The sequence below is a fragment of the Hibiscus syriacus genome, unplaced genomic scaffold, assembly GCF_006381635.1.
Source record: "Hibiscus syriacus cultivar Baekdansim isolate YM2019G1 unplaced genomic scaffold, ASM638163v2 tig00117040_pilon, whole genome shotgun sequence".
NCBI lineage: Eukaryota > Viridiplantae > Streptophyta > Magnoliopsida > Malvales > Malvaceae > Hibiscus > Hibiscus syriacus.
The window spans coordinates 217,647-361,825 of record NW_024063535.1 but is presented as its reverse complement, the minus strand read 5'-3'; the positions used below and the strand labels follow the sequence as shown (position 1 = coordinate 361,825).

At 35.3% G+C, this 144,179-nt stretch overlaps 11 protein-coding genes, 6 non-coding genes and 4 pseudogenes across 22 annotated transcripts; 13 read left to right on the top strand and 8 right to left on the bottom strand.

The window, feature by feature from the left end:
* The first annotated feature begins 10,492 nt into the window (after positions 1-10,492).
* TRNAF-GAA lies at positions 10,493-10,566 on the top strand. Its single transcript has one exon. It is a non-coding gene; the product is annotated as a tRNA-Phe (tRNA).
* Positions 10,567-11,796: 1,230 nt separating this feature from the next.
* TRNAF-GAA lies at positions 11,797-11,869 on the top strand. Its single transcript has one exon. It is a non-coding gene; the product is annotated as a tRNA-Phe (tRNA).
* A 136-nt stretch (positions 11,870-12,005) lies between these two features.
* Positions 12,006-12,078, top strand: TRNAF-GAA. The gene has a single exon. It is a non-coding gene; the product is annotated as a tRNA-Phe (tRNA).
* Positions 12,079-12,959: 881 nt separating this feature from the next.
* LOC120197039 lies at positions 12,960-14,670 on the top strand. The gene is made up of 4 exons (XM_039198680.1): positions 12,960-13,136; positions 13,315-13,385; positions 13,715-13,801; positions 14,343-14,670. The coding sequence occupies exons 1-4, from the start codon at positions 13,025-13,027 to the stop codon at positions 14,367-14,369; spliced, it is 297 nt and encodes a 98-aa protein (XP_039054611.1). The 5' UTR covers positions 12,960-13,024; the 3' UTR covers positions 14,370-14,670.
* Positions 14,671-15,244: 574 nt separating this feature from the next.
* Positions 15,245-15,939, top strand: LOC120197028. The gene is made up of 2 exons (XM_039198672.1): positions 15,245-15,427; positions 15,472-15,939. The coding sequence occupies exons 1-2, from the start codon at positions 15,245-15,247 to the stop codon at positions 15,937-15,939; spliced, it is 651 nt and encodes a 216-aa protein (XP_039054603.1).
* A 489-nt stretch (positions 15,940-16,428) lies between these two features.
* Positions 16,429-17,950, bottom strand: LOC120197040 (putative pentatricopeptide repeat-containing protein At1g03510). The gene has a single exon (XM_039198681.1). The coding sequence runs from the start codon at positions 17,948-17,950 to the stop codon at positions 16,784-16,786; it is 1,167 nt and encodes a 388-aa protein (XP_039054612.1). The 3' UTR covers positions 16,429-16,783.
* Positions 17,951-45,839: 27,889 nt separating this feature from the next.
* On the top strand, positions 45,840-45,912 carry TRNAF-GAA. Its single transcript has one exon. It is a non-coding gene; the product is annotated as a tRNA-Phe (tRNA).
* Positions 45,913-46,048: 136 nt separating this feature from the next.
* On the top strand, positions 46,049-46,121 carry TRNAF-GAA. Its single transcript has one exon. It is a non-coding gene; the product is annotated as a tRNA-Phe (tRNA).
* A 1,050-nt stretch (positions 46,122-47,171) lies between these two features.
* On the top strand, positions 47,172-47,244 carry TRNAF-GAA. The gene has a single exon. It is a non-coding gene; the product is annotated as a tRNA-Phe (tRNA).
* A 3,148-nt stretch (positions 47,245-50,392) lies between these two features.
* On the top strand, positions 50,393-51,442 carry LOC120197027 (the record flags this gene model as incomplete). The annotated part of the gene is made up of 1 exon (XM_039198671.1): positions 50,393-51,442. A coding segment is annotated over one exon (921 nt), but the record flags the coding sequence as incomplete, so codon positions are not given.
* A 678-nt stretch (positions 51,443-52,120) lies between these two features.
* Positions 52,121-53,467, bottom strand: LOC120197042 (annotated as a pseudogene).
* Positions 53,468-53,812: 345 nt separating this feature from the next.
* Positions 53,813-54,450, bottom strand: LOC120197026. Its single transcript, XM_039198670.1, has 3 exons — positions 54,214-54,450; positions 54,038-54,124; positions 53,813-53,941 (listed from the first exon to the last, which is right to left on the bottom strand). The coding sequence occupies exons 1-3, from the start codon at positions 54,448-54,450 to the stop codon at positions 53,813-53,815; spliced, it is 453 nt and encodes a 150-aa protein (XP_039054601.1).
* A 2,994-nt stretch (positions 54,451-57,444) lies between these two features.
* LOC120197018 lies at positions 57,445-59,159 on the top strand (annotated as a pseudogene).
* Positions 59,160-60,740: 1,581 nt separating this feature from the next.
* LOC120197061 (formimidoyltransferase-cyclodeaminase-like) lies at positions 60,741-69,267 on the top strand. 2 transcript variants are annotated; one of them, XM_039198696.1, is made up of 4 exons: positions 60,741-61,115; positions 61,354-61,359; positions 61,454-61,879; positions 68,698-69,267. In XM_039198696.1, exons 1-4 carry the CDS (start codon positions 60,755-60,757, stop codon positions 69,204-69,206), a joined length of 1,302 nt encoding a protein of 433 aa, XP_039054627.1. In that variant the 5' UTR covers positions 60,741-60,754; the 3' UTR covers positions 69,207-69,267. The 2 variants fall into 2 exon arrangements, with proteins under 2 accessions (XP_039054627.1, XP_039054626.1); XM_039198695.1 differs by lacking the exon at positions 61,354-61,359 and having other exon boundaries at positions 61,047-61,189.
* A 1,075-nt stretch (positions 69,268-70,342) lies between these two features.
* LOC120197019 (glutamate formimidoyltransferase-like) lies at positions 70,343-71,785 on the top strand. Its single transcript, XM_039198667.1, is given in 4 exon segments — positions 70,343-70,592; positions 70,670-70,715; positions 70,718-71,077; positions 71,144-71,785. Coding segments are annotated over 4 exon segments (975 nt in total). The 5' UTR covers positions 70,343-70,541; the 3' UTR covers positions 71,662-71,785.
* Positions 71,786-75,200: 3,415 nt separating this feature from the next.
* On the top strand, positions 75,201-78,272 carry LOC120197041 (protein ULTRAPETALA 1-like). The gene is made up of 3 exons (XM_039198682.1): positions 75,201-75,645; positions 77,067-77,391; positions 78,083-78,272. Exons 1-3 carry the CDS (start codon positions 75,435-75,437, stop codon positions 78,255-78,257), a joined length of 711 nt encoding a protein of 236 aa, XP_039054613.1. The 5' UTR covers positions 75,201-75,434; the 3' UTR covers positions 78,258-78,272.
* A 2,960-nt stretch (positions 78,273-81,232) lies between these two features.
* LOC120197044 lies at positions 81,233-81,473 on the bottom strand. The gene has a single exon (XM_039198684.1). The coding sequence runs from the start codon at positions 81,440-81,442 to the stop codon at positions 81,236-81,238; it is 207 nt and encodes a 68-aa protein (XP_039054615.1). The 5' UTR covers positions 81,443-81,473; the 3' UTR covers positions 81,233-81,235.
* Positions 81,474-82,847: 1,374 nt separating this feature from the next.
* Positions 82,848-90,860, bottom strand: LOC120197078 (protein STRUBBELIG-RECEPTOR FAMILY 3-like). Of its 5 annotated transcripts, XM_039198707.1 has the most exons (18): positions 90,849-90,860; positions 89,483-89,515; positions 88,763-88,958; positions 88,239-88,368; positions 88,074-88,145; positions 87,823-87,888; positions 87,676-87,747; positions 87,525-87,596; positions 87,370-87,441; positions 87,233-87,298; positions 87,012-87,077; positions 86,114-86,511; positions 85,548-86,005; positions 84,890-85,161; positions 84,129-84,267; positions 83,629-83,765; positions 83,386-83,542; positions 82,848-83,295 (listed from the first exon to the last, which is right to left on the bottom strand). In XM_039198707.1, exons 3-18 carry the CDS (start codon positions 88,869-88,871, stop codon positions 83,197-83,199), a joined length of 2,385 nt encoding a protein of 794 aa, XP_039054638.1. In that variant the 5' UTR covers positions 88,872-88,958; positions 89,483-89,515; positions 90,849-90,860; the 3' UTR covers positions 82,848-83,196. The 5 variants fall into 5 exon arrangements, with proteins under 5 accessions (XP_039054638.1, XP_039054639.1, XP_039054637.1 ...); XM_039198708.1 differs by lacking the exons at positions 89,483-89,515; positions 90,849-90,860 and adding an exon at positions 89,202-89,299; XM_039198706.1 differs by lacking the exons at positions 89,483-89,515; positions 90,849-90,860 and adding an exon at positions 89,217-89,280 and having other exon boundaries at positions 88,763-88,959.
* A 27,146-nt stretch (positions 90,861-118,006) lies between these two features.
* Positions 118,007-120,512, bottom strand: LOC120197060 (G-type lectin S-receptor-like serine/threonine-protein kinase At2g19130). The gene has a single exon (XM_039198694.1). The coding sequence runs from the start codon at positions 120,501-120,503 to the stop codon at positions 118,080-118,082; it is 2,424 nt and encodes an 807-aa protein (XP_039054625.1). The 5' UTR covers positions 120,504-120,512; the 3' UTR covers positions 118,007-118,079.
* A 925-nt stretch (positions 120,513-121,437) lies between these two features.
* LOC120197082 lies at positions 121,438-123,970 on the bottom strand (annotated as a pseudogene).
* A 1,193-nt stretch (positions 123,971-125,163) lies between these two features.
* LOC120197083 lies at positions 125,164-143,309 on the bottom strand (annotated as a pseudogene).
* Between the last annotated feature and the right edge of the window lie 870 nt (positions 143,310-144,179).

The following is a 144,179-nucleotide window of genomic DNA, read 5'->3' as shown; positions in this document are numbered from 1 at the left end:
AACTCGTGGTCATTACCAAAAGACGAAATTTTGACATTACCTCCTTTTGAAATTCTTGAACATTGCCTTTATCTTTTTGATACACTCATACCTTTCTTTGAGTCAATGAGATTGATCAAGCACAAACATTCCCGAATCACTGAATCACTTTACTCGAAGATCATAGAGCATTAAGAAAGAGACATTTTGAGCAAGACATGACTGAAATCATCAGAATGAATTGATCCTTGGTTCAACACCCTGAAACACTTGTTTGGGCCTATTTATCCTTTTCTTTCATAACCATAAACCCTGACCTACATTACGTGCCTTAAAAGTCCCTTATAATCATACATGGATTTCTAAACAGAAGAGACTATATTCAAATTTCATCCCGCCCATCAGGATTAATCTTTGTTTGTAAAAAATAATATAATTAATGCATGGTAGAGAAAAATAACAAATGGGGGTTCAAGATGTAAATCTTGAATAACATCTTGAAACCAAAGGAGGATTCGAGTTGAAAACCTGAAAAGGCAGCTCGAATTTAAAAATTATGCAACTGAGGCGATCACAAATTCCTTGATAAGGCATCGCACAATCCAAATGTGACCATGAAAGCTGGGAGTTAGAGAACACTTCCAGTAGAGGAGCATGCAAGCTACCCTATCAAACCGTTGAGCATCAAATGCCAAACCTATGAGCATCAAATGCCAAGCCTTTGAGCATCAAATGCCAAACCTTTGACCAAACATAATAACCTGAGATTTTTTTTATCCTTTCCTTACTTAACCACTTCCCAAAAATAGCTTTGATCTTGGCACTTGTCAAATAGCTATAATTCATTAAAGGATTAACAATATAATTAATTCTTTGATATCCGATGAACTCTAGTTTATGATTCGTCTCAATTGTAAAACCGTGAAAGTGACAATATTTTCAAAACTTTGGATCAAACATTTTTCAAAACTCTTTTAATTGATATTTTCATAACTTTGAAAATAAAAGAGAAAGAAAAATATTTTTTTCAAACAAGACAGTCTCTCTAGAGTGGATCTTGGTAAATGACATGTGACTTTTAGACACAAAACTCATGCTCAGAATCAATGTTGAAGCCAGAAATGAGGAACATTTGGGGCATCTTTGAAGATTCAACATCAAATATTGGGACATTTTTGGATATTGGAGCATTATTTGGGGATTCAACATCCTAATGTAAATTATCAGACCTTTTTCAGGAGATAAAATATAACCAATTCATGTTACATGCATCTTATGCATACATTTTAGAGCATCATATTTATCATTTTCCATATACATAATTTTTTACAGCTTTTAGAGTCAAGTTTCGACTTCAAGATGACGGATACTCGATTCAAAAGAACCTTTAAAGATTCAGGTTGGTTGCTTAACTCAGCAGCAAGAAGCTACACTTCGACCAACTCGACAGATTGAAAGTTTCTCTCGAACTCACAATTTGCTCGAGAGTAAATTTCAACTTCACAGCGAAGGATATTGGACTCCAGACAACGCAAGTTCAACTTCACAACGAAGGGACCGCTGGTTGTCAACAAACAACTTCTCAATTTCAGAGCCAATTTTAACTTCACAATGAAGGATATTGGACTCCAGACAACGCAAGTTCAACTTCACGACAAAGGGACCGCTGGTTATCAACAAACAACTTCTCAATTTCAAAGTATATTTCAACTTCACAACGAAGGATATTGGACTCCAGACAACGCAAGTTCAACTTCACGACGAAGGGACCGCTGGTTGTCAACAAACAATTTCCCAATTTCAGAGCCAATTTCAACTTCACAGCGAAGAATATTGGACTCAAGACAACGCAAGTTCAACTTCAGAACGAGGGACCACTGGTTGTCCATAATAACTTCCCAATTTCAGAGCCAATTTCAACTTCACAGCGAAGGATATTGGACTCCAGACAACGCAAGTTCAACTTCACGACGAAGGGACCGCTGGTTGTCAACAAACAACTTCTCAATTTTAGAGCCAATTTCAACTTCACAACGAAGGATATTGGACTCCAGACAATGCAAGTTCAACTTCACGACGAAGGGACCGCTGGTTATCAATAAACAATTTCCCAATTTCAGAGCCAATTTCAACTTCACAGCGTAGGATATTGGACTCAAGACAACGCAAGTTCAACTTCACGACGAAGGGACCGCTGGTTGTCAATAAACAACTTCCCAATTTCAGAGCCAATTTCAACTTCTCAGCGAAGGATCTTGGACCAAAGACAACACAAGCTCAACTTCACGACGAAAGGGCGGCTGATTGTCAACAAAATTTCATTTAGAGTCAATTTTAACTTCACAGCGAAGGATATTGGACTCAGGAACACACAATTTCAACTTCACAACGAAGGGACGGCAGGTTGTCAACAAATAATTTCACGGTTCCAGAGCCAATTTCAACTTCACGACGGAGGATATTGGACTCGGAACAATGCTACTTACTTGGATTTCAACTTCACGATGAAGGATATCCAATTTCAGGCTCAACTTTACGACGAAGGGGCCACCCGCGGTTTCAACTTCACGACGAAGGGAATCGTGCACACAAGCATCATCCATATTTAGATTGGATTTTAACTTCACGACGAAGGATATCCAACTCAAAGAAGGAGTATATGTCAACAAAGACCTTCGAGTTCGACTACGTTCAGCTCCAAGACACATCATTTACAGCATAACTCAAGGCTAGAAGAGTTATCTTCCATCAAAATTGTCGAGTTCGATTCCATTCAGCTCGATGACACATCAATCGCACTACTTTCTGGTTGCAGTCGAGGTTTTCAAGTCGAGAAGAGGACCTGAGTTAACCGTGCTTTAGTGACAAGCAACCATTTTCAAGCAAAAACTATCTGTCAATGAAGATTTCTGAGTTCGATTCCGATCCAAGGTCTTTAAACCGAGAAGAAGACCGAAGGGCAACGAGAAGCCATGTGCTGATTCAAATTCCGAACTATGGCTTCAATTTCATATCATTTCAAGATGAACTCGGCTTCACGACGGAGGAGTCATCCGTAACTCAATTCGACAGGGAGTTATTGAAACATCATAGTCAATTTTCAACTCCACCGAACGAAAAGTGTGTCTTTTAATCTTTGCCCTATCCCCGTTACACGACTATGGGCAAAGAGGGGCAGCTGTCAACACACCTTTTCGTCCTACTAGGATTCAAATTCCTAAAAATAGGATAGAATTTTGCTAGGATTCAAACTCCTAAAAATATGATAGAGTTCTACTATGATTTAAACTCCTAAAGATAGGATCCACAAGCACTATAAATAGCCATTGTAACTCACTATTGTAACACACGATTTACAGACAAAATACAGAGGAAAACACGGAAAATACAAAGGCAAAGCTATTGTAAACGATTCGAAGTAATAAAGGTGAAAACTTTTTTTATCTTTCGTTTGTTTCTCTTTACTCTTCACTTGCATGTGTTGTTAATCGTGTTTTCTTTGGAGAACCCCAAAGATAAATGTTTTAGCCGATGACCCAGAGGGAGTTTTTTCGAAACTTTGATTTCAGATCTACGCTCCCTAGAGGCTATTTCGCAAAAACAAATTACATTTTTAGAATGAGAGTACGAAAATCTATCAAAAAATGATTTTTTTTTAATTTTTGTCGGTTTTAATCTTCAATGTTCTTTGACATTTACCCACTTAATTTACATTCCTTTCATTTTAATCCCGTAATTTGTTTTTTTTATATATATATACATACTTGCTAATTTATTTTTAATTTATCACTTTTTAATTTTTCTCTATTTATATGTTACCCAATATATATTTATTTTCTTTGCATTTTTATTATTACTATTATATTTATTATTATTTTTACTATATATTTTCCTTTTATTCTACTTATTTATATTATATATGTTATTTTTTATTTATTATTATTATATTTTTTATTTTCTCTTCTTTATTATTCTTGTATTATTACTTGTATTATTTTTATATTATTATTTTGTTATATATATATGCGTATGTTCTTTTTAAATATTTTAGTTTTTATACCTATTATTAATATATTTGGTTTTTTTATTTTAGTTCTATATTTATAATATTATACATATTTTTCTATTAATTTTCTATATTTTTTATTATCATTATATTATATTATTTTCTTTTTTTATTGATACTATTGTTGTTATATATACATTTTACTATTTTTATATATATATTACACAAGTTAATTATATCTACCTACTTTGTCCCTACCCCTCATCATTTTTTTCTTCCTATCAATTATACTTCACCAAACCTTACTTTCTTTTCTTCCCTTTTCGGTGTGATTGTCTTTTTTTAACTACTTATTATCATTATTAGTATTGTTACTATATATATATATATATAATATATATATATATATATATATATATATATATATATATATATATATGTAATTATCTTATTTTTTTACCATTATATGTGTATATGTTCTTTTCGTCATTTAATTTATTAATTTATATATATTTACTTTTTTATTTATTTTATATATATATATATTATTCATACTTTGTTATTATTATTTTGTTTATTTGTTTTATTTATTTTCTTTTTCTTTTTCTTTTTAATATATTTTATTATTTGTTTTTTTTACTTACTATTTTTTTTGCTTTCTTCATTTTATCATTTTACTTAATTTGTTTTCTTTTCATTTTAATTTAATTAATTAATTTCTTACCATTTTATCTAACATGGCTTTTTTACTTTCTTAAGGGTACATTTTCAATCAATCAAATGTAAGTTTTGGATCGTTATTTTACCTTTCAATTTAAACTCTCAACTTTCTTAATTAGAGACAACTGGAAATTACATAGTACCGAAAGGGCGGTTAAAGGTGCTAATCCTTCCTTGACCGTAACCGACTTCCGGATCCGACATATCACTGGTAAGACGAGATCAGGTAAGAAATAAGGTATCCGATCAACCCACTTTCGTAAAGTAAATCGGTGGCGACTCCCAATTCACATTTTCAAGTCGAAGCCCAATTCCAAGACACAACCGAAAGACGGTTACGACAGCTTGGCGACTCCGCTGGGGACACAGGTAAGTGAGTCAGGCTAAGGTAATTTCTAGTTGTCTTTTTAACGAAAAGGGTAAGTTTAAATTTTAAGGTAATATTTCGATCATTTTTAATTACTTTTGATTATATTTTCGAGTAAATAGTTGGACTAATCATTTTCTCATGATTTCAGCCTTCAAAGTTTTTTTTTTTCATCTAAGGCTCTATACCCGAGCTCCAAACCCTGTTTAAGTGGGGGTGAAAGCGATACCTTTGTGTGAATTTATTCACCGGGGGCCTAGCAAGTAGCCTTCGGGATTCATATACCTTATGTCTTCGTGTGAATTTATTCACCGTGCGGGCATAAGAGAATGTGTCCTCTCGAGCTTAACTTAGTCCATTATGATGTGTTTACGACTAAGGGTCTGGCAAGCCAATGGGGCACCGACAAGGAGAACTTGAGTACCTTTTTTTAGAACCTAAACCCGGAGACTACAAGGAGTTAGGGCTCACCCCAAAACCTCGTTCTAAACCCTAGGATGCCGAAATTATTTTCTATTTTACTTTCTGTTCAAAACATGTCAACTAGAAATTTATGCGGTTAGGACTTGTTCAAAATCAACTTGCGGGATAGAGATCATGTCCGGGTAGGAATAATAAGCATGTGGGTAAATATCATGTGGGGTATGACTTTTATTTCATGATTGCTTTGATTATTATCTTTACCTTACTACTCTTTTCATTTTTTCCTCTCTTTTATTTTATTTACATCATCTGCATCATTCAAAAGTGTTGATCCACCAAAAAATGTGTTGTTAACCATAAATATCTGCATTAATGGACAAAGGTGTTGTAATACAGGAGATTAAAAACCCCGAGGTACGACTATGGTTCGAGAAGACTCAGAAAGAAAAGGGAGACAGTCTTCAAGGAAGTTATGTGTCAGAGCTTGTTAGCTATACCTCTATCAGCCTATAATAGAACAATGTGCAAGAACTTCGAAACATCTGGGACAGTTGGAAGAATGATCGAAAACAGAAGTTCAGTCAGCGGTATGGTGACATTGCACTTTGCTTCATGTTAAGACCGGTGAGCCCTTAATCAGAGCCTTGGTTCAATTCTGGAACCCGTGACACATTTGCTTCACTTTAACCAAGGGACATGGTACCTACCATCGAGGAGTATACTACACTATTGCACTGTGAAAGCATTAAACTGGAGCAAGCTACATCAAACACAAAAAGAGTCAGCCTTTCAAGAATAGACTGGCCAAGATTACAAGGGTTGATGAAAAGTGGGTGACTGACCGACTCCGAAACAAAGGTAACGGGTAAGGAATTGAGTGGATCCACATAAGGAAACAAAGCTATTATAAACGATTCGAAGTAATAAAGGTGAAAACTTTTTTTATCTTTCGTTTGTTTCTCTTTACTCTTCACTTGCATGCGTTGTTAATCGTGTTTTTCTTTGGAGAACCCAAAGACAAATGTTTTTAGCCGATGACCCAGAGGGAGTTTTTTCGAAACTTTGATTTCAGATCTACGTTCCCTAGAGGCTATTTCGCAAAAACAAATTACATTTTTAGAATGAGAGTACGAAAATCTATCAAAAAATGATTTTTTTTTATTTTTGCCGGTTTTAATCTTCAATGTTCTTTGACATTTACCCACTTAATTTACATTCCTTCATTTTAATCCCGTAATTAGTTTTTTTTTATATATATACATACTTGCTATTTTATTTTTAATTTATCACTTTTTAAATTTTCTCTATTATATACGTTATTACCCATATATATATATATATATAGATATATATATATATATATAATATATATATAATATATTATATTATTTTTTTATTATTAGTATTATATTTATTATTATTTTTACTATTATATTTTCCTTTTATTCTACTTATTTATATATATATGTATATTTTTATATTTTATTATATTATATTTTTTTATTTTCTCTTTCTTTTTATTATTCTTGTATTACTTGTATTATTTTATATTATTTATTTTATTATATATATATATGCGTATGTTCTTTTTAAATATTTTAGTTTTTATACCTATTATTAATATATATTTGGTTTTTTTTTATTTTTAGTGCTATATTTATAATATTATACATATATTTTTCTATTAATTTTCTATATTTTTTATATCATTATATTATATTTATTTTCTTTTTTATTGATATTATTGTTGTTATATATACATTTTTACTATTATATATATATATATTTACACAAGTTAATTATATCTACCTACTTTGTCCCCACCCCTCATCATTTTTTTCTTCCTGTCAATTATACTTCACCAAATCTTACTTTCTTTTCTTCCCTTTTCAGTGTGATTGTCTTTTTTTAACTACTTATTATCATTATTAGTATTGTTAATATATATATATATATATATTGTAATTATCTTTATTTTTTTACCATTATATGTGTTTATGTTCTTTTCGTCATTAATTTATTAATTTATATATATTATTTTATATATATATATATATTATATATATATATATATATATTATTCGTACTTGTTATTATTATTTTGTTTATTTGTTTATTTATTTTCTTTTTCTTTTTTATATATATTATTATTTGTTTTTTACTTACTATTTTATCTTTGCTTTCTTTCTTCATTATCATTTTACTTAATTTGTTTTCTTTTCATTTTAATTTAATTAATTTCTTACCATTATCTAACATGGCTTTTTACTTTCTTAAGGTACATTTTCAATCAATCAAATGTAAGTTTTGGATCGTTATTTTACCTTTCAATTTAAACTTTCAACTTTCTTAATTAAAGACAACTGGAAATTACATAGTACCGAAAGGGGCGGTTCAAGGGTGCTAATCCTTCCTTGACCGTAACCGACTCCTGGATCCGACATATCACTAGTAAGCAGATCAGGTAAGAAATAAGGTATCCGATCAACCACTTTTCGTAAAGTAAATGATCGGTGGCGACTCCCAATTCACATTTTTCAAGTCGAAGCCCAATTACGGGGCACAACCGAAGACGGTTGCGACAAGTATCGTCAAATTCCTTTCAGATCTCTAATGCTGAACATGCTCTGAAGCATCACAATGTGCTGCCGACCTTACATGGAGCCACTGAATCACAAACATAACAGTAACACTGCAATATGAATCAACCCAAATTAAGTAATTACAATCCTTAAAACTAATGCAATGTTCAAAGTAGAAGACTGTGTTTTACATTTATGCATACCAGGTCACAGTGTTTCTCATGAGCAGTTTTATCAAAGGGAATCGAACACGAGATGCCTTGAATGGGGATATCTCTACATCTACCTATCCAACATCAGACACAAAAATCCTTATTAGTGTAAATTTAAAGAACGTGTCCGTATAACATATGGAAGAAAGGAAAACCTTGGCCCTTCTTGGCCACGAGAGAGAGATCATCATCGTCGACGTCGCCGATAGTAATGGAGAGCTTGGAAATGTCAATGGAATCAAAGGGGTTAGAATCAAGAATAAAGCAATCCTCCATGTCCATGTTGTTTTCAGACAAATGTGAGGTTTGAGTTCCTCCTGTTTACTTGTAATCTTGCTTAACTTCTTCGCTGAGGATGTGGTGATATGTATACTACTTCGTTATCCTCCATTGTTTCCTTTCTGCTACTTTTTTGGTCTGGTATAATCTTCCCTACTATACCATTAATCTTCAAGTTCAACGTACAACATAAAAGGATCGTTCGCTTTCTGTGCAATACTTAAATATACCTTGGGGACTCGAGTCCCACCGGTATGACGTTCTCAATTCTCATCTCCCTTCCCTCTGTTTTCAACTTTAAAAAATAATAACTTGTATATTTTGAGTTATACCATAATCAAATAAATCATTCCATACATTCTATTTTAATTTAATCTCATTGTTTGCAAAATTAAAAACCTAAGTCTCAAAAAGTTGATCTCAACATCATCTGATCTTTATGGTACATGAAATTCATGTAGTATGATTGTAGCTGGTCATGCATGCAAACAGAGTGGTGGTGTTGATCATGTAGTTGTGAAAGCATATACGTTCACCCCATATATCAAACTAGCTGTCGAGTATGGCTGGTGTTCGGTTGTGGTTGAAGGAGATGTTGCATGTATTCATCTTCAGGAAGAGGTGACTCTTTTGACAACACAAATATAGTTGTAGCTTAATTTGTGCGTTAAAAAGCGAATAACACGGTTCATGGGTGACTCAATGGACATTAAATTATACCTCCCCAATTTGATTATCTGAATATATTTATGTAAATATATCAGATGATGCCATTTTCAGTTAATTTATAAAATTAACATGTTTATGAGCTACATAAAAAATTGTAGGGTACGAAGAATTCATCAAAAATAAATAAAGATGGTTTAATGGATAATTTTAGTGATGCATATGGGTGCACACGAGGATGGATACGTGTCCATCTTGAAATTTGAATTTTGTTTGATTAGTAATTTATTTTATTGAGATGTCTATTTTGAAATTTTATTTGTGTCCACCTCATTTAAATATTGGATAAATTACCAAATTTGACCGTTTTAGTACCTAAACTTTTAAATCTCTTTCAAAATTATACATAACGTTTAGTTTTTGTTTTATTTTAGTACGCCGTCGTTAAAATATTAATGGGCAGGCTTGTCAGTCACTGCATCTACAACCGTCGGCCATCGAATTCGTTGGTCGATGAAGCCCAAACTTTCTAGCTTGCACATTTTCGACTCCCTAAACGTGATTTTAACATTTGTTTCACCAAAAAACTCAATCTGCCCAATTGGACAATAGACTCTTTAACTTTTTCATCTTTCAATCTTCTTCGTCAATTGTCTGATGGGTCTGAAACTGGACTATGTTGATCGACTCGTCATTCTCTCGTGGTCCACCATTCGGATTGGTCTTCCGTCCATTGGATTTATGCCCCGTCAGCCCATCAGTTAAGTTTTTAACGAAAAGGTACTAAAATGAAACAAAAACTAAATGTTATGCATGGTTTTGATTTTTTTTAATTTAGGTACAAAAATGGATCAAAATTGATAATTTAGGTATGGAGTTTAGACTGAAGGTCTTAATTGAAATGTTCATTAAGAAAACAAGCGGGGATAGTTTAGTTGGGAGAGCTTTAGAGGGAATATCTAAAGGTCATGTGTTCGATCCACATTCATCGCATTTAATTAAAGTTGAATTTTAAAATTGTATTGGAGTATTATTATAATTTGATAAGCTTAGTTTAAAGATCACAAGATATATGGAGTTCAATTTGAATATCTAAATTGAAATGTTCATTAAGAAACAAGCGGGGATAGCTCAGTTGGAGAGCATCAAACTTAATATTTGAAGGTCACATGTTGATCCACATAAACTTAGTCTGAAGAGCACAAGATCTATGGAGTTCAGAGTGAAGGTCTAAATTGAAATGTTCATTAAGAAAACTAGCGGGATAGCTCAGTTGGGAGAGCGTCAGATTGAAGATCTGAAGGTCACGTGTTCGATCCATGTTCACCGCATCTAATTTTATTAAAATTTAAGTCATTAGTTATTTAAATATAATTACTATATTGTCGATAAGCTTACTGTGAAAAGCACAAGATCTATGGAGTTTAGACTAAAGGTAAATTGAAATGTTCATTAAGAAAACTAGTGGGGATAGCTCAATTGGGAGAGCATCAGATGAAGATCTGAAGGTTACGTGTTCAAACCACGTTCACAACATCTAGTTTTAATTAAATTGGAGTATTATATGGTTTGAATCATTAGTTATTTTAAATATTATTATTATTATCGATAAGCTTAGTTCAAATAGCACAAGAGCTATGCAGTTCAGACTGAAGGTCTAAATTAAAATGTTCATTAAGAAAACAAACGGGAATAACTCAATTGGGAAAGCGTCAAATTGAAGATTTGAAGGTCAAGTGTTCAATTCACGCCGTCGTTAAAAAATTAATGGGCGGGCTTGTCAGTCGCTGCATCTACAGCCGTCGAATTTTTCGGTCGATGAAGCCCAAACTTCTAGCTTGCACATTTTCGACTCCCTAAACGTGATTTCAACCTTCGTTTCACCAAAAAACTCAATCCGCCCAATTAGACAATAGACTCTTTAACTTTTTATCTTTCAATCTTCTTCGTCAATCGTCTGATGGGCCTGAAACTGGACTATGTTGATCGACTCGTCATTCTCTCATGGTCCACCGTTCGAATTGGTCGTCTGTCCATTGGATTTATGCCCCGTCAACCCATCTGTTAAGTATTTAACGACAAGGTACTAAAATGAAACAAAAACTAAATGTTATGTATGGTTTTGATTTTTTTAATTTAGGTACAAAAATGGATCAAAATTGATAATTTAGGTATGGAGTTTAGACTGAAGGTCTTAATTGAAATGTTCATTAAGAAAACAAGCGGGGATAGTTTAGTTGGGAGAGCACTAGAGTGAATATCTAAAGGTCATGTGTTCGATCCACATTCACTGCATTTAATTAAAATTGAATTTTAAAATTGAATTGGAGTATATTATAATCGATAAGCTTAGTTTAAAGATCACAAAATATATGGAGTTCAGTCTGAATATCTAAATGGAAATGTTCATTAAGAAAACAAGCGGGGATAGCTCAGTTGGGAGAGCATCAGACTTAAGATTTGAAGGTCCCATGTTTGATCCACATAAGCTTAGTCTGAAGAGCACAAGATCTATGGAGTTCAGAGTGAAGGTCTAAATTGAAATGTTCATTAAGAAAACTAGCGGGGATAGCTCAGTTGGGAGAGCGTCAGACTGAAGATCTGAAGGTCACGTGTTCAATCCATGTTCACTGTATCTAATTTTATTATGATTTAAGTCATTAGTTATTTTAAATATAATTACTATATTGTCGATAAGCTTACTGTGAAAAGCACAAGATCTATGGAGTTTAGACTAAAGGTCTAAATTGAAATGTTCATTAAGAAAACTAGTGGGGATAGCTCAATTGGGAGAGCATCAGACTGAAGATCTGAAGGTTACGTGTTCGAACCACGTTCACAACATCTAGTTTTAATTGAATTGGAGTATTATTATGGTTTGAATCATTAGTTATTTTAAATATTATTACTATATTATCGATAAGCTTAGTTCAAGAGCACAAGATCTATAGAGTTCAGACTGAAGGTCTAAATTAAAATGTTCATTAAGAAAACAAGCGAGAATAACTCAATTGGGAGAGCGTCAGATTGAAGAATTGAAGGTCACGTGTTCAATTCACGTTCGTCGCATCTAATTTTAATTGAATTGCATTATTATTATAATTTGATTCATTAGTTATTTTAAATGTAAAAACAATTACTATATTATGATAAGCTTAGTTTGAAGAGCATAAGATCTATGGAGTTCAGACTGAAGATCTAAATTGAAATGTTCATTAAGAAAACAAGCGGGAATAACTCAATTGGGAGAGTGTCAGATTGAAGATTTGAAGGTCACGTTCATAGCATCTAATTTACAATTAAAAGTTTTGTGTTATTAACGTGTATGTTCACCCTCAAAAATATTTTTAAATCCGCCTGACCAAAAGTAACAATGAAATATTAAACCTCTATTAAGATGAAAAAAAATTATTTAAAATAAAATTTGATATAATTTAAATATTTATGTTACAATAAAATGAAAAAAATAAAATTAAAAATCACCGTATGTACTCTTTTACCCTTCTAGAAAATTGCACATAGCTTACTTAATAACTACTTATTTATTTCATTATATACTAATAAATTATTACTAGAAAATAATCATTAGTATTGCTTTTTTTATTTTAATTAATCTAAAATAATAAAGTATTTTAATAAATTTAATATTTTTTAAAAAAATATTATTTTTTTTCAAGTTTTTTTTATTTATTATGTGTCCCCCTTATTATAGTAGTTTAGGTTATCATGTACCATCCCGATTCTCTTGTGATTAACCCCTGGACACCGAATCAAAGAAGAAACCACCTTGATGGCTACGTTGGCGGCGGTTGCAGCTCGTAGAATAGCTACTGTATCTAGTACACCGGCTCCCTCTCAAGCCGCTTCTCTCATTCCTCGCCGTGGTCTCGCCGGCGGTGCAGGTATTTGCTGTATACCCATTACGCTTTAAATTTATATTATATTCGATTGTAAAAGTTATCTCCCGATTAACTTCAATTTAATCTCATTTGAATTTGATAGTCGGAGGCAAAGGATCTTAGAAGTTAAGAACATTTTTTACAGAATATTTCTTGATTTTACTTTATTTATTCTTTGCAGATCACCATGGACCCCCAAAAGTTAACTGTTGGCAAGAACCAATGAACCCAGCTAAATGGAAGGAAGAACATGTCAGTTTATTTCTTTTCATGTTTTATATTTCAATTTTCCTCATAATTTCTTGCCTTATTTCCAGATTTTAGATAGTTTGGACTAGTAAATTGGGATTTTTTTTTGTTTTCATTTATATTTATAATTACGCCCTCTCCCTATCTTTAATTTATTTCAAGTTAAAATCTCGTTGACATTGGGCTGCTTACAGCACACACTGATGTTTTTTTACTTCCTATTTTATCATGTATAATTTCATAGGCACCGGTTTTCAATCTATTTGATGATATTGTCGATAAATTAGAGGAGGAATAAATGTGGGAACTTATTCACTTTTTTTATTGCACAGTTTGTTATCGTCTCTGTAACTGGTTGGGGTCTGCTTTTCTATGGTGGATACAAGTTCTTAACCAGAGGCAAAGGCAAGAAGGAAGAGGTACTTTCATATACTCTTGAACTTTTACTTATCATTAGAATTGAGTAAGCAATTTTTTGCATTGTCAGTGTTATGTTACTCGGACTCAGGTGTGTGAGTCCAAGACAATTATGCCCAATTTTTCTGAGCTTTGCCATTTTCATATCTGGAAGTTCCTTTTCAAGAGAATGGCATTGACTGACGTTTGTTGTGGATTTTCTATTATTCAGTTAGGCCTATGTCCCATTTTGCTGGAGATGTTTCCATTGGTCAAGGTTAAAATTTATTGTTAAACATGGAATGAATATTATTTACCTTCAGTACATACCAGATTATGGTTGAAAACCATAAGTGGTTTATATACCATTCGAGCTCATGTTTACATTTTGAAGCTAAATGTCCCCCATCACACATCTACTGTTGATTATCAAGGCTGTGTGATCATTTCATTTAGAATCTAACTAGTGATAGCTAATAGGAGTGCTTAACAGTTCCTTAGTTCACATTATTGTAGTGTATCTATTATGGCTTATCCTCTCATTTTATCTTTTTCTTGTTGTAGAATGCAGTGGAAACGGCACAGAAATGAGGTTGGAGCTTTTAGTTTTTACAAGATTCCCTGTAATAATGTGTGCCTGGAACTTTGATGTCCTTAGGGTATTGTTTTCAATGTAGTTGACAAGGTATTATGTTTTCCCGTTAATAATTTCTCTTTCCCCAAGGGAGTGATGAATGAGCAAATTGGAGGATGATATCAGCTAACCCACTGCCTTGTTTGTTGTTTAGTTCTGTTGATAATGGGAAGCAACAGTTTGAGGATTCAGAATCTGTTGATTGATTTGGAAAGTAGTGAACTATGCTTTTTGAATTGAACTTTCTATTGAATTTCACCTTTTATGTGATAGAAAATGAGATTTTTTTTTGAATAATCTGAGATTTGAATTATGTTATGGCAGTCATTGACCATGTACTGATACTTCCATGAATTCCAAACATAATTTTACTGCCAAAGGTTATTATAATTACAATGCAAGTGCAATCCAGCTGTTTTCAAACATAAAGTCGCTGAAAACCTTACACTTTTCGCTTCAAGCTGGCCTTTGAAGCTGTTGATCTTTTATTGTTCGTCATCTGCATCATCGATTTATATCGATTGTATTATTCGCATGATTCTTTCCCCCTCCATTCCATAATTACCCGCATCTTCAGAATCCTGATTTTTGGCACTTGCTCCCATATTTTCACGTTTCTGCAGCTGTCCGCTCTGTTCCATCTTCAAACACTTCTCTTTTGTCTTCCTCTTGAGAAGAGAATTTAGTCTCAGTCCCTTTTGCTTCAAAATTGCTGTTAGACGGTAAAAACGATTCGTGATCTTCCATTTTCAAGTGCTAAACCAAATTGAATAGAAGGGGGGTTAGTTTAGGTCCAACGGATATTTTCTCAGCAACAAAATCCAGGCAATTCATGAAGCATGAATTCATAACCCCTATACAGTCAATACAGAGTCGCCGCAAATCATGTTTCTTTAAGCTTCAAGATATTGATGAAGGCAGGGTTACAAGAGAGAGAGGCAAGAGCTTGAGTCTCAGTCCTAATTCACGTAAAACTGTTTCCAAGGTCATTGCTCCTAAGCCTGCAGCAACAACGGTGGGGGGATAAAAGGGCGTTATTTCTACAATTCAGCCTAAAAGGCTCTTCAAGATGGAGAAAAACCAGTATCGGCAAGGAAACCATTGAAACATGGGAGAGTCGTCGGTAGCAGGTACAATCAGTTTCCCAATCAGAGCAATGTGAGTTTCACGGTAAGCGACGCTCAAAAGCAGGAGAGCAACAAGCACGATAAGAGGTGTGTTTCAAATGAACGGATAGTTGATTCGTGCAAGAATGAAAAGAGTGAGAACAGAATGAAGAAGTGGGAAATTCCGAGTGAAGTGATCATTCTAAAGGAAGAATCACCGCAGTCAATAGGTAAGATCAATGATCTTCTTCCAAAGATTAGGACTGTGAGGGTTTGGCATGAAAGTCCTCGGGCTTCAGGGCCAGCCAAAAGAGTGGCAGAATTGATGGGAAGGAAACCATACTTTAGTATGGAGGAAGAAACAGAGAACTCTGTTCGTCAGGCTCTGAGTCTTGCAGAAGGAGATGGTGAGAAAGAGTGATTCATTTCTTCTTCTTCTTCTTCTTCTTCTTCTTCTTCTTTCCTTTTGTATTTTCCAGCTGTAGAGATTGGGGTTTCAGGATGCAAAGCATAACTATTGTCAGGGGCTATAGTATTAATTCATATGTATATGTTACCGGTTGGTTAAACTTTTCTCTCTGCAAATGCAAAAATAAGACGAGCTTTTCTCTTGCTTTTGGGTGAAAGCTACTGCAAGTACATAATGGACAGAACCGGAAGCAAAATGATGCACTTTGCTAGGTAAGTAGCTGACCGCAAAGCGGATTTATTATAAACACGAGACATTATTTAGGCTATATTTTTTATGGATATACTGAAACCATATACCTTCACAGTTGAATAATCATGGTTCCCATCTGTGGCAAATATATCTGTGTAGTGAAGGTTTATTGGCACAAGAACGAAGTCCCACTATTAGTCATTTGAAAATAGACAAAAGAGTACTATCCTTAGTTCCTTACAAACAATGTGTGAAATAGATAACCTGCCTTCATACTATCATCCATGTCAAATTCCGGAACCAGTCAATTTAGCAAAAAGATGGATTCCAATGGCCAAAATTGTTCCTAATGATGGCACTTGGAGCTAACTCTGTGGCTAGCTACGCCTTACATTTCCTCCTCCACCTCTAAAAGCTTCTTTGACTGGTGAAAGATAGGTAGATATAGACGATAAGTAATCACTAGGATCCAAAGCAAGCGCTTCCCAGTGAGGCAATGGTAGCCGTTACAGATGCAGCAGGAAGCGCTCAATGTAACATCATCATACTTTCTAGTTCTCAAAGGGTACAAGAAAATCCATGAAACTTCGTTGGTCTTGATCATTTAAATCCAACTGCTACCAGGAGCTACCTTCACTCCCCTTTCCTTCATTTCCAATCTCATTCTCTCAGCTTCCTCATATCTTCCAACACTAGCATATATCCTAGCCAATAACACATAATTGGCTGCATTAGACGGGTCTATCTCAAACAAAGCTCTCCCAGCAATCTCAGCCAATTCAACTTCTCCATAAGTTCTACAAGCACCAAGTAACGCTCCCCAAGTCTTTGCAGTTGGCTTCACAGTCATTTCTTTAATAACTTTGTAAGCATCACACAACCTCCCTGCTCTGCTCAATGCATCAACTAAACACGAATAATGATCAGCACTTGCTTCAACTTTGTAATCCGTATGCATTCTATCAAAATAATCCAATGCTTCATCAGCTAATCCAGAATGGCTACAAGCTTTTAAAACGCCAAGAAAAGTAATGTCATCAGGCCGCACGTTTGCCAACTCCATTTGCTGAAAAACTTCCAAGGCAGCCTTTGCCTCGCCATGTAAAGCGTAAGCTGAGATTAAACTACTCCAAGCCACTACATCTCTTTCTCTTATACATCGGAATACATTCCGTGCATTAACAAGACTTCCACATCGCCCGTAAGCTTCCACTAAACCACTTCTGAACTGCGGGTGAGGTTCTATGTTGTTTCGAAAAGCATAGCCATGAATTCCTTTAATCAAACTCAATGCAGCTACGCCAACGCAAGCAGGTAATAAAGCAAGAAGGGTAATCAAATTCGGCCTCAACCCCATTTTCTGCATCCTTCTATAAAATCCAATAGCCTTAAAAGACCCATCTTCCAATTCATTCAAACCTGCTATGATGGCATTAAACGTCGACTCGTTCGGCTCAACATCCATAGACCGAAACAATTCCAATGCCACCTCCATGTCTCCGGAGCGCGCGTAGAGAGAAATCATGGAACTCCAAGAAACGGGGTTTCGTTGAGGGGTTTCGTCGAACAACTTGCGTGCCAAAGAGATGGAGAAGCATTTGCCATAAAAGTAGATAAGAGCGCAAGCGACGAATTGGTTGGAGAGGAGAGATGACTTGGTGGCGTGAGCGTGAACGGTGGAGCCGAGTCGAGGGCGGTGGATAGCGGAGCATGATTTGAGAACGAGGGGAAAGACGAAAGGGTCGAGAGTGAGCGACGGCGAGGTTTGCATAGTGTGTCGTAACCGGTTTTGTTCGGTACGAATTTTTAACTTGGTGTGAAAAATAAAACGAATAAATAAATGATTTTGATTTAAAAAATATTTTGGGAGTCGCCATCGGCCTTTTGGGTCAGGTATGTCGAATACCTAAAAATTATATTTTAAAAGAGTTTTTAAGAAAACATCAGTTAAAAGATAAACTGGTCTGCGTTTTAACCAAAAATTCATTCTTTTTAATAATAAAAAGGGTTCGTGGTCGATTACGTTTGGAGAATGATTAACACCCCATAACGCCCAAATCGGACTTATTAATTATAAATTCTCTATTATTAGAAATTTAAAAATGTAAAAATATATTTAATTTATAATCCTGCTATTTCAAATTTAATTTGACATTTCTAAGAAAAAAATATTATATATATAGAGTTTTGTAAATAGGACATTTACTTATTCAAGAATATCAGAAAAGGACATCTAGTTGTTTTAAGACTGTATTTTCTTTAATATTAATAAATAAATATTAATAAGAATATAATAATTTTCCTGAAAATAAAATAATAAAACTAAGTAAATATATATACATTTATAAGCAGGATATTTATTTATTTTTAAAATACCAGAATAGGACATCCAGTTATATTAAGACTGCCCTTTTCTTTGATATTGAAAATAAATAAACATTATTAAATATTTAAAAATAAATAAAATATATATATTTATATGACTAATATAAAAATAATAATAAAGAGCAATAATTAAAGTACTAAATTTAAAGTATTGAAAAATAAATGAAAATAATAAAAATAAAATAAAATAGTAACCAAATTATAATTTAGACATTGACAAAAATATAATCAAACAAGAACAACATATTAAAAATTAAAATAAGATAAAACGTAAATGAAAAAGTGTGAATAAACCAAACAACATATTAAAATAAAATATAATAAAATATAACAAATGACCAAAACATAAATATATAAAAATAATATATCAATGTTAAAATAAAATAAAATGTAAATATGACCAGAATAGAAACAAAATAAAATTAGTATGCTCAATTCAAAAATATAAAAATAAAGGATATCAGTGACCAAACTAAAAAAATGCCTAAACTAGGAGGATTTATAGATTAACCCATGAAATAGTGATTTAAATTTAAAAAACTCTCAAAGTCTAGTGACATAGTATGCTCAAATTAAAAATATAAAAATAAAGGATATCAGTGACCAAACTAAAAAAATGCCTAAACTAGGAGGATTTATAGATGATTAACCCATGAAATAGTGATTTAAATTTAAAAAACTCTAAAAGTCTAGTGACCTGAGTGTGATTTACCCCTAAAACTAAATTAAACCATTCAGTAACCAAAACGCAACACGCAACAAATATACAGGGACTTAAACGCGATTTAACCATAAAAAAGACCAAAGTAAAAACACGGTAGTTTTGTGGTGACTTGGATATGATTTTACCAAAAACCTAGCCTATATAAACATATTTTTTTCTGGTTTGGCTAACCTAGCCACTTTTCTTTCTTCTTCTTTCTCTCAACCGAGAGAATTCTTTAAGCTCTCCCTCCTTGGCTCGGTCGAGAGTCCAAGAAAAATAACTCTTCGCCGGCCACCGTAAATCGGTGGCCAAACACTCTTTCGACCAACCCAATAAAACGAACCTAAAATTTTTTCTTTTAAAAAAAAATTAAATCCAGATTTGGGATTAAAATACCAAAACCGAAACAACAAAAACTCTAGCCTTTTCCCAACGATTCAACCGACGTTTCGCCAGCGATCTAGACTCCGACGAAGAACAAAGAATGAGGTAAAACCACTCCTCTTTACTGTTTTTTATTAACATGTTTTTATTTCGAAAAAAAGATAATAATAAAATGTAAAGCTAAAAAATAAAAACAAAATGTAAAGAACCTTTGCTGTGATTTAATTTCTGACTCTTTTTGTATTCTGATCATCCCTCGTTTTACAATATGTTGGTGGGGTTTTTATATAACCCATATTACATGTGTAAAAATAAAAATCTAATATTTTTTGTTGTTGTGTATATGGCTGCTCATGGAGTGAGAGACGTGGAATAAGGGAGGCCACGGTTGGAGCTGGTAGCTGCTGTGTGGAGTGGTTGTAGTGTGATGTCGTGGACCAAAGGGAAACCACGGGTTGTTGTCGGTATGGAGGGACAGCTGTTGTTCCTCTGGAAGTTGCTGGAATCGTCGGCTGGAACTGAAACGTGGAGGAGGCAGCTGGTGTTTCTTTGTAGAGACTGCTGGAGTGCTGCTATTTGTGGTTAGAAGTTACTGGAATGTGAAGCTGCTGGCAAGTGCTAATTGGAGCATAGAACCAGCTGGATCAAGGTAAAAATGGTGATTACAGCTGCCCCTCTTTTCTCATTGCTGTGGAACAGAAATGGAGCAAAGACATAAAGCACCATTTTTAGTTTGAATTGTTCAAACTTCTCAGCTATAAATTCTTCTCATTATGAACTTTTTGCTAACTTCGGACGAGTTCTTCTCATTATGAAGTCTTCTACTAGGAATGATTTTCAATCTCATTCTGTGATAAAATCTAGCAAAAGGTTGAGCAAGTTATTCTCATTATGGACTCCTTCTTCCTCTTCATATGAGTTCTTCTCATTATGAACACCTTCTAGAAATGTTGATCCGCAAAAGAGGTGTCGTTGATTCAACTTCATATGATGAATTAAGGCAAGGTTGAACAAGTTCTTCTCATTATGAACTTCTTCTCCTTCTTCATGAGTTCTTCTCATTATGAACACTTCTGGAAATATTGATGCTGATCTATCTTCTTCTGTGATAGAATCAAGCAAAAAGTTGAATAAGTTCTTCTCATTATGAACTTCTTCTTCCTTCTTCAGATGAGTTCTTCTCATTATGAACTCTACCTGGCAATGCTGTCCATCGATCAAACTAAAGTCGAACAAGTTCTTCTCATTATGAACTTCCTCTGGAAATGTTGATCCATCAATGATGGATTTGAGCAAAAGGTTGAACAAACTCTTCTCATTATGAACTTCTTCTTTCTTCTTCAGATGAGTTCTTCTCGTTATGAACTTTCTCTGGAAATGTTGATTCATTGTGATGGATTTGAATCTTTGCTAAAATCTTTGAAATTCTGTCAAAATTCAACATGGATAAAATGAATGAAAATGCACCTATTTTTGCAAATGCCTAAATATGATGCATGAATGTTAAGGTCATTTTTATTTGATTTCAAAGTGGTAAACTCGTTCTTCCTTCACTTTGGTCAAAATGTCATTTTAGGCTGGTATTTTTGATTTGGAAGAGCAATCTTTATGTCTTCTTTGTTTCATGAAAGTCTCAGAAAAAATATTTCATTTATGGAACTCTTGCCGTAGTCAGAACTATGACCTTGATGCCCCATTTTGTCTAGATAAAACCGACTTTCTTTGTCTGGACTTGTGTAGAAATCCAATAAAGCTTTCATCTTTAAAAAGAGAATCTATCATCTTTGGAGAGAAAATCTATCATCTTTGGAGAGAAAATATATCATCTTTGGAGAGTGTAGATGTAGACATGTCATACTCAGCAGGGATTAATTAGGAGAACAATGTCTGTTCTGATTTGACTCTTGCAACACATTATAAGAAGGATGTATCCTAATTCCTTTCATGTTTCCACATCTAATCAGATCTCAAACAAGGAAACTTGAACCATATCATGTCAAGTTGTTTAACAACAACCTGTCATTCAACTTTAGTTGGCTTTAATAGTTTCTTGTTGTTAAAAATTTCAGCTTCCCTTCTGTGGAAAGAAATCTTCATCATATCTCACTTCTAACCTTAAGGTTGAAGAAGACAAATAATCTTGGACCAATAAATGGAAACCATCTGATCACAACATTGGTTCAGCATCAAAATGACTGGTTCGTAAAACATTTGACAACATATTCATCATTTCCTGTGGCTTCTGTACAGATGCTATTTGACAACACATTCATCATTTCATGTGACTCATGCACAGATTTCTGGTTAGGAAGGCTCTTTTGTAGCGCTCATAACTTTCGTATAACGTCACAAGATCACTTGAGAACAAAACTCAATATGAATACAAATGAGATGTTGGTGTGACCAAAAAGTTGATCAAATTCGCGAGATATGCTAGTGATGAATTGAATAAGAGATACCAATTGATCTTGATATTGTCTCATGCAAGGGTAAGTGTGATATTGATTGTGTTTTCTTCCATAACAAGTGTTGTAGGAATTAGAAACACATCAGCTATAGGAGCCATGTACAGAACGATATCCATGGAATTCTTGTCGTTAGGGATGAAACGCACAGGATAAAACCAAAATAGATGAAAACTTAATTCACCCTGGCTGGCAATGATAACCCTAGTAACAACGAGAATAAGAATAACATAAGCTAAGCCTATTTCTTCAATGTCATCAAGTAAGTGAAAACTGATATGAAAAATGACTTCGTAGCCTCAACAGTATGATTGAAACTAATTGTCAGGAATCTCAAAGAAATATTTCCAATCATCACTGACACACAGAATACAAAATTCAAAACCGAGATTTTGAGGAACTGAACCCTAGATTGAATGGTCTACCTGGGGACCATCTTTATTCATGCAACCATGATGTAGCTTAACAAAGAACACGTTGTCATGTGACACATAGTTAAGAAGATTGGGTATTTGAAACCATATTTGCTGAGTAAATATTTGTTCAACAAAAGGACTCTGATGCAACTGCCTGATGAACGAAACAATAATGTATAGTCACCTCCACTGTCACTGTTTCACCATTTTCATTCTTCATTCCTTTTTATCTTATTGGAAATATTTGCTCACGTCAATGATCTTTAACATATGACGATGTGGGACTTCAGCATGCCCCAACATTGGCTAATACAGACGTTCAAAATGCGCCAACATTCTTGATTCTGATTGAAATGAGCTTTCAGCATGCCCCAGTATTTGCTGATTGTTGATGTGAGCTTTCAAAATGCCCCACCTGAATCTGTCTGAAGTAACCTTTAAAGTGCCCTAACATTTGCTGATACAGATGTTAAAAGTGTGCTTAACAGTACTTCTTGCTGAGATAAGCCTCCAAGAGTGCCCAAATATTCATACTGACGTGGGCTTTCAAAATGCCCGACATGGATCTGTCTAAATTGAGCCTTCAAAATTCCCCCAACCTTCTAAAATGTAAGGCTTACTTTCAATGTTTGTTTGATTTAAATCTCATGATCCTTAGGAGGTCCAATTTTTCTAATGCCCCATTGAGGGTACTCGTGGCTCTATCCGTGCCCCAAATCTGTTTATCTTGAATGCTCTCATTCTGGTGTTACAAAACAACATTGTTGTCAAGTAATTTGAGGAATTCTCTTCATATTGTCACAAACTTATTAAGTGCTCAATCATTCTGACAGAAATGTCTGGTATATGTGCCTCTTTGAATGAGGTGCTCACTTTTTGGATCTGGAGGGATCTAATCATACAGAGTGGTATAAATCGCTTGGTAATTCATTCCAGACTAATGCAATGGACCTTGTTTTCAGTGAAGGCTATTTCTGGAATAAACTTTTCCATGCAACATGTTGATTCTGATAACTACTCATCTGATTATGAAGCGATCTTTCAGAATGATTTCACAGATATTGATAATTCTTCTGATACCGAGAAAATCCTGAATTCTGATTCCGAGAAAATCCTGAATTCTGATTCTGACAAGGAGAATAAACTGTTATACTTGACCAAAATGGGGTACTCAGAGGCTGAGGCCTAAATAGTCATGGAGAGATGTGGTCCGATTTATCAATTGCAGAGTTGATAAATTTTATATGTGCTGCTCAAATGGTTAAGGCTGCTGACACACTTCTTCCGGTAGAAGATAGGAAGCCATTATACAATGATCCCAATTACAAGAAAATGTGAAACTCGGGCTATGATTTTTGTAAAATGAAGAAACAAAGAAAGCTTTGAAAATAAGCTTCTTAATGAAGACGATCATGCAATTCATCTTTCAAATCCAATGATTGGTTTTGGGGTTTCTACCAAACCAATCAGATAAATCAAAGAACACTTCCAGAAGATGCTATTGGGCCTTCTTATTTCTACTATGAGAACGTCACACTTGCTCCTGTTGGTGTTTGGACCGAAATGTCACGGTACTTATACGATGTAGAGCCATAATTTATAGATTCGACGTATTTTTATGCTGCTGTACGGAAAATGAGCTATATTCATAATCTGCCAATTGAGAACAGATTTCCTCTTATTCTGCTTTCTCCATGCACCATACATAATGTTTTTCCATTGACAAAATGGTGGCCTTCTTGGGATCCACGAACAAGGTTGAACTATTTACAAACATGTACAGGAAGTGCCAAATTAACAGAAAGGATCCACAAGGTTCTTGAAGCTTGTGATGATGAGCCATCTTCGAGTGTCCATAAGTATATTCTTGATGAATGCCGAAAATGGAATCTAGTATGGGTTGGAAGGAATAAAGTTGCTCCACTTGAACCTGATGAGGTGGAAATGCTTCTAGGTTTCCCTAAAAACCATACACGAGGAGGAGGATCTGCTAGAGACATGTTCCCCGGTGGTATCAATGTCTTGTCTCTTTTCTCTGGAATCAGTGATGCAGAGGTTGCCTTTTACTATCTTGGCATACCTTTGAAAATAAATGTGCAAGAACTGAATGATGATCGGTTGGAGCAATTGATGAGTAGATTTGGCGTATTCGACCTTGTTGTCGGTAGCATCCCGTGTAACAACCTTAATGAAAGCACTAAACATCATCAAGATGGACTCGAGGATTTTTGTTGGTGCATTTTCTTGCAATGACTGCTACAGTGACTGTCTCTTCTGCTGCTCCAAAATACGCACTGCCATATCCCACTCTTCCCTAACCATGGAAAGGTTTAGCTGATGGTAAAACTGGTTATCTCAACTTTTGGAATCATGTACGGTATACAAATGTAGAATCTGTTCTAATGTCTTATTTTGTGCCATAAGTTCTCAATTTCAAATTCAACAATCTTCTGAAGGACATAATGGATATAATCATGACAAGGAAAATAATCGGCATGGAAGAGGCAGCAATGATGCATCAAGACTTGAACCAGTATCACAGTATAACCAGAGTGCAGATGGTGGACTTGTTCATTCCCATAATATACCTTAATGGGACTTATAACTCTGTGATGTAATCTTCTGGAGAACAAGGATTGATGGCTGGGGAAAATAATTTGTCTGGTGATGCTTATTGCCCTCATCATGAGATAAGTGATAATCTTTCTTGATGGATTGCTAATAATGTCACAGGAGATCGTTACAAGTTCAATTCTCCAGACTTTCTGGTTTCTTGGACCACTTGCTTTAAAGAAAATGAAATGCTTCATCATTCTGGCATTGTTTTTTTACAATAGAGGTAGAATAAACAACTTGCTTCAAGGACCTTCCTCATTTGAGACTGTCTTGTTTGAAAATGTTTTTTTTCTCCTTTCTTTATTGAAGAATAAAAGAATTTTGTAGAATATTGCCTGTCACAGGTTCACAATAAAATCAAATCATAAGCATGAATTTAAAGAATATTAAATAAATCAACTACTCTTTCAAATCATTCAAAAATCATAGTCCTATGGCAAGTGTCAAAATTATTGATTGATTTGAGGTGTAGGTTGATTCTGATAAAGTAAGGTTTCTCAGGTTGGTCAAGCATATATGTCTTCTTTGAGCTTCTACTATCTTGAAGGAAGGGTTGTTATCTCATTTGATGGAGATATTTCATGGTTCTCGAATCTCAGGAACGTCTTTGGGATGTGCGGTGCTTTATCAAGAGCTTAAGATCGTCTCTTATGTCATTGTTGCACCATTCAATATTCGAGCCACCTTTTTAAAGTTTTCAACTCGAATCCTCATTTGGTTCTAAGATGTTATTTAAAAATTTACATCTTGAACCCCACTTTTATCATTTTTCATATCATGCATTAAAGATTAAAAAAAATAATTTTGTAAATAAAAATCAATCTTGAGGGGCGGAATGAAATATGAAGATAGTCCCTTTCACATATAAATCCATGTATGATTAGAATGGACTTTTCAGGTATATAAAGTAGGCCAGGGTTTATGGTTATGAAAGAAAGGGATAAAAAGGCTCAAACAAGTGTTTTAAAGGTAATTGAACCAAGGATCAATTCATTCTGATGCCTTCAATCTTGCCTTGCTTGACTTGGATCTGCTTTGTTGGGGATTTTTCCATAAGATTCCTTCATCTCCAGTATTTCTTGTGCTTCTTGTTGAATATAAATTTTTGAACTTATTGCACTTGATCAACCTTGTAGCTTGAGGCTCAATGAGTAACCCATCTTGATTCAATTTTTCTTTTTTTCTTTTTTCCTTTTTCTTTTTTCCTTTTTTTATGAGTATAGGACTTCAATTGCTTTGAGCACCTCATTTTCCTCTTGCATTTCAAAAAGTCTTTCGTTATTCTTGACTGGATTGATCTTCAAGCACTTTGTATTTGACCTACCTTGTAGTTCAAAACTCTTTTCATTTCATGAAGATTTGCCTTTGTAATTGAAATCTTTATTCCTGTGAGCAGATATCCTTCTTCTAACAAGGGATATATATATACATATATTTGAAAGGATAAATGAAACAATGTCGTTCGTCATCTCATACACAGAAGCCTTTGTAAAAAGAATTATCCCCAGGGGGATGAATATTCAAGATTAATCTTTATTTACATGAAAATGTAATTAATGCATGACATATTTATTTGAATCAATCCATCTTTTTCTTTTCTTTGAGTATACCCCAATCACTCGAAATTATATTCGATAAGTTGATCCATAATGCCTCATCTCGTCTCTTTTTTTACAGGAAGATTCACGGATAATTTGAAAGTTTGGTTCTTTTGAGGTCTTTTGGTTTATGATGGTTTTGTATTTGGAAGGAAAAATGTGCAACTTTTGAAGTCATGTATATGGTGGAATTGTAGTATCATACACCAGTAAACATATGGAGTTGGTGTCTCAAAAACGGGTAGAGACATTTCTTCAGAATCTCAGCTAAATGTAGTGTCGGGATTTGGTTTTTTTGTAAGGATCAAGTAATTGGCGTTGGATAGGATATGGAAGATATAATTTTACCACTTGCCAGAGATCTATAATTCTTAAAAAAGAATATTTAATCTACTTGATACTAAAAAAAATTCAAGATTAAAATTTAATTCCTTGTTTATAACCATAAAAGCAACACATGTTTATTTATTGCACAAAAAGCGAAGAAATGAACAAAAAAAACAAGTTCAAACAAGATGTTGAAAATAGAAAAGTACTACAGTGGTAGATAACACTTCCACTTGTTTATGCATCATTACTCCTCTAATGTTGCGTGTGTAATAGGATCAGGGCCATTATCCTCATTTTCCCCCCATTTCTTGATCATTTCTTGTGTCAAGACTCCTTTGTCAACAAACGTCTCTATTTCTTTTAACAGTGGCCAACAATTCTCTGTTGAATGCCCCTTCAACCCCAAGTGAAAATTGCATAAACTATTTTGATCATAGCAATGGGCAAAAGGGTTTGGTGCCACATTCACCAATCTTGGTGTAATGTATTGGCCTTTAACCAAATGAGGGTACAGATCTGAGATAGATTCTTGAAACACCTTTAGAGTTTTTCTTGCTCGAGATATTATCACTTTCTTTGATCGTTTTGAACGACAAAATGTTCTCCTGTGATCGAGGGGGTTTGGATGCTCATTTCATCTACAACTGGGGTAGTATTAACTAGACTCCTTAAGTTTCCCCTTGCTTTATTAGTTTTCGGAAAGTCTGATATAGGCAACTGAGGTGTCTTTTGGGTTATATCTGCTTCATTCTTTCTTAGACCTATGGGCCAATCTCGAATTACATCCATGAAAGCCTTTTGATTTCTTTTCCCATTTTCTTACACCCAATATTCTTCGCAGGATTCGATCATATTAGTCTCTGTTGAAGCAACGATTTCTGAACATTGAACCTTAACCCCTTCTTTTATCTTGCATTTTTGAATTGCTTGCTCTAAAGGATATTCGAAATTTCCTTCAAGGTTACCAGGAACCTTAGCTGAACAATTTGGAATTACAGTCTGATTTTTCCAAGGAACACCCTTATAGGTCCAATTCTCATTTGGAGGCCATTGTGACTAAACAAGTCGTGGAGTAGTTAATCTGGCTGAGAGCATTTTTGAATATGATTTTTCACCTGAAAAGTGGAAATGAGGAAATTGAAAACTCTGCACATTCTTTTTATTCTTGATCAACCTTTGACCCTTTTCTATATCCCTTTTCTTTGGGTAAAACTTATCTCTCACAAGTGAACTTTTTCCATTCATTGATTATTCATTCACCATTAATTCATCCATGCCCCTCGGGACCAAATCTTGAAGTTGTCCTGAATTACCATACTCACTAATAGGTTCGTAATCATCAGATACTATCACGTCGAACTCATCATTATCATTCAGATCCTCATTCATAACCTTCACTGCGGAATCCTCTAAGGGTTTCTCTCCATGGATCATATCATTCATCATATCCATTAACGTGGTCATTTGTTCTTTTGAATCAGCTTGGATCTTTTTTGCGTGATCAGTCATTTCTTGTTGAGTCTTGATAAGTTGCTCTTGCAGTTTCTCGATTCTACCAACCTTTACTAAGATCTCATTCATGGCTCTTATTTTTCTTTAGGAAGACCAAGTTAGCTCCACTTTGATTTCAAAAATCTGTCATGTAATCCTCCACGAATTATTCCAAGTTGTCATGATTAAATGCATGTAAAATAGTTTGAAATAAAATGTAATTATATAAAGATGAAATGCAAAAATGAAAATGTAAATACAAATGTAAAAATGCAAGGATGCAAATGTGAATATGTGAATGTAACAATAAGAATGCAACTTGTGTAATACAAAAGCAAACATAAAAGTATAAATATAAAACGAAAATGCAAAGATGTGAAATGCAAATGCATGTATGAAAAGGTGTTACTCAAGAGTGATCATCTTAGAACAGATTTCATTGAACACAAAAGTTTCCGTGCATCAAACAAAACCTTTACATATAGGGGATGGCTTTTACTCCTAATTTCTCTATTTCTCTTAAAAGTCAAATTAACTTCCACTCATGTTCAGGTGTGGAGTTATCTATCTGCTTTAATTCTCTAGCGAAGCCAGCTAAGTTCACCAGCTTATGAGCCACATTGCTTGCTTGAGCAGCAACTTCCTTCGTGACATTGTCTTTTTCCTTCATATTCTGTGTCAATTCTCAGCGTTTCTTGTTTTCCTTTGTAAGAGACCATTTGTGTCCAAGAAGTTCTTGTACAAGATCTCTATACTCATCTGAATATTTCTCCAACGTCTTGTTTCTGGTCTTAGTGACTTCTAATTCAGTATTGATCTCAAGCTGATGGATCTGATATGATGTTTCCATGTTGGTCATAGCCATATTTAACCTTTGATTTTCAACTTGACATCTTTTTAATTCACTGACAGATGTATTGTGTCTTTTTTCTGCAACTCGTAAATCATGAGAAAACTTCTTGGCTCTTCCTTTATGTATGTTACAGTTCTTTTTCAGTTTGGTGACCCCTGTTATCCACTCTTCTGGGGTGTTTCCTAGGCCATTATTTTGAAAGGATTGACTGACCTTCTGGAAATCTTCATGCATGGTTTCCATTTTGGTGCTCAATTTATCGTTTGCAATCTTTAGATGACGTATTTGAGCCTCAGACCTTAGCAAATTTTCTTCTTTCTGGGTGCCCTTACTGATACTCTTATCTTTGTCCACTTTTGGTAATAATCTAGCAAAACCTTCAATTACCAAACTAGGTTGATCCTTTGTCATAGATTGTAAGGTTCTATGATCCAAAAGACTTTGGACTCGACGTTTGAAAGCAAGACAATTCTCGATGGTATGTCCTTGAGTTCCGGCATGATATTCACAATAAACGTTGATGTCATACCAATCGGATACGGAGGTTGGAACGGTTTTATGTAGTACGGGGCCACTTCTCGTTCTTCAAGTAGTTTTTCATACAACTCTTTATGTGATATAGGGATAGCATCAAAATGAGAAACGCCTTTTGTCTTGGATTGAACCTGAGTTTTAGACGTCGGGAGCAGACTAAACTTTGTCGATTTCAGATTATATGATTTCTTCTCCTCTTGAAGAGCTTTTACAGTTGTCACCATTTCCTGAATATCTCCAGACAACTTATGAATACGAATGACGACTATCTCTATTTGTGCCAGAATCTCTTTTCCTTTGGCCAAAACAGATATTATTTCCATCATCTTGGACATCTGCTCTCTTATTTCTCGTATCTCCTTTTGATCTTTAAGGGGCATACGATCTGCATAGCTCTCCTCTATCCTCGGAGTTCCCTCATATGCCATTCCACGGTTGCGTCATATTTTGTTCGATCATAAAACTTTTTTGTCCATTTATGATTTCTTTCCAATTTGATGAACAATCTTTCCAGTTAACACCTTTTGGTTATGTCATGATCATGCAAACAAAAGAAAACAATATAAACAAATTAGAGCAAAAATAACATGCATGGGAAAATAAGAAAAAATAAAATGGTTAATACAAACTAATTGAAAGAAATTTTTTTTATTTATCATGGTATATAATAAATCCTAACCTCATGCTTTTTAGTTTCATGCTTTGTTTAGAAAAATTAACCTAACCGCATGATTTTTAGTTCGCATGCATTTATTCAGAAAAAGGAAAAAATTAAATAAATCAAAATACAAAAAGTTAGAACTTATTTCTCCTTTGTGTACACCTATGAATAGAGGTTAAGTACTGTCTTAGATCAGGTGAATTTCTAGGGTTTATTATATGCAGAGTTTCAGTTCTAGGAGTAAAGGTACTCGAATTGTCCTTGTTGATGTCCCCTTGGGATGCCAACCCTCAATCCTAGTCCACTACAGACTTAAGCAGACTGAGTTCAATTCGAGGGGACACATTTCTTTATGCCTGACACGAAGAATAAATTCTCACGAAGACGTCGCTTTCACTCCCACTTAAAAGGGACAAATCTCAGTTATAGAGATTATGTTTACACAATGCATGTGTTGTGTGTGAGGATAAATGTTCAAACCTCTGACAGATAAATAATGAAATAAAATACTTGAAAAATAAAATGAAACATTAATAAAATAATATACATATAAATATTATGAAAATAATAAGTATATATAAAAATTTTGAAAAGAAAGAATTAAAAATTAAATATATGAATTTTTAATTTTTAATTAATAGAGACAATTTATAATTCATTTAAAAGCTTGACCGGTTCCCCAGCAGAGTCGCCAAGCTGTCTTAACCGGTTTTCGTCCGGGTACGAATTTTTAACTTGGTGAGTAAATAAAATGAATAAATAAATGATTTTGATTTAAAAAATATTTTGGGAGTCGCCATCGGCCTTTTGGGTCAGGTAGGTCGAATACCTAAAAATTATCTTTTAAAAGAGTTTTTAAGAAAACATCAGTTAAAAGATAAACTGGTCTGCGTTTTAACCAAAAATTCATTCTTTTTAATAATAAAAAGGGTTTGTTGTCGATTACGTTTGGAGAAGGATTAACACCCCTACAACGCCCAAATCCGTACTTATTAATTATAAATTCTCTATTATTAGAAATTTAAAAATTTAAAAATATATTTAATTTATAATCCTACTATTTCAAATTTAATTTGACATTTCTAAGAAAAAAATATTATATATATATATAATATAGAGAGAGAGAGAGATTTTTGTAAATAGGACATTTACTTATTCAAGAATATCAGAAAATGATATCTAGTTGTTTTAAGACTGTCTTTTCTTTAATATTAATAAATAAATATTAATAAGAATATAATAATTTTCCTGAAAATAAAATAATAAAACTAAGTAAATATATATACATTTATAAGCAGGATATTTATTTATTTTTAAAATACCAGAATAGGACATCCAGTTATATTAAGACTGCCCTTTTCTTTGATATTGAAAATAAATAAACATTATTAAATATTTAAAAATAAATAAAATATATATATTTATATGACTAATATAAAAATAATAATAAAGAGCAATAATTAAAGTACTAAATTTAAAGTATTGAAAAATAAATAACAATAATAAAAATAAAATAAAAATAGTAACCAAATTATAATTTAGACATTGACAAAAATATAATCAAACAAGAACAACATATTAAAATTAAAATAAGATAAAGCGCAAATGAAAAATTATGAACAAACCAAACAACATATTAAAATAAAATATAACAAATGACCAAAACATAAATAAATAAAAATAATATATCAATGTTAAAATAAAATAAAATGTAAATATGACCAGAATAGAAACAAAATAAAATTAGTATGCTCAAATTCAAAAATATAAAAATAAAGGATATCAGTGACCAAACTAAAAAAATGCCTAAACTAGGAGGATTTATAGATGATTAACCCATGAAATAGTGATTTAAATTTAAAAAACTCTAAAAGTCTAGTGAGCTGAGTGTGACCAAAATAGAACATTTGCAAATATGATGGCTAAACTCAAACACCCACAAAATATCATAACACAAGAAATTAGGACTAAAACGAAACTATTACAAACATTGTGGCCAGAGTTCAACATTAACAAATAATAATATAACACATAGTAACAGGACTAAAATAGAAATACAGAAACATAAGTGCTCAAACTATAATAAAGCAAACTTTCAGTATATGATTGAAATAAATAAATTACAACTGCGAGGGACCTAAGGTGCTATTTACCCTTTACACTTGAAAACACGGAAGCCCTGACCCCTCTAAACGGCGTCGTTCGGCGTGTGGGTTATATACCCACTTAAGGGTTGAGAAACCCTATTCCTTCATTTGTTTCCTGAGCCCCAAAAAAAAGAAAAGAAGAAAGGAGAGAGTTCTGAACTCTCTCCCCGAACCCACCGAACAGCCGCCGCTCCACGGCGTTTCCAGCGGCGGTCGGCTCTCAAAACAAACACCCATAAACCCTAATTTCCTCTCTTCCTTCTTTCTCTTTTGAAAACCTAAAGCTTTTCCCCTTCCCACAACCAACTTGAACCCGAACCCCCCCCAAAGGTGGGAATTTACCTTCGAAGATGGCCCAGTTCCTCCGATGAAGCAACAGTGACCCGTTCTTGGTAAGTTTTGGCTCTCCCTCTTTTCTATTTCTTTTTTCTTTTTTTCCTCGAATGTCCCCCCTCCTTCCTCTGATATATTTGCTTGATTTATGGTTGATTTTGCTTCGTTTGGTGAGATGATGATGATGCTAGCGTAGGGGTAAGGGTCTCTGATCTTGGTAGGGACAAATTTCCCGATTTATCGGGATTTAGGTATTTTTTAATTTAGGGTTTTGATTTGTTTACTATTTCCTTTGATTGGTTTGATTTGGAACTGATGGGGTTACTGTTGGTGCAGGTGGGAGCAGTCGGAGTGGAGCGAGACGGGCCGGAACAGTGACGGTGGCGCGGCTGTTCATCTGCTGCTGGCGGCGGCGGCTGGATGATGATATGTTTAGGGTTTAAAACCCTAATTACTTGGGTACTTGTGGGCCTGAACCGGGTCTGGGCTCCAGCTTGTTGGGCTTGATGTACTGATGGGCTTAATAGCCTGCAACAAAAATGTAAAATTTGTAAATTAATAATAATAATAGTAATAATAATAATATAACGATAATAATAATAATATATATTAAAAAAAAGACCCGGACAAAAACGGGTGTCTACAGCTGCCCCTCTTTGCACATTCTTGTGTTAACAAGAATAGGGCAAAGACGACAAGAAAACACGTTTTTGTCTGGTTCTCCTCTTTTTGGTTTAAAAAAATGGATAGTTTTGTTGGTGGGGACGACACTGCTCATACGCAATGAAGAGGTCTGGTCGTCTAAGGGTGACACGGCTCCTACGTGATGAGGAAATATGGTCGAGGGATGACACTTCTCATACGTGATGAAGAGTTCTTGGCCATCTTTAGGAAAGGTGATAACTCGGTTCCTACGCAATGAGGACGGCTGGTTATCTAGGGGTGACACGGCTCTTACGCGATGAGGAGATCTGGTCTGGGGAATGACACGGCTCATACGTGATGAAGAGTTCTGGCCATCTAAAGGTGATAACACGGTTCCTACGTGATGAGGACGGCTGGTTATCTATGGTTGACACGGCTCATACGTGATGAAGAGATCTGGTCTGGGGATGACACGGTTCCTACATGATAAGGACGGCTGGCCATCTTTAGGAGTTATGGTTTCAAGAGAAACCAAATTAAAGATTTGTTTCAAAAGAAACAAACCCAAAGATTTGTTTCAAGAAAAATAAACTCAAAGATGATATTTTTAAAAGCAACTGTCTCAAAAGAGACAAAATTCGTTTTAAGGGAAACGACTCAAAGACGACGTTTAAAGGGAAACTGTCTCAAATGAGACAAAATTCGTTTAAAGGGAATTGATCTCAAAGATCAGTGTTTCGAGAGAAACAAACTCAAAGATGTTTTTGTTTCAAGAAAAACATACTCAAAGACTTTGTTTGTTTTGTTTCAAGGGAAACAGATTCAAATGATGGTAAAATTTGTTTCCAAAGAAACAAACTCAAAGATTTTTCTCAAAGAAACTGTCTCGAGAGAAACAAAATTTTGTTTCCAAAGAAAGAGATTCAATGATTTTTTTAAGACATTGTCATAAGAGACAAAACTTTGTTTTTCAGAAAATTGTATCTTAGTGAGACAAAATTTTGTTTCCAAAGAAACAGACTCAGATTTTCTTCAAAAGAAACTGTTTTAAGGGATAAAACATTGTTTCCAGAGAAACAAACTCAAAGATGATCTTGTTTTAAGAGAAAATGTTTCAAGAGACAAAATTCGTTTCAAGGGAAATGACTCAAAGATGACATTGAAAGGAAATTGTCTCATGCGAGACAAAATTTGTTTTAATAGAAACGATCTCAAAGGTGGTATTTTCAAAAGAAGTTGTCTCGAGAAATTTTTTTTTCAAAGGAAACAAACTCAAAGATTTTTTCTCAAAAGAAATTGTCTTTAAGAGATAAAATTTTGTTTCAAAAGAAACAGATTCAAAGATGGATTACATCTTAAGTAAGACCAAATTTGTTTCAAATGAAACAATCTCAAAAGTTAGTTTTTAATTAGAAGCTGTCTCAAGAGAGACAACATTTGTTTTTAAAGAAATAGACTCAAAGATGATTTTGTTAAGAGAAACAAACTCAAAGATTTTCAAAATGAACATATTCAAAGATTTACTTCAAGAGAAACTGTCTCAAGAGATACAAAATTCATTTTAAGAGAAACAGATTCAAAGATTTTTTTCCAAAAGAAATTATCTTAAGAGAGACAAAATTTTGTTTCCAAAGAAACAAACTCAAAGATTTTTGTTTCAAAAGAAATTATCTTAAGAGAGACAAAATTTTGTTTCCAAAGAAACCAACTCAAAGATTTTTGTTACAAAAGAAACAATCTCAAAGATTTTTTTTTTTTACAAAATTGTCTCAAGAGAGACAAAACTTTGTTTCAGACTCAAAGATTTTTCACGAAATTGTCTCAAGAGAGACAAAACTTTGTTTCAAAATAAATAGACTCAAAGATTTTTGTTTCAAACGAAACAACTCAAAAAATTTTATTCAAAAGGAACAAACTCCAAGATTTTTATTCAAAAGGAACAAACTCAAAGATTTTTTTCAAGAGGAACAAACTCAAAGATTTTTTCAAGAGGAACAAACTCAAAGATTTTTTTCCTCAAAAGAAATTGTCTTTAAGAGATAAAAAATCGTTTTAAAAGATTCAAATATTGTCGATTTTGTTTATATGGAAATAATCTCAAAGGTGTTTTCAAAAGTGTTTATTTTGTTTCAAATGAAACAATTTCAGGATTTGTTAAAAGGGGAAATGTCTCGTGCGAGACAAATCAGCTTTGAAAATCTCAAGTGATATTAATTTTGCTTTAAGTACAACAACCTTGAAATTTGTATTATGAGAGAAAATGATGTCTCAAGCGAGAAGAAATTTACTTTAAGATATAGTCTCAAATGAGACAAAATTTGTTTTTAGAGAAATTGTCTCAAGCGAGACAAAGTTTGTTTTTGAGAAAACGATCTCAAGTGAGATCAACTTTGTTTAATGTGAAACAAATTCTAAATTTGGATCTCAAAGGGAAAAGGTCTCAAGCGAGACAAAATTTGTTTTGAAAGAAACAACAATCTAAGGTGAGATTAATTTTGTTTTTAGTGAATCAAATTCAAAATTTGTATCTCAAAGGAAAAATGTCTCAAGCGAGACGCAATTTGTTTTAAAATCCTCAAAATTTGTGGAAAAATATCTCAGGCGAGACACAATTTGTTTTAAAGAGAAAGTTGTCTCAGCGAGACAAAATAAATTTGTTTTTAAGAAAACTATCTCTAGTGAGACGACACTTTATTTATTATATTTTTTTTAAAGAAAATAATCTCAATAGCTCAAAGTTTGTCTATTGATTCCTGCATGTTGAGGAAACGTCTTCAGAAGATCTGATTGTTGACTTCAGGAAGCCAAATATGTGGATTGCATTGTTCTTTCAAGTTGAAAACATCTGGTTATTTCCGAGCTCTTATTTCCTGAAAAGATCAGAATGATGCATTTTTGACTAACTATCTTGGATGTTATGATAGATGTCAATATGAAATTTATTTGATTTTTTTTTTGAATTTGTCCTCAAGTGAGGAGAAAATGTCTTTAATACACATGATGATAAATGTTTGATACAAATTTTATGTATCATGTATGTATGTGTATGTATATATGTATGTATGTGTATACTTTTCTCGATCTAGAAGGAGAATGATCGCGAGAGCAGTCTTCACTCTATCATTGATTCAACTTGTCCGTATTTCCACCAATGTGTACTCTTACAAACCTTGACCTGAGACCATTTGTTTATTCCATCAAATTTTGCCCTAAAATTTAGCTTCTCTTGCCCCAACTTCAATCTTGAGCTTCAGATAGATATTTTTTTGAATTCCAAGATACGCTTCCAGAGAGATTATCTTGTTTGAAAATGTTTCTTCTTCTTTTATTTTCAAAAGTCTGAAAATATCAATAGTTTTGAAAAATGTTTAATCAAAAGATTTGAAAATATTGCCGCTTTTAAGGTTTCACAATTGACAAATCATAGAACAAGAGTTCATTGGATATTAAAGAATTAATTACAATTTTAATCCTTCAATAAATTATAGCTATTTGACAAGTGTCAAGATCAATGCTATCTTTGAGAAATGGTTAAGTAAGGAAGGATCAAAAGTCTCAAGTGGTTATTTTTGGTCAAAAGTATAGTGTTCTCATTTATTTGATGTTCTCTGATCTGATGGAGTAGCTTCTGTACTCAGTTATTGGAAGTGTTCTCTGACTCCCAACTCTCATGTTCTCATTCATGTTGTGTGATGCCTCATCAAGGGATTTGAGCAATCGTCTCCTATGTAATAATCTTCATATTCGAGCCGCCCTTTCAGGTTTTCAACTCGAATCCTCCTTTGGTTTCAAGACGTTACTCAGAATTTTACGTCTTTAACCCCCCTTTGTTATTTTTCTCTATCATGCATTAAAGATTTTAGAAAATCTTTAAAAGTAAAATATTAATCCTGATAGGCGGGATGAAATATGAGGATAGTCTCTTCCGCTTAGAAATCCATGTATGATTAGAAGGGACTTGTAAGGCATGTAATGTAGGTCATGGTTCAGGGTTATGAAAGAAATGGATAAAAGGCCCAAACATGTGTTTTAAGGGTATTTGAACCAAGGATCAATTAACTCTGATGCCTTCGATCTTGTTTTGCTCAATTTGAATCTACTCGCATGTCTTTCTCTTGATGTTTTATGATCTTCGAGTCAAGTGATTCTAGAGTGATTGTGTTTGATTAATCTCACGGTTTGAAGCTCAATGCGTCATTTGAGTCAGGAGACTCTTTGTCTGTGTTCTTTGTCCTCTTTTTGTTCTTTGCTTTTTCTTTGATTTTTGCTTTGATTTTTCTCTTTGCTCTTTGTTTTTTTTTCTTTGGTTTGATCTTTGCACTCTGCGTCTGGTTCACCTTTTGGTATCTCATTTGGATCAATTTTCTTCACTTAGATTTCCTTCACATTGCCCCCCAGTGTGGAGGGTGATCCTTGGTTAGGGTTGAATCAAAAGAAAATATCATTCAGGCTCAAATGGGGACACAAGGGATACATTTTCTCCTTTTGTGAAGGGATAAAGAAAGAAAGCCGTTCATCATCTCATACACAGAAGTCCTTGCAGAACAGGTATCCCCAGGGGATAAATTTTCAAGATTAATTTTTATTTAAATGAAAACAATGTAATTAATGCATGATAGAATTATTTTGAATGAATTCCATTTTTCTCTTCGCTTTTTGCTCTCAACGTGTCTCAATTGCTCATGCTCGTCTTCAGAAAATTAATGCGAGATGCCCCATACTGTGTCTTCTTTGTAGGAAGGTTTATGTTCAAGTGAACATCTTGTACTCAATGTCTGTAGGTTTTATTGGTAGAAAATGTTGGTTTTACGTCTAAGAAGACGATGGTGACTTTATTGGCTCAAAGAAAGGTATGGGTATGACTTTTGTGTCTAAAAATAAATACAGTGTTTCAAGGTGGAAAGAATGTTTCAAGGTCTCAAAGAGAGGGAATGTTTCAAGGTGGAAAAGAATATTTCAAGGTCTCAAAGAGATAGAATGTCAAAAATTGGCTCTTTGGTAGTGACCGGGAATTATTTCGGGTAAAAATCGAGAAATTTTATTTTAGGGTTTTAGACAGGATAAAATGGGTCTAATATTGCCATATGTCAAAAATATATAATTCTTGAAGAATTAAAAGAATATGTAATTCATTCGATATTCAAAGAACTAAAGATTAAAATTTGTTCAATTATTTAACCTTAGAATGTAGCATCATTTCAGTCATCAAAGATTAAAAATATTTAAGCAAATATTGAAGAAAGAACAAAAACGAGTTCAAACAAAATAATCTCTATGGATGCAAGTGGTTGATGCAATGACTTCTCTGGCTTAGTATTAGAATACCCCTGAATAAATCATATTATGGATTTTGTGCTTTAGTGTCTTGCAGTTCTCAGTGGAATGTCTGGAGCTTCTTAGGTGGAAATTGTGCACTGGATCAACATCGTAGACCTCAGGGAACGATGACTCTTTTCTCGAACAATCCTGGAAGACTCAATCAAACAAGCTTCTATCGTGTTGATTTCAGCTTCTTGTTTATATTCTCAATATGGTCACGTGATCAGGATTACTTCCACTGACTTCTCCACAAATTGATCCAATGTTTTTATGAATGATGCATATGAAAATGCTCAAAAATGAAATGCCTATACATAATGCAAAGATGCAAATGCAGATGCAGATGCAAAAATGTTGATCCCAACGATGAATATCTTAGAATAATTTTCACCAGAGATGAAAGCCTTCACATCACAAGACAATCCACTTTACAGACATGTCTTCGCTTAGATGGTGAGCCTGGAATGGATCACTGCTTCATATCGGATCTTCGTCCTCAATAATGATGCCCCTCCAGCGCTCTGTAATCTGACTCCGTTAATGCCTCGGTGGTAATGAGGTCGGTGTGTCGCTCTTTGATAACTAGCGATGAAATGATTGTAGATAAGACTCCACTGCTAGATTACTCCTTGAATCAGTGGATCATCATCTCAGTACCGAATGATGCACGATCTTCGAGCTCACTGCTTCGTCTCGGATCTTTGTACTTGGAACCGATGCCCCTCAATGCTCTGTAAACTAACTCCATTAATACCTCAGCTATGCTGAAGTTTGTGCTTCACTCCCTGATGGTTAACGATGGAATAATTGTGGATGAGAATCTACTGCTGGATTACTCCTTAGATCAGTGGATTATCATATCAGTCTCGAATGATGCACGATCTTCGAGAAAATCTCATTCTTGTACTCTGGACTTCTTTTTAGCCCTCGATGCATGTCTGTGTATGCGACTGCTTGATTGAAAATTTTTATCTCTTCTTGTGAAGATTTTCTCATGGATATCCCCTTGCGGATCAACATTTTCATATTATAGCATGACAATGCAATGCAATGCAAAGAAGGATGAAAAATGACAAACAAAATAAATAAGTTAAGGTGTAAAAACAAAAGAGAAAAACGAGTTAGTACATGTAAGATAATTTATACGGATAAAATGTTATTCAGAGATGAATATAACACCTACCCCGTCATGATATCTACCCAAACATGCTTTCAATTAAATAACAATCCTACCCGGACATGCTATCTACCCAAAATGATATATTTTCAAGAAATTGGTCCTAACCGCATGGTATCTAATTCGCATGCTTTTATTCGAAAAGAAAAATAAATTCTGCGAACCTAGCAGAATATAAGGGTTTAGAAACGCTCCTCCTTGGTGTACACTTAGTTTGGGTACCTACTGACGGACATAGGTTCGATATAGCTATACCTAGGGTGACCGTTCTACGGTTCACTATATGCATGGTTTCGGCTCTAACTGGAAAAAGGGACTCGAATTGTCCTTGATGTCGGTGCCCCCTTGGGCTGCCAGACCCTCTATCCTCACCCATTACAGGTTTCGAACGAACGAGTTCAATTCGAGGGGATTCATTGCCTTATACCCGTACGAGGAATAAATCCCTACGAAGGTATAAGGTATGTATCCCATGGGTTATTTGCTAAAACTCATACGAAGAATAAATTCTTACGAGAGTAAAGCATTCACCCCGACTAATTTGGATCGAAGCTCGTGTCTAGAGCTTATGTTATGCTAATGCGAGTGATGTGTGTGAGGAGGAACATACCTACCTTCGACCCAAAAGGAAAACAAAACAAGGAAAAAATGATAAAATCTTGACAAAGCTGAAAGCCAAAAATAAATGTTAGTATGACAAAAAACGAAGCAATTAAAAATTTCAATAAACGGATCATAAGTTAACTATGTACTCAAACTTATAATTTCCACTAAGACGACAATGTGTAAGTGACCTACAGCTTGACTCTCTAAAAAAAATTCCCCAGCAGAGTCGCCAAGCTGTCATAACCATTTTTAGGTGAAACAATTAAATATTATTTTAAAAACGATTATGACTTTAATAAAAAAAATTGGTGATCTTGGATTGATTCGAATTAAATTGAAAATGGAGTCGCCATCGACCTTTGGGTTAGGTAGGTCAAATACCTAAAAACGTCTTTTAACAATTTTAAGAAAAATCATTTTTTAAGACAAAATTTAGTCTGCATCACCAAAGATTCGATTAAATGGATTCGGGAGTCGGTTACGTGTGGGGAAGGAATAACACCCCACAACGCCCAAAAACTGGTACTGTGTCGCTTACACCTTGTTGTAAATGGTGGAATTTATGAGTCGAATATAAAGTTAAAATGTGATCCGTTTATTTGAACATGGATTAATTCACTTTGAACTAATTAATTATAGAAAATTCTTTAACCCGAAAAGAAATCTCGAAATTAGTAATCCTCCATCGAGAAAGCTAACTCGACTATTTCTTATCAGTAAAAGAATATTCCATCAACATTTATTAAGAAAAATTGAATCGAATATAAATTAACTATCGACCTCTACATAAATTAAATTGCCATATAAAAACACATTGAATCATAAGAGATTTAATCAGTAAAATAAATTAAATTTATTTCAAGTCTTATTTCGTTTGAACGTTGTATCGGATTGTACCACTTCGGTCAAGTGATACTCTCCACACCCATTCTACAAATACATTCTTGAAATATTCGGATAACATTAATACTTAAGGAAATGGAAATAAATATGATTAAAAAATGCACAATAAAATATTTACAACAAATAGAGTTAGGCATATTTATTTACATTTGATACAAATGACTACATAACACGAAATATGTACATACATATTGAAATAAATACAAATGAATATTACAACCCAAAATAAAATAGTCATAAAGTAAGTATTTAATAATTACAATGATTAACATGGTAATAACAACTTAAAGGGCAAAAACAGTAAAATAGAAAATTAAAATACTAAAATGACAAAAACATAAATGTAGGAACTAAAATAGTAATTAAACCGAATGCAAACTAGTGACTAAAATAAAAAAAGATTTACAAATCTTAGGGGTCAAAATCGAACATCAGCCAATATATAACATACAAAATCAGTGACTAAAATGAAACTAATACAAACATTGTGGCCAAAGTAAAATATGACTATAATAACATTACATTTAATAATAGGACTAAAATAAAATATATATAACTGCAGAATACAATGTACAAATTTATAAAAATATTAGCAACAGAAGATCTAGTGACCAAAATACAAACTATATGAACATGGTATACAAAATACAAAATACATAAACTGTAAGAGTGACCAAAATGTAACATGCATAAATATTAAGGCCAAATTAAAATATCAACAGAAACATAGAGGGTCGAACAGTAATTAAATCAAATAATAAACAGTGAGTAAAATGGAATAATCATAAATTCATAGGCCAAATTTGAATATCAGCCAAAATCACACAACACATGTAATAAGTGACTAAAATAAAATTATTATAAATATCATAGCCTAAATTAAAAACTAATGAAATTGAAATAAATAACCAAATATGGACTGAAATGAAACAAATCTAAACTCTAAGGCGTAAAATCAAATAATTACACAAACCATGCAAATGAGGACTAAAACAATTTCACAGAAATACGGAGGATCAAAAAGTAATTAAACAAAATGTCAGACAGTGACCAAAATAGAACATTTGCAAATATGATGGCTAAACTCAAACACCCACAAAATATCATAACACAAGAAATTAGGACTAAAACGAAACTATTACAAACATTGTGGCCAGAGTTCAACATTAACAAATAATAATATAACACATAGTAACAGGACTAAAATAGAAATACAGAAACATAAGTGCTCAAACTATAATAAAGCAAACTTTCAGTATATGATTGAAATAAATAAATTACAACTGCGAGGGACCTAAGGTGCTATTTACCCTTTACACTTGAAAACACGGAAGCCCTGACCCCTCTAAACGGCGTCGTTCGGCGTGTGGGTTATATACCCACTTAAGGGTTGAGAAACCCTATTCCTTCATTTGTTTCTTGAGCCCCAAAAAAAGAAAAGAAGAAAGGAGAGAGTTCTGAACTCTCTCCCCGAACCCACCGAACAGCCGCCGCTCCACGGCGTTTCCAGCGGCGGTCGGCTCTCAAAACAAACACCCATAAACCCTAATTTCCTCTCTTCCTTCTTTCTCTTTTGAAAACCTAAAGCTCTTCCCCTTCCCACAACCAACTTGAACCCGAACCCCCCCCCCCCCAAAGGTGGGAATTTACCTTCGAAGATGGCCCAGTTCCTCCGATGAAGCAACAGTGACCCGTTCTTGGTAAGTTTTGGCTCTCCCTCTTTTCTATTTCTTTTTTCTTTTTTTTCCCCCGAATGTCCCCCATCCTTCCTCTGATATCTTTGCTTGATTTATGGTTGATTTTGCTTCGTTTGGTGAGATGATGATGATGCTAGCGTAGGGGTAAGGGTCTCTGATCTTGGTAGGGACAAATTTCCCGATTTATCTAGATTTAGGTATTTTTTAATTTAGGGTTTTGATTTGTTTACTATTTCCTTTGATTGGTTTGATTTGGAACTGATGGGGTTACTGTTGGTGCAGGTGGGAGCAGTCGGAGTGGAGCGAGACGGGCCGGAACAGTGATGGTGGCGCGGCTGTTCATCTGCTGCTGGCGGCGGCGGCTGGATGATGATATGTTTAGGGTTTAAAACCCTAATTACTTGGGTACTTGTGGGCCTGAACCGGGTCTGGGCTCCAGCTTGTTGGGCTTGATGTACTGATGGGCTTAATAGCCTGCAACAAAAATGTAAAATTTGTAAATTAATAATAATAATAGTAATAATAATAATAATATAACGATAATAATAATAATATATATTAAAAAAAAGACCCGGACAAAAACGGGTGTCTACACTTCCCTACTAGACCATTAAATCTTCAACGTACAACATAAAAGGACCGTTCGCTTCCTGTGCAATACTTAAATATACCTCGGGGAACTCAAGTCCCACCGGTATGACGTTCTCAATTCTCATCTCCCTTCCCTCTGTTTTCAACTTTAAAATAATATAACTTGTTATATTTTGAGTTATACCATAATCGAATAAATCATTCCATACATTCTATTTTAATTTAATCTCATTTGTTTGCAAAATTAAAAACCTAAGCCTCAAAAAAGTTGATATCAAACATCATCTGATCTATTTATGGTACATGAAATTCATACAGGTATGATTGTAGCTGGTCATGCATGCAAACAGAGTGGTGGTGTTGATCATGCAGTTGTGAAAGCATATGCGTTCACCCCATATATCAAACTAGCTGTCGAGTATGGCTGGTGTTCGGTTGTGGTTGAAGGAGATGTTGCATGTATTCATCTTCAGGAAGAGGTGACTCTTTTGACAACACAAATATAGTTGTAGCTTAAATTTGTGCGTTAAAAAGCGAATAACACGGTTCATGAGTTGACTCAATGGACATTAAATTATACCTCCCCAATTTGATTATCTGAAATATATTTCTGTAAATATATTAGATGGTGCCATTTTTAGTTAATTTATAAAATTAACATGTTTATGAGCTACATAAAAAATTGTAGGGTACGAAGAATTCATCAAAAATAAATAAGATGGTTTAATGGATAATTTTAGTGATGTATATGGGTGCACATGAGGATGGATACGTGTCCATCTTGAAATTTGAATTTTGTTTGATTAGTAATTTATTTTATTAAGATGTCTATTTTGAAATTTTATTTGTGTCCACCTCATTTAAATATTGGGTAAATTACACGTTTAGTACCTAAATTACCAAATTTGACCCGTTTTAGTACCTAAACTTTTAAATCTCTTTCAAAATTATACACAACGTTTAGTTTTTGTTTTATTTTAGTACGTCGTCGTTAAAAAATTAATGGGCAGGCTTGTCAGTCGCTGCATCTACAACCGTCGAATTCGTCGATCGATGAAGCCCAAACTTTCTAGCTTGCACATTTTCGACTCCCTAAACGTGATTTCAACATTCGTTTCACCAAAAAACTCAATCTGCCCAATTGGACAATAGACTCTTTAACTTTTTCATCTTTCAATCTTCTTCGTCAATCGTCTGATGGGCCTAAAACTGGACTATGTTGATCGACTCTTCATTCTCTCGTGGTCCACCGTTCGGATTGGTCTTCCGTCCATTGGATTTATGCCCCGTCAGCCCATCAGTTAAGTTTTTAACGACAAGGTACTAAAATAAAACAAAAACTAAATGTTATGCATGGTTTTGATTTTTTTTTAATTTAGGTACAAAAATGGATCAAAATTGATAATTTAGGTATGGAGTTTAGACTGAAGGTCTTAATTGAAATGTTCATTAAGAAAACAAGTGGGGTTAGTTTAGTTGGGAGAGCTTTAGAGGGAATATCTAAAGGTCATGTGTTCGATCCACATTCATCGCATTTAATTAAAGTTGAATTTTAAAATTGTATTGGAGTATTATTATAATTTGATAAGCTTAGTTTAAAGATCACAAGATATATGGAGTTCAGTTTGAATATCTAAATTGAAATGTTCATTAAGAAAACAAGCGGGGATAGCTCAGTTGGGAGAGCATCAGACTTAAGATTTGAAGGTCACATGTTTGATCCACATAAGCTTAGTCTGAAGAGCACAAGATCTATGGAGTTCAGACTGAAGGTCTAAATTGAAATGTTCATTAAGAAAACTAGCGGGAATAGCTTAGTTGGGAGAGCGTCAGATTGAAGATCTGAAGGTCACGTGTTCGATCCATGTTCACCGCATCTAATTTTATTAAGATTTAAGTCATTAGTTATTTTAAATATAATTACTATATTGTCGATAAGCTTACTGTGAAAAGCACAAGATCTATGGAGTTTAGACTAAAGGTCTAAATTGAAATGTTCATTAAGAAAACTAGTGGGGATAGCTCAATTGGGAGAGCATCAGATTGAAGATTTGAAGGTTACGTGTTCGAACCACGTTCACAACATCTAGTTTTAATTGAATTGGAGTATTATTATGGTTTGAATCATTAGTTATTTTAAATATTATTACTATATTGTCGATAAGCTTAGTTCAAATAGCACAAGAGCTATGCAGTTCAGACTGAAGGTCTAAATTAAAATGTTCATTAAGAAAACAAGCGGGAATAACTCAATTGGGAGAGCGTCAGATTGAAGATTTGAATGTCACGTGATCAATTCACGCCGTCGTTAAAAAATTAATGGGCGGCTTGTCAGTCGCTGCATCTACAGCCGTCGGCCGTCGAATTCGTCGGTCGATGAAGCCCAAACTTTCTAGCTTGCACATTTTTGACTCCCTAAACGTGATTTCAACCTTCGTTTCACCAAAAAAACTCAATCCGCCCAATTGGACAATAGACTCTTTAACTTTTCATCTTTCAATCTTCTTCGTCAATCGTCTGATGGGCCTGAAACTGGACTATGTTGATCGACTCGTCATTCTCTCGTGGTCCACCGTTCGAATTGGTCGTCTGTCCATTGGATTTATGCCCCGTCAGCCCATCTGTTAAGTTTTTAACGACAAGGTACTAAAATGAAACAAAAACTAAATGTTACGTATGGTTTTGATTTTTTTAATTTAGGTACAAAAATGGATCAAAATTGATAATTTAGGTATGGAGTTTAGACTGAAGGTCTTAATTGAAATGTTCATTAAGAAAACAAGCGGGGATAGTTTAGTTGGGAGAGCGCTAGAGTGAATATCTAAAGGTCATGTGTTCGATCCACATTCACTGCATTTAATTAAAATTGAATTTTAAAATTGAATTTTAAAATTGAATTGGAGTATTATTATAATTTGATAAGCTTAGTTTAAAGATCACAAAATATATGGAGTTCAGTCTGAATATAAATGGAAATGTTCATTAAGAAAACAAGTGGGGATAGCTTAGTTGGGAGAGCATCAGACTGAAGATTTGAAGGTCACATGTTTGATCCACATAAGCTTAGTCTGAAGAGCACAAGATATATGGAGTTCAGACTGAAGGTCAAAATTGAAATGTTCATTAAGAAAACTAGCGGGGATAGCTCAGTTGTGAGAACGTCAGACTGAAGATCTGAAGGTCACGTGTTCGATCCATGTTCACCGCATCTAATTTTATTATGATTTAAGTCATTAGTTATTTTAAATATAATTACTATATTGTCGATAAGCTTACTGTGAAAAGCACAAGATCTATGGAGTTTAGACTAAAGGTTTAAATTGAAATGTTCATTAAGAAAACTAGTGGGGATAACTCAATTTGGAGAGCATCAGACTGAAGATCTGAAGGTTACGTGTTCGAACCACGTTCACAACATCTAGTTTTAATTGAATTGGAGTATTATTATGGTTTGAATCATTAGTTATTTTAAATATTATTACTATATTGTCGATAAGCTTAGTTCAAAGAGCACAAGATCTATGGAGTTCAGACTGAAGGTCAAAATTAAAATGTTCATTAAGAAAACAAGCGGGAATAACTCAATTGGGAGAGCGTCAGATTGAAGAATTGAAGGTCACGTGTTCAATTCACGTTCGTCGCATCTAATTTTAATTGAATTGCATTATTATTATAATTTGATTCATTAGTTATTTTAAATGTAATAAAAAAATTACTATATTATTGATAAGCTTAGTTTGAAGAGCATAAGATCTATGGAGTTCAGACTGAAGATCTAAATTGAAATGTTCATTAAGAAAACAAGCGGGAATAACTTAATTGGGAGAGTGTCAGATTGAAGATTTGAAGGTCACGTTCATAGCACATCTAATTTACAATTAAAAGTTTTTTGTTATAAACGTGTATGTTCACCCTCAAAAATATTTTTAAATCCGTCTGACCAAAAGTAACAATGAAATATTAAACCTCTATTAAGATGAAAAAAAATTATTTAAAATAAAATTTGATATAATTTAAATATTTATGTTACAATAAAATGAAAAAAAATTAAAAATCACCGTATGTACTCTTTTACCCTTCTAGAAAATTGCACATAACTTACTTAATAACTACTTATTTATTTCATTATATATACTAATAAATTATTACTAGAAAATAATCATTAGTATTGCTTTTTTTATTTTAATTAATCTAAAATATAATAAAGTGTTTTAATAAATTTAATATTTTTTAAAAAAATATTATTTTTTATTCAAGTATTTTTTTTTTAAATTTATGTGTCCCCCTTATTATAGTAGTTTAGGTTATCATGTACCATCCCGATCCTCTTGTGATTAACCCCTGGACACCGAATCAAAGAAGAAACCACCTTGATGGCTACGTTGGCGGCGATTGCAGCTCGTAGAATAGCTACTGTATCTAGTACACCGGCTCCCTCTCAAGCCGCTTCTCTCATTCCTCGCCGTGGTCTCGCCGGCGGTGCAGGTATTTGCTGTATACCCATTACGCTTTAAATTTATATTATATTCGATTGTAAAAATTATCTCCCGATTAACTTCAATTTAATCTCATTTGAATTTGATAGTCGGAGGCAAAGGATCTTAGAAGTTAAGAACATGTTCTACGGAATATTTCTTAATTTTACTTTATTTTATTCTTTGCAGATCACCATGTACCCCCAAAAGTTAACTGTTGGCAAGAACCAATGAACCCAGCTAAATGGAAGGAAGAACATGTCAGTTTATTTCTTTTCATGTTTTATATTTCAATTTTCCTCATAATTTCTTGCCTTATTTCCAGATTTTAGATAGTTTGGACTAGTAAATTGGGAATTTTTTTTTTCATTTATATTTATAAGTACGCCCTCTCCCTATCTTTAATTTATTTCAAGTTAAAATCTCGTTGACATTGGGCTGCTGTTAGATTACAGCACACACTGATGTTTTTTTACTTCCTATTTTATCATGTATAATTTCATAGGCACCGGTTTTCAATCTATTTGATGATATTGTCGATAAATTAGAGGAGGAATAAATGTGGAAACTTATTCACTTTTTTTATTGCACAGTTTGTTATCGTCTCTGTAACTGGTTGGGGTCTGCTTTTCTATGGTGGATACAAGTTCTTAACCAGAGGCAAAGGCAAGAAGGAAGAGGTACTTTCATATACTCTTGAACTTTTACTTATCATTAGAATTGAGTAAGCAATTTTTTGCATTGTCAGTGTTATGTTACTCGGACTCAGGTGTGTGAGTCCAAGACAATTATGCCCAATTTTTCTGAGCTTTGCCATTTTCATATCTGGAAGTTCCTTTTCAAGAGAATGGCATTGACTGACGTTTGTTGTGGATTTTCTATTATTCAGTTAGGCCTATGTCCCATTTTGCTGGAGATGTTTCCATTGGTCAAGGTTAAAATTTACTGTTAAACATGGAATGAATATTATTTACCTTCAGTACATACCAGATTATGGTTGAAAATCATAAGTGGTTTATATACCATTCGAGCTCATGTTTACATTTTGAAGCTAAATGTCCCCCATCACACATCTACTGTTGATTATCACTGCTGTGTGATCATTTCATTTAGAATCTAACTAGTGATAGCTAATAGGAGTGCTTAACAGTTCCTTAGGGTTCACATTATTGTAGTGTATCTATTATGGCTTCTCCTCTCATTTTATCTTTTTCTTGTTGTAGAATGCAGTGGAAACGGCACAGAAATGAGGTTGGAGCTTTTAGTTTTTACAAGATTCCCAGTAATAATGTGTGCCTGGAACTTTGATGTCCTTAGGGTATTGTTTTCAATGTAGTTGACAAGGTATTATGTTTTCCCGTTCATAATTTCTCTTTCCCCAAGGGAGTGATGAATGAGCAAAATTGGAGGATGATATCAGCTAACCCACTGCCTTGTTTGTTGTTTAGTTCTGTTGATAATGGGAAGCAACAGTTTTGAGGATTCAGAATCTGTTGATTGATTTGGAAAGTAGTGAACTATGCTTTTTGAATTGAACTTTCTATTGAATTTCACCTTTTATATGATAGAAAATGAGATTTTTTTTTTGAATAATCTGAGATTTGAATTATGTTATGGCAGTCATTGACCATGTACTGATACTTCCATGAATTCCAAACATAATTTTACTGCCAAAGGTTATTATAATTACAATGTAAGTGCAATCCAGCTGTTTTCAAACATAAAGTCGCTGAAAACCTTACACTTTTCGCTTCAAGCTGGCCTTTGAAGCTATTGATCTTTTATTGTTCGTCATCTGCATCATCGATTTATATCGATTGTATTATTCGCATGATTTTTCCCCCCTCCATTCCATAATTACCCGCATCTTCAGAATCCTGATTTTTGGCACTTGCTCCCATATTTTCACGTTTCTGCAGCTGTCCGCTCTGTTCCATCTTCAAACACTTCTCTTTTGTCTTCCTCTTGAGAAGAGAATTTAGTATCAGTCCCTTTTGCTTCAAAATTGCTAAACCAAAATTGAATAGAAGGGGGGTTAGTTTAGGTCCAACGGAGATTTTCTCAGCAACAAAATCCAGGCAATTCATGAAGCATGAATTCATAACCCCTATACAGTCAATACAGAGTCGCCGCAAATCATGTTTCTTTAAGCTTCAAGATATTGATGAAGGCAGGGTTACAAGAGAGAGAGGCAAGAGCTTGAGTCTCAGTCCTAATTCACGTAAAACTGTTTCCAAGGTCATTGCTCCTAAGCCTGCAGCAACAACGGTGGGGGATAAAAGGGCGGTGAAGAAAGAAGAGGGCGTTATTTCTACAATTCAGCCTAAAAGGCTCTTCAAAGATGGAGAAAAACCAGTATCGGCAAGGAAACCATTGAAACATGGGAGAGTCGTCGGTAGCAGGTACAATCAGATTCCCAATCAGAGCAATGTGAGTTTCACGGTAAGCGATGCTCAAAAGCAGGAGAGCAACAAGCACGATAAGAGGTGTGTTTCAAATGAACGGATAGTTGATTCGTGCAAGAATGAAAAGAGTGAGAACATAATGAAAAAGAAGTGGGAAATTCCGAGTGAAGTGATCATTCTAAAGGAAGAATCACCGCAGTCAATAGGTAAGATCAATGATCTTCTTCCAAAGATTAGGACTGTGAGGGTTTGGCATGAAAGTCCTCGGGCTTCAGAGCCAGCCAAAAGAGTGGCAGAATTGATGGGAAGGAAACCATACTATAGTATGGAGGAAGAAACAGAGAACTCTGTTCGTCAGGCTCTGAGTCTTGCAGAAGGGGATGGTGAGAAAGAGTGATTCATTTCTTCTTCTTCTTCTTCTTCTTCTTCTTCTTCTTCTTCTTCTTCTTCTTCTTCTTTCCTTTTGTTTTTTCCAGCTGTAGAGATTGGGGTTTCTGGATGCAAAGCATAACTATTGTCATGGGCTATTAATTCATATGTATATGTTACCGGTTGATTAAACTTTTCTCTCTGCAAATGCAAAAATAAGACGAGCTTTTCTCTTGCTTTTGGGTGAAAGCTACTGCAAGTACATAATGGACAGAACCGGAAGCAAAATGATGCACTTTGCTAGGTAAGTAGCTGACCGCAAAGCGGATTTATTATAAACACAAGACATTATTTAGGCTATATTTTTTATGGATATACTGAAACCATATACCTTCACAGTTGAATAATCATGGTTCCCATCTGTGGCAAATATATCTGTGTAGTGAAGGTTTATTGGCACAAGAACGAAGTCCCACTATTAGTCATTTGAAAATAGACAAAAAGAGTACTATCCTTAGTTCCTTACAAACAATGTGTGAAATAGATAACCTGCTTTCATACTATCATCCATGTCAAATTCCGGAACCAGTCAATTTAGAAAAAAGATGGATTCCAATGGCCAAAATTGTTCCTAATGATGGCACTGGGAGCTAACTCTGTGGCTAGCTACGCCTTACATTTCCTCCTCCACCTCTAAAAGCTTCTTTGACTGGTGAAAGATAGGTAGATATAGACGATAAGTAATCACTAGGATCCAATGCAAGCGCTTCCCAATGAGGCAATGGTAGCCGTTACAGATGCAGCAGGAAGCGCTCAATGTAACATCATCATACTTTCTAGTTCTCAAAGGGTACAAAAAAAACCATGAAACTTCGTTGGTCTTGATCATTTAAATCCAACTGCTACCAGGAGCTACCTTCACTCCCCTTTCCTTCATTTCCAATCTCATTCTCTCAGCTTCCTCATATCTTCCAACACTAGCATATATCCTAGCAAATAACACATAATTGGCTGCATTAGACGGCTCTATCTCAAACAAAGCTCTCCCAGCAATCTCAGCCAATTCAACTTCTCCATAAGTTCTACAAGCACCAAGTAACGCTCCCCAAGTCTTTGCAGTTGGCTTCACAGTCATTTCTTTAATAACTTTGTAAGCATCATACAACCTCCCTGCTCTGCTCAATGCATCAACTAAACACGAATAATGATCAGCACTTGCTTCAACTTTGTAATCCGTATGCATTCTATCAAAATAATCCAATGCTTCATCAGCTAATCCAAAATGGCTACAAGCTTTTAAAACGCCAAGAAAAGTAATGTCATCAGGCCGCACGTTTGCCAACTCCATTTGCTGAAAAACTTCCAATGCAGCCTTTGCCTCGCCATGTAAAGCGTAAGCTGAGATTAAATTACTCCAAGCCACTACATCTCTTTCTCGTATACATCGGAATACATTCCGTGCATTAACAAGACTTCCACATCGCCCGTAAGCTTCCACTAAACCACTTCTGAACTGCGGGTGAGGTTATATGTTGTTTCGAAAAGCATAGCCATGAATTCCTTTAATCAAACTCAAAGCAGCTACGCCAACGCAAGCAGGTAATAAAGCAAGAAGGGTAATCATATTCGGCCTCAACCCCATTTTCTGCATCCTTCTATAAAATTCAATAGCCTTAAAAGACCCATCTTCCAATTCATTCAAACCTGCTATGATGGCATTAAACGTCGACTCGTTCGGCTCAACATCCATAGACCGAAACAATTCCAATGCCACCTCCATGTCTCCGGAGCGCGCGTAGAGAGAAATCATGGAACTCCAAGAAACGGGGTTTCGTTGAGGGGTTTCGTTGAGGGGTTTCGTCGAACAACTTGCGTGCCAAAGAGATGGAGAAGCATTTGCCATAAAAGTAGATAAGAGCGCAAGCGACGAATTGGTTGGAGAGGAGAGATGACTTGGTGGCGTGAGCGTGAACGGTGGAGCCGAGTCGAGGGCGGTGGATAGCGGAGCATGATTTGAGAACGAGGGGAAAGACGAAAGGGTCGAGAGTGAGCGACGGCGAGGTTTGCATAGTGTGGAAGAGAGAGAGGGCGTCCAAGTGACGACCTTGGTTCACGTAAGAGGTTAACTGTTTCGTTAAAGACAGTAATCGCATGTAGTTTGTAGTGTTGGAACTCATGTTTCGATAATTCAATGTTCAGTTTATGTAACGAGTTAGCTCAAATACTTAATATATTAAGTGACCCTGTTTTAGTAAGTTTCGATTTATTACAAGTTATTGTAATATATTTAAAATTTTATTTTAATTTATTAAATATAAAAATATTTTTATATAATATAGAGAATTGGAATATACATGAACAGTTGAATCAATGTATTTAATAATAATAAATTTAACAAAATGTGACACTGTCATCCTATTCTTATCATGCGTTGATCGTAATTTCAGGCAGTCTTTTAACGACAGATTCGACCAAAAAAATAAACAAAGGCGTAGAATGAAGGAGGTTGCTCAAATGCATAGTTTATTTAGGCAGTCAGTCTTTTCAGTATGGTCAAATTCCTTTCAGATCTACAGTGCTGAACATGCTCTGAAGCGTCACAATGTGCTGCCCAGACCTTACATGGAGCCACTGAATCACAAACATAACAGTAACACTGCAATATGAATCAACCCAAATTAAGTTATTACAATCCTTAAAACTAAATGCCAATGTTCAAAGTAGAAGACTGTGTTTTACAGTTTATGCATACCAGGTCACAGTGTTTATCATGAGCAGTTTTATCAAAGGGAAATCGAACACAGAGATGCCTTGAATGGGGATAATCTCTACATGCTACCTATCCTACATCAAGAACAAAAAACAAAGCCTTATTAGTGTAAATTTAAAGAACGACGTGTCCGTATAACATAGGGAAGAAAGGAAAACCTTGCCCTTCTCGGCCACGAGAGAGAGATCGTCATCGTCGGCGTCGTCGATGGTAATGGAGAGCTTGGAGATGTCAATGGAATCAAAGGGGTTACAATCAAGAATAAAACAATCCTCCATGTCCATGTTGTTTTTCAGACAAATGTGAGGTTTGAGTTCCTCCTGTTTGCATGTAATCTTGCTTAACCTCTTCGTCGAGGATGGTGGTGATATGACTACTACTGCGTTATCCTCCATTGTTTCCTTTCTGCTACTTGTTTTGGTCGCTTTGCGTATAATCTTCCCTACTAGACCATTAAATCTTCAAGTTCAACGTACAACATAAAAGGACCGTTCGCTTCATGTGCAATACTTAAATATACCTCGGGGAACTCGAGTCCCACCGGTATGACGTTCTCAATTCTCATCTCCCTTCCCTCTGTTTTCAACTTTAAAATAATATAACTTGTTATATTTTGAGTTATACCATAATCAAGCAAATCATTCCATACATTCTATTTTAATTTAATCTCATTTGTTTGCAAAATTAAAAACCTAAGCCTCAAAAAGGTTGATCTCAAACATCATCTGATCTATTTATGGTACATGAAATTCATGCAGGTATGATTGTAGCTGGTCATGCATGCAAACAGAGTGGTGGTGTTGATCATGCAGTTGTGAAAGCATATGCGTTCACCCCATATATCAAACTAGCTGTCGAGTATGGCTGGTGTTCGGTTGTGGTTGAAGGAGATGTTGCATGTATTCATCTTCAAGAAGAGGTGACTCTTTTGACAACACAAATATAGTTATAGCTTAAATTTGTGCGTTAAAAAGCGAATAACACGGTTCATGAGTTGACTCAATGGACATTAAATTATACCTCCCCAATTTGATTATCTGAAATATATTTCTGTAAATATATCAGATGATGCCATTTTCAGTTAATTTATAAAATTAACATGTTTATGAGCTACATAAAAAATTGTAGCGTACGAAGAATTCATCAAAAATAAATAAAGATGGTTTAATGGATCATTTTAGTGATGCATCTGGGTGCACACGAGGATGGATACGAGTCCATCTTGAAATTTGAATTTTGTTTGATTAGTAATTTATTTTATTGAGATGTTCATTTTGAAATTTTATTTGTGTCAACCTCATTTAAATATTGGGTAAATTACACGTTTAGTACCTAAATTACCAACTTTGATCCGTTTTAGTACCTAAACTTTTAAATCTTTTTCAAAATCATACATAACGTTTAGTTTTTGTTTCATTTTAGTACGTCATTGTTAAAAAATTAATGGACGAGCTTGTCAGTCGCTGCATCTATAGCCGTCGAATTCGTCGGTCGATGAAGCCCAAACTTTCTAGCTTGCACATTTTCGACTCCCTAAACGTGATTTCAACCTTCGTTTCACCGAAAAACTCAATCTGCTCAATTTGACAATAGACTCTTTTAACTTTTTCATCTTTCAATCTCCGTCGTCAATCGTCTGATGGGCCTGAAACTGGACTATGTTGATCGACTCGTCATTCTCTCATCGTCCACCATTCAGATTGGTCGTCCGTCCATTGGATTTATGCCCCGTCAGCCCATCCGTTAAGTTTTTAACGGCAAGGTACTAAAATGAAACAAAAACTAAATGTTATGCATGGTTTTGTTTTTTTTTAATTTAGGTACAAAAATGGATCAAAATTGATAATTTAGGTATGGAGTTTAGACTGAAGGTCTTAATTGAAATGTTCATTAAGAAAACAAGCGGGGATAGTTTAGTTGGGAGAGCGATAGACTGAATATCTAAAGGTCATGTGTTTGATCAACATTCACCGCATTTAATTAAAATTGAATTGGAGTATTATTATAATTTGATAAGCTTAGTTTAAAGATCAAAAGATATATGGAGTTCAATATGAATATCTAAATTGAAATGTCCATTAAGAAAACAAGCGGGGATAGCTATGTTGGGAGAGCATCAGACTTAAGATTTGAAGGTCACAAGTTTGATCCACATAAGCTTAGTCTGAAGAGCACAAGATCTATGGAGTTCAGACTGAAGGTCTAAATTGAAATGTTCATTAAGAAAACTAGCGGGGATAGTTCAGTTGGGAGAGCGTCAGACTGAAGATCTGAAGGTCACATGTTCGATCCATGCTCACCTCATCTAATTTTATTATGATTTAAGTCATTAGTTATTTTAAATATAATTAGTATATTGTCGATAAGCTTAGTGTGAAAAGCACAAGATCTATGGAGTTCAGACTAAAGGTCTAAATTGAAATGTTCATTAAGAAAACTAGCGGGGATAGCTCAATTGGGAGAGCATCAGACTAAAGATCTGAAGGTTACTTGTTCGAACCACATTCACAACATCTAGTTTTAATTGAATTGGAGTATTATTATGGTTTGAATCATTAGTTATTTTAAATATAATTACTATACTGTCGATAAGCTTAGTTCGAAGAGCACAGATCTATGGAGTTCAGACTGATGGTCTAAATTAAAATGTTCATTAAGAAAACAAGCGGGAATAACTCAACTGGTAGAGCGTCAGATTGAAGATTTGAAGGTCACGTGTTCAATTCACATTCGTCGCATCTAATTTTAATTGAATTGCATTATTATTATTTGGTTCATTAGTTATTTTAAATGTAATAAAAAAATTACTATTTGAAGAGCATAAGATCTATGGAGTTCAGACTGAATATCTAAATTGAAATGTTCATTAAGAAAACAAGCGGGAATAACTCAATTGGGAGAGTGTCAGATTGAAGATTTGAAGGTCACGTTCATCGCATCTAATTTACAATTAAAAGTTTTGTGTCATTAACATGTATGTTCACCCTCAAAAATATTTTTAAATCCGCCTGACCTAAAAGTAACAATGAAATATTAAACCTCTATTAAGATGAAAAACAATAAATTATTTAAAATAAAATTTGATATAATTTAAATATTTATGTTACAATAAAATGAAAAAAATTAAATTAAAAATCACCGTATATACTCTTTTACCCTTCTAGAAAATTGCACATAGCTTACTTAATAAGTACTTATTTATTTCATTATATATACTAATAAATTATTACTAGAAAATAATCATTGGTATTGCTTTTTTTTATTTTAATTAATTTAAAATATAATAAAGTGTTTTAATAATTTTAATAATTTTTTTAAAAATATTATTTTTTATTCAAGTATTTATTTTTTTATTTATGTGTCCCCCTTATTATAGTAGTTTAGGTTATCATGTACCATCCCGATTCTCTTGTGATTAACCCCTAGACACCGAATCAAAGAAGAAACCACCTTGATGGCTACGTTGGCGGCGGTTGCAGCTCGTAGAATTGCTACTGTATCTAGTACACCGGCTCCCTCTCAAGCCGCTTCTCTCATTCCTCGCCGTGGTCTCGCCGGCGGTGCAGGTATTTGCTGTATACCCATTACGCTTTAAATTTATATTATATTCGATTGTAAAAGTTATCTCCCGATTAACTTCAATTTAATCTCATTTGAATTTGATAGTCGGAGGCAAAGGATCTTAGAAGTTAAGAACATTTTTTACAGAATATTTCTTGATTTTACTTTATTTTATTCTTTGCAGATCACCATGGACCCCAAAAGTTAACTGTTGGCAAGAACCAATGAACCCAGCTAAATGGAAGGAAGAACATGTCAGTTTATTTCTTTTCATGTTTTATATTTCAATTTCCTCATAATTTCTTGCCTTATTTCCAGATTTTAGATAGTTTGGACTAGTAAATTGGGAATTTTTTTTTGGTTTTCATTTATATTTATAATTACGTCCTCTCCCTATCTTTAATTTATTTCAAGTTAAAATCTCGTTGACATTGGGCTGCTTACAGCACACACTGATTTTTTTTACTTCCTATTTTATCATGTATAATTTCATAGGCACCGGTTTTCAATCTATTTGATGATATTGTCGATAAATTAGAGGAGGAATAAATGTGGAAACTTATTCACTTTTTTTATTGCACAGTTTGTTATCGTCTCTGTAACTGGTTGGGGTCTGCTTTTCTATGGTGGATACAAGTTCTTAACCAGAGGCAAAGGCAAGAAGGAAGAGGTACTTTTATATACTCTTGAACTTTTACTTATCATTAGAATTGAGTAAGCAATTTTTTGCATTGTCAGTGTTATGTTACTCGGACTCAGGTGTGTGAGTCCAAGACAATTATGCCCAATTTTTCTGAGCTTTGCCATTTTCATATCTGGAAGTTCCTTTTCAAGAGAATGGCATTGACTGACGTTTGTTGTGGATTTTCTATTATTCAGTTAGGCCTATGTCCCATTTTGCTGGAGATGTTTCCGTTGGTCAAGGTTAAAATTTACTGTTAAACATGGAATGAATATTATTTACCTTCAGTACATACCAGATTATGGTTGAAAACCATAAGTGGTTTATATACCATTCGAGCTCATGTTTACATTTTGAAGCTAAATGTCCCCCATCACACATCTACTGTTGATTATCACTGCTGTGTGATCATTTCATTTAGAATCTAACTAGTGATAGCTAATAGGAGTGCTTAACAGTTCCTTAGGGTTCACATTATTGTAGTGTATCTATTATGGCTTCTCCTCTCATTTTATCTTTTTCTTGTTGTAGAATGCAGTGGAAACGGCACAGAAATGAGGTTGGAGCTTTTAGTTTTTACAAGATTCCCAGTAATAATGTGTGCCTGGAACTTTGATGTCCTTAGGGTATTGTTTTCAATGTAGTTGACAAGGTATTATGTTTTCCCGTTCATAATTTCTCTTTCCCCAAGGGAGTGATGAATGAGCAAAATTGGAGGATGATATCAGCTAACCCACTGCCTTGTTTGTTGTTTAGTTCTGTTGATAATGGGAAGCAACAGTTTTGAGGATTCAGAATCTGTTGATTGATTTGGAAAGTAGTGAACTATGCTTTTTGAATTGAACTTTCTATTGAATTTCACCTTTTATATGATAGAAAATGAGATTTTTTTGTTTTGAATAATCTGAGATTTGAATTATGTTATGGCAGTCATTGACCATGTACTGATACTTCCATGAATTCCAAACATAATTTTACTGCCAAAGGTTATTATAATTACAATGTAAGCGCAATCCAGCTGTTTTCAAACATAAAGTCGCTGAAAACCTTACCCTTTTCGCTTCAAGCTGTTGATCTTTTATTGTTCGTCATCTGCATCATCGATTTATATCGATTATATTATTCGCATGATTCTTTACCCCTCCATTCCATAATTACCCGCATCTTCAGAATCCTGATTTTTGGCACTTGCTCCCATATTTTCACGTTTCTGCAGCTGTCCGCTCTGTTCCATCTTCAAGCACTTCTCTTTTGTCTTCCTCTTGAGAAGAGAATTTAGTCTCAGTCCCTTTTGCTTCAAAATTGCTGTTAGACCAATGACCTGAGGGTTTCCATTTGCTGTATTCATGTCTCTATCTCGTTCCTTTTCTCCTCCAGTGCAGACTCCGTGGCCTTCTGCTTATCTTTGAGGGAATCAAGTCTAGAAATCGTTTCCGCGATCAAGCTCCATTTTTTGGTTTCTAAGGTAATATATCTTTGCTTTTGTCTCTTCAGCTTTCCTTCTCATTTCTTTGTTGTATCATCTTTCCCAACGTCGAAATTGTGAACCTTGGCAGTGTTTAAAACCTATGTTACCCGAATCTGACAGTATGTGTCCATGGTGGATCCATAAATTTAAAAATGGGATCTAAAATTTTAATACACATTATTTTAAAAATATTACGCATGCAGATTATCATATCTCTTCTTCTCTTAATCCATTAAACTATTTTCTTTTTCTTTTTTTACTTTTTCTAAATAAAATGGCTCTTCCTTTAGAGACTTAGTGCATCCGCCACATGTACATGTCTTTGTATCGGATACAATCATCCGGAGGGATGAACCGAATGAGATTAGCGAGATGATCATCTCTATAAAATTTTTACATTTTAATATAGTTTAAATATGTTCTTTTTATTTTTTATTAATGATTTATTTTCGTTTTTCAACTTTGAAAATGTTCATTTATGACATAAAACCTTACATTTTTCTATGTTTGAAAATATGAGTTCATATGATAGATATAATCATATGATGCTTGACACGACCGGAAAGCAAGTGGTTTTGTGATTTCACAATGCATGCACTACAAATGGTTTGATTTCACAAATAGGTCATCTTTGAACTCATTGAATAGTTTATTAACTTCGATGGTAAAATGTATTAGGAGAATATTATTTTCTTTAAAAGATTCAGATTCGAAAGGTTATATTTATAGGATATTATATTGTTAGTAAATATACAATGAAATATTAAAATATTTAAAATTTAATAAATAATTACCATAATAAATAATCATTCAATTTAAACTCACTTTTAAATTACAATTTATAGGAGTATATATTATTTTTACAATTTTTTTATATAACTCTAGTTTTTATTGGGCCAGAGTAAGGCTTCCAGCCCGTTGTACTTCCTTTGAATAATTCCATATAAAATGCAGCCGCCCCAAATATACGGTTATAGGTTCTATTTTCATGGACTCTGCCGAAGATATCTTCGATTCATCGCTAAATCTTGAAGAAACCCATTACCAGGGAGGTTACAAAGAAGGTTTCAACCACGGCATAACCACCGGCAAGGAAGAGGGAAAGGAAGTAGGTCTTAAAACGGGGTTCGAAACAGGCGAAGAGCTCGGTTTCTACAAGGGCTGTGTCGATGTGTGGAATTCCGCCATCCAAGTCGATCCGACCCAGTTCTCTGCTCGGATTAAAAAAAACATCAAGCAGATGCAGGAATTAATCCAAAAGTACCCTGTTATGGATCCAGAAAACGAAAGCGTACAAGAAATAATGGAAGCTTTGAGGCTCAAGTTTAGGGCTATCTGTGCTGGGTTGGGTGTTAAATTGGAATATAATGGATACCCAAAACCTAATGACATCGAATTTTGATTTCAACTAATTTGATTTTAGGTATTTTTATTGCATACGCTGGGTATCAGATGCCCTTTGTTTGTTATCTTTGTTGGTCTTGTTTTTGTCGAATTTGGAAATCAATTCTCCATTAATCAATATTAAGTAGTGCTATTAAAGTTTCAGTCTTGATCTGTTTCTCATCTGGATTTACCCTTTTTTAGGCTGGAGTGTTGGTCCCCACTTCTCACTTAAACTGTGGCTAAATATTTGCCTTTTATCTCATTTTGTTATCTCTATCTACTCCCGTATCTTTTTTGGCAGATCTTAAGCAAGTAGAAAGAGGAGGAGAAGCAAAGATGTTGAACAAGATGCTGGCTTGTGGCAAGGTATACATTTCTGAAAGCCGAAATAGGGCAGCTTTGGAGTCGATTGAAAGAGCTGCCAAGCTATTCCCCGAGGCTGCTATTGTGAGTAAGTTCATAGATGTGGCATACAATAGAGTTGGGTATACGATTGTTTCGAGATTGACTCCAAAACCATCTCAAGATTCATGTCCTTTGAAAGATACAGTGTTTGCCATTGTTAAGTCTGCTTTGGAAACCATAGACTTTGAGTTGCATTCCGGAACTCATCCTCGACTTGGAGTTGTTGATCATATATGTTTTCACCCCTTGGCACATACTTCCTTGGACCAGGCAGCTCTGATTGCAAAGTCATTGGCAGCCGATATAGGCTCTAAACTTGAAGGTTTCTTCCTTTTGAATTAAATGCTATGTAGATATTGCCAGTATTAGTTAGATTAATGAGTGGAACTTTGGAATATGATTTAGCAAAAAAAAATGTTGGCCTGCATGTCTATGCGAATAGTGGTATATTTTAACATCTTGGATCCTGGAAGATGTACTTCTTCCTTTTTAATCAATAGAGTTGGGTATACGGTTGTTTCGAGATTGACTCCAAAACCATCTCAAGATTCATGTCCTTTGAAAGATACAGTGTTTGCCATTGTTAAGTCTGCTTTGGAAACCATAGACTTTGAGTTGCATTCCGGAACTCATCCTCGACTTGGAGTTGTTGGTCATATATGTTTTCACCCCTTGGCACATACTTCCTTGGACCAGGCAACTCTGATTGCAAAGTCATTGGCAGCCGATATAGGCTCTAAACTTGAAGGTTTCTTCCTTTTGAATTAAATGCTATGTAGATATTGCCAGTATTAGTTAGATTAATGAGTGGAACTTTGGAATATTTTTTTTTTTGATAGGAATAGGAGGTCTCATTAAAAACCTCCCTCTTAGAGGATCTTACCCATAAGGTAAGACCCAACTAGCGGAAGGAGGAAAAGAGTACCTCAATTTATTAATGAAAGCCAAGTTACATAAGACTTAAAAACACTTTTACAAACAACATAAGACTTCACACACTCCTCTAGCTTCTAAGCTCAGAAACAGACACCAACTGAAACAGACAAAAAAAAAATCACCCGATCCCCTCTTTTGCTAGCTTGTCAGCCTCGCAATTACAAGACCTTGGAATCCACCTGACAATAAAATTTCTAAAAGAAACAATAGATACAATTTCCTTAACAAAATTCGAAAGGGAAATAGGAACCAAAGCTTGATCTTTGATCCAATCCACGACCAGCTTGCAATCACATTCAATAATGAGTCTGCCCTTCAACAACCATTCTGAAGAAACAAAGATATCAATGCCTCTTCTTACAGCTTTCAATTCTGCTAAATAGGGATAAGAAGGACCAACATTTTCTGAAAAAGAGATGAGTGTAACCCGATTCCAATCCCTGAGAAGACCCCCTATTCCAGCCACTCTCCCAACTCTACTACAAGCCCCATCCACATTGAATTTAAAAAAATCAACTGGAGGAGGAATCCACCCGCACCCTGATCTGTGAAGTTCCTTAGGGGCAGAGATACTATCTGCCAAGGAAGGATCACCAATTAAAGAATCCACCTTAATATAGGAAAGAGGATATTTTGCTAGAAACCATCTTGCTAGCCTTAAGCGAACAGTGAAAAACAATGAAAGCTTGTCCAGTTTACCATTATCAAAGATAATATCATTTCTGATTCTCCAAATTGACCATAGCACTACACCCGGAATAAACTTCCAAATAACCGAAGAAGGCCTCAAATCAGACCAAGAACTAAGTAAGGAAGGAGGGTCAAGTGGAAAAGCTAAACTAATACCCCAATAACAAATTAATTTATTCCACAGCTCCCACGAAACCTGACAGAACAAAAAAGATGCTGGACAGATTCTTCACATAGATTGCAAAAGGGCAGAGAGTATCCTCCCCTAAAGTAACCCCCCTTTTCATCAATTCCATTCTAACAGCAACTTTTTGATGAGATAGCTGCCAAAGGAAAGTCTCCACTCTAGGAGGGACTAATCCCAGCCAAACACAGTTTCTCCACTGAAATGTATCCTCATAAACAGACTCTAGAGATTTCCTGCACTCTTTGACAGAAAACAGCCCGTCCCCCAAGCCATCCCACAGCAGGCAATCCTCCAAAGATTCAATCAGTTTAATGTCTTTAAGGCTGTTCAATAATTCAACCAACTGCAACACTTCCCAATCACAAAGATTCCTCCTTGTTTTAATATTCCACTCCCATCCATTCAAATCAAAACTACCAAAAGCAGCCACATTGCCACCTTTGTTAGTAGAAAGTGCAAAAATCCTAGGAAAAGTATTTTTAATGGACAATCCCCAAGCCAAGTATCCTTCCAAAAAGAGACAGATTCTCCATTCCCTATTTGAATTTTTGCATGAGATCTAAGGCACCCTCCAATGAAGTCATTCTTTGAGAAGTTATTGACAATTCCCCTCCAAATCCACGAGTCTTTATGAGATAGGGCCTTAGTGATATCCAAGGAATGACAACTCACATTATGTTTACAACAAAAGAATTTCTTCCATATCGAGTCTTTCTCATTTGCAAACTTCCATACCCACTTCCCCAACAACGCTCGATTGGTAAGATTCAAATCAACAACACCTAAACCTCCACCACTCAACGGCTTACAAATCTTTTCCAACTAACCCAATGCATTCTCTTTTTCTCACCCCCTCCACCCCAAAGAAAATTCGACATCAAAGAATTTAACTGTTGAGAAATAGTAGATGGCATCTTGAAAATAGATAGGTAAAAAATGGGTAAAGATGAAAGTACCGACTTTATAAGCACCAATCTGCCAGCCATGGATAAAGATGAAGCTTTCCACCCCACCAATTTTCTACTAAAGTTCTCTATGACCGGCTCCCAAACTTCTCTGAATTCTTTTTTGCCCCCAAAGGGAGGCCTAAATAAACTGTCGGAAAGAGCCAATAGAACAGCCAATATCCCTCGCCCATTCTTCAAGTAAGTCATTCTCCATATTAATACCATAAAGTTTACTTTTGGCTAAATGAGATGGAGCCCCGTCATTAGGCCAAAAATCCTCAAAACTCTTCTAACATTCTTGATCTGGGTAATAGAGGCTCGACAGAATATAATTAAATCGTCCGCAAACTGAAGGTGTGATAAATTAAAGGAGTTTTGATCATTGCCGAACGAAAACCCTTGAAACAGACCCAAAACCACTGCTTTTGAAAGCATCTTGTGAAGCAATTCCCCAACAACATTGAACAGAATAGGAGAGAGGCTACATCCTTGCCTTAATCCTTTATCAATAAGAAATTCTTCTGTAGGGGACCCATTGACTAGGACCGATATAGAAGCTGTGGAAATACATTGTGTGATCCAAGAACACCACCTATCACCAAAACCCATCTCTTTCAATAATCTTATAACAATCTGCCATTCCACTGTGTCATACGCTCTGCTGAAGTCTACTTTAAAGACAACCCCTTTAAGCCCTTGTTTCCTCCAACTGTCAATTCCTTCATTGGCCACACAAACACATTCCAACAATTGTCTCCCCGGAATAAATGCAAACTGATTAGGACTGATAATATCTTTGACACAAGAAATAAGTCTCTTTGAAAGCACTTTTGATAGAATTTATATAGGCTGCCCACAAGACTAATGGGTCTATAGTCTTCTATACTCTCCGGATTACCTTTCTTTGGGATCAAGGTAATAAAAGCGTGGTTAACCCCGTGTACCCACTCCTTTCCTTCAAAGAAATCTGAAACAAACTCCATAATCTGCTCCTTCAAATGATTCCAGTATTTCTTATAAAAACCCATGGTAAACCATCCGGACCGGGAGCTTTAGCACTATCAGAAGAAGAAATTGCATTCCACACTTCTTGCTCTGTAAATTCCTCCTCCAGATAAATCCTTTGAACTGCTGATATTTTCATAAAATCAAAATCTAGACCCTCAACCTCAAAAGCCGCTTTTGTGTTGTATGCAGTCCTGAAAAACTCATAAACACTGTTTTTATCTTAACTGGATCCGAAATTACCACCCCTTCAATTTTCAGAGAATGATAGTGTTAACACTATTTCTTTTCATAGCAGTAAGGTGAAAAAACCTCGTATTTTTGTCTCCATTTTTGATCCATCTATTTCTTGAATTCTGCCACCAAATGCTTTCTTCGATCCTTAACAATCTCCACAGCTCATTTTTGAATTCAATCAACTGATCCCATTCCCCCTTAGATAACATTCCACCTTGTGACTTTAAATCCAATTCATTTATTTTAACTTCAAGCAGCGAAATGGAGTCTGATAGCCCTAAATGACTGCTGCCAGGCCAATTTCTGATCTTCTTCTTCGCGTTTTGTAACAACCTGAAAATCCCCCCTCTATTCCTCTTCTTCTTCTCATCAACCACACAACCTTCAACCAAATCATCAAACCCTTTCTCCTCTAACAGAAAATTAAATAGCCTAAAGGGTTTGGGGCCCCAATTGTGACTAACATCCTCCAGCAAGACCGGATTATGATCTGAAATTGATTTTGGTAAAAGGCATTGTGAAATCCTAGGAAAGCTGTTCAAAAATCTGCCACAAATTAGAAATCGATCTAGTCTAACCCATGTTGACAACTCTCTATTACTGCACCAGGTGAAAGTTCCTCCTGACATAGGCAGATCCATAAGGTTAGCTTGTTGTATAAATGATCTAAGAGTTTCAATAGCATGCCAATTTTGTGATCTCCCTTGCTTTTCTTCCGGAACAAGATACACATTGAAATCACCCCCAATACAAACTGGCAAATTCGTCAAACTAACATAACTCAGCAGCTCCCCAAAGAATTCCTCCTTATCAGCTTCAATAACAGGTCCATAGACATTAATGAAGACAAACTCCTTTTGGCCATTCAAAAAATTCCCCACTAATGCTATAAACCTACTATGAACATGCTGGATAGTGACATTGAAAACGTTTTCATTCCACATACTAATCAAACCACCCTTAGACCCCTGTGCAGGAGAAACCACCACTCCCTTCAGCAAATTTCCTCCAATCCTCCTTAAGATCGACGCATGACACTGGTCAAGTTTAGATTCTTGAATAAAAATCATAACAGGTTTTAACTTCTTAACTTGCCTTGCCACTGCTAAAGATTTTTCCTTCCTCCCTAAACCTCTAATGTTCCAAGTAAGGATACTAAATTTCTGCATATACTGACTTCAAAACCAAACACCGAAAATATACCCTGCAAACCAGCATATCACCCTTCCCTTCCTACCTCCAACCCTTTTCAAGACTCACAATTTTATCAATAAAAGCCTTCCTCCCTTCCTTAAAAGAAATACCTAACATCTGACACACTTCCCATGTGGCCATTGCTTCCTCTACCAGCTTCGAGAAAAGAGATGAAGAAGCAGTAGAAATATTCACCATTTCCAAAGCTTCACTGATTAGAGCTCTTCTCTTCCTTCTTTTATTAAATCGAGACCCTGAAGCAGTGTAAGGAGCTGCTGCCAGACTCTCTGAATGATTACTGCCAATTAATGGGACATTCGGAGTCTTCGGAACATCTAATGAACAATTGATATCCTCTTCCTGACCAATTCCCCTATATTCTGAAAAATTCTGCTGAAAATATCTGCTTTCATTTGCCTTCTGTCCTTGATTCAGATTAACCTCTGAACAAAATAATTCTGTTTCGTTATTTGCATCTAACCAAATTCGTCTATTTCTTGACCTTCTATAGACTCTAGCATATCGACCTCTTTCTCTCCTACCACCGGGTGCACTTCTAATTGTCAGACAAGCATAATTTGAATGTCCCATTTTCCAACTTTTAGAGCTCTTCATAAATCCTCCATTATTATCCTCCTGCATGAAACTTCCTTCTGCTATCTTACCACGAGCAGAAATTTCATCACCCTGGCCTTCCCCATTATCCTCCATTAAATCATAAAGAGACTGGAACTTATTTTGTTTATCCAGCCCATCCCACTTAATTTTAACAGCAGGCCCAGCAGGAATTATTTTAGAGACTGGAGAAGATGATTCCCCATTAGAATCAGATTGGGCTGGATGTAACTGATCCACTTCCTTTCGCAGCCCTAGCCCCGCAAAATCTCTATAGGAATTAGACTCAAATTCAAATTCAAATTTTCTGACAACCCATTAATGATAGGTTTCGTGTGGGACTTATGTTTCAGAGATTGTTCCCCGCCACCTTTTAACCTCCCACTTTCTTGACCCTGCTGTAACCACGTGTCCACCTTTGACCCTACTTCCTCTGCTGACTTCTCCCACTTGTCTTCTTCCTTCTCTGAGTTGACTCCTTCATCCTCCTTCGAAAAATCATCACTACTCCCATCATCAAAATACTTCTGCAGCTCCTCTCCGATTCCAGCTTGGAAATTGTTGCACTTCTGTCCCGTATTTATTATGACTTTAAAAGATCTTCCATATGACCCTACATAAGTATATTCGGGTATATCAAAAGGACTTGCTACCCTTAACAGTAATCTCGCTGAAGAAAGATCATCTCTATTCCTTGTCTCCTCCATGATACTCACAAGCTCTCCCCACATTCCTGCAAGTTTCTCCAGAAAAGGTGCAGACCAACTAAGAAATGGTAGCCCCACCAACTCTACCAAGCAGTACGCCAGTGGAACTCCTTCTTCGTTTAACAATGGAGATAACCACTTAAACCAGAGGAACAACTTCTCTCTACTGTACGACCAAGCCTTTAAGAAATCTTCATTAGAACTGAATATAACGATACAAGCATTCTTAACATCTTGGATCCTGGAAGATTTACTTCTTCCTTTTTAATCAATAATCTGTAAGACACCAGTCGGGCATTGTAGAGTTCTGATAAAATTGGCGTTTCTCTGTTCTTTTGTTGTAGTTATTTGGCCATTCTGAGTAACTGCAATGAACACTTACTCATTCTCTCCTCTCTGGAATAGGCCAAAGGCATGGTCTGCATGCCTGCTTATCATAGACATTTAGCTCTTTTGACGTTGGAGCTATAAATATGCAATTTTACTCGTTAATATAATTTCTTTTACTTTGTTTCTCTTTCTAATTTTGTATCGATGTATCATCTTTGTTGCCCACCTTGATTAGAAGTTGAAGGGCAGTATGTAAGAATCGTTGCTAATAACCCTTGAATGTTAACTGCAGTACCTACATTTCTTTATGGGGCTGCTAATGAGATGGGAAGGTTGCTTGATTCTATCAGAAGAGAACTTGGTTATTTCAAGCCTAACTCGGGCAGTATTCTGTGGTCCGGAGGGCCTAAATCAGGGTCCTTGCCACTGAAGCCTGATGCAGGTCCAGCTCAAGCATCTCCAGCAAAAGGTGTTATTCTAATTGGAGCCACCCATTGGGTTGCTAACTACAATGTCCCTGTGTTGTCAACTGATATTGCGGCTGTTCGTAGAATTGCGTCGAAAGTGAGTGAGAGAGGCGGTGGACTTCCTTCAGTGCAAGCGATGGGGCTTGCACATAGTGATGGTGTTACTGAGGTGGCTTGTAATTTGCTGGAACCAAGTGAAGTGGGAGGAGATAGAGTTCAGGTTGAAGTTGAGAGGCTTGCAAAGGAAGAGGGTTTGCTTGTAGGGGAGGGGTATTTCACCGATCTTACACCGGACCAGATTATCGAAAGGTACATGAAGTTGAGTTCTCATTAATGGATGAAATGTGATCTTGGATGCATTATTTGTTCTATTCATGTATCTCAGTTTTTACTGCTAGTCTTTTAGAATACATTTTGATCTTATGAAGAATCACATACACAGTTTACTTCTGTTGTTTGAACTCCATTCTGCATAAATATTAAGTTAATCGTTGGTTTGACAGTCTTTGCTACTGAATTGTCATAAAATAAAGCCTAAATATTCCCCTGATTTCTGGCTTATTGTATTTGCTTAAACATTTTGGTAAACCTGGGGTAACAATTCTTGCTGATTACCACCTTTGACTTATTCAAGTTAATGAACTGTTTTGAAAAGTATTAGCATGTATCAATAATATCTCTGATCATTGAGCATTCTAGATTTGCTCCCCATGTTATAGATTAATCATTCTTTTTTCATATAAAGTTGAGTTAATTGTATCACATATTCTCAATCTATGGCTCTCATTATAATTTGATCCCAAATTTTTTAAATGTTTTAGTTCCATCGTCAAACTATGATTCTCATCCTAAATTAGTCTCAAACTTTTGAATATTTTAATTTCATTCCTGATTAATGTATTTTAAATTAATACTATATAGATAATATAAGAAAACTTGCTTTAAAAAAAATGGCATCCAAATTTTTAGAAAACTTTCATTCTTTAAGTATAGTTTTATGAGGATAATATGTTTTAAACTAATACGAGTATGATTTGAACATTTAATTTTGAGGAAGGAGAGGAACAATAATCAGCACTCTTGATGGACAATGGGCCACCAATAATACGACCAATGTGAACACCTACCTACCCAAATAATTTGGGAATCACTAATCAGTTCCTATAAGGCTACTGCTCTTAGCAACTCGGAAATTATATCGGTTTACATTCCAAGAAAACACGTACCTACACGTCCGTTTTCAAATTATGAAGATCAAACAAACAAAATATATATGATTTGTGAGGTGGAATGAGCAGAGCATGCAAGTACACCAATCACAGAGTCACATGGGGTTCGATTTAAAAGCTCACCTAACTCTATCCACATCCATGCGCCCACCTTGTGATTCTGTGGCCAATTTTCCATTAGTGGAACGACGTTTCTAACACCTTAAGATAACATTTGACTAAAGGCCGACGCTGAAAGGTCAGGCTTTTTGGGTGTTCCTGGTTTGTTCCCCAAATATATCATTAGTGGCTTAGTCTTTTATCTCTACCAGCGTGTTTGCTTTCTAAGCAGCACCTGTTTGTACCCATATGGATCACATGGGGATTTGTTTTTTACTCAACATCAATGATAAAAGGCAACACAAGAAGCTTGCACCCTACCGATTGAAGCGAGAAATAAGATGAGGAATCACGAGCAAAAGGAAGCAGTAGATATCAGCTCAAGTAGCAAGGTAAGGTCCAGCTCTAGTTATGGAGTTTTCTATCCCGTTGCTGGTTAAACTATTTCCACTTCTTTTTGTATAACCAGAAGAAAAACGGTGCAAATCAGTCGGTGTTGATATGCTGCAAGATCTTTTCTCTGAATCTCGTAGCCGTGAACCCCTTGACGCAATAGAGAGAGCAGCAAGGCTAGATCCGGATACTGTGATCGTCAACAAATTTGAGGACCGAGCATATAACAGGACACGCTTCACTCTTGTTTCGTACGTTGCTCATGACAGCACGGGTAGTGCCATTTATAGCCCCTTGCAACAAACTGTCCTGTCCATGGTTGAGGCTGCTTATGGAACCATAAACCTCGAGCTGCATTCTGGTACACACCCTCGGCTCGGTGCGGTCGACGACATCGTTTTGCATCCCTTGGCTCGGGCATCCTTGGACGAAGCAGCTTGGCTTGCGAAGGCTATCGCAGCAGACATTGGCAACCGATTCCAAGGTGGGTTCTTCTTCTAATTAGTATTGAAAACTTATTTGTAACGTTGTTTGTACTTTAATGTTGCAGTGCCAGTGTTTTTGTTCGGTGCGGCACACCCAACAGGGAAGGCCCTGGATAACATCAGGCGGGAGCTCGGCTACTACAGGCCCAATGCCATGGGCAATCAATGGGCAGGCCAGGCTTTGCCTGAAACGCTCTCTGTAAAGCCCGACGAAGGGCCAACCAGTGTATCTCGGGCTAAAGGCATCACCATGATCGGGGCAAGCCCATGGGTTGGACTGTACAACGTGCCCGTTATGTCGACTGATGTCTCGGTGGCTCGTCGTATTGCGAGAATGGTGAGTGCGAGAGGAGGTGGTCTTCCAACGGTCCAATCACTGGGCCTGGTACATGGTGAGAACTCGATCGAGATAGCTTGCATTCTTCTGGAGCCGAATCGGGTCGGAGCAGATAAAGTGCAGTCCCGAGTTGAGATGCTTGCTGCCCAAGAAGGGTTGGATGTGGAACAGGGCTATTTCACCGATTCTCCACCTGAAATGATACTTGAAAAATATCTGAACTTAATTTCTGGTAACAGAGATTGATAATAAAATGGGTCATTGTGCAGTTTACATTTGACCCTTCCAATAAATCTTGTAATATAAGCATCTGTGACCCTTCCAATAATTCCAGAGTTTCATGTACATTATCCCACAAGTAGTCTGTGAAACAAGAGATGATCGTGTTCATTAAAAACAAATGATTAAATAAATAAATAAAGGGAGGCCGGTATTTATTTAGCCTTAGGCAGTGGGGATGGGTTGGCAAATTGAAATGTTTAGTCCCCCATCGGCCTTGGCAGCTACTGCACCAGGGGCCTTGTCCCACAACAAATTAAAATGAAATTACCAAAAAGCTGAGTATACACTGTACCTTACACGTTCAGATTCGCATAAAAACTCTTCATCGCAGTTTTTGCAATCCAAAAGTGCCCACCGTTTTGCCTACACAACACTACTATTTGCTATCCAACTTGAAGCCCACGTCCCATTCATTTTCATCTCCATCAATATACAATTTTATCATCTTGGACTCTTCTTAAACCATGATGTAATTCTCCCAAACCTGTTCTTTTTCATTTACGAAACTTATCTCAAAAATTCTATTTTAAAAATATATTAAGTTCTGTAGCTGAGTCCACCTCCCGGCATCTCCCCATGTGCCAAAAGTCATTCCAATGCATATTTGAAGGGGGGAGCCAAGCCATGAATTAAGGTGACAGCAAACAGTTGAAATGCCTATGAAGCGTGAAAATACCAGAATTTTCTTTCCTGCCATCATCATCTATGTTTGGAAAAGAAAAAGCTCCAAAAATCTAAACCCTGAAATGATGTCCCTTTCCTTGGATTCAGGGGGAAAACAAGCAGATATAATCCGATGTATTGTTGTCGGGCTGAGGCCACCGCTGCATCTGTAGCCTAATGGAAAAGTTAATAATTACTGCATAACCAACATGTATAGAAAACCTTGAGCACCACTACGTGAAAGATGGTAATATGAGAACAGATTTCATGCTTTATGTTCGAAAGACTCAATTATTTAATAATAATTAATTAAACACCTTTATAAACAACATAATTAAATGTAAGAATTCTAAAAATAACAATCAACCTTTTTAACTCTAATTTTTAACAGTGGAAAATGCAGTAAAGAAGGGGGACATGCCTACTTGGAAACTTTGGGAGAATACAATAATCAAAAGTAAGTTGGTTCATATTTATTCCTGCTCTAACCGCAGACTGCATAGCTACTAGTCTGTATGTTATTCAAGGCCATGCCCTATGCAGCTATGCTAGGCACTGTATTATGTTATAATTAATAAATCAATTGGAGCTCTAATTACTAGCGATTAAATTTACCTGAATTGTTATCAAATTATACGTTTTAATCTCGAGTTCAACATCCCAAACTTTTAGAAATGCGCTATAGAAAATGTCATCATTTTTTTAATATTTTTGGTAAAAATTATCTAAAATATTATTTTTTTTACTGAAAATATTATTATTGGGCTTTTACCAGAAATGTTTAACATATCTAATAAAGTGCTACCCAAAACGAACCTGTAAGTGATAAAAGAAGGTATTTTTCTTTTTAAAAATTTTAAGTTTGAGTAGCTACGTTTGCAATGCGTTATCAATAATTAAAAACAAATATTATCTTATAATTAACTCTAATTATTCAAAAAGAAATATTAATAGAACGGAAAAAAGTACTTACGTCTAGAATTTACTATAATATATGTAAATTTATATTTTAAAATGTCACAAATAATACTTGTGTAATATTTTACGTGATATTTTTTTAAATATATTATTTTTCTCGAATATAATTATTTAGGCGATATCTACTTAAAAAAATATAAAATTTGTATTACTTCCACTCATTGATTATCATTTGAGTACTTTATCTTATATCATGTATGGTGATATGTATTATTTTATTAATAATTTCATTAACCAAGTTCCACACATTTCAATTTTTACCATCGAGTTTAAGCCACCTTCAAACCTAAGCATCATAATTGAAAGAGATAATCCTGAATTTGATGATTTTTACCTTAGTCTTTAAATTTTATTTTAGCTCATACCAGTTTATGAATTTGACAACCTTCTTTTATTTTAGTCAATTTATAGAATTAAAAACAGGTTAAAAAATCATGTTCAATGATCAAATGATCAATGTGGATAGAATAAGAGTTTGTGGATTAAACTAAAAAAGATAATCAAATTTTAAGGGTTAAAAAGTATTTTTCCCTCATGAAAATTCATTTTTTTGAGGACGTTTCACCGTCATGAAATGACACTCACCGGTTGCCATGCCAGCTACCAACCATATTCTTCCAACAAGCACACAAAGGATGTTTTCTTAGTAAAAGGCTACATACAAAAGGGAAATAAAGAAACGTCATAGGTAAAGATCCTTTTGTTTCCTCGCATAGGAGACAATGAATAATATCTCTGACTCAATATGATCATTTGATTATATTGTCTGTTGCCAGACCAAACTACTGTCACTAATTGCCCTACTTCAACATAAAAGCAATTGCTTTTTGTTAATTCTAACACATTCACATGCTTGGTAATGGAATAACACGAAATTCTCAGGGAAGGATCAAAAGCTTGTGTTACATGGTGTTGTCAGAGCTAATCTATCTTGTTTATACGGTACGAGAATATGATTTTATGTTATGTAATTGAACTCATAAAAATAAATTATTAATAAAAATATTTAAAATATAAAAGAATTTGAATTTTCAAATTCCTTGTGTTATATCAACAAGATCTTCAATATTTGTTGTAAAGCTCAAGTTCATACTATATATTAAATGTTGAGTTCAACAACCTTCAAGTGCCCTTACACGTTGTCTGTAAGAACTGAAATAGGCGGTGTATAATAACTGGCTTCATTACCATTCCATCGCAATATCATATATCAACATCGTACTATGCACACCTGAATCGCCGCTGCTCTTATGATTCTACATTTTTATGTTAATGTTGCTTCTTTATTAGATCTTTGCTTCTTTATTAGATCTATGCATCTGCATGGGTTTACAAAAGTCAATCTCCACTAGTGCCGTTTCTCAACAAAAAAATCCTCTTTTTCTTTCTTATTTTGGAATACAGGTTGCCTTCTCTCCGTCCGTCGCGGCACGGTCGGATGCCGGTCGGCCCTCCTCAGCCCCCATATTTCTTAATGGAAGAATTTTGTTGATAAAGGAAGAATGAGTTTACAAGAGATGTACCTAGTAATACTAGTGGAGTGGCTTATAAGTTTCATTTATACAGACAGTATGACGCAATGCAGAAGATGAGTGGCAGAGTGAAATTATAAAAAGGAATTGCATTGGGAAGAGAACAAAGAAATGAAATAAAAGGGGCAAAAATGCATTAGTATATAAATATGAAGCCCCCCAACACTAATTTCAATAAACATGTCTCCTTTCCATGAGAAAGGGATTTTCCCATAAACCTGACCCCGAAATCCGAGCCGAAGCCAAACCTCTTTCTCTTTATATCTCTCATGTCATGCAAGTAGCACCCAGGCTTTAACCCCTCTCAGCTCAACGCTCCCTTCGCCCCACGACATTTGTTTAATTGTTTCTATTTGGCCAGCTCATTCACCTCCCCTTTCCCCCCACCCCTCAAATACAACACAACTCCAGCACCAAACCCTCTCTCTCTCTCTCTCAACGTATTCTCCACCAGATCTCCTTCTTTCGGAAAACTTAATAAGGAGAACCGTGTTTGGTGCGTGCGTGCGTGTGTCTTTGTTTGATAACGTCTGGGTGAGGGGGACCTTGTTAGAGAGAGAGAAAATGGAGAATGAAGTAGAAAGAGAGAGTGGGTCGATTATATTTAGCGAGGAGGAGTTGATAGAGGTAAGTGGATTGAAGAAAGGAAGAGATTTTATAGAAGTGACATGTGGGTGTACCAGTCATAGATATGGTGATGCCGTTGGCAGGCTTAGGGTTTTCTCTAATGGTGACCTCGAAATCACCTGTGAATGCACCCCTGGTTGCAATGAAGGTCTCTCTGTCTCTATATCTCCGTTTAGCCCTTCTTTTCTTTTTTCCATCTCTCCCCTTTTTTTTTGTTTTCCTTTGCTGTTGTTGGGAGCATGAGTTCTGATTTCTGTTGGTGTTTAATGCGTGCTTTGTTCGAGTTATGGTGCATTTGACGTTGAAGTGTGTCGCTATCTTATTTAATCGACGTTTTGATAGAGAGAGAAGTGGATGGTGGGAGGCTTGAGTCCTTTCGTTTTCTGGTTTCTTATTGACACAGTTTATGTGTATGTTGTTTTGTCTCAAAGACTTGGCTTTCCTCGGTTGCAAGACAACAAGATCGTGTTTATTCATATTTTGACACAGTCCGTCAGTTTATTTGTTGGTTATAGATATCCGAGTAGCGTCTTCAGAATAACACCCGCATTGTATGGTTTATTGTTGTGATTCTAAGGTCTTCGATATAATCTTTTCAGCATCTGGTTTTTCAATCTTAAAGTTCTGTTTCTTATCGTTACATAGTCAAATTCATGGAGAAAACATGTGTCCATATGGATTCTGCGAACGATTTTGTTCTTCTTTGTGATGGCATGCCACTTGTGAAGTGTAACTGGAAGGGATTTTTTTTAATCATTTTCATGTCTTGTTTTACAAGGAGTGCTATGTTTCTAGGAGGGTGAACGTCCTCTTTCATGGGTTCTTTTTGTGTGCATGTGCTATTCTTTACATGATGCTACCATGTGTAAGTAGTACGAATTTGGCTCGAAGGTTCAAACAGTACTTCTACTAGCTAGATTCTATTACTTTAAGACTTTAGCATATAACTCCATGATATTGCATCCAATTTATTTATCATTGAAACGGTATCGTTAAGGAAATCAAGTTTAGCAAAATAAATTAAAGCTTAAAACATTTGCCAACTTTTGCCGTTTGATCGGTGGTTAGTGTTGCAAATGTTTCTTGTTCGAAGGAGTAGATTGCATGCCAAGTATGTGCATGTCAAGGAACCTTAGGTCTGTTAGGAGACTGTGTTGTTGTTCATAAAAGAAGAAATATTAGCCATGTCAAAGAAAACTTAGTTGTGCATACCAAACCTTGAAACCTTCATCTCGTGTAATTCCCCCAACTTTGAGCCTAAAGTCAGGTAAATATTTCTTTTGTACGATTGGTCATGTTGGGGCTTGTAAAAAGAACAAGGTGAGTTTGGTGGCCGAACTATATAGTCTATGTCCTTACAACTATATAACTAAAACTGGCTTAAGCTGTCTGTACTGTTGTCTCTGCCTTTATTGTTTATTAGAACCTTCCATTGTCTGGTGCATATGATATCATCTTTTCCCTCTTACATAGTCCTAGTTCCTTTTTGTTTTCCTAACAAATATAGAAGCTTTGTTTTTTGTTCCATTTTTCTTCTCTAATTGTGTGAATGTTAATTTCGATGGCTAGACAAGTTGACTCCTGCTGCGTTTGAGAAGCATTCTGGAAGGGAGACTGCTAGAAAGTGGAAAAATAATGTTTGGGTGATAGTTAATGGGGAGAAGGTGTCATTATCTAAGACTGCATTGCTGAAATACTACAATCAAGCATCTAAAAATGCCAATGGTACTAACAGATCCCATAATGGAAGAGTTTGTCATCGTGATGAGTTCGTTCGCTGTAGCAGGTGTAACAAGGAGAGAAGATTTCGAATGCGGACGAAGGAGGAATGTCGGATTCACCATGATGCTTTAGCGGATGTGAACTGGAAATGTTCGGATCTTCCATATGACAGGTTTGTCTCCCAATTATTGATCGAGTCTTATTTTTTGTCATGTCCGAGCCTGCTGCCTACAACATATAGTGGTATCAGTCATTCTAGAACATGATCCTGGACTTGGTTCTTTTCTACCTCTAAAACATCCAGTTTTTAAGGAATTAAAATGTAAATTGTAGATAATGCATGTGGTAGTATAGCCCTTTTGATTATATGCTAGTTTTGTTTAATTAATAGCATTCTACTAGAAACGTGGGTCAATAAGAACGGTTATATTTTCGTGCTTTATTGTAGTTGTTTCGCTCAACTTATGCATCAACATACAACCATTAACTTTTTGTTTAAAAAATGCTTTTAGTTGGCAAGTACATTAAAATTATAATCTACGAGGATATGCATCATTTTCTGTTCATTAGCTGATGAAGACAATCTTTGGCTCTGTTCTTGAATACCTGCATATTTTCTTTCTTGAAATGAATGTGGAGAGGGAAGAGAGTTCCGAAAATGGTCAGAGTTGTAGAATTGATATTGTTAATATCTTCTTTATGTTATGATTAGATATGAACATGTTAAAGGTTTTGACAGAATTTGGTTGCATGGAAATGTAGAATACTCAAATCATCTGCAATATGTTATGGCATGCTGGCAACATACGCTCTTTAGCTCATAATTAACTTGCTTTCAACGTTTGATTTGGTTTTGTTTTCAGAATAACATGCGGCGATGAAGAAGAACGAGCAAGCCGCAGGGTATACAGGGGCTGCACCCGGTCTCCGACATGCAAGGGTTGCACGTCCTGCGTGTGCTTCGGGTGCGAAATCTGTAGGTTCAGTGATTGCAGTTGCCAAATTTGTATTGACTTCACCAGGAATGCCAAAGCTTGAATCAACTTTTAGAGGATGGGTTCCTTTTGTTTGCTGCTTTTGTTATTAGACCCTCGGTGTCTTGGTTCAGCTTTCATGCTGCCTGCTTATCCACTGGTTTAAAAACTTTAATTTAATCAAAATTCGATCCCTACGTTGATGCTTGTTTGGTCCGTATTCCCTTCTTCTCTGCTATTTAACTCTGTTTATTCATTGATAAAATTGACAGATTCCATATTTTCCTCATTCTTTCTTCCTCTATTATATGTCTCATATATGGTTGGATATATGGTCTAATTCTGATTATAGGTCCTTAAAGCTTTAAATCGTTTTATATTAGTCTTCAAACTATTTTAATACGATGAATTTACTTTTATAATGTTTTGTTAATAGGTCCTTATTTTTAAATTAGTCTTTTATACTATTCATGCCTTTCAACTAGATCATTATATTAACTCGGTATGCAATCAGTGATGACACGTATCACTATAATTTGGTCGCAGCAACACTTGTCTGCTCTTCATACTTTTCTATTAATTATTTTTCATAAATTAACAAAAACAAATAATAATAACAACTTAATAAAATGTAACATTATTCAATCATATTAATTTTATAAACATTTTTAGAGAAAATAAAAATATATACATAACAATGATAAATGAATATATTCAAATAACTTGTTTATTAAAAACTAATTTAAAATGGTATATAAATTATTTTTATTCATTTTCTATATTTAAAAACTTTTTTATTAAATTATTGATAAAAGAAGATTATTGGAATTTTACCGATAAATCGATAATTGATTATTAACTTAAAATATTTTGAGTTGTAATGGTTAAATAAAAAACTAACCTATATAATTCGAGGGTGGTCGATAAAATTAACCCTTAGTTATCACTTCAAAATTGAAAGGTCGGTACCACCGAACCTTAGTATCGCGGCAGGCGGCACTTATGTTTAGCTATTAGTATTTGATGAGTTAAAATTTTTTTATTTATTGAAATTGACGAATTTTTTTATAACTTGAACTTGAGTTAATTTTTAAGTTTTTATTTAAGTTTTGTTGTAAATATTTCTAATATTATAATTATATTTGGTTCTAATTTAAATAATTTTTATAACTATATACAATACATATATATTTATTCATATGTGATATATATATATATTATACGGAGTCGAGAGACTCAACATAAACGTGAAAATTAATGTACTAATTATTAAAAAAATTGAGTTATTAGAGTTATATTTTACAACTCGGTTTAAATTTAATTTTTTTCTGAATTAAATCAAGTTTATGAAATTACAACTCGAAATTAATTTAAATTTAATTTTTTAAGCTAAATCGAATTATAAAAACAAATTTTTCGAATCGAGTTTTACTCATCCGAATTCTGCTGTTTCGTGCTCAGCCACTGCGGCATCGGTCTTTCAACCTAAGTTCTAGCAAACTTTTTCACCACAACAGCCGACCATTAGAATAGTAGTAGATCTAGTTAACATCTTTATGGAAAGTGATGCATCTACAAATATTTATAAGAGTAAACATATAAATATTTATAACATAAATTTTTTATACGAATGTATATAATTAATAATAAAAGAATTGGTAAAAAAATTGAATTTCAAGAAGAGTATCAATACGTGGATTCACCACTGTTTATGGGGCAACTTGCTTCTTTGGATCTTGATGTTCCTTTGGGCAATGACTCCCAAGTCCCAACCAGAGAGCGTGTAGTAATTAAAAAACCGCGGCGGCATGCATGGCATTGGAAAATGCGAGACACACGCGGAGCAACCACAATTTCCGTTTTGAAAAGTCAAAGGATATGTGTAAGAATAAAACACTTAAAAGTCAACCCTCTCATTCATCGATGATAATCATATGCTTCAACTAAAACTCGAGGGTCATTCATGAGCGATGTAAGCATGGCGCCTCCATTGCCTTGCCCTTGGCATGTCGGAACTTGGACCACTCTCATCCTCCGTTGCTTTTTTTTTATTGTATTGACTTCTTCTTTATTTTCGGTTCCCAACATACAGAAGCTGACTTTTCTCTTAGGTCAAATCGGGGACAGGACCAGTAAGCTTCAGCATAACATAACATCGGATAATAATAAAAAAAAGATGTTCATTTCCTTGTCTTTTATACTTGAAGATGATCATGGTAAATGAAAGTTGATGGACCTCATTGTCAAATATATTAATTACGGGGACCATTAAATGAACCTGAAACATAATAAAATGTTGAAAGCTGTAATATTTATTACTAAGTAGTTGGTGCTGTCTTTGTATTATTACCAAACCCAACACAAACGAGCTTTCCAATGCAACAAAAAACCAAAGCAAACACGCCCTTTCTACTCTTCTGTCCTCTTTCTTCACATGCACCTCATTTAAATTTGTACAACGCCTTTGCGTTTTTGAATATATTTTCCAATAATATTGCTTATTTAAACTTAAATTCTCTTACCCTTAAAAGAGAGAGAAACGTGTGAACTAGCTTGGTAGCTAGTATGGTGTGATTTAACTTCCTAACCGACAGCTATACATTCATGCTGCTTGGGTTTTCACTAACATGCATGTATTTAATGGTTCTTGGCTACGTGAAAAAAAATATAATTTGTCAAGCAGATAAACCTTCGCTAATGCTAATAACATCACCTAATCTTACGATAATTTAAACTTTTTAAATAATGATGATCATTGGATCTCAACCATTATGGGGGTGATCAGTTGAGTTCCCAGAAAGGCAGAGCATTGATCATGGTCGGCTCCATCCAATGAATCAACTCGCCTTTTGTTTGTCAATTAGTAATAATTAAATTGAAACCATACCCTAACACAAGCATAAGAAAGAACATTTAAATCTTTTTTTCTTGTGTGAAACTTGATTATTAAAGAATGAAGATGATACATCTTATCGTCCATCTCCCACAAACAAAATAGGAAGGGTTGCAAAAGAAGCTAGTATTAGGACTCCTCCCTTGAATTCAACGGTAAGATCGAAGAATCGCTCCACAAAAAGTGCAGACAATTGCCTTCCAAGATTTCCAGTAAAACGGCACGTAGCAAAACCTGGTACGAGTCTTCATATCAGCCACACTGGCCCCTCCACCGCACCTCGAGCAAAACCCTGCGGCCGGCTTACTTTTGCTCACCTCCTTCGTCTGATCAACCAGAAAACAGAAACACACCATGCTTTTGTCGTCTTCTTCTTATTTTTTTAGCTTCACCGACCAGGATATATATATAATTCTTTTGAACAACCGTTGACTCCAATAGTTAACACTTAGCTGTTAAGAAAAAGCGAAAGGGAAGTTATTTGTATAGGTGAGTTAGTGGGGGCAGATATATATATAGGTGAGTTAGTGGGGGCAGATATATATATAGGTGAGTGGATGAGGGTTAAAGGGCGAGCAACTTTGGGTGCCTGATTTTGACCATTTCGTTCAGAAGTATGGGCAAAGAGTTGCTCGATGTTTAAGTGTTAACAAAAGCCTGTATGTTAACGACACGTGTAATTTAGTTGAATCTCACCCGTACACGTATAGGGGAGGAAAAGATAGGTAGTCTTGCAGGCGTAGAGGCGACGGATATTTTGTCGTTTGGTCGATTTAAGGTCAGACAATAATCGGTGTCCTATCGACTTTTTTATTTTGTTAAATAAATTATTTAATTATTTTAATAATAAAAATTAAATGCAGTTAATTTTTAAATGTAATTGAAAGAATAAATGAATTGCTTTTAAATCAATACAATTGTATTCACATTTATTTATTCATTTTCAAAGTTATGTTTAATTAAATTTCTATAAATATATTTATATACATTATCTATTTTTAAAAATATTCATATTCCTTCGTTTTATTTAATGTGGTCGACAACCGACACTCTCTCTTTATTTTTTATTTATAAGCTAAAACAAAATAATAAAATAACATCACTAATCCTTATATTCTTTAAGTTTTACAATTTGACCTTTAGAACATCATAATAGGGGCGAAGCTCTATTAGGTCCAAAGAATCCCAGACACTGTTAAAAATATAATATATTCATTATAATTTTAATTTAATAATATTTTGATTCATATAAAAATAAAATATTTAAATTAAAATATATATAAATTTAGTAAATATTTAATCGAGTAAAGGTCAAATTAAAAAATGATAACTTCATGTTCTCAAACTTTTGATTTAGTAACAATTTAAGTCATTCTAAGTTCAAATATTAAACAAATTAAATGTTCTCTTGTATATTTTGAGTTTTTTTATATATAAATCTAGTGTGAATATAATGACTCTTAACCATTTGATAATGTACATTAATATCTTTACATACACAATGCTCAAACACGGGACCTTGGGGATAACAATATCCCTTAATCACTAAAGATTCTCGATACATAATTTTTAATATGAATACCTAATAAGTCATTTTATTTTTCATAAATAATATAATATTTTGACCAGTCTATATTTAATACTAGCTTCATCCCTACATGCAATATCTCTGTTTCAAATAACAACGCACAATCTATTCATGAATATGTTCATATGTTGTTACACGTGAAAGATCTACACGGAAAAAAACCCCCAAAAAAATGAAATGGAAACAAAATCATAATGAATAATTAGTAACAAAATAACAGCGTATCACGAAACAAACGGATAGAGCATATTTATGCCATAGACAATACCTGGTTAAATGATTTTAATGAACAATGAATACTAAAGTAACAGACCAGAAAATTTCAGACTGTTCCTACTCACAGCAACAGGATTCCTACATCATGATCTCCTCTTCGGATCAAGCTTGGTTGCCTTAGTAGGAGTATTCACCTGCTGTCCCTTTACAATGGATGTATTTTCTCGGATCAACATTTGACGGATCAAATCTCTGCAACTTCAGTTCACAAACTAATTAATCGGCTTTATTATTGCCTTATACAAGTCAGTCTCCAATTGATTCGTTACTCGGTCGCTCCCTGCGTATGATGTCCAATAGATCTTGAACGACTTCAGACATAAGTGGCCTGAATTCTGGTTCAGACTGCAAAATGAAATTGCAGTTAGGAAGCATAGAAATTTTACTATCCTGTGGAAGAAGAGAGCCACTCTCCTAGTTACATAATATTCTCACCTGGACACATCGAGAAATGATATCGGCAAAGCGTGATAACGCTTTAGCGGGATACTCTCCGTTGAGAGAAGGGTCTACCATTCTGGATAATGCTTCAATGTCATGAAGCTGCGGGATTGCCCATCTCACTAGAAATTGTTCCCCTCTACTCCTATTCCTGAATAACATTTTCAACAAAATTTTAACTAAACAGTTATTTTCAGTGGACACCGATGATAACTGCAGTAAGGTTTCACCATTTACCTGTCATAAGATTTCCTGCCAGTTAAGAGCTCCAACATAAATACACCAAAACTGTAAACATCACTCTGGGAAGTATAAATTCCAGACTCGAATTCTGGTGCTCCATAACCGTAAATCGATTGTAGTTGTCCTGACAACTGAAAGTGGAACATTTTTAGGCAAAGAAATGTTAGTAGAAACGTCAGCCACTCTTTTTCTACGCTTATACTAGTAGGCGTTTTAACGGGTGGTGTCATTTGTCTAAACCAAGGATAGATGATTAACAATACTTCAAAGTCGCATAAACCAATTTTCCTCAAAATTATGTTTTCTAGAAAAATGTTGTCATCTTGTCTAACTTTTTATTTCCATTCAACTGATTATTTGTAAGACAGCATCTTGTCGAAATGCAAACAGTCTTAACAAGAATATGAAAATTTAGAGAAGCCGGTTAAAGTTATCAGCTTTACAAATGTACCACGTTCAGAAAGGTAATATTAAGATGATAAGCTTAAACCTACCTGGCTTACGGAACCTGATGCTATTAATGGAGCCAAACCACAATCAGAGACACGCACATCGAGATCATCATCGAGAAGAACATTGGCAGACTTGAAATTTCTGTGTACAACAGGTGGCTGGCAGGCCTCATGCATATACCTTACAATTTAGAACAAGAAAATCAGGACCGAAGTGGTGTGCAGTTCAACACAAAATCTTAAGGAAAGGGCTAAGCATAATTAACCACCCTCCCAAACCCCAAAAAAAAGTAGTGTTTATGTGTCTCGGTGTCTTGAGCAGAAAGAACCGTGAATGATCTGTTTAGTTGTATCAATCTGCATATTAAGAAATGCACATGTATCTTATTCCTCCTATTTTTTTGACGGCAGTAGCTACAAATGCAACTTTTCCAGTCCAGCATAAAGCTAATTGGAACAGAAAAGCCAGTTACAGAAAAGAAAAGGATTCATCACAAAACCTCCCATCTGTAGTTTTCACTGCTTCCTTTTGACCTGTTCATAATTATTTTATTTTACACCCATTATTAATTTAGGTTCATTGTTTTTACAATTTAGTCTTTATATACAAATGCAGTGAGCTCTAACCAGATTCAATTTTTTAATTTAACTCCTTGTCAATAGCATCATGCTCAAGCATTTGCACAATGTAACCAGTTATACCCGATCTACTTAAACAAAGACTTCAACAACAAAAGCAGTCAGTTGAAATTATATAGCTGGAACCTACTAGAATGGAGAGAAACAATGCCAAGATGACTTACTCTAAGGCTCTAGCAGCTCCAAGAGCCATCCGAATGCGGGCATTCCATGAAAACTTCTTTCTAAATTCATCATCAGAGTGCAGTGCATCCTGCAGTGATCCATTGCTGCAGTACTCAGAGATCAAAAGCTTTTGACCATGCTCCGCACAGTAACCCATTAGCCTGACAATATTCACATGCTGGATACGGTCAATATTCTCTATCAATTCAATAAATTCATCATCCTTCTGCTGACTTGCAACTCTCTTCTCCAGTTTCTTGATCGCAAGTAGCTACAGATGCATACAACAAGATCCATCAGAATCTGAAGCTGCTCGATACATACTAACATCTAAAAGGTCTACTTAATAAGCTACAGCCCCATCCATGCACAAGTGCAACTTGTGCATATACACAGGTGTAAAACAGGGTTAAGCAAAGGACGAAGGCAGGGAAGAAAAGTAGGAACTAAAAATTCTAAAACTGACTAGCAATATGTTATGGTATCTAAGATGTAAATTTACCAGCTCAGGTTAACTCCAAAGGCCTGTTAGGTGTATCATCATCATTACATTCCAATAGCGAGTCTATGACACAATAATACAGACTCTTGGAGAAAAATAATTAATGGGAGCATGCTTCTAGCAAAATCAAATCAGTTTAAACCCAACAATTATACCTTCCCATCCGGGAGTTCTGCCCTATAGACACTTCCAAGCATGCCGCCCCCCAACAGATTTTCTTGAGAAAAGCTATTTGTATATTGCTGAAGGGCTGCAATGGTGAAAGACTTTGCAAATGTAGATGCCTTTGGAGTTTTGGCAGAAGGCCTTGCGGTTGCTTCAGGCACAATGGGTTTCACAATGACCTTCTCAGAAAGTGGTACAGGAGGGGGTGGGGGCGGAGGCGGGGGAGGAGGAGGAGGTGGTGGTGGTGGTGCTGGTGGAGGGGGCTCCATCATCATCATATCAAAGCTAGTCATCCTACTCATGTCTATCTCATGGTCAAATCTCTTTGGAGTTGTGCCTATCCTTTCCACATTTCTCTCTTCCTTGTTCTGAGGCTTAGCAATTGCCACCATGCTTCCCCTTTCTGTTTGATTACCTCCCTCAGGTCTCGTAACTGCCACTTTCGGGCCTGTTCATGAATTTTCAAAAACCATTATTGCTTAAGTGATTGAAACCTGACGATAATAACAAACAAAAACTTTATCTAAAGTGAAATTGAGTAAAAGCTGTCATTTGCCTTTCTCTGTCTGACTGGTTGTGGCTGGCAAAGACCCGTTCCCAGTAAGGTTCTCTCTGTTTCCTCTATATTCTCCTACTTGATGTCGTTTGAAAGCCCCACCAGCCTCTTCCCTTCTACGGATGCACTTTGGCATAAAAAGCAGAAGTGCTAACGCTAATATTATAAACAACAAAACACCTGCAATTGATATCCATACCACCTTTTTAGTAGTTAAGAAATTCTTCTTCTCTCTAGAAGTAGATCCTTCCGACACAGAAGGTCCGTCAGCATGTTTCCCAGGTGTTTGATCAGATGTTGGTGTTTGACCAGAACGTGGCGGCAAACGGGGTGGTGCTAATGGTGATGTTGGAGCAGGCAATGGAGCAGCAGTGGAATTAAACGGGTTTCCATCACTCCTGTTAAGAGAATTTCAATATAAGCATACAAGTAACAGAAAGAAGTATGCAAACAGTATATTTGGTTTTATAGACATATATTTACAGGACGAAGCTCTTAAGAAAAAAATGGGGCAAGATTCATCAACAAAAGAAGATTACATTTGGTTTGTATGCTATGAGAAATTTGGAGACTTTTTGTTATTCAAATTCGAATGAGTGCCCGAATAAATATTCTCAATTTCTTTTAAAACTTTTCGGTTTACATTTGATTATTCGCCTCATACCAAAAGCATAGACTAAAAAATATAAAATGTCGAAAGGAACGTTGCCAATGGAGCATAAATCCATTATCCAGGTATTGACCAATTCTACAAGATAATTGATCCTATTGGTATTTCTGAATGATAAACGAAGCTTACAAACATATCTAGTATATGTATCTATGGCATCCAATGTATATAAAAAACCATGAACTTTAATGATGCGTGCTTGCTTAAAATTGATAGTACAGGGATTACTTGAAGCTCGGGATGCTCAGCATCTTCGCAGGAATGGGTCCGGAGAAAAGGTTATTCTCAATGTTCCTGTCCAGAATTGGATGAAAAAGGAGAAAACATTGTTAGCCAAGGTTCCTCCTAGCAGCTTCTAAAATCATTCAAAATTGGTTCTTGAAACGTAAAGAATTATAGTAAGAAAAGTTGATTCTAAAAAACGAAAATGGCATAGTTGAGAAAAGTACAAATCTCTTAGGGGAAGATCTTGTAAAACATCTAGCGTCCCAGACAGCTGATTGACCTGCAAACGTCTGCCAACGGAGACAGTCAGCTTTCTTGTCCATTCAATAAACATTGCCATTCAAAAACGAGAAGAACTCACAGAGTTGTTAGACCAGACAAATTTTCCATTGATGGTGGCAGAGGTCCACTCAAATTGTTACTGGACAAATCCCTGAAAAGAAACAATACACCAGCTTTGAATCGCCTATGAAACGAACTTGGAAATTAACAATAGAATTGAATTCTGGGACCTACAGATTGATCAATCCAGAGAGGGATTGAAAGGCATCTGGTATCCCTCCACTCAGTTGGTTGTTGTTCAATGACCTGATGGCACAAAAGTAGAGAAGTTCAGAATATATTCTGTTTCAAAGTAATATCCACAGCAGAAAAGCAAAAAACTTACATGTCTGTCAACATAGTCAAAGAAGCTAGTGAATCCGGGATGCTGCCAGTGAATTTATTGGCTGAAAGAAAACTGCCCAAATTTAAAGGATGTTATGAAATTGCAACAAGATGAAAATATATGAATTCATGTGAGAATAAAACATACAAGTTTTGCATGGTAACAGGCAAGCTGGATGGAATATTTCCCCCAATCTGGTTGTTGCTTAGATCTCTGAAACACAAAAAAATTACAAAAATCCACAACGCATTCCCAACATGTCATATAGAAATAGTACCGTCTAATGTTTCAAAACATATCAAACTACAGAAACCGATAATATGACATCAAAATGTTGGTCAGCGACAGACAAAGGCACATAAATTGCCTTGTACGAAGAAAGAAAAAACACCACTTACATTGCCTTGATAGAAGCAAACATTCCCAAGCTATCACCCAGTTCTCCACCCAAATTAGCAGCATTTAGAACTCTGCAAAAACGAGGCCATCACTTTAGAGATGTAAATATCAGCAATGCTGCATAACTTTTATTAATCTAAAGAGTCAAAGAAGGGGCATCCTACATGCTAATTATGTCCGAACCGTTACATTCTACGCCTTGCCATGCTTCATCACAAGGATCTCCGGCCGAAGCAACCCATCCAGGGAGTAAGGGAGAGCCCAATGCAGTATATAAGGTATTAATCGCAGCAACTAATTTGAGCAAAAAGAATGCAGGCAATTAGATACATAGCTCCACAAGATAACTACAAAGCATCAAAAGAATCGGAATGAACCGAAAACACAAACACTAAAGCATCAAGAAATGCTCAAACGAAAAGAAAAAAAAAATCCCTTTTAAAGGCTTCAATCCTAGCAGAGAATACAGGAAACAACAAAGGAGAGTTAAAGTTTATGAAAACCAAAACTTGTTCAGCATTTCAGCTATTTGACTTAGTCAAACCAGCTATGACTGTTTCTCCAGCTTCAGACAATTATGTAACCCATGTTCCACATCTTTGATTTTCTTCTAATTTCCCACATTTTCTCAGTAACCAAACAGATAAAACTAAAACAAGAACAAAAAATGCTGCAAGATTAGCTTTACCATCACTAGGATTGGTGAGTCCAAACGAAATCCTGGCCGCGCAGATCAGCAAAATTCCCGAAAAGATCTTCAAATTCTTCCATTCCATACCAGATCTCCAACTACCCATTGATATCTAAACTCAACTCTAAAAAAGACCTCCAATATTCCAAATCTGTCCTTCACACCATTAATCACATAACAAAAAACTTCCAATCTGAAAAAAAGGACAGATAGACAAAGTCGGTGATATAAACACAAAATGGTCTTAATAGAAAAGCTAAACTTGTTTAACAAAAAAATTGAAGAAAGAATCCAAGTCTTATCCACTGCATAAAAGGAACAAAAGCATAAACACAAGAGAATATACTAAACGTATATGTATGAACATCAGAAAAGTTCAAAACTTTCTTTTAAAAATAAGAAAAAAATTGAAGAGAACAAGCAAAGAAGAACTCACTGGAGAAGAAGAAGAGGCGGAAAGTTTGAGAGAAACGTTGAAGGCGAAATTAGTAGTAAATTGAAAAAGAGAAGAGGGAAAGAACTTTCAGTCGCAAAAATTGTTTTATATACTAATGCTGTTTTAAAATGTTAACCAAAAATAAATAAATATTGAAGTGAGAACTTGGGTGCTAAGATTCCAACCTCCATGAATTGGTGAATGAAAAAAGCAGAAACAAACAAGATATATATAAATAATGAAAAAGAAATTGCAGAAAAGGAAAGAGAAAAGTTACTGACCCAAAATGTGGAAAAAGAGACAGCAGAGGTTCTCTCTCTCCATGAATGAATCTCTCTCTTTTCTTGATAGTTTAATTTGTTTTGTTTTTTAAATGAGAAAATGAAGTCTAAACAGAAAGAACGGTGTCATGATGTGCGGGCTACTCATGTTTATCCAACTTCTTCTTTGTCTATCGTTAAAAAGGGATACTGAACACGCGCTTCCAGACACGCGTGATTGGCCGGAAACACGGCTCTAGCTGAGGTGGTTCGAAAAAGAAATTAAACAGATTTTTAGGCAGCCGGTGGGCGTCGTGGTTTTCAGGGTTTACGCATTCTTTCTTCTTCTTTATTATCTGACCCGCCTATCCGAACTGAACATGAATTTTAAAGGGTTGTTTGTTTGACTATGAATGTAATCATTCAACGTTGAATGTTGAATCGTTCAGTATTTAGCGTATTTATTTTTTATCTCTAAATGATTCAGTGTTGAGTGATTCAGCAAAACAACGATAAATGATTCAGCATCAAACTACATTCTGAATGATTCAGAATCATTATCAAATAGTATATCACATTCAGAGTTAATTCATACATAACCTCTGAATCATTCATCATTTGAATCATTTAACGCTTAATCATTCTGAACTAAACAAACATCCTTTAACTCAAGGTTTTATCTGCAAGTGTTATATATATAGGAGCTACAATTTTATGCTAAAAATATAAACTTTATTTTTAAGAAATTATATTAAAAGCGTAAGAATAATGGATGTAAAATCATATTTGAATTATTCCTTTTAATCTTGGTTTCTTTTAATAATTCTGTATAAATAAGTTGGCGCCTAACCCTGCTTAGTATATTGTTATGAAGGTCTGGAACATCCAAAAACAAAAAGAACTCTACGACATATGACAGAAGTCTAGTAATCGACACGTCATGTTTATCATCTTCATGTCAGCAAAACTTCTTTTAAAAAATAAATAAACTGAACTAATATATATATGGAAAAAAAGAATCTACATACATTTGTCTCTATGCCAGTGACACTGTTGATAACGTTATTTTCCAGCCACGTGTCATGAATTCAGCTTACATTATAGTAGGAGATGAACTCAGATTCCTTCCAAGTTCACGAGTTGTTTATTGTTCGAGTTTCAAAATAAGTGAAACAGTTATCGGCCGCATTAACGGAAGTTATACCGTGCGGTGATTTTAATATATAATTAAAAAATGTATTACCGGTTTTATTATTATTTTTTAATAAAATTGATAAAAAATATTTAAAATATTATTATTTTTATCTAAAACATTATTGTTTTTAAATATTTTTTGTAAAGTGTCTAATAATAATAAAATCGGTAGAAAAAATAATGTTTATGTAACGTTTTATCGAATATATTAACAAAACCGATAAAGCGTCTAATAATACAACAACAACAACAACAACAAAATTCTATTTCCATATGAAATGAGGTAAGGGGGAGGTAGGGTAGTAGGCTTGTCAACACACATTTTTCGTCATACTAGGATTCAAACTCCTAAAAATATGATAGAATTTTAGGATTCAAACTCCTAAAAATATGATAGAATTTTAGGATTCAAACTCTTAAAAATAGGATAACATTTTGCTAGGATTCAAACTCCTAAAAATAGGATAGAGTTCTACTAAGATTTAAATTCCTAAAGATAGGATCCACAAGCACTATAAATAGCCATTGTAACCCACCATTGTAGGACACGATTTACGCACAAAACACAGAGAAAAGCACAAAAAATACAAAGGCAAAGCTATTGTAAACGATTCGAAAAGGAAATAAAAGGTAGCATCTTTTTTTTATTTTTTTATTTTTTGCATGTGCACGTTATTTTTCTTGAGATTTGGTTCGAATAACCTAAAACGTGGGTTGCGCCGATGACCAAAAAGGGGTGGGGTTTCGAAGTTTCGAACCTAGATCTACTCCCGAGGCATATTCATTTTTTTAAGTATTTAATATTCCCCCAATTACTTCGAAATTTGACCCCTGATTTTTTTTTGTTTCAATTTAATCCCTTCATGTTTTAATTCATTTTCTTGATTTCGCATTTTTTACCTATTATACTATATTTTATTTGTTATTATTTTCACTAACAATTATATCTATATATTTTTTATATATTATTATTTGTTTCCTCCTCTTCTTTTTTATTCGTATATATATATTATGTACATATAACTACATATATGTATTTTAGTGTTTCATTCTAACATCTATTTACGTATATTACCTTTTATCATTATTATATATATCATATTTATTGCTTCATTTTCTTTATGTGTATTTTATTTATTTATATATATTACCTTTTTTATTTTATATTTATACTATTATTTACTATCATTTTTCTATGCTTTATTTATTTATTTATTATTTTATTTTATTTTATTTTATTTCTTTTTATTTTGGTTGAATTTATTTATTTTTTTATTTCATTTTTTTTATATCTAACATGTTTCTCAACTCTTTAAGGGTACATTTTCAATCGAACATAGGTAAGTTTTGGATCGTTATTTTTACCTTTTAATTTAAAATTACAATTTTCTTAATTAAGACAACTGAAAATTACGTAGTACCGAAAGGGCGGTTCAAGGGTGCTAATCCTTCCTTGACCGTAACCGACTCCCGAGCCTGACATATTTCTGGTAAAACGCAGATCAAGTAAGAAATAGGGTATCCGATCAACCCATTTATTTTAAATAAATGATCGGTGGCGACTCCAATCCATTTACCTAAGTCGAAGCCCAATTCCGGGGACCCAACCGAAAGACGGTTGCGACAGCTTGGCGACTCCGCTGGGGACGCAGGTAAGCGAGTCAGGCTAAGGTAATTTCCAGTTGTCTTTTTAACGAAAATGGTAAGTTTGAATTTTAAGGAAACATTTCGATCCTTATTACTTACTTCTGGTTATATTTTTTTCGAGTAAATAGTTGGACTGACCGTTTTCTAATGATTTCAGCTTTCCAAACTTTTTCATCCAAATGCTCTATACTCGAGCTCCGAACCCTTTTAAGTGGGGGTGAAAGCGACACCTTCGTGTGAATTTATTCACCGTGTGGGCCTAGCAAGTAGCCTTCGGGATACATATACCTTATGCCTTCGTGTGAATTTATTCTCCGTGTGGGCATAAGGGAATGTTTCATCCGAGTTTAACTTAGTCCATACAAGCCTTTGATGGGTTTAGGACTAAGGGTCTGGTAAGCCCAAGGGGGCACCAACAAGGAGAACTCGGGTACCGTTTTTTTAGAACCTAAACCGGGAGATGATGGAGAATTAGAGCCCACCCCAAAACCTCATTCCAAACCTTAGGCTGCTTTGATTTTATTTCCTGCCTTACTTTCTGTTCAAAGCATGCGAACTAGACAAATATGCGATTAGGATTTGTTTGAGATTAGCATGCGGGATAGAGATCATGTCTGGGTATGAATAATAAGCATGTGGGGTAGATATCATGTGGGGTAGGATTTTTCATTTTCATGATCGTTTTTTATTATTTTTCACCTCACTAACTCTTTTCATCTTTCTTTTTTTTCTTTTATTTTCATCACTTGCATCATTTAAAAGATGTATTGATCCACTAAAACGTGTTTGTTAAAACTCGAATAATCTGAATCCATGAACAAAGGTGTTGTAATACAAGAGATGAAAATACAAATGATAGTCTACAAGGCGACTATGTGTCACATTCAATCCAGAAGACGTGGTGCCCACAATTGAAGAGTATATCACTCTGCTGCATTATAAAGGACTCAGAATGAACCGGGTCTACATCAAGCACAATGAAAGCTTATCTTTGAAGAACTGACTGGCAGAGGTTGCAGGGGCAGGATGAAGGTTATGTATCTTGGAAGTACCTTTGAACACGAAAATGGCAAAATGATAGCTGAAATTGGAGACCATTGCTGGCGAATTCAAGAAACATATTAATCAACTTCACATAGTTCCTATCAATTAAGGGCTCCAATGACGAATTCGTTGGGAACAGGCTCAACAAAAGTAGATGCTCGAGATGCGATCATTCGAGACTTCTTGGACCAATACGAAAAATAACTCAATATTTTCACAGTTCATCCAAAGAGGCCGGAGCGGTTCGACAGGTTATTCAACCGGTGAAAGACGAAAGCAGAAGACTAGTCAACATGTCAGAAGCTGTCAGGATATTTTTGTCTCTTAAAAGATAAAACATTTTTGTCCCCAATAAGGATTATTCATAATAACAGGCACATTTCTTGGATCAATGCCTTGAACATTTCATTCATTCTTGCATTTTTTCATCTTCATCTACATTTTTAAGCATTTTCATAAACATGAAATTTCTTCCTAGATGATTCGATGAAGTGGATTTAACCACATGGAAGCAAGATTGTAACCTTAATGAAAAAAACTGAAAACAATACAGTGGGAGCCTGATCAGCTGATTGTAGGACAAAGCATGCCATGAAGATCTAAAGAATCTCCATATCCTAAGGGCTACGATGTTGAAGCTGTTACCGCATAAGAAACCCCAAACATTCCTCTAAAAACTGTAAGGCACTTGTCGAAAGGGGCATGGCATATACCATTTGCACTTAGAGGATTGTTTTGTTTGAACACGTCTTTGATCTTTCATGTTTACTTAATCTTTTAAAGGATTGAATTTATGCTACTTTATAAAGTGGAGCAATTGAACAAATTTTAATCTTTAGTTCTTCGAATATTAAATGAATTAAGGATTCTTTTAATTCTTCAAGAATTATAGATTTTTGACATATGGCAAGATTAGACCTTTCTTACCCTATCTCAAACCCCAAAATAAAATACCTCAATTTTTTTTACCCAAAATAACTCATGACCATTACCAAAAAACCAAATTTTGACATTACCTCCCTTTGAAATTCTTGAACATTGCCTTTATCTTTTTGATACACCTGTACCTTTCTTTGAGTCAATAAGATCACACCATTGTCTTTTTAGACTCAAAATTAACCTTTTCTTACCATTAAAACCCAAGGCATTGAGTTGTTCATTTGAATATGAGCATTCTTCTAAAGACACAACTTGGGGCATCTCGCGGGGAGCCTGAACATTGAGACATGTTGGGAGCAAGGAGCAACAAAAAACAATTCATTCGAAGTAATCCTATCATGCATTAATTACACTGTTTTCATGTGAATAGAATTAATCCTGCAAATCTATCCCCCCGGGGATACCTCTTTTGTGATGACTTCCATGTATGAAATGATGAACGGCTTTCTTTCTTTATCCCTTCACAACAGGAGAAAAAATATATCCATTGTGTCCCCTTTTGAGCCTATAGTATTTTTTCTTCTGATTCAACCCTAACCAAAGATCACCCTCCACACTGGGAGGAAATATAGAAGAAATCTGCTCACATGAGTGAAGACATCAATCCAAAGGAGATACCACGAGGTGGACCAAATGACAAGTGCAAAGATCCAATCAAGAAGAAAAAAGAAAAGAAGCAAAAAAAAACAAAGAAAAAAGAGAAAAAAGAACAAAAGGAAAAAAATGAAAAAATAAGAATAAAAAAGAAAGAGGAACAAAAAACACATGCAAATATTCCCTAAAGAAAAATGGCACATCAATCTTCAAACTATGAGATTGATCAAGCACAATCATTCTCGAATCTCTGAATCACTTCACTCGAAGATCATGGAACATCCAGAGAAAATCCAGAGAAACACATATGAGCAGATTCAAATTGAGCAAGACAGGATTGAAGGCATCAGAATGAATTGATCCTTGGTTCAACACCCTGAAACACTTGTTTGGGCCTATTTATCATTTTCTTTCATAACCATGAACCTTGGCCTACATTACGTGCCTTAAAAGTCTATTCTAATCATACATGGATTTTTAAACAGAAGAGACTATCTTCAGATTTCATCCCGCCCATCAGGATTAATCTTTGTTTGCAAAAAAACAATGTAATTAATGAATGGTAGAGAAAAATAACAAAGGGGGGGTTCAAGACGTACATCCTTAATAGCGTCTTGAAACCAAAGGAGGGTTCGAGTTAAAAACCTGAAAAGGCGACTCGAATATAAAAATTGTGCAACTGAGGCGATCACACAAATTCCTTGATAAGGCATCGCACAATCCGAGTATGACCCCGAATACTGGGAGTCGAAGAACACTTCCAGTAGAGGAGCATGCAGTCTATCCCATCAAACCTTTGAGCATCAAATGCCAAACCTTTGAGTATCAAATGCCAAACCTTTGACCAAACACAATAACCTGAGACTTTTTATCCTTTCCTTACTTGACTATCTCCCAAAGATAGCTTGGATCTTGGCAGTTGTTGAATAACTATAATTTATTGAAGGATTAACATTGTAATTAATTCTTTGATATCCGATGAACTCTAGTTTTATGATTCGTCTCAATTGTAAAACCGTGATAGGGACAATATTTTTAAAACTTGAGATTAAACATTTTTTGAAACTCTTTTAATTGATATTTTCATAAAAGAGAAAGAAAAACATTTTTTTTAAACAAGACAGTCTCTCTAGAGTGGATCTTGGTAAATGACATGTGACTCTCAAACACAAAGCTCATGCTTAGAATCAATGATGAAACAAGAAATGAGGAACATTTGGGGTATCTTTGAAGATTCAACATCAAATATTAGTGCATTTTTTGATATTGAGGCATCTTTGGGGATTCAACATCCTAATGCGAATTATCAGACCTTTTTCAGGAGATAAAATATAACCAATTCATGTTACATGCATCTTATGCATACATTTTAGAGCATCATATCTATCATTTTCTTTCCACGTACATAATTTTTACAACTTTAGAGTCAAGTTCGACTTCAAGACGAATGATACTCGATTCAAAAGCACCTTTTCGGTTGCTTAGCTCAGCAGCAAGAAGTTACACTTCAACCAACTCGATAGATAGAAAGATCGACATTCATTTTCAGATTCGACATTTCCAATATAAATTCTGTCTCGCTTGAGACATTCTCATTTAATGCAGATGATTATCTCACTTGAGATTGCTTTTTTTTAAAAAACAAATTTTGTCTCCCTTGAGACAGTTTCTCTTGAAACATAAACATTGAAAACATTTCCCTTGAAATAAATTTCGTCTCTCTTGAGATAGTTTTCCTTGAAACAAAATTTTGTCTCTCTTGAGACAGTTTCCCTTGAAATAAATTTTGCCTCTTGAGACAGTTTCCCTTGAAACAAAATATTTGAATATGTTTTCTTTGAAACAAATTTCGTCTCCCTTGAGACAGTTTCTTTTGGAACTAAGTTTTGTCTCTCTTGAGACAATTTCTCTTGAAACAAATTTCGTCTATCTTGAGACAGTTTCCCTTGAAACAAAATCTTTGAATTTATTTCCCCTAAAACAAATTTTGTCTCCCTTGAGACAGTTACTCTTGAAACACAAAATCTTCAAATTTATTTCCCTTAAAACATAATTGTGTTTCCCTTGAGACCGTTTCTCATGAAACAACAGATATCTTTGAGATCGTTTCCCTTGAAACGAATTCTATCTCTTTCAAGACAACTTCTTTTGAAGCATCATCTGAACCGTTACACTCAGCTCAGGCACATACTTGAGATGGTCGAGAAGCATTTTTCAAATCAAAAATAGAATATGCACATCAGATTTGAACATTTGAAGAATTCAAGATCAGGGATCAAAATTTGAAGATTCAAGAATCAAGACTCTAGACAGGAAACTGGAGATCGAGATTTCTCTCCAAAGCCCCAAGATAACATATGTTGCATATGCATTTTAGGCACACCTAAGAGCATTGCATCCATAGCATCACATATATGTATAACTTTTTCAGGTTTTAGCTGGAGTCAATTTCAACTTCGCGGTGAAGGATATTGAACTCAAAGTGACACAATTTGCTCGAGAGTGGATTTCAACTTCACGACGAAGGATATCTAGCTCGAAGCCAAACTTCACAATAAAGGGGTCTCCACGGTTTCAACTTCACGGCGAAGGGAATTGTGTCCACCCGTAACATACAATACTTGGATTTCAACTTCACGACGAAGGATATTCAAGTCAAGGCTCAACTTCACAACGAAGGGGCCATCCGCGATTTCAACTCCACGACGGAGGATATCGTGGCACTCGAGACAACACAAGTTCAACTTCACAACGAAGGGACGGCTGGTTGTCAACAAAAAACTTCTCAATTGCAGAGCCAATTTCAACTTCACAACGAAGGATATTGGACTTCAGACAACGCAAGTTCAACTTCACGACGAAGAGACCGCTGCTTGTCAACAACAACTTCCCAATTTCAGAGCCAATTTCAACTTCACAACGAAGTATATTAGACTCCAGGCAATGCAAGTTCAACTTCACGACGAAGAGACCATTGCTTGTCAACAACAACTTCCCAATCTCAGAGCCAATTTCAACTTCACAACGAAGGATATTGGACTCCAGACAACGCAAGTTCAACTTCACGACGAAGGGACCGCTACTTGTCAACAAAATTTCATTCAGGTTCAATTTCAACTTCACAACGAAGGATATTGGACTCGAGACAACACAAGTTTAACTTCACAACGAAGGGACGGCTGGTTGTCAACAAACAATTTCCCGGTTCCAGAGCCAATTTCAACTTCACGACGGAGGATATTGGACTTGGAACAATGCTACTTACTTGGATTTCAACTTCACGACGAAGGATATCCAACTCAAAGAAGGATTATCTGCCATCAAAATTGTCAAGTTCGACTCCATTCAGCTCGATGACACATCAATCGCACTACTTTTCGGTTGCAGTCGAGGTTTTCAAGTCGAGAAGAGGACCTGGGTTAGCCGTGCCTTAGTGACAAGCAACCATTTTCAAACAACATAGCTTAAGTCAAGAAAAAGCTATCTATCAATGAAGATTTCTGAGTTCGATTCTGATCCAAGGTCTTTAAACCGAGAAGAAGACCGAAGGGTAACGGGAAGCCATGTGCTGATTCAAATTCCGAACTACGGCTTTAATTTCATATCATTTCAAGATGAACTCGACTTCACGATGGAGGAGTCATCCGTAACTCAATTCGACAGAGAGTTATTGAAACATCAGAGTTAATTTTCAACTCCACTGAACGAAAAGTGTGCCTTTTAATCTTTGCCCTATCCCCGTTACACGACTATGGGCAAAGAGGGGCAACTGTCAACACACATTTTTCGTCCTACTAGGATTCAAACTCCTAAAAATAGGATAGAATTTTAGGATTCAAACTCCTAAAAATAGGATAACATTTTGCTAGGATTCAAACTCCTAAAAATAGGATAGAGTTCTACTAAGATTTAAATTCCTAAAGATAAGATCCACAAGCACTATAAATAGCCATTGTAACTCACCATTGTAGGACACGATTTACGCACAAAACACAGAGGAAAGCACAAAAAATACAAAGGCAAAGCTATTGTAAACGATTCGAAAAGGAAATAAAAGGTAGCATCTTTTTTTTATTTTTTTATTTTTTGCATGTGCACATTATTTTTCTTGAGATTTGGTTCGAATAACCTAAAACGTGGGTTGTACCGATGACCAAAAAGGGGTGGGGTTTCGAAGTTTCGAACCTAGATCTACTCCCGAGGCATATTCATTTTTTAAGTATTTAATATTCCCCCAATTACTTCGAAATTTGACCCCTGATTTTTTTTGTTCCAATTTAATCCCTTCATGTTTTAATTCCTTTTCTTGATTTCGCATTTTTTACCTATTATACTATATTTTATTTGTTATTATTTTCACTAACAATTATATCTATATATTTTTTATATATTATTATTTGTTTCCTCCTCTTCTTTTTTATTCGTATATATATATTATGTACATATAACTACATATATGTATTTTAGTGTTTCATTCTAACATCTATTTACGTATATTACCTTTTATCATTATTATATATATTATATTTATTGCTTTATTTTCTTTATGTGTATTTTATTTATTTATATATATTACCTTTTTTATTTTATATTTATACTATTATTTACTATCATTTTTCTATGCTTTATTTATTTATTTATTATTTTATTTTATTTTATTTCTTTTTATTTTGGTTGAATTTATTTATTTATTTATTTAATTTATTTTATTTTTTTATATCTAACATGTTTCTCAACTCTTTAAGGGTACCTTTTCAATCGAACATAGGTAAGTTTTGGATCGTTATTTTTACCTTTTAATTTAAAATTACAATTTTCTTAATTAAGACAACTGAAAATTACGTAGTACCGAAAGGGCGGTTCAAGGGTGCTAATCCTTCCTTGACCGTAACCGACTCCCGAGCCCGACATATTTCTGGTAAGACGCAGATCAGGTAAGAAATATGGTATCCGATCAACCCATTTGTTTTAAATAAATGATCGGTTGCGACTCTAATCCATTTACCTAAGTCGAAGCCCAATTACGGGGGCCCAACCGAAAGACGGTTGCGACAAGGCTGCCCCAACGCCAGATTGAGAGCATCTTCCGTGGAAGACCTCCGGCAGTCAGAAAATTAAAAATAAAGATAAAATACAATGCATGTATAAATAAATAAATAAATAAATACATAGTTGAACATTCTACATATACGCGTCTGTAATGGGAAGTAATCATTGCAAATACATCTCTACGTAAAATCTCTGCATATAATCAGAAACGTAAGTCCGAGCTAAATTTAAAAAGAGGAAACATGAAGAGAATGATACACAGTAATCAGCGATAACAAGTTACGAGAATGAATAAAGTCAAATAGATTAAAACCTAAACTAAGACAACATTACTCTGCTACCATAATTCTAAACCTTCATAAATTCTAATTAGAAAAATGTATAAAAAATAAAATTCATGAAAATTACTACACAGGCTTTAAAAATAAGACAAATATATTACATCCTATTGCTATGACCCATATTAATAATAATAAAATCAATAAAAATAATAATATTTCTAATAAATTTTTATTGATTTTATTAAAAAATAATAATAAAATTAATAATAATAATAATGTTTGCAGTAAATTTTTTCCCACATTACACATATCGGCCATCAGTATATATATATAATAGCCGCCAGTTTCTCTATCAACTTTACGTGCTTTGTCTGCTTTTTTCTGTCTTTGCCCCACCATTCGGTCTTCAAAATTAAAATCAACTTTTATATTTTTTTGTTTTCCTCTGCGTTTTTTAAATTAATTTTTATATCTATATCCAATTTATTAATTTATTAATTCAGATCAATTTTTATAAATATTTATTATAAGAACAATTACAGAAATTTAACTTTTTTATTTATATTATTAATTTTCTTTAAATTAATCTAATATCTTATTTTATCAGGCTAACAAGATATAGGATTTTAAATTTTAATTTTCATTTATATCGATGTAAAAAATATTTCGAAGTTTATATTAACATTAAAAAGTAATCATAAAATTCAAATATAAAAAATAAAATAGGCATAATATATAAAAAAAAATATCATTCTTATTTTATTTATTTATCACATTACGTATCTTGTTATTATATTGGAATAAAATTAGAAACATATTGCATCACTAATTTAATTAACTATCAATTTTCAAGTTATCAAATATCACTAATTAAAGGACAAGACTGCTATCGGTAATTTGTCAAACAAAGACAACAATGGGGTATAACGTGTTTGAAACTTTTGGTATGTTGTGAATTTTCTTCTTTGTGGTGTGTGTATATGTTGATGAATGTTTAATTCTGATAATTAACAAATTTATTTAAATTAATAATTAAAAAGAAACAAATAATTTATATACTATCAAAAAAATAATTATATTATGTACACTACATAAAATTAATTTTTCAAGAAAACGATGAACTAAATCTTACTATATTCCACTTTGAAAAAGATACAAATTTCAACGGACCAAAAAGAAGAAGCCTATAACAAAATTATAAAAAGGTTAGTGTCAATGCCGTTTATATCCCTCCATCTTATTATGTTCATACAAAAGCTGTCATACGTCAAAAAGAATCTATACCACCATTTTTTACTAAAATCTCGATAGTTATGTTGTATGACAGTTTTAATATACGATTAAAAAATATGTTATTAAAAATATTATTATTTTTTTAATATTTTTGATAAAAAATTATCAAAAATATTATTTATTTACCTGAACCATTAATATTTTTTAATATTTTCGGTAAAATGTCAAATATTAATATTTCATATAAAAAAAATAATGATTTTGATTGCGCTTTATCGGATATGTTAAACATTTCCGGTAAAGTGTCTAATAATAATATTTTCAATAGAAATAATAATGTTTTAGGTAATTTTTTTATCAAAAATATTAAAAAATAATAATATTTTCGGTAACATATTTTTTTAACCGTATATTAAATTGTCACATGTGGGATTTCCTCCAAATCTCTATTCCTTCATTTGCCCTTCCCTCCCAACATGTCCCATTTATTATAATCAATGCCAAACTTATCGATTCTATTATTGTTTAATTTAATATTTATATAGAACCCTAGAGAGATTTTTAATGGTTAAAAATATTATTTTTTAATAAAAATATAAGATTTAATTAGTTACGTTTGTAAAGTATGTATTTTATCAATATATAAAGAATATTTTAAATATATATTATATTGTAGTTATTTAGATAAATTAAAAAAATTAATATTAATATTTAATTATAATTATATTGGTTGAATGTAATTATTATATTTATGTATAGCGGTACATAATTTTACTATTAACGAATAAGATTATACTACATTATTAAAATTAAGTTAAATAAATTTAATTTTAAACTTTTATGATGATTTATTATTATTTAATTTATTAATAATACATAGAATTAGATACCATCAACATATTACATATATGATGTAAATTTTCAATAGAAAAGTATGAATTAAGAAAAAGCAAAAAAAAAAAAAGAATGGATGGGTAAACTATAATGTTACTCACTTAACTATATTCTTACTCCTATATTGATAATTGAAGTTTAATTTTTTTAAATTTTAATCATTAAACTTTTTTAGTGTTCCTGTTTTTGTCATTCCATCATTAAATAATTAACGACATCATGACATAATAATATACATCAAAACGATATCGTTTTGGATCCTTATATAAAACTAAATTTAGTTAAAAAATACGTTTTGGTTCCCTATAAAAAAATTCCTCTCATTTTACCTAATTTTTTCTTTCTTGTTTTTCTTCTTCCTCTCTCTCTCGACCTAAATGAACCCAGAATCCGATCAATCTGTTAGTCACCATTAGCCACTATCACCGGAGGTTGATGAGTCTCAAAATATCCCTCCAAACTTGTTTGACCCTTTTGAATGCAAATTTATTGTCCGTTTAATCGGAAAACAATCCAAACTCCACAAATCTTGCATTGATACCATCACTGTAACACCCTCAACCCGTATCCGACCCGGATCCAAGTCTGAGGTGTCACATTGACTTTTTAAAACATTTACTTATAGAAAATAGTGAGTAATTTAAAAACTTTTACAGAACTATTCAGAGCTTATACACTATATGCTTTTGAGTACATGTCAATTAAAACTTTATATATTAAAATACATATTATTCACCTCTCTTCTGATATGACATTTAGTAAGGAGAACTGACATGTCTTGCTCCATATTGCTCTTTACTCTTCTTCTCGTTTCTGTAACCTACGTGTGAAATAATCACACGCTAAGTCTATGACTTAGTGAGACATTAAATTATAAAAGAACTCTAACTATTTACACATGCACGAACATATCATCTTATAATGCCACATCAAAACAATATAACAAATATATATAACATACTATACACATATACATATCAAACATTATTTTAAATCTCTAACCTTATTCCACTATCAATATTCTTATCATTTATATCTTATAATTATATCCTCTTATATCTATTATTTTACTCAACATATTATTCAATTAACCAAGCAATACAAACATCATCATATAAATCCTATCAGATTATCTAATAAGAAATACATACCTACATATAAATCATCATTAGTCACTTATCATTTAATCACATAGCACATATACTTAACCTTCTTAAGCATATACTATACCTATACCTCATCATGTCCTTGCTATAGAATTTATCACCACATATATTTGTTATTATCTCTTGATTAGCCCATGTACATATGTGAGAACTATTGATATGCGAGTCTCTAGAGGTTGTGCACTAATGCTGTCACCACAGCTCGTATAAATGCACCGAAGTGCCATGTAGAATTGCACCGAAGTGCCGCGTAGAAATGCATCGAAGTGCTATATAAGGTTGTCCCTAAGGACCACGTAGAAAATTCCTTAAGAATCATATACATATGCCAAGGATCAAGTATGTGTCTCAAAAGACCTCACACATGTTCCAAAGAATACATATATGTCCCGAAGGACCGCGTAGACCCTCGACTCTTGGCATGCCAACTATACCTCTAGCTCTCATGACACATAACATGGGCATTAATATTTATGTTATCACACATTCACATATATACATAGTCTCATTATTACATTTTTATAAGATCATACGTAGTCAAGTAGTTCATTTCCATATAATTCACACATACACATAGAACATCTTCATAAAACTCACATATCAAATAGCTTATACTTGTTCTTATATCTTCTCATAACATATTCTCTTATAGCTTTCTGTCATATCATTCTCACCACTCAATTTCACCTAATTCATAGTCATGTGGCTTATCTTATATACCTATATTCACATACCTTATAATTACCTAGTTTACTCCATTTTACACATAGTCACATAATCACGTATTTTACTTACACATGGATCATTTCCACACCTTAATCATATAACACCCAATTCTTCCTCATAAAGTTATACTATATATTCATATAATCTCATATTATCCTATAAGTAAATACTTATCTTGTCTCATTTTTCCATTTATTCTCATAATTATTTATACCATTACATATCATTTATATCACATATCTAATATTATTTGTATAATAAGTTAATCTATTTATTTAGTTAAATTTTACATAACTCCTATACCATAGTTTTCTTTAAGTATACTTCTTCTCTATAACACTTATCTTATAGTTTGGTATCATCATTTATACTCAATTCCCTTCACTAATATATTATTCTCATATTACTCTATAGTCTAATCTTATTTAACTCATCACCCTTCTCATGTAGTCATATAAATCTATTACATTGATTCTTATAATTGATCACATATACTATGTAACATGTATGGTCGCCTATCATATAACCTATTTCACATTCTCATGTAATCATATAGATAATTCATATTAATTCCTATAACTTTTCATAATACATGTATTCACACAAATCATTTAATACATACTATAATATATATCACATATACCCAAATCAAACATATGCATATGATCATAAATTCATGCATTCTAATATAGGAAATAGACTCGTCGCAAGTTGTTGAGTTAATCGATTGACAAAATCGGCCAAGAGGGGGTGAATTGGCAATAAAAATTTTAGTGGAAGCTTTTACAGAAAATTGAAAGAAATTGCACAGCGATTTAGAGTGGTTTGACTTTCTCAATCAAAGTCTACGTCCACTACCTTATCTATCCACACTAAGGATTTTCCACAAATTCACTAATTTGTCTTTCTTTTGAGGACAAAGAGTAACCTTACAAACCCTCAAGAATTATACCCCAAATTCTTGAGAACACTCTCTCCCAAAGAGAGAAATACAAATTTGAAAACTTACAAGGAAATCCTCACAAGGTAGATTGTTTGCACAATTCTATAATAAAGAAAAGAACACTCAAGAATGAATACAATTGAGCACAATAAGTGTTTTTGAAAGCAAAAAGAATATTGAATGAAAAATAGGCTTGAAATGCTCAAACTTGAGGTTTGATGCTTTCTCTTTGATTCTCTCTTGATTCTAGTTGCTTGATGTTTCTTGTTCTTGATCAATGGCTTCTAAGCTTGCTTAAATACACCTTGAATCACTTCTGAATGTTGGGGATCATTAATGAAGATAATATAGCCATTTTAGTGTGAAATCAATTAATAAAACAGTTTGGAGTATGAGGGGGAATCGGTTCCCTAAGTGTAAAATTCAAATATTTTGACCGTTAAACAGAGGGGAATCGATACCCCCTGGGGGGGAATCAGTTCCCTCCGAGCATACTGGAATTCTCAGAGCCAAACCATTCAGGGGGAATCGGTACCCCCTTGGGGGGGAATCGGTACCCCCTTGGGGGGGAATCGGTTTCCTCTGAGCAATTTGAAATTTTTGGCTTTGAGATGGTTCGAAATATTTTGTAAAATCGTTTTGAAATTATTTTAAGATTAAAACTTAATTTACACTTGAGTAAGGATTAAAAATGACATTTGAAAGATTTGGAGTAATATTTTGATATTCGAATAATTATATCGAATATCAAAATGTTAAAATTCATTTAACTTAATTTGTTATATCAAAATATCAAAATGTTTTCAACAATCTCCCCCTTTTTGATATAACAAAACATTTTAGTAATTTTAAGATTTTGAAATCAAGTTTTGAAATTACTCCGTTTTGAAATTATTCCCCGTTTTGAAATTACTCCCCCTTACTTTAACACTTCTCCCATTTAAAACATTTAACACACTTCTCCCCCTTTTTGTTAAATCAAAAAGACATTTTAAAAGAATTTAAACAAGGTTTTCAAATCACATAGCCAATTTGATTATATATAGTTTAAGCTGCTAATATCACAATCAAGAGAAACGCTAGCCATTAGTTTCATAATCAACATTCATAATTAATGTGATATGGCAAAGTTGGTCATATATCTAACATGATGTAAATTATGCAATAATGAATAAATTTAACCACACAATATATAAGTTCAAACATCCAAACAAATCCAAAGTCTAACAATCCTCAAAATCAAACATTCCAAAATATTCAAAATGTTGAAACAATAATCTTTTAGTTCAAAGTTCTAAAGCTAAACACAAAATTAAACATCCGGATCGAGAGGAGGAAAACGAGCTCGCATAGCGGCAATCTCATGTGAGAGTGCATCAATACGTTCATTCATCGAAGCGTTGTTTCTGCGCATCTCTCGGAGGATTTATAATTGTTGAGCTCACATTGTGGATAAATGGGACTCTATAGAAGTAAAGCGCGAATCCATGGTAGCATATCGGAAATTGAATGTCTCCATAAAGGATTGAAAATATGGAGGCATTGGATGCGTTTGTTGTTCTTGTCCTCGGGCTGCTCAAGCTCATCTTCGGCTTCATCGATGTCTCGCATTAATTGTTGAAGCTCGGGATCATCGTCACCTTCTGGTGGAGCTCATGAAGAACTAGCTCCCGGGGTATTTTCAGACGATCGAACTCATTCACTGGTTTCCTTATCCTTTATCCATTCCGCTCTCGTTAAGGAAAGAAGATTAATTTGTTTCTTTAGATGAAAGGAGGAATCTAGACCAACTTTAAGCCCGACTTTAGTAAAAAGATTACTCAAAATGCAACTGTAAACTAGAGATGAATAGAGTTTTTTGTTAGGAACAAGATTTACAGTTTCAACAATTTCAGCAAAAATAATATGAGGTAGGTTTATTTTAATACTATTTTAGAAGCAATGTAACCACCAAAGATCCAAGGCTCTAAGAGTAGAATAACGACCTCCGAATGGTCGAAACCACCAAGAAATCATTAGGTGAAGAAAATGTTCATGAAGGTCTAAGACACTCGCACTATCCCTTCTTTTATAACGAGAACCTAAAATTTGTTTTTCATTTGAAATACCATCGTTATCTAATCCTAATGCCTTGGTTATGTAAGCCGAGTTAATATGTAAGAATTGTCCTAGGAGGTAGGATCAAACTTCTATGGTCTCAGTTTGAGCTCGGTTTTTGACACAAACGGCATTAGAATAAAATATTCGAATAAGTTGATGGTAAACAATAGGTTCAAGGTCACAAAGTTTATCGAATTTCCACTATTGTAAAAGAGGAAGATATTTAAAATTAATATCTAACATAGCTTGACGAGAAGGGAGACGCTATTCTCTAATTTTGTAAGAGTCGAAATATTGATAATACCAAAAACGATGATTTCTGGGACCAGGATGATTGAAGCATGAATTTTGGATAGTTAAATTGGGATCAACTGGATTAGGATTAGGAATTGGAATTTTAGGAATAGGAGAAGGATTTGGAGGTGGATTTGGTTGACGGTGTGACCGACTAGACGATGACCTAGCACGTTTAGGATTGGACATGGTTTAGGAAATCGGAATAGAATGTATAACCTGCAATTTAGAAAACACATGTATGCAATTCAATCAATCCCAAAACTCAATTGAGTCCTCAATATTTCAAGGTTCTCTAAATCAATCCTAATGGGCAAAGTTTTTGAAAACTATTGAAAAATAAGATTTTGAAAAACAATATATGTATAGTTTTCATAACAACAACATAATTCAATTAAAACACAATAATTTGAAAAACACATTTTTTTTATTTTAAAATTTTCAAAATTTTTGGAAAATTCTTGTGTTTTTGATGAAATTAGTTGTAATATCTAGTTTCTAATCACTAAACAATCAATGCTCTATCACTATTTCTATCTAAAACTAATTAAAACTAGTCTTATGTTCAAAATCAATGAAATAGAGAGTTTAGAAAAATTTACCTTGAAAGATGAGATTGAGTGGATTTTGATGTTGTTTGCACGGTTTTAATGATGCTAGTAGGTTTAGAAGATGATATTTGAAGAGAATTCTGATTAAAAAATGTTGTTTTGAGGTAAATTGGAGATAGGGAAAGAAAAGATAGGGGAACGGCGTGAATGAGAGAAGAAGATAGTTTGAGGTTTTAAGGGTTCTGCCCGTGTTAAAACCAGTACCCCAGGGGGGAATCGGTTCCCCTTCAAAGGGAAAATCGATTCCCTCATGGGGGTATCGATTCCCTTTACACCAAAATGCTAAAATCCGATTTTAAACACACAAAATGCTAAATTAATTTTCTCTAGTGGTATTGGCAACTCATATATTGAAAATTAATCATGTTCAAACAATTAAATTAATCTTTAAACGATATTTGAACATAAAATTAATTTTTCATCAAGAATCATAAACTCCCCCTAACTAATAGCAATGAATGCAATCAGAAATTACTATTCTAAGCGTTTTTCATTTGGTCTTTAAAAGTGCTAAAATTATTTTAAACACTAAGTGAAGATAGGTTGGTCAAACCTAATTCTCTCCTAAGTGTCCAAAATCTTTCCTTGTCTAAAGGTTTTGTAAAGATATCCGCTAATTGGTGCAAAGTATCAACAAATTCTAGAACTACATCTTCCTTAGTGACATGGTCTCTAATGAAGTGATGTCTTTTTTCAATGTGCTTAGTTCTAGAGTGTTCGATGGGATTTTTAGTGAGACAAATAGCACTAGTATTGTCACACTTGATAGGAATGGTACCAACTTCAATTCCATAATCAAAAAGTTGTTGTTTCATCCATAAAACTTGTGCACAACAACTACCAGCTGAAATATATTCGGCATCAGTGGTAGATAATGCAACACAATTTTGTTTTTTTGAAAACCAAGAAATTAGCATATTTCCAAGGAATTGGCAAGTACCGAAGGTGCTTTTCCTATCTAATTTGCATCCTCCATAATCCGTATCAGAAAAGGCATGCAAGCTAAAGCTAGAGTCTCTAGGATACCAAAGTCCTAAACTAGGAGTGTCCTTAAGGTATCTAAAGATTCTCTTAACAGCTAGTAAATGTGATTCCTTAGGACATGATTGAAATCTAGCACATAAGCAAACACTAAACATAATGTCCGGTCTTCTTGCAGTTAGATAAAGCAAAGAGCCAATCATTGACCTATATAATTTAACATCTACACATTTACCTCATTCATCTAAGTCAAGCTTTGTTGAAGAGCTCATTAGAGTGTCGTGAGGTTTGCCATTTTCCAGTCCAAACTTTTTGAGCATATCTTTGACGTACTTAGCTTGATTGATGAAGATGCCATATTTTCTTTGCTTGATTTGGAGTCCCAAGAAAAATGAGAGCTCCCCCATCATGCTCATTTCGAATTCACTTTGCATTAGCTTAGAAAATTCTTGGCAAAGAACATCATTAGTAGAACCAAATATTATATCACCAACATAAATTTGAACTACTAATAAATCTTTACCTTTGTGCTTTAAAAATAATGTAGTGTCAACCTTCCCTTTTGAAAAACCTTTTTCAATTAAAAAATTTGACAATCTTTCATACCAAGCTCTAGGAGCTTGTTTTAAACCATAAAGCGCTTTTGTCAATTTAAGAACATGATCCGGAGATTTTGAATCTTCAAAACCTGAAGGTTGTTCCACATACACTTCTTCCTTTATAAAACCATTTAAAAATGCACTTTTAACATCCATTTGATATAATTTAAATTCATGAAAACATACAAATGCTAATAACATTCTAATTGCTTCCATCCTAGCTACGGGAGCATATGTTTCATCATAGTCTATGCCCTCTTCTTTAGTATACCCTTGAGCAACAAGTATAGCCTTGTTTCTCACTATATTACCACTCTCATCAAGCTTATTCCTAAATATCCATCTAGTACCTACAATAGATTTATTACTAGGCCTTTCAACTAATGTCCATACTTTACTTCTCTGAAATTGATTTAATTCTTCTTGCATAGCCATAATCCAATGTTCATCTTTTAATGCTTCTTTAATATTCTTAGGCTCTATGCATGAAATAAATGCAACAGAATTACAAATATTTCTAAGAGAAGATCGAGCTGTTACCCCTTTGGATGGATCACCTATAATCTCACCACCCTTGACATAGTTGTACTATCTTGGATAAGATACTTCCCTTTCTTCAATGGTTGGATTCTCAAGAGGATAATGAGTTACCTCATCTTTTGTTTCTTCATTTGATGATGATTCTTCAACGTCATGTCTAACTTCATTTGTATTTATAATACCTACATCATCATTCACACAAGAATCCTTCCTCGGAAGGATATTATCATCGAAAACAATATGTATAGACTCTTCTACAACTAATGTTCTTTTATTAAATACTCGATAAGCTTTAGAATTTAAGGAATAGCCCAGAAAAATTCTTTCATCACTTTTAGCATCAAATTTGCCAAGGTTTTCTTTACCGTTATTTAAAACAAAACATTTACATCTAAAAGGATGAAAATAGCTAATGTTAGCCTTTTTATTTTTGAAAATTTTATATGGAGTTTTCTTTAAAATAGGCCTAATCATTACTCGATTTACAACATAACAAGCGGTATTTGTGGCTTCCGCCCAAAAATATTTTGGCAAATTATTTTCACAAAGCATGGTTCTAGCCATTTCTTCTAAAGTTCGATTTTTCCTCTCAACAACTCCATTTTGTTGAGGGGTTCTAGGTGCTGAAAAATTGTGACTAATACCATTAGAATTACAAAACTCAGTAAATCCAAGATTTTCAAATTTAGTGCCATGATCACTCCTAACACTAGCTATAGAGTAACCTTTATCATTTTGGATTACTTTTGAAAACGTGATGAATTTTTCTAATGCTTCATCTTTAGTACTTAAGAATAGAACCCAAGTATATCTAGAATAGTCATCTACCAAGACAAATGCATATTGTTTTCCACCCAACCTAGTAGTCCTAGTTGGCCCAAAAAGATCTATATGGATCAATTGTAATACTCTACTAGTTGATACATCATTAATGGATTTAAAAGAAACTCGCTTTTGTTTTTCTTTAGCACAAGCATCATAGATTTTATCATTATCAAATTTAAGCTTAGGCAACCCTCGAACTAAATCACCTTGAGTTAGCCGTTGCAAAACACTCATACTAGCATGTCCTAGTCTCCTATGCCATAACCAACTATCATGTTCATCCTTAGCAACTAGGCACAAATTAGTCATATCAATAGAATCTAAAAGCACCATGTATATGTTTCTTATTCTATGACCAACAAGTATAATCTGATTATATACAATGTCAATGACTTTACAACCATTAATATCAAACATGACATTGAATCCCTTATCACAAAATTGACTAATACTCAATAGATTATGCTTTAATCCATTCACATATAAAACATTCTTAATTTGTATGGAATAGGTATTACTAATAGTACCAATACCTTCAATGTGACCTTTTGAATCATCATGAAAAGTCACTTTTCCTCTATTTTTGGCGTTAAGCTCAATGAACCGGTTTTTGTCTCCGGTCATGTGTCTTGAGCATCCACTATCAAGGTACCATGAATTTGGATTTGTTTCTCATGCCTTGTAGCAATGCTCCTTTTCCTACAAACATAGATTAATTTCTAATTTTTGGTACCCAAATTCTTTTGGGTCTATATTCATTAGTTTCCAAAATCCTCCCCTTAAGTATCCATTTGTGTAGGATATCCTTATCTTTAGTAGTAATGAGCTCTTTAGGAACCCATATACTTCTAATGATTTTTCCATTAGAGGTTCTTTGGGGACCTCTATGATTGTAGTTTTTAAAACTTTTTATAACAAAGTTGGATTTTGAATTTTCTCCATTTTCAAAACGTTTTGTTCCAACTTTATCAAAAGAAGTTTTAAGATCATCAATTTTCTTTTGATGATCATCATTGACCTTTGAAAGTAAATTTTGCAAATCCAAAATTTTCTTTTCAACCTCTTCTAGTTTGATTTACAAATCTTTGATTTTACTTTCAAGATCGTTGTTGGTTTTGTATATGAGTTTATTTTCATTTTTCAATTTTGAAATATTATTTTTATATTTTAAAAACAATTTCTCATAATCCGTGGCCAACCCATTATATTCCTCTAATAACTCATCATAGGATAAATCATCAAAATCAGATGAGTTAGAGGTTACCTTAGAATCTCCCCCGAATGCCATCAAGCACAAGTTTGCTACTTCTTGTTCCTCTTCATCGGAACCTTCTTCATCGCTCCATGTAGCCACGTGAGCCTTGTGCTTATTCTTTGATTGACCATTTCTCTTCAGTTGTGAGCAATCATATTTGACATGCCTCGACTTTTTGCATTCATAGCAAATGATCGGGTCCTTATCTTTTGGTTCATTTTTGAGGCATTCATTTCGTTTGAATTTTCTTCCTCAGTAAGGTCTCATCATTTTTTGAACCGTTTGGCAAACAATGCCATTTCCTTGTCATCGTCATCTTCATCCAAATCACTCTCATTTTTTGTGGATTTGAGAGCAACTTCAATGTTTTTCTTCTTCTCCTTCTCCTTTGGTGTCTCTTCAATCTTATCAAGGTCCACCTCATCTTCAAGCATCATTTCATGAGTGATGAGTGAACCGATTAGCTCTTCAAGAGTTAAAGATGTTAGATCATTAGACTCGATGATTGCTGTCTTCTTTGATTGCCACGATTTTGGGAGGGAGTAGACTAACTTCCTTACTAGCTTTTCATTTGAAATGATCTCTCCATATGATTTGAGACCATTGACAATCGTTGAGAATCTATCCGTCATAGCTTTGATATCTTCATTTAGTTTCATCCTGAAATTTTTATAGCAATGCGTTAGAATACTAATTTTAGATTTCTTTACCTCATCGGTACCTTCATGAGTGACTTGAAGTTTGTCCCATATTTCTTTGGCGGTTGTACAAGATGAAACTCTTTCGTATTCATCTGGTCCAAGAGCACAAAATATGATATGGATGGCTTTGGAGTTGAGCTGGAACATTTTTGTCTCTCCTTCACTCCATAATCTTGGATGAGTGAGAGGCTTGAAGTATCATTCTTCTACGACATTCCATGCTCCCATGTCACTTGCTTGAATGAAGTACATCATCCTATTTTTCCAATAGACATAATTAGCCCCATTGAAGAAAGAAGGCTTGTTGACGGGCATCGAATCGAGACCGGAGTCAAAGTTTGAAGTAGAGGCCATTGATGACTTTGATTATCGATGTAACTCTTCCCGAATCGACTCAAGAGGTGATTAAACCTTCAAATGAGTTAGGCTCTGATGTCAATTGTTGAGTTAATCGATTGACGGAATCAGCCAAGAGGGGGGTGAATTGGCAATAAAAATTTTAGTGGAAGCTTTTGCAAAAAATTGAAAGAAATTGCACAGCGATTTAGAGTGGTTCGACTTTCTCAATCAAAGTCTACGTCCACTACCTTAGATATCCACACTAAGGATTTTCCACAAATTCACTAATTTGTCTTTCTTTTGAGGACAAAGAGTAACCTTACAAACCCTCAAGAATTATACCCCAAATTCTTGAGAATACTATCTCCCAAAGAGAACAATACAAATTTGCAAACTTACAAGGAAATCCTCACAAGGTAGATTGTTTGCACAATTCTAGAACAAAGAAAAGAACACTCAAGAATAAATACAATTGATCACAATAAGTGTTCTTGAAAGCAAAATGAATATTAAATGAAAAATAGGCTTAAAATGCTCAAACTTGAGGTTTGATGCTTTCTCTTTGATTATCTCTTGATTCTAGTTGCTTGATGTTTCTTGTTCTTGATCAATGGCTTTTAAGCTTGCTTAAATACACCTTGAATCACTTCTGAACGTTGGGGGATCATTAATGAAGATAATATAGCCGTTTTAGTGTGAAATCAATTAATAAAACAATTTGGAGCGTGGGAGGAATCGGTACCCCTTAAGGGGAATCGGTTCCCTAAGTGTAAAATTCAAATATTTTGACCTTTAAACAAGGGGAATCGGTTCCCTCCGAGCATACTGGAATTCTCATAGCTAAACCATTCAGGGGGAATCGGTACCCCCTTGGGGGGGGGGAATTGGTTCCCTCTGAGCAATCTAGAATTTTTGGCTTTGAGATGGTTCGAAATATTTTGTAAAATTGTTTTGAAAATATTTTAAGATTAAAACTTAATTTTACACTTGAGTAAGGATTAAAAATGACATTTGAAAGATTTGGAGTAATATTTTGATATTCGAATAATTATATCGAATATACTTAGAAAATCTTTTTGGAAAATCTTAAAATTCATTTAACTTAATTTGTTATATCGAAATATCAAAATGTTTTCAACACAAGTCTTATTTCCATTAAACATCAAAAACTAACTTATATGTGCTCGATATCTACCTATTTATACATTGATACATATCAGTATCTAATTGATCTATTCTAATCTATCATTTCTTAGACCAAAAGAAAGACCTAATTCTATTTTCTCTTGATGTGCATCGATACATTCTACAGTGCATCGATGCATCCCTTAACATATGCATCGATGCACTACCCATGCATCAGTACACAAATCACCTTCGATATTTCAATCTTAAGGGGGTGTATCGATGCACTCCTTATGCATCGATGCACTAATTGCATTCGATGTTTCCATTTTTAATGGGTGCATCGATGCACTTCCTGTGCATCGATACACACTGAACAATTTCTGGAAATTTACCCTTGATACATCGGTACATGTTGAATGTGTACCGATGCACACTGGTCCAGAATTCCAATTTATGCACGAAAATCACTCAACTTAGCTCAATAGTGCCATAATTCAACCCATTTCATATCCTTAACTTACATACTCTTACTTAAACCACTTACTACCCATTTATCACATCTTAAACCTCAAAATCCTATCCACCTCTGGGATTGAAAAATTAAACTTAATTTTTCAACATGTTCTAAGTCCATTTCTAACACCTCATATCTCTTAATTAAGTTGATGACAAGTCAAATTCATCCTTAGAATTTCAAAAACCATTATATATCAAAAGTTCATTTCTAAACTCTTAATAGAAATTCCTTTCTAATTATCTCTTCTTGATGTTTTAAGCTTATATAAGCTTAAGGCGCTTATATAAGCTTTCCTTAAGCTTATATAACCCCCAAAGATTCAAAACCAACTTATAAATTCAAGAAATTAACAGCTAAAAATCAAACTTACCTTTAAGCTTGAGTTACGGGAAGAAGAAGAAGAGAGCAAGAAGAAGGCTTCCAGAAATATCCCAAAACCCACGTGTATAACTCTTATTTAAAGGGGAAATATCCTTTAAGGTGAAAAGACTAAATTGCCCCTTTAATTATCCATCTATGCTATTTAATCCATCATCAAAATTCTTTACTTAAATCCCAGAACTTTAACTTATTTCAAAATTAAGCACAAAACTTTCCAAAATTCTCGTTTTAGTCACTAGCCAGATTTTGGGATATTACAATCATTGTCCTACGTCATCATACTTCGATCATCATTCGCGTTGATACCGATACCAAACAAAAGTTTTTCCTCTTCCTTTTTAACCCTTCAATTTTATATCTCCAAAAAAGAGACTTCATTTTCACTATACAATGAAAAACTACAGTTTATTTTTGTTGGTTGTTGACCAACAAAAAAACATGGGATAAAAGAAAGCACACTCGTCAGCTATCCAATATCCAAGATTCTCCTCTATTTCCCCTTAAAACTGGAACCAAATAACTTGGATTTGTGCCCCGCGTATCAATTTTAGTTAAGAGTTCCTCATAGTTTATTTGAAGCAGATCAAAGACTATTACAGTCTTAACTTTTAACACTGGTTGTATTCATGTTAAGCAAAACCAGTGGAGCATTTAGTTGAACTGAACTAGCCAATACTTTTCCTCGAGTTCGAACTACTACGCGCTGCTAAACTCGTTAAGCAATAGTATTGGCGGTAAGAAAAGTAATGAATATGCCGAGATACGAAATAGCGTAGTGGAATTTTATCGAATAATGTTTAAGCTTTGGATGACTAAATAATAATTAAAAGAGAAAATAACATCAGTGACCGAAAATGCCTTATAATATACGATTTTAACCAATTTTTTTTGGATTTGCCAAAATGACCAACAAAATCGCAATGCGATCTTAAATTCGTAACACGAACTCTAATTTTTCAACTCAGTTTCCAAATTCGCAACGCGATTTTGCGATAGTCCAAGTTCGCGTTGCGATTTTCCAAATTTACGTTAGTACAAATTCGTTACGATAGTCCAAGTTCACGTTGCGATAGTCGAAGTTCGCGTTGCGATTTTCCAAATTCGTTGCGATAGTCCAAGTTCACGTTGTGATAGTCCAAGTTCACGTTGCGATTTTCCAAATTCGTTGCGATAGTCGAAGTTCGCGTTGCGATTTTCCAAATTCGTTGCGACAGTCCAAGTTCACGTTCGAAGTTCGCGTTGCGATTTTAGAAAATCGCAACGACTGGTGTTATTGCATTTGTTTCTTAAGAATTTTCTCTAAAAAGATAGTATCCGCACGGACGTATCGAAGACACGTATTACCACGACCACGACTCGAGACGGGACGGGACGACGGCGGCCGCAGTGCGCGAGAGTCCCCCTTGTTCTCTTCCACTCAACAAGGAAGTGGGAAATCCAAGCCTTAAATACCCATTCCCAATAGTGTTTCCAATACTATGTGGGATTGAGCATTGCCAACAATTGGGAATCTTTTACATTATCACAACACATTCTTTATTGTTTCAAACTAAGATATTACAAATGGCTTGGGAATCTTATACACTATCACAACACATTCTTTATTGTTTCAAACTCCACGTGAATTTGGAATAGTTAAAATGTAAACTTATTTTGAATTTTTCACTATCGCAACACTTTTTCACTATCACAACAACACGTTTTTCAAACTCTCGCAATACATTTTAACTATCGCAACATATTTTTCAAAATCGCGTTGCGAATCTTACAATCGCGTTGCGAATCTGGATATTCGCGTTGCGAATTTGAAACTGAGTTGAAAAATTAGAGTTCGCGTTGCGATTTTGTTGGTCATTTTGGTAAATCCAAAAAAAATTGATTAAAATCGTATATTATAAGGCATTTTCGGTCACTGAGGTTATTTTCTCTAATTAAAATGTAAAGAAAATTATAATAGAGTTTTTTATGCAATTTAGATCAACAAATTTTACGGAATTTTAGTCGGAGAGAAACATTTTATAATATTTTTAATATAAAAAAATATGAATTCTCAACTTTATTACACATATTAGTTGTAGATGTTCTTTATGATATTATCTTAGCTAATTTATCTCTTAAATAATTCCCACTAATTATTTAACACTTGTAAATATAATATTCTAAACATTCAATAGCACACTTATAATATTCTTTAATTAAATTTATTTATTTAGAATAATAAAACTCTCTCACAAATAATACAATAAAATGATTGAACAAATAATTCTTTTTGAATAAAAAAACTTAAAATCACAATTATAATTAATATAATATTACTGATGTGTAATTTGTACTAAAAATTGTAATGTGTGAAAAGGACAAATTAAGTAATAGTAAGTATCATGAAGGAAGGGATTCATTGATAATTGGACCAACCTTTTCCAGTCCATTACAAGTAGGAAATCGATGCACAGATCCCATGACATTTTTCAAGCCAATCTTACAACATAGGGACAATCAAGTAAAAGATTTAAAGCAAGCTGTAAAACACACACAAAAAGGAAACAAGGATTGCGTTGGTTGATGACTGCATGCGCTGGGGATTGCATTTGCACATGCACCGGTTGATGGCCTGTGCCATTGAGCTGACGCTTATGGTTAAATCGGTGAAGAAAAATCTGTGCTCCGGTCATTGATAATTTCTCCAAGAAATCGCGGCATCGGGGGCAGGCTTACATCGAAAAATCCTTCCAAGATCTGTACTACCTGACTCATTGATGGCCTATGGATTTCATTATCCTGGATACACCAACAAGCTACTTTACAAATCCTGGACACCTCTTCTAAATCAGCATTTCCATTCAGTCTGCTGTCTAGGAGTTTGAGGACACACACGCCTTCGGTGACTTGTCTAGCAGCCCAAACTGGGAAGAACGTACCACCTTCTTTATCGTTTGTTGGTTCGAAGTTTCTCTTTCCCGATACGAGTTCCAAAAGCATCATCCCGAAGCTGTAGACATCAGCTTTGGGTGTTATAGCAACTCCTGAAATCCATTCTGGTGCAAGATAACCCACTGTTCCTCTCATGGTCGTCAGGACTCGACTAAACTCTCGTCCTAGAAGCTTTGCTAGGCCGAAATCCGACAATTTCGGACAATTGTCGACATCTAAAAGAATGTTTTCTGGCTTGATGTCACAGTGAATGATACTGTCTACACAATTGTCATGGAGATAAGCCAAGCCTCTAGCTGCACCAAGAGCAATTTGGTATCTTGTTTTCCAGTCTAGAGGTTCTGAATCTTTGGCACGGAAAAGATGTCTGTCCAATGATCCTTTTGGCATGAAATCATAAACCAACAACTTCCTTGAACCTTCGTAGCAGAATCCACGAAGACGAACTAGATTAACATGATTGATCTTTCCGATTGTACGGACCTCGGTACGGAATTGTTTCTCTCCCTGGTTGATGCCCTCAAGCTTCTTAACTGCTACAACACTTCTATCTGGCAATGTCCCTTTGAAAACAGAACCAAAGCCTCCTTTTCCTATCTTTTCAGAGAAATTCTTGGTTGTCTTCTGTAAATCTTTATATCCAAAAGCCACAAGTGAACCTTTTCCGAGTTCTGGACCGATGATCGTTCTCCTCCTCAGTTTCATGATTATGAACATCATAAGGCCTAAAAGGAGTAGTCCAGTTGAAACCGCAATCGCAATTACAATCACCTTCTTCTTATTTTTGGAACTAGATTCACTATCAGCGGTTAACTTGATATACAGAACTTTCCCTATAGTATCATCTTGTCCAAGTTGTTGCAGATTCAAGAGATCTCCTATCCAGATTGAGCACTGGTTGTTCTCAAAAGCATAGGCAGTGCAAGAGCAATTTTTTAGACAGGTTGACTTGCATTCCAAGCTGCTAACAGCCATCATATTCTGTGGATGTGTAGGGAAAATTGTGTTGCGGCTCTCTAAAAATCGGTCCCCGGTTCCGACATCGACACCAGCATCGCTGCATCGCAGTTTCGTTTTCCTTACACAACCATCAGAATAAACCTGTTGGTTCCAATTCTGTTGAGAAGCCGGCTGAAAGCCAGTCAAACAATTACAAAACGACAGAGATATCTCATTGCAGCTGCCAAAAGCCCCACACAAAGCATATACCCCACATTGCTGTCTTGGTTGTGAAAATTGCACCATCCACTGCTCCATATCTTCCAACCATGACATCTGCTGAAGCTGTCCCGACACATCCATGAAAAGTTTAGCTGTAGTAGAAGAATTATAAAAATAATAAAGGAAATAGCTTTCATTCTCTTCTGAAAAATAGCTGAAGTTGTAGGTCGAATTCGACAGCGATGCCATTCTCATTTCTGGAACTAAGCTGAAGCTCATTGTCTGTGGATCCCAAGCTCCACTGAACCAGTAAAATTGGGACCTGTTCCATACTAAAGAGACTTGATTAGTCTCTGCAGGATCTATTTCAAAAGAGAACAGACCTGGTGCTGGATCATCATGACTTCTCCATGAAATAATACGTTGGCTTTGATTGGTTCGTTTATTGAATCTAAGCTTACTTCCCGGCAGCCAGGTGTCTGTTGGATGATCAAAACTTTGCCACAGTATCGTCGACGAAATCGAATTCAATCCGTCTCGCAAAACAAGATTCCCATCGTCTAAAAGCACTGCTACTACTGAACTCGAGATGGCTGGGCCGGAGCTTACATTTGTAGACCAAATTGGCACTCGAGACTCGTTGAACAGAACCAAGTTACCATCATAGATTTTCAAAACCGAAGAATATATATCATGGACTGGTTTTTCTCTGTTTGCAACCCAAACTGGAGTGAACCGGGAGACCTTCTTGTACCACGTCCCTATATAATAGTTGGAGGAATTTCCCGGTCTGAAGAAACCAAGCTCGAAGACTCCGCCAGCTGAGACAATGGTTTGGTTGCCAGAAAGAGATTGGTTAGTGGAGATGGTATCAACTGCAAAACAGACATGGGATTCATGAGACAAACACATGAACAAGAACAACACTGAAAACATGAACCACCTGGGATTGATGTTCCCGATCTTCATGGCTACAACTGCAAGATACTTCACAGCGGTTAAGCGTTGTGTTTCTCGGTAGTTATGATAACAGCAATCTTAAATGAAGAAAAAAATATTGCAGGTCAAGATAAGATCAGCAACCTGCAAGTAAGCTCCAGTGGCGGTCTCATTACGGGAAGGTGAATTGAAAGCTTGTCCAATGGTTTAGATTATTTGATCTTTTCTTTAGGATAAAAATATTTCGTATTACTATTAAAAACAGTATAATATGTCTCATAGACTCTTACTCAAGAAATTAAAATAAAATTTTGATGACCACGTTTATATTAATTATATTAATGTAGCATCAATTATATTAACGTATGATTGGAACAATAATCAAATTCTTATTTAAATTAATTCACCAGTATAAATTATAGAAATTATAAAATAAGCTTAGACTCCCTATAAATACAATCTGAAAAAATAATTAAAATACCACATAAAATAACGACTTTAATCTGCAGTTATTTATTGTGGAATAGCTCATTTGAATAAAATTGATTATTTATTATTAAAATGAAATCAGCATCAACGGCTGGATAGCTCAGTTGGTTAGAGCGTGTGGCTGTTAACCACAATGTCGGAGGTTCAGCCCTCTTTCTTTCTAAATCAATAGAAGTATTACTAATATTTAAGCACATTTAATTTATTAATTTAGCCATGTGATCATAATAGCTCATCTGAACTTAAACGATGATAAGGCCAGTGATGCACCGAACTCCAATAATGGAATAATTTTCTACATTTTAATTAATATAGTTTTGATAGCTTGTGGTATAATTATTAATGACAGTGGCTTGCGTATCAGGAAACTAATGGAAAAATAACACTGGATTTGTATATATTAACGTGAACAAACCTAACTACCTTAACTTATTTCAAAGACAAAGTTGTTCGAGATTCATGAACTCATCGATGATGTGTTGCTCTAAGCTTAAGAAGACGCATTTGAAGAGTTGCTCGGTGCTTGTGAACTCGGGCTTGAAGATGACTCTGTGAAGAAGATTATATGCTCCGTGTTGTTTGCGAGCACTTGTAGGGACCTTGGAACCGGAGGCACGTTCACGTCCAAAACACCCTCTAGGATCTGAACCACCTGACCTATTGAAGGCCTGTGAGTTTCATCATCTTGGACACACCAACAAGCCACTTTACATATTCTCGATATCTCGTCGACGGGAGCATCTTCGTTCAATCGGGGGTCTAATAGGCTAAGGACATCATCATCTTGGGTTATTGCGCGAGCGACTGAAGTTGGAAAGAATCCAACCTTTCCTTCTTCATTCTGTTCAGAGTTTCTCCTACCCGATACAATCTCAAACAGCATCATCCCGTAGCTGTAGACATCGGCTTTAGCTGTAATGGCGACTCCCGAAATCCACTCTGGTGCAAGATAGCCTCTTGTGCCTCTCATAGTTGTCAGGACCCTGCTGAACTCCCGACCGATGAGCTTTGCCAGGCTGAAATCTGCGACTTTGGGACAGAGTTCGGCGTCCAAAAGAATGTTCTCCGGCTTGATGTCGCAATGAATAATACAATCTCTGCATTTCTCGTGAAGATAAGTTAAGCCTCTAGCCGTGCCGAGTGCAATCTGGTACCTTGTTTTCCAAGCTAGGGGTTTAGAATTATCTTCAAGGAACAAATGGGCATCCAAAGAACCATTCGGCATGTAATCGTAGACCAACAACTTCCTCATACCTTCGGAGCAGAATCCATGAAGCCGGACTAGATTAACATGTTGAACCGTCCCGATCGTGCTCACCTCTGACCGAAACTGCTTCTCTCCCTGACTGATGCTCTCAAGCTGCTTCACAGCTATGATACTCGAGTCCGGCAACGTCCTTTGAAAACAGAACCGAAACCTCCTCCCCCAAGTTTTTCAGAAAAATTCTTCGTTGCACTCTGTATCCCGATATCCAAAAGCTAGAAGCGAACCTTCAACTTTCGGATTTATCATTCTCCGCCTCCTCCATCTCAAGATTGCAAATATCACAAGGCATAGGACTAAACCAATCCCCCCTGCAACTGCTCCAATAATGATCCCATTATTGTTGCTCGAACTCCGAAACTCAGATGCCGCTAGTCGGATATATATTGTTCTGCCATCGCTAGTATCTCCCGAATATTGTTGCAGATCCAAGAGTTCTGTCATCCAAATTTGACAGCCATCGCTATCATAAGCATAAGCAGTGCAATTGCAATACTCAAGGCAAGCGGATTCACATTCCAACATGCTCCCAACGCTCATTGCCTTAGCACGTTCAGGCAATTTTACATTGGGACTTTCCAGGAATTTATCGGTCTTTCCGGTAACAAGGTTCGGATCCTCCTCGCATTGCAGCCTGGTTGTCCTCTCACACCCATCGGAAAAATCGCTCAGATTCCAATTGGTTTCCGATTTGGGATGGAAACCTCTCAAACAACTACAAAAAGGTAGACTTATCTCATTGCAGCTGCCAAAAGCCCCACAAAAAGCATAAACCTGGCATTGTTGACTCGGCATCGACCAAAACAGATTCCACTGCCGGTTACTTTCCAACCATGACTGTTGCTGAATCTGCCCCGAGTAATGCATAATGAGTCGTGTTGTGATCTGGTTAGTATCAAGCGAATAAGTAAAATAACTCTCGTTTTCGTCCGAATGAAAGCTGAAATTGTAGAGAAAGTTGATATTGGATAGATAATTCAATCTCATTTCCGGAACGTCTCTGAAAATCCTCGACTGTTCATCCCAAGGTCCACTCGACCAGTACTGTCTGGTACCGTTCCACCGAATAATATACGAATTAGCTCCAGCAGGGTCTAGCTCGAGAGAGAAGAGACCCGGAGCAGGATCTTCTGAATTTTTCCATGATGTAAGAAGCTGGCTTCGATTGGTTCGTTTATTTAAGCTAAGCTTGCAACCAGGAAGCCATGTGTGCGCGGGATGATCTAAACTTTGCCACAAAGGTGCCGATGAATTTGGACCATCTCGCAAAACAAGATTCCCACCATCTTCAAGGACTGCAACTACAGAACTTGAGTTGCTTGAGCTAATATTTGTGGACCAAATTTCCACTTGGGATCCGTTGGTCAAAACCAAGTTACCATCAGATATTTTCAGTTCTGAAGAGTGAATATCACGCACTGGTGTATCTCTGTTGGCTACCCAAACCGGTGTCTGCTCAGAGATCTTTCCGTACCAGATGCCTATGTAGTAGTTAGAAGAGCTACCTGGTGCGAAGAATCCCAACACGAAGTTTCCACCCGATGAAACAATGGTTTGATTACCGGAGAGAGATTGATTTGCTGTGATGGTGTCTGCTCCAAAGGAGAGTTTGCAGAGAGAAAGCCACATGAAGAGAAGTATAGAAAGTTTCCGCCATGGATTCTTCATGTTGTCCATGGCTGGAAGTGGATTACTGGCAAGGGAAACAACACAGATGTTTTAAAGGACGATTAATAATCTGGTTAGAATATGTTAGGAAGCTAGGTTAAGCTTCAATACTAAACAAACATCGACCCTTTTCTTATTATCTTCAGTACACCAGTTACATTGCTTTATAGCTTCTAGTAGAAGCTTAACAGCAAGTCTAGATGCTTTACAACAACCACAACTAACTGCTAACAGTTCTAACTCCCTTAACTAACCTTAATTGATTAGTTATTCCAATAGGATATAACACATTAAAGAACAGGTCAAGGATCATTAAAGCGAAACATGTCTGTGGAAGTGACGGCTAAACTGGGGTAGTTTTATTGTCAAAGAAGACAACTATGGCCTTTGTTTTTCATCCTTGCTGAACATGGGACATGGGCATTTTAGTAACCTGGAAAATCCTTTTCTCGCACAGATATCATTCGTCATCCTCCAATGATAATAAATAAAATAGGAGAAATGTCAAAAAGAATATTGGTCTTTTCTTAAAAGGTCAACCTTGAACGTGATTGGACCGCGTATTCCTCCCGTCTCGCAAGTTGCAAAATACTACTCCAAGATTATTGAGAATTATTAATCCGTAATAAAAAATAATAATTCTAATTCTGGCAATGCTTGAAATGCTTGTATTTACTGCATTTGAAAAAAAAAATAAGAGGGTTTTTAGTAGTTTTATTGGTGAGATATTTTGTATAAATTGAGGTATATTTAGTTGATATCATTTTCTGTGAGATGTTCTAGTCCTTCGTAACAGTTTATTGTTGTTGATATTTAGATATAATACATTTATTTTATTTTAAAAGAAATTGATATTAGCTTAAATAAAATAAATTTTAATTCAGAATAATTTTAGTGTATAATTTACGTATGTTTTGTCTCATCTTACTAGGAAGTCATGTCAAACTATATTCTCTCTCGGAAAGTCGGTCTTTAATAAATTGAATTTAGACTCTGTAGACTCGGGAAGCATCAGTGTCAGTCATGAGAAGGAATTAAAAAAATTCAAATCATGAAAAAATAAAGAAAACAGAGACATGTCAACAGGAAGGAAACAACCAGCGAATTCACATTTCTGCTACCTATGAGTCTTACCATCAAAAAACTGAAACTTGTAAGAATAGTTTGGGCATCAAAGGTGAACAACATAAGCTAAAACAAAGGCATAAGCTATACATTTATTGCTAATTTTACGTGTCGAATGCGCTTTCAGTATATTTTTTCCAGGCCTAATGACTCATTCAAAGATGAAAAGCTGCTACTTGGAGCAGCAAAAGCTAAAGCATGGCATGCGCCTCTCAACTGACGCTTATGGTTGCGTCGGTGAAGATAAATATGTGATCCTCTCTTGTTCATTACTGATATCTTGTAGAAATCGAGGAATTGGAGGCAGGTTTACATCCAAAATTCCTTCTAGAATCTGAACTACCTGACACATCGATGGTCTTTGGATTTCATGATCTTGGATACACCAACAAGCTAATTTACAAGTTCTACACAGCTCTTCTAAATCGGCATTTCCATTCAGCCTGTTGTCTAAGAGTTTGAGATCATTGCCTTCACTCACTTGCTGAGCAGCCAAACCGGAAAGAGTGTACATTCTTCAACTCGCGTGTTCTAATCACCGATATAGGTAAACTCGGTAGAAAAAAATTACGTGACAAAATAATGTTTTAGGTAACGTTTTACCGAAAATATTATTTTTTACCGGATTTTTCTACCGAGATTACATATATCGGTAATTTATCAAAATCGGTAGAAATAATAAAGTTTTCGGTCATTTTTTATCGGTTTTATTATTTAAAATAATAATAAAATCGGTAGCGTCTTTTTTTAACCGTATATTAGGCTGTCGCACCGTAAAACTTCCCAAAAAAAACTTATCAAATTATGTTACAATTGGATTACTCTGACTGTAATTTTCATTTTTTTTAGAGTTTATATCGTTTTTTTATAGATCAAAATAATTTTTTTTAATTTTGTTTCGTCGATGCCAACACCGATTTTAATGTAGTTATTGATTGTTAATTCTCTTTGTTCTTTATTTCATTTTTAGTTTTTAATAAGAATAATTATGTCTTTGTGATATGTTTTTCTCACCTTGGTGGCATATTATTCATCTTCTTTCTCTGTCGTCTGAATGAAATAGTTTTGAAGTTGTCGGAACCGTCGGGAATTGGGCTTCGACTTGGATTAAACGAATTGAAGTCGCCACCGATCATTTATTTTAAAACAAATGGGTTGATCAGATACACTATTTCTTACATGGTCTACGTCTTTCCAAAGATGTGTCGGATTCAGGAGTCGGTTACAGTCAAAGAAGAGTTAACACCCTTGAACTGCCCTTTCGATACTACGCAATTTTCAGTTGTCTTAAATTAAGAAAATTGTAATTTAAAATTAAAAGGTAAAAATACGATCCCAATTACTTACCTTAGATAGTTTTAAAGGTGTTCCCTTAAGAAGGTCAAGAAATCATGTTAAATAAAAAGATAAGAAAGAAAAAAATAAATTAAAATGAAAAAAAATAAATTAAATAAATGATAAGATAAAGAAAACAAAGATAAAATAGTAAGTAAAATAAATAAAAAAATATAAAAAAATAAAGAAAAAGAAGGAAAAATTATATAAATAAAATAATAATAACAAAGAAAAAATAATATATATAATAAATAAAAACATAAAAAATAGTAAGTATATATATATATAAATTAATAAAACAGATAATAAAAAGTAACATATACATATATATGTAATCTAAAAAAATAAAAATATATATTAAAGTAAAAAAGAAAATGCATAAAATGTAAAAAAAATATTTAAAAACATGAACACGCCTCGGGGGTAGATCTAGGTTCGAAACTTCGAAACCCCACCCCTTTTTGGTCATCGGAGCAACCCACGTTTTGGGTTATTCGAACCAAATCTTAAGAAAAATAACATGCACATGCGAGAAATGAACGAATCAAGGTAAAAAAGATGTTATCTTTTATTTCTTTTTCGAATCGTTTACAATAGCTTTGCCTTTGTATTTTTTCGTGCTTTCCTCTGTATTTTGTATATAAATCGTCTGTTACAATAGTGACTTACAATGACTATTTATAACGCTTGTGTATCCTATTTTTAGGAGTTTGAATCATAGTAGAACTCTATCATATTTTTAGGGGTTTGAATCCTAGTAAAACTCTAACGTTATGTTTGTTTTCTGAATCCCACTAAATCGGGATTGTTGAGAGTATTGTACCCGGATGAAAATGTGTGTTGACAGCTGCCCCTCTTTGCCCATAGTCGTGTAACGGGGATAGGGTAAAAATTAGAAGACACACTTTTCGTTCGGTGGAGTTGAAAATTGACTCTGATGTTTCAATAACTCCTTGTCGAATTGAGTTGCAGATGACTTCTCCGTCGTAAAGTCGAGTTCATTTTGGTATGGAATTGAAGCTGTAGTTTGGAATTTGAAGCTGTAGCTTGGAATTTGAATCAGCACGTGGCTTCTCGTTGCCCTTCGCTCTTCTTCTTGGATCAGAATCGAACTCAGAAATCTTCGTTGACTAATAGCTTTTCTTGACTTAAGCTATGCTGCTTGAAAATGGTTGCTTATCACTAAGGCACGGCTAATCCAGGTATTCTTCTCGACTTGAAAACCTCGACTGTAACCGAAAAGTGGTGTGATTGATGTGTCATCGAGCTGAATGAAATCGAACTCGACAATTTTGTCGACAAATAGCCCTTCTTGTTTTGAGCTATGCTGCAAATGATGTGCCATCAAAGCTGAGTGTAATCGAACTCGAAGGTCTTGGGTTTCAAGAGAAACATTTTCAAAGTTTTTTTTTGTGTTTCAAGAGAAACAATTTCAAAGGTTTTTTTGTGTTTCAAGAGAAACAATTTCAAAGGTTTTTTTTTGTGTTTCAAGAGAAACTGTCCCAAGGGAGGTAAAATTTTGTTTCAAGAGAAACATATTCAAAGATTGGTGTTTGAAGAGAAACTATCTCAAGAGAGACAAAACTTTGTTTCAAGAGAAACTGTCTCAAGAGAGACAAAATTTGTTTCAAGAGAAAATGTCTTAAGAGAGACGAAGGCAAAATTTGTTTCAAGATAAACTGTCTCAAGAGAGACAAAACTTAGTTCCAAAAGAAACTGTCTCAAGGGAGACAAAATTTGTTTAATGTAAAATATATTCAAAGATTTTGTTTCAAGGGAAACTGTCTCAAGAGAGACAAAATTTGTTTCAAGGGAAACTGTCATAAGAGAGATAAAATTTGTTTCAAGAGAAACTGTCTCAAGAGAGACAAAACTTTGTTTTGAGTAAATTAGTCTCAAGCGAGACAACCCCTTGTTTCAAGAGAAACAATCTCAAAGGCGATCGACAATCTGCTTGTTCCTGAAGATAAATATTGTTGGTGGGTACGATTCTCTTCGTCGTGAAGTTGAAACCATAGATGGCCCCTTCGTTGTGAAGTTGAGCCTTGAATTGGATATCCTTCGTCGTGAAGTTGAAATCCAATGAATGTTGCTGGTGAGCACAATTCCCTTCGTCGTGAAGTTGAAATCGTTGATGGCCCATTCTTTGTGAAGTTGAGCCTTAACTTGAATATCCTTCATCCTAAAGTTGAAATCCAAGCTTATATTGTTTCGAGTCCAATATCCTTCGTCGTGAAGTTGAAATTTGGCCCTGAATGAAACTGGGAAGCCCCTTTGCCGTGAAGTTGAGCTTTGAATTGGATATCCTTCGTCATGAAGTTGAAATCCAATCTTGTGTAGATGGGCACGATATCCTTTGTTGTGAAGTTGAAATCGTAGATTTGTGGGCACAATATCCTCCGTCGTGGAGTTGAAATCGTGGATGGCCTCTTCGTTGTGAAGTTGATCCTTGAATTGGATATCCTCCATCGTAAAGTTGAAATCCAATCTTGAGAAAGTTGGTTTTGAGTTGGATGTCCTCTGTCGTGGAGTTGAAATTCAATTTCAAACAAATTGTGTCCTTCGAGTTCAATATCCTTCGCTGTGAAGTTGAAATTGACTCTGAATGAGACTCGAAAAGTTATTTTGTGGTCAGACAATCGCCCATTTACTGTGAGGTCGAGCAATCACCCTCAACTTTTAAATGTGCTTTTGAATCGAATATCTTTTGTCTTGAAGTTGACACTTGACTCAAAAAGCTACAAAAAATTATGTATACTAAAAATGATAAATGTGATGTCTAAGATGCATGTAACATGAATTAATTCTTTTTTATCTCCAGGATGGAGCCTCATTATTTGTCTGTTTGCTCATGCATGTGGAGGAAAAGACCTTCAGAAGATCTGATAATTCGCATCAGGATGTTGAATCCCCAAAGATGCCCCAATATTCGATATTAAATCTTCAAAGATGTCCCAATTGTTCCTCATTTCTTTCTTCAGTATTGATTCTAAGCATGAGTTTTGTGTCTGAGAGCCACATGTCATTTACCAAGATCCACTCTAGAGAGATTGTCTTGTTTGAAAAAAAGTTTTTCTTTCTCTTTTATTTTCAAAGTTCTAAAAATATCAATTAAAAGAGTTTCGAAAAATGTTTAATCAAAAGTTTTGAAAATATTGCCCCTTTCACGGTTTTACAGTCGAGACGAATCATAAAATTAGAGTTCATTGGATATCAAAGAATTAATTACATTGTTAATCCTTCGATAAATTATAGCTATTTGACAAGTGCCAAGATCAAAGCTATCTTTGGGAAATGGGTAAAAAAAGTCTCAGGTTATTGTGTCTGGTCAAAGGTTTGATATTTTTGTTTATTTGATGCTCAAAGGTCTGATGGGGTAGTTTGTATGCTCCTTTACTGGAAGTGTTATATGACTCCCAACTTTCATGGTCACGCTCGGATTGTGCGATGCCTTATCAAGGAAATTGTGCGATCGCCTCAGTTGCACAATTTTTATATTCGAGCCACATTTTCAGGTTTTCAACTCGAATCCTCCTTTGGTTTCAAGACGTCACTCAGAATTTACGTCTTGAACCCCCCTTTGTTATTTTTCTCTATCATGCATTAAAGATTTTAAAAAACTTTTTGCGAATAAAGATTAATCCTGACGGGCGAGATGAAATCTGAAGATAGTCTCTTCTGTTTAGAAATCCATGTATTATTAGAAGGGACTTTTAAGGCACGTAATGTAGGCCATGGTTCATGGTTATGAAAGAAAAGGATAAATAAGGCCAAACAAGTGTTTAAGGGTATTAAACCAAGGATCAATTCATTCTGATGCCTTGAATCATGTCTTACTCAATTTGAATATGCTCGTATGTGTTTCTCTTGATTTTCTCTGGATATTCCATAATCTTCGAGTGAAGTGATTCTGGAATGATTGTGCTTGATCAATCTCATAATTTAAATCTCGACGTGTCATTTGAATCGAGTGAATCTTTACATATGCATATTGTCTTCTTTTTTCTTCATTTTTTTCTTTGTTTTTGTTTCTCTTTTTTATTTTCTCTTTGCTTTTTTCTTCTTTTTTCTCTTTTTCTTTTTGTTTTGATTGGATCTTCGCACTTTGCATTTGGTATCTCATTTGGATTAATATCTTCACTCACGTGAGCATATTTCTTCTACCTTGCCCCCAGTGTGGAGGGTGATCCTTGGTTAGGGTTGAATCAGAAGAAAAATTCTATAGGCTCAAAAAGGGAAACAAGGGATATATATTTTCTCCTGTTGTGAATGGATGAAGAAAGAAAGCTGTTCATCATTTCATACATGGAAGTTTTCACAGAAGAGGTATCACCAGGGGGATAGATTTTCAGGATTAATTTTATTCACATAAAAACAATGTAATTAATGCATGATAGAATTATTTTGAATGAATTCTTCTTTCTGATTTTTTGCTCCCAACATGTCTCAATGTTTAGGCTCCCTACGAGATGCCCCAAGTTGTGTCTTAGAAGAATGCTCATGTTCAAATGAGCAACTCAATGCTGTGGGTTTTAATGGTGTAAAAATGTCAATTTTGAGTCTAAAAAGGAAATGATGTGACTTTATTGACTCAAAGAAATGTATGAGTATGACTCTTTGTGTATTGAAAAGATAAAAGCAATGTTCAAAAGTTTCAAAGGGTGATAATATCAAAATTTTGGTAATGACCATAAATTATTATGGGTAAAGAATCAAGGTATTTTATTTTGGGTTTGAGACATGATAAGAAAGGTCTAATCTTGCCATATGTCAAAAAATCTATAATTCTTGAAGAATTAAAAGAATCTTTAATTCATTTAATATTCGAAGAACTAAAGATTAAAATTTGTTCAATTATTTCACCTTAGAAAGTAGCGAAAATTCAATCGTTTAAAAGATTAAGCAAACATGAAAGATTAAAGACGTGTTCAAACAAAACAATGCTCTAAGTGCAAATGGTATATGCAATGCCCCCTTCTTCAGCTGTCCATGCCCCCTGAATCTGTCAGGTTTTGGATCTTGCGCTTTTGTGCCTTACAGTTCTCAGAGGAATGTTTGGAGCTTCCTATGTGGCAATTGCAAACAACTTCAACATAATAGCCCTTAGGATATGAGGACTCTTTTCTCAGATCATACTGGTAGGCTTAGTCCTATAATCAGCTGATCAAGCTCCCACTGTACTGATTTCAGTTTTAAAATCTTGCTTCCATGTGGTGTCATTTGGTTAAGACCACTTCATCGAATCCTCTATGAAGAAATTTCATGTTTATGAAAATGCTTAAAAATGAAATGTAGATTGAAAAAAATGCATGAAATGCTCGAGGCATTGATCCGAAAACATGTCTGTTATTATAAATAATCCTTATTGGGGACAAAAATGCTTTATCTTTTAAGAGACAAAAATATCCTGACAGCTTCTGACATGTTGACTAGTCTTCTGCCTTTGTCTGTCACCGGTTGAATAACCTGTCGAACCGCTCCGTCTTCTTTGGATGAATTGTGTAAATGTTGAGTTGCTTTTTGTATTGGCCCAAGAAGTCTCGAATGACCGCATCTCTGGCATTTATCTTCTGTTGAATATGTTCTCAACGAATACGCCATTGGATCCCTCAATTGATAGGAACTATGTGAAGTTCATTTGTCTATTTTTTGAATTCGTCAGCAATGGTCTCCAATTTCAGATATCGTTTTGTTATTGTTGTATTTGAAGGGACCCCCAAGATTAATAACCTTCATCTTGCCCCTGTAACCTCTGCCAGTCAGTTCTTCCAATATAGACTTTCATTGTGCTTGATGTAGACCCGATTCATTCCGAGTCCTTTATAATGCAACATAGTAATATACTCTTCAATTGTGGGCACCACGTCTTCTGGATTGAATGTGACACATAGTCGCCTTGTAGACTGTCCTCTGTATTTTCATCTCTTGTATTACAACCCCTTTGTCCATTAATGTAGACTATTTACATTTAACGAACATGTTTTTGGTGGATCAACACCTCTTTTAAATGATACAAATGACGAAAATAAAATAAAAAAGAACATAAATGAAAAGAGTTAGTGAGGCAAAAATAATTAAATCAGTCATGAAAATAAAAGTCCTACCCCACATGCTTATTATTCCTACCTAGACATGATCTCTATCCCGCAAGCTGATTTTGAACAAGTCCTAACCGCATAAATTTCTAGTTCACATACTTTGAATATGAAATAAAGCATGAAATAATATCAAAGCAACCTAGGGTTTAGAAATGAGGTTTTGGGGTGGGCTCTAATTCCCTGTACTCTCCCGGTTTAGGTTCTAAAAAAAAGGTACCCGAGTTCTCCTTGCTGGTGCCCCTTGGGCTTACCAGACCCTTAGTCCTAAGCCTATTACAAGCTTGTGTGGACTAAGTTAAACTCGAGAGGACACATTCCCTTATGTCTGTGCGGTGAATAAATTCACACGAAGATATAAGGTATATAAATCCCGAAGGCTACTTGCTAGGACTGTGCGGTGAATAAATTCACACGAAGGCGTCGCTTTCACCCCCACTTAAACAGGGTTTAGAGCTAAGGTTTAGAGCCTTAAGTGAAAAATAAGCTTGGAAGGCTGAAATCATTAGAAAATGGTTAGTACAACTATTTACTCGAAAATATAATCAAAAGTAAGCAATAAGGATCGAAACATTACCTTAAAATTTAAACTGACATTTTTCGTTAAAAAGACAACTAGAAATTACCTTAGCCTAACTCACTTACCTGTCCCCAGCGGAGTCGCCAAGCTGTCGGAACCGTCTTTCGGTTGGGCCCGGGAATTGAGCTTCGACTTGGATTAAGCGAATTGGAGTCGCCACCGATAATTTATTTTAAAACAAATAGGTTAATCGGATACCCTATTTCTTACCTGATCTGCGTCTTTCCAAAGATGTGTCGGATTCGGGAGTCGATTACAGTCAAGGAAGGGTTAGCACCCTTGAATTGCCATTTCGGTGCTACATAATTTCCAGTTGTCTTAAATTAAGAAAATTGTAATTTAAAATTAAAAGGTAAAAATACGATCCCAATTATTTACCTTAGATAGTTTTAAAGGTGTGCCATTAAGAAGGTCAAGAAACCATGTTAGATAAAAAGATAAGAAATAAATAAATTAATTAAAATGAAGAAAAAAACAAATTAAATAAAAGATAAGATAAAGAAAACAAAGATAAAATAGTAAGTAAAATAAATAAATAAATATAAAATAAAGAAAAATAAAGAAAAAGAAGAAAACATATATAAATAAAATAATAATAAAAAATAAAAATAATATATATATAATAAATAAAAACATAAAAAAACAGTAAGTATATATATATATAAATTAATAAAATAGATAATAAAAAGAAACATATACATATATATGTAATCTAAAAAAATAAAAATATATACTAAAGTAAAAAAGAAAATGCATAAAATGTAAAAAAAATATTTAAAAATATGAACACGTCTCGGGGTAGATATAGGTTCGAAACTTCGAAACTCCACCCCTTTTTGGTCATCGGCGCAACCCACGTTTTGGGTTATTCGAACCAAATCTCAAGAAAAATAACATGCACATGCGATAAATGAACGAATCAAGGTAAAAAAGATGTTATCTTTTATTTCTTTTTCGAATCATTTACAATAGCTTTGCCTTTGTATTTTTCCGGGTTTCCCTCTGTATTTTGTATGTAAATCATCTGTTACAATAGTGAGTTACAATGACTATTTATAACGCTTGTGGATCCTATTTTTAGAAGTTTGAATCATAGTAGAACTCTATCATATTTTTAGGAGTTTGAATCATAGTAAAACTCTATTATATTTTTAGGAGTTTGAATCCAAGTAAAACTCTAACGTTATGTTTATTTTCTGAATCCCACTAAATCGGGGTTGTTGAGAGTGTTGTACAGAAGTAATTACTAAAAATATATTTTAAAAAATTAACGAGTTGCTCGTGAACTTATCTAGTCGAGTCTATCGAGTCGAGTTAGATTTTGCTTGACTCAACTCGTTAAGGTCTTTAGTCGAGTTTGAATTCGAGTCGAGCGTTTACCAAATTTTGACTGAATCAAGTTCGAGCGACTAACGAGCTGCTCAACTCGTTAAGCAATGCAGTAAGAAAAGTAATGAATATGCCGCGATACGAAAAAGCGTAGTGGAATTTTATCGAATAATTTTAAGCTTTGGATGAATAAATAAAAATTAAAATGTAAATAAAATTATAATATTTTTTTATGCAATTTAGATCAACAAATTTTACGGAAATTTAGTCGAAGAGAAACATTTTATAATATTTTTAATATAAAAAAATATGGATTCTCAACTTAATTACACATATTAGTTGTAGATGTTCTTTATGATATTATCTTAGCTAATTTATCTCTTAAATAATTCCCACTAATTATTTAACACTTGTAAATATAATATTATAAACATTCAATAGCACAGTTATAATATTCTTTAAATAAATTTATTTATATAGAATAACAAAACTCTCTCACAAATAATACAATAAAATGATTGATCAAATAATTCTTTTTGAATAAAAAAAAATTAAAAATCACAATTGTATTAATATAATATTACCGAAATGTAATTTGTACTAATAATTGTAATGTCTGAAAAGGACAAATTAAGTAATAGTAAGTATCATGAAGGGATACATTGATAAGTGGACCAACCTTTTCCAGTCCATTACAAGTAGGAAATGGATGCACAGATCCCATGACATTTTTCAAGCCAATCTTACAACATAGGGGCAATCAAGTAAAAGATTTAAAGCAAGCTGTAAAACACACATGGTTGACGACTTCATGCGCTGGGGATTGCATTTGCACATGCACTGGTTGATGGCCTGTGCCTTTGAGTTGACGCTTATGGTTAAATCGGTGAAGAATAATCTGTGCTCCGGTCATTGATAATTTCTCCAAGAAATCGCGGCATCGGGGGCAGGCTTAGATCGAAAAATCCTTCCAAGATTTGTACTACCTGACTCATTGATGGCCTATGGATTTCATTATCCTGGATACACCAACAAGCTACTTTACAAATCCTGGACACCTCTTCTAAATCAGCATTTCCATTCAGTCTGTTGTCTAGGAGTTTGAGGACACACACGCCTTCGGTGACTTGTCTAGCAGCCCAAACTGGGAAGAACGTACCGCTTTCTTTATCGTTTGTTGGTTCGAAGTTTCTCTTTCCCGATACGAGTTCCAAAAGCATCATCCCGAAGCTGTAGACATCAGCTTTGGGTGTTATAGCAACTCTTGAAATCCATTCTAGTGCAAGATAACCCACTGTTCCTCTCATAGTCGTCAGGACTCGACTAAACTCTCGTCCTAGAAGCTTTGCTAGGCCGAAATCCGATAATTTCGGACAATTGTCGGCATCTAAAAGAATGTTTTCTGGCTTGATGTCACAGTGAATGATACTGTCTACACAATTCTCATGGAGATGAGCCAAGCCTCTTGCTGCACCAAGAGCAATTTGGTATCTTGTTTTCCAGTCTAGAGGTTCTGAATCTTTGGCACGGAAAAGATGTCTGTCCAATGATCCTTTTGGCATGAAATCATAAACCAACAACTTCCTTGAACCTTCGTAGCAGAATCCACGAAGATGAACTAGATTAACATGATTGATCTTTCCGATTGTACGGACCTCGGTACGGAATTGTTTCTCTCCCTGGTTGATGCTCTCAAGCTTCTGAACTGCTACAACACTTCTATCTGGCAATGTCCCTTTGAAAACTGAAGCAAAGCCTCCTTTTCCTATCTTTTCAGAGAAATTATTGGTTGCCTTCTGTAAATCTTTATATCCAAAAGCCACAAGTGAACCTTTTCCGAGTTCTGGACCGATGATCGTTCTCCTCCTCAGTTTCATGATTATGAACATCATAAGGCCTAAAAGGAGTAGTCCAGTTGAAACCGCAATCGCAACTACAATCACCTTCTTCTTATTTGTGGGACTAGATTCACTATCAGCGGTTAACTTGATATACAGAACTTTCCCTATAGTGTCATCTTGTCCAAGTTGTTGCAGATTCAAGAGATCACCTATCCAGATTGAGCACTGATTGTTCTCAAAAGCATAGGCAGTGCAATTGCAATTTTTTAGACAGGTTGACTTGCATTCCATGCTGCTAACAGCCATCATATTCTGTGGATGTGTAGGGAAAATTGTGTTGCGGCTCTCTAAAAATCGGTCCCCCGTTCCGACACCGACACCAGCATCGCTGCATCGCAGTTTCTTCTTCCTTACACAACCATCAGAATAAACCTGTTGGTTCCAATTCTGTTGAGAAGTCGGCTGAAAGCCAGTCAAACAATTACAAAACGACAGAGATCTCATTGAGATGCCAAAAGCCCCACACAAAGCATATACCCCACATTGCTGTCTTGGTTGTGAAAATTGCACCATCCACTGCTCCATATCTTCCAACCATGACATCTCCTGAAGTTGTCCCGACGCATCCATGAAATATTTAGCTAGAGTAGAAGAATTAAAAAATAATAAAGGAAATAGCTTTCATTCTCTTCTGAAAAATAGATGAAGTTGTAGGTCGAATTCGACAGCGATGCCATTCTCATTTCTGGAACTAAGCTGAAGCTCATTGTCTGTGGATCCCAAGCTCCACTGAACCAGTAAAATTGTGACGCCAGACAGAATAGTGATTATCCTGTAGGCTAGCTCCGACAGACGATTCACAAGAGAAAATTCGCCCAAAAACCAGAGAAAAAAAAAGTCTCTAGGGTTTAATAAAATATTATAAAATCAATAACTGTCAAAAGCAGTCCACAAGCCGGACTGTTATAGCTAAAAAAATCGTCTTTATTCGAATTTTGCCAAAAATAGCAAAAATCGTATTTATTCGAATTTTGCCAAAAATAGCAAAATCCCGAAAATCACTCTAAATTGAAATTCGAAATAAAATAAGCAATCTCCCAAAAATCCGGTCTAAATCGGATTTAAATTGACTTCCTAATTAACAATCGAAATATTACCATAAATAGTAAAAAATAACTAAATCTAGTGATTCGGAGGGGAAAACGGCAGAATTTGAGGTTGAAAAAAAGGCCACATGGAGCGTAGCTCAATGTGGAGAGCGTGCGCGTCGAAAAGAGCTTTCCGGATTGGGGTCTTATGCGCGATTCTGACACCTGTAGCCAAAGTTATGGCCAAAAGACTGAAACATACTCAAAACGACCCCAATAAGGAACATGTCACAATCAATTCCCGCCTTTGCGCTGATCTGCCAACTCATGGTATCTCAGCGCCATCAACGTGCAATCTGACAGCTCAGCATCATCTGTCTCAGATCCCCCTGCATCAGTCGCCCCGGGTTGGAAAGAACTCGTCCTCGAGTTCAGAGTAGTGTCATCAGGATCCACAAAACAATGACTCAGGTGCTTCACATTAAAGACATCAGAAGTCTTCAAGTGACTGGGAAGTCGCAACCTGTAAGCATTATCATTGATCTTCTGTACGACCTCACAAGGTCCAATCTTCCGATCCTTAAGCTTATTATACTCACCAACAGGAAAACGATCACGAGTTAATACAGCCCAAACAAAATCACCAACATCAAAAAGTACCTGACGACGATGATTGTCGACCCGAGTCTTGTACTTGGTATTGCTCTCATGAATGGTCTGTTTCACCTGCTCATGGATACCCCGAAGATACTTTGCCATCTCATCTGCTTTAGGACTGAAACGTCCTATACGTGGAATAGGGGCTAAGTCCAACACCCCGGATGGGTTCTGACCATAGACAATCTCAAATGGGCTTAAACCTGTGGTTCTGTTTTTTGATCTGTTGTAGGCAAATTCTGCCTGAGGCAATGCCAAATCCCACTGCTTCGGCTTCGTTCCTGCCAAACACCTTAAAAGGTTTCCCAAACTTCGGTTCACCACCTCAGTCTGGCCATCCGTCTGGGGGTGGTAGGCGCTACTGAAATTCAACTGCGTTCCCAGTTTCCCCACAGGCTCTTCCAGAAATGACTGATGAACTTAGTATCACGATCTGAAGTGATGGATCGAGGAACACCATGTAAACGCACAATCTCCTTGAAATAGAGATGGGCAATCCGGTCAGCATCCATAGTCTTTCTGCAAGCTACAAAATGAGCCATCTTGGAAAACCTGTCAACCACAACAAAGATAGAATCAGAGGCCCTTTGGGTGCGGGGTAAGCCTAGTACAAAATCCATGCTGACATCGAACCAAGGAGCTTCAGGAACAGGTAAGGGAGTGTACAATCCCGCATTGGTGAGAACTCCCTTAGATCGCTGGCACACATAACAACGGTCCACATAATGGGCCACATCACTAGTCAACTTGGGCCAATAAAATTCAGAAGAGATAAGGGCCAATGTCTTATCTCGGCCAAAGTGTCCCTCATTATGGAGTTCACTTATAATTTGCTGCCTCAATGAACAATCTGGAATGCACAATTGTAATCCACGAAACAGATACCCATTATGCAAAACAAAATCATGACGGTGACCCTCAGTTACCTCCTGAAATATCCTTCCAAAGGAAGGATCAGCTGCATACATATCTGTGAACGTCTCAAATCCTGCAACTTTAGTACTCATGGTGGTGAGAAGTAAGGTACGACGGCTCAGGGCATCTGCGACGCGGTTCAAACTCCCTGCTTGGTGCCTCAGCGTAAAAGTGAATTCTTGCAAGTATGCTACCCACTTGGCATGACGTCTACTCAGCTTGTGTTGGCCATTGATGTACTTCAAGGCCTCATGATCGGTAAACAGAATAAACTCCTTCTGTACTAGGTAGTGACGCCAATGCTTCAGGGACTGAACTATGGCATAGAACTCCAGATCATAAGTGGAATAATTTTTCTTTGATCCCGATAGCTTCTCACTGAAAAAAGCAACCGGACGACCTGCCTGACTCAGAACACCACCAATGCCAACGCCAGATGCATCACAATTTACCTCGAACACTTTGTCAAAATCTGGAAGTGCCAAAACTGGAGCCTCGGTCATCTTCTGCTTGACCAGTTGAAAACTGGCCTCTGCCTCCTCAGACCACTGGAAATCACGCCCCTTGAGGCACTCTGTGATAGGGGTGATCAGAGTACTGAAATTTCTAATGAATCGACGGTAAAAAGACGCCAAGCCATGGAAACTTCGGATGTCATGTAATGTTCTTGGTCTGGGCCACTCCAAGACTGCATCTATTTTTGACTGATCTGCATGAACACCATCAGTAGACACAACAAAACCAAGAAAAGTCACAGAAGTAGTGAAGAAAGAACACTTCTTTTGATTGACAAACAAGCACTCCGTTTTCAGCATCTCAAAAACAGCACGGAGGTGATCGAAGTGTGAAGTCCATGTCGGACTATAAACGAGGATATCATCGAAGTAAACTACAACAAATTTCCCCATAAAAGGCCGCAAGACCTGATGCATAAATCTCATGAATGTACTGGGCGCATTGGATAACCCAAAAGGCATGACCATCCACTCATACAACCCTTGTGGCGTTTTAAACGCCGTCTTCCACTCATCTCCAGGCCTTATTCTGATTTGGTGGTAGCCGCTCTTAAGGTCAATTTTTGAGAAGATCTTAGAACCAGATAGCTGATCCAACATATCATCTAGACGGGGAATTGGAAACCGGTACTTCACTGTAATTCTGTTGATCGCTCGGCTGTCAACACACATACGCCAAGAACCATCTTTCTTTGGCACTAACAGAGCAGGGACTGCACATGGGCTCATACTCTCTCGGATATAGCCCCTCTCCAACAACTCTTCCACCTGTCGCTGCAACTCTTCGGCCTCCTTGGGACTGAGGCGATATGCTGGTCGATTTGGCAAACTTGACCCAGGAACAAGGTCAATTTGATGCTGAATATCCCTCATAGGTGGTAGTCCAGGAGGAAGATCCTCTGGCATCAAGTTAGAGAATTCTGCTAGCAACCGCTGCACCTCTACTGGTAAATCTGTATCCACGTCTACTGCATTGTTCTCGCAAGGTAGCAAGGCATAGACCACGTCGCCATGCTCAATCTCATCTAAAAACCTGGACATAGAAAGCAGATTAGTATTATGGGTTACTGGGGTAGGAGTAAGTCCTTCCCGCCGGGGTGCCAACACAATCTTTTTTCCCTTGATGCTAAGGGAATATGTATTCTTCCGTCCATCATGAATGACACTGCGATCATACTGCCAAGGTCGACCCAACAATATATGACACGCATCCATAGACACAACATCACACCAGGCATTATCAAAATATTTTCTACCAATTGAAAAAGACACCAGGCATCGCCTATCAACTGTTACCTCACTGTCTTTATTTAGCCATGACAACTTGTATGGCTTAGGATGACGGTCCGTCTTCAACTGCAATTTCTGGACAACCTCCTCGGACACTACATTCTCACAACTGCCGCTGTCAATGATCATTTTGCAGACTTTATCTGCAACTGTGCAAGTCGTGTGGAAAATATTGGTTCTCAACCAATCGTCCCCTGAATCGCCCTTGGGGTAAGTAGACTCTTGCGAACGACCAGAGTCTCATGACCATCTCCATATAGCACATCATCAGTCTCATCATCGTCATACACGGGTTCGCCAATCTCCTCATTCTCGTCTTCCACGTTTTCCTCAATCAACAAATTTTTGCCCTTTTGACTAGCAGGCTTCCTGCAATCAGTCGCCCTATGCCCTTGTTCACCACAACGAAAACATCTAATAGTAGGGTTAGAATTACCCTGCGGTGGCTGCTGAGCAGGACGGGACTCTTGAGGGCGAACTGGTCGACTGTTGTGATCGCTCCTGATCACTGGTCTCCTGTTTTGCTGTTTTTCAACAGCAAGTGCACGCTGGTATGCTTCCGAAACACTCCACAATGAATGAAGGCTGAGGACATCTTGCAAGGGCTGGCGTAAACCCCCCAAATATCGCGCCACCATCTGCTCCTCCGTCTCAGATAAATCGTTCCGGGCGACCAATTGGTAAAACTCCTCCGTGTAATCATCGACTGATCGCGCGCCCTGCCTCAACGCATGAAGTCGCTGAAATAAGGTTTGCGTGTAGCCGAAGGGAAGGAAGTGGCCCTTCATCTTCTTTTTCATCTTCTCCCAATCAGTGATCTTGGCTTTGCCCTGTCTTTCTCGTGAACGTCGTAACTGTTCCCACCACGCAGATGCTCTGCCCTTGAGTTTGATGGCGATCAGTTTCACTTTCACACGATCGGGGACTTCCTTATATTCAAAAATACGCTCCACTTCATTAATCCAATCCACGAATCCCTCGGCCTGTAATGTACCAGAAAACTCAGGGAGATCGACCCGAAAACCGAGGTCTCCATGACGCTCCTCCCGACCACGGTGCTCCCGGAATCCTGCGCCCCGGAATCCTGCGCGATTGTGATATGGGTTTTCGAAAGTGGAATTTGTATCGTGATCAGAGGCCTCACGATCCTCTAAATCCTGCGCCGCTAGGCGCTGGGTTAATTCTGCGACTTGCCTCTGCAAATCCGCAATCATCACATCCTGAACGCTGCGATCACGGCGTTGGGCTTCCTCATTCGGAACCTGCTCACGACGACCACGACCACGACCTCCAGCCATTGAAACTGGTGAAATTTCCCAAGAAGATGTTGAAGCTCTGACACCAACTGACGCCAGACAGAATAGTGATTATCCTGTAGGCTAGCTCCGACAGACGATTCACAAGAGAAAATTCGCCCAAAAACCAGAGAAAAAAAAAGTCTCTAGGGTTTAATAAAATATTATAAAATCAATAACTGTCAAAAGCAGTCCACAAGCCGGACTGTTATAGCTAAAAAAATCGTCTTTATTCGAATTTTGCCAAAAATAGCAAAAATCGTATTTATTCGAATTTTGCCAAAAATAGCAAAATCCCGAAAATCACTCTAAATTGAAATTCGAAATAAAATAAGCAATCTCCCAAAAATCCGGTCTAAATCGGATTTAAATTGACTTCCTAATTAACAATCGAAATATTACCATAAATAGTAAAAAATAACTAAATCTAGTGATTCGGAGGGGAAAACGGCAGAATTTGAGGTTGAAAAAAAGGCCACATGGAGCGTAGCTCAATGTGGAGAGCGTGCGCGTCGAAAAGAGCTTTCCGGATTGGGGTCTTATGCGCGATTCTGACACCTGTAGCCAAAGTTATGGCCAAAAGACTGAAACATACTCAAAACGACCCCAATAAGGAACATGTCACAATCAATTCCCGCCTTTGCGCTGATCTGCCAACTCATGGTATCTCAGCGCCATCAACGTGCAATCTGACAGCTCAGCATCATCTGTCTCAGATCCCCCTGCATCAAATTGGGACCTGCTCCATACTAAAGAGACTTGATTAGTCTCTGTAGGATCTATTTCGAAAGAGAACAGACCTGGTGCAGGATCATCATGACTTCTCCATGAAATAATACGTTGGCTTAGATTGGTTCGTTTATTGAATCTAATCTCACTTCCCGGCAGCCAGGTGTCTGTCGGATGTCAAAACTTTCCCACAGTATCGTCGACGAAATCGAATTCAGTCCGTCTCGGAAAACAAGATTCCCGTCGTCTAAAAGCACTGCTACTACTGAACTCGAGAGTCGAGATGGCTGGGCCGGAGCTTACATTTGTAGACCAAATTGACACTCGAGACTCGTTGAACAGAACCAAGTTACCATCAGAGATTTTCAAAACCGAAGAATATATATCATGCACTGGTTTTTCTCTGTTTGCAACCCAAACTGGAGTGAACCGGGAGACCTTGTACCACGTCCCTATATAATAGTTGGAGGAATTTCCCGGTCTGAAGAAACCAAGCTCGAAGACTCCGCCAGCTGAGACAATGGTTTGGTTGCCAGAAAGAGATTGGTTAGTGGAGATGGTATCAACTGCAAAACAGACATGGGATTCATGAGACAAACACATGAACAAGAACAACACTGAAAACATAAACCACCTGGGATTAATGTTCCCGATCTTCACGGCTACAACTGCGGTTGATAATGTTCAATCCCACATAGTATTAGAAACACTAATAGGTATTTAAGGTTTGAATTTCTCACTATCGGGAGTTATAAAAGCTGAATAATGATACAATAAACATGAACTATTTTTTAGTCAGGTTCATCTAGACGTTTCAGCTGTTATAAAAGAAGAGATTCAATCCTGAAATTTTATGGATGATTTTAACCCTATTTCTAGTCTATAAATAGAGAGTTATATTCAGCTTCTCAACTCACTCTCAACATTCAGAATTCACTCTCCAAGTGTTTTCTAAATATTCTCTCTGTGTGCTTTCCGATAAAAAAAAACAATACTACCAACAGTCCACTACGGTTTCGGGTGTACGGAATTCGGAACGACTGTGTTAACCTCGGGGGACGGTCCGCTTACTGCAACGATTACACACATCGGGGTGAATTCGTTTTTAAGGCAGTGATTTTTACCACGACACGGTCTACGAATCTGTTCCTTTTAATTACTGTTTATATTTCCAGTCAGTGTTAACGGTGTAGTTTTGCAGTTCATATATCCAACAATTTAGAAATGAATTCAAATATACTGCAATCATGTCAACACCTTTGAGCAAACTGATACCCGATCTTTCCAAGCTCGATGCACTTGATGGAAAGAATTATAGAAGGTGGTCCCAAAGAATAATGATATTCTTCGAGCAACTTGATCTTGACTACATGCTGCTCAAGCCACCACCTACCATGCCGCCAACTCCAACTACCGGTAATGATGCTGATGCGATCCTCAATGATGATGCCTTAGCAACTGCCGCTGTTGCACTCGCTACCTACGAGAAGT

Coding starts and splice junctions, on each gene's coding strand:
- LOC120197039 (XM_039198680.1), top strand. CDS start 13,025: ATGGCTACGTTGGCGGCGGTTGCAGCTCGTAGAATAGCTACTGTATCT. Junction 13,137..13,314: donor TGGTCTCGCCGGCGGTGCAG/GTATTTGCTGTA, acceptor TATTCTTTGCAG/ATCACCATGGACCCCCAAAA. Junction 13,802..14,342: donor GCAAAGGCAAGAAGGAAGAG/GTACTTTCATAT, acceptor TTCTTGTTGTAG/AATGCAGTGGAAACGGCACA.
- LOC120197028 (XM_039198672.1), top strand. CDS start 15,245: ATGAAGCATGAATTCATAACCCCTATACAGTCAATACAGAGTCGCCGC. Junction 15,428..15,471: donor CTAAGCCTGCAGCAACAACG/GTGGGGGGATAA, acceptor TCAGCCTAAAAG/GCTCTTCAAGATGGAGAAAA.
- LOC120197040 (XM_039198681.1), bottom strand. CDS start 17,950: ATGCAAACCTCGCCGTCGCTCACTCTCGACCCTTTCGTCTTTCCCCTC.
- LOC120197026 (XM_039198670.1), bottom strand. CDS start 54,450: ATGGAGGATAACGCAGTAGTAGTCATATCACCACCATCCTCGACGAAG. Junction 54,125..54,213: donor TCGTGGCCGAGAAGGGCAAG/GTTTTCCTTTCT, acceptor GATGTAGGATAG/GTAGCATGTAGAGATTATCC. Junction 53,942..54,037: donor ATGATAAACACTGTGACCTG/GTATGCATAAAC, acceptor TTCATATTGCAG/TGTTACTGTTATGTTTGTGA.
- LOC120197061 (XM_039198696.1), top strand. CDS start 60,755: ATGGACTCTGCCGAAGATATCTTCGATTCATCGCTAAATCTTGAAGAA. Junction 61,880..68,697: donor TATAGGCTCTAAACTTGAAG/GTTTCTTCCTTT, acceptor TGTTAACTGCAG/TACCTACATTTCTTTATGGG.
- LOC120197041 (XM_039198682.1), top strand. CDS start 75,435: ATGGAGAATGAAGTAGAAAGAGAGAGTGGGTCGATTATATTTAGCGAG. Junction 75,646..77,066: donor CACCCCTGGTTGCAATGAAG/GTCTCTCTGTCT, acceptor TTCGATGGCTAG/ACAAGTTGACTCCTGCTGCG. Junction 77,392..78,082: donor TCGGATCTTCCATATGACAG/GTTTGTCTCCCA, acceptor TTTTGTTTTCAG/AATAACATGCGGCGATGAAG.
- LOC120197044 (XM_039198684.1), bottom strand. CDS start 81,442: ATGGTGTGTTTCTGTTTTCTGGTTGATCAGACGAAGGAGGTGAGCAAA.
- LOC120197078 (XM_039198707.1), bottom strand. CDS start 88,871: ATGGGTAGTTGGAGATCTGGTATGGAATGGAAGAATTTGAAGATCTTT. Junction 87,078..87,232: donor GATCTTCCCCTAAGAGATTT/GTACTTTTCTCA, acceptor AATTCTGGACAG/GAACATTGAGAATAACCTTT. Junction 83,543..83,628: donor GGCAGGAAATCTTATGACAG/GTAAATGGTGAA, acceptor AATGTTATTCAG/GAATAGGAGTAGAGGGGAAC.
- LOC120197060 (XM_039198694.1), bottom strand. CDS start 120,503: ATGAAGATCGGGAACATCAATCCCAGGTGGTTCATGTTTTCAGTGTTG.